Source organism: Crassostrea angulata, chromosome 7 (genome assembly GCF_025612915.1).
Source record: "Crassostrea angulata isolate pt1a10 chromosome 7, ASM2561291v2, whole genome shotgun sequence".
Lineage (NCBI taxonomy): Eukaryota > Metazoa > Mollusca > Bivalvia > Ostreida > Ostreidae > Magallana > Magallana angulata.
The window spans coordinates 27185585-27329763 of NC_069117.1; the positions used below are offsets into that span (position 1 = coordinate 27185585).

At 32.9% G+C, this 144179-nt stretch overlaps 10 protein-coding genes and 1 long non-coding RNA gene across 18 annotated transcripts; 8 read left to right on the forward strand and 3 right to left on the reverse strand.

Annotated features, from left to right (window-relative positions):
* Positions 1 to 11726: 11726 nt before the first annotated feature.
* Positions 11727 to 15816, forward strand: LOC128155403 (N-alpha-acetyltransferase 50-like). Its single transcript, XM_052817092.1, has 5 exons — positions 11727 to 11854; positions 12275 to 12411; positions 13076 to 13195; positions 14707 to 14773; positions 15347 to 15816. The coding sequence occupies exons 1-5, from the start codon at positions 11847 to 11849 to the stop codon at positions 15522 to 15524; spliced, it is 510 nt and encodes a 169-aa protein (XP_052673052.1). The 5' UTR covers positions 11727 to 11846; the 3' UTR covers positions 15525 to 15816.
* Positions 15817 to 20388: 4572 nt separating this feature from the next.
* Positions 20389 to 54987, reverse strand: LOC128191958 (ammonium transporter Rh type A-like). 2 transcript variants are annotated; one of them, XM_052864344.1, is made up of 10 exons: positions 54688 to 54987; positions 27480 to 27654; positions 27210 to 27360; positions 26849 to 26996; positions 26274 to 26437; positions 24460 to 24597; positions 24208 to 24341; positions 22898 to 23076; positions 22284 to 22443; positions 20389 to 21310 (listed from the first exon to the last, which is right to left on the reverse strand). In XM_052864344.1, the coding sequence occupies exons 1-10, from the start codon at positions 54875 to 54877 to the stop codon at positions 21298 to 21300; spliced, it is 1452 nt and encodes a 483-aa protein (XP_052720304.1). In that variant the 5' UTR covers positions 54878 to 54987; the 3' UTR covers positions 20389 to 21297. The 2 variants fall into 2 exon arrangements, with proteins under 2 accessions (XP_052720304.1, XP_052720305.1); XM_052864345.1 differs by lacking the exon at positions 54688 to 54987 and adding an exon at positions 34255 to 34519.
* On the forward strand, positions 39975 to 40737 carry LOC128191960 (transmembrane protein 79-like). Its single transcript, XM_052864347.1, has one exon. It carries the CDS (start codon positions 40040 to 40042, stop codon positions 40595 to 40597), a length of 558 nt encoding a protein of 185 aa, XP_052720307.1. The 5' UTR covers positions 39975 to 40039; the 3' UTR covers positions 40598 to 40737.
* On the forward strand, positions 41017 to 42709 carry LOC128191962 (uncharacterized). Its single transcript, XR_008244485.1, has 2 exons — positions 41017 to 41725; positions 41862 to 42709. It is a non-coding gene; the product is annotated as an uncharacterized LOC128191962 (long non-coding RNA).
* Positions 43547 to 45162, forward strand: LOC128191961 (transmembrane protein 79-like). The gene is made up of 2 exons (XM_052864348.1): positions 43547 to 43648; positions 43764 to 45162. Exon 2 carries the CDS (start codon positions 43788 to 43790, stop codon positions 44253 to 44255), a length of 468 nt encoding a protein of 155 aa, XP_052720308.1. The 5' UTR covers positions 43547 to 43648; positions 43764 to 43787; the 3' UTR covers positions 44256 to 45162.
* On the forward strand, positions 50870 to 51724 carry LOC128191959 (transmembrane protein 79-like). The gene has a single exon (XM_052864346.1). It carries the CDS (start codon positions 51044 to 51046, stop codon positions 51611 to 51613), a length of 570 nt encoding a protein of 189 aa, XP_052720306.1. The 5' UTR covers positions 50870 to 51043; the 3' UTR covers positions 51614 to 51724.
* A 1879-nt stretch (positions 54988 to 56866) lies between the features above and the next one.
* Positions 56867 to 71531, forward strand: LOC128156025 (transmembrane protein 145-like). Of its 2 annotated transcripts, none has more exons than XM_052817979.1 (13): positions 56867 to 57191; positions 57301 to 57375; positions 59291 to 59365; positions 62839 to 63039; positions 63421 to 63514; positions 63718 to 63789; positions 64454 to 64603; positions 65002 to 65174; positions 65694 to 65866; positions 66221 to 66341; positions 68623 to 68682; positions 69188 to 69433; positions 69825 to 71531. In XM_052817979.1, the coding sequence occupies exons 1-13, from the start codon at positions 57093 to 57095 to the stop codon at positions 69993 to 69995; spliced, it is 1710 nt and encodes a 569-aa protein (XP_052673939.1). In that variant the 5' UTR covers positions 56867 to 57092; the 3' UTR covers positions 69996 to 71531. The 2 variants fall into 2 exon arrangements, with proteins under 2 accessions (XP_052673939.1, XP_052673940.1); XM_052817980.1 differs by lacking the exon at positions 66221 to 66341 and adding an exon at positions 66947 to 67067 and having other exon boundaries at positions 56868 to 57191.
* Positions 71532 to 73653: 2122 nt separating this feature from the next.
* Positions 73654 to 90132, forward strand: LOC128155557 (transmembrane protein 145-like). The gene is made up of 13 exons (XM_052817325.1): positions 73654 to 74036; positions 77450 to 77524; positions 77620 to 77694; positions 81646 to 81852; positions 82052 to 82139; positions 82573 to 82644; positions 85396 to 85545; positions 86427 to 86599; positions 87051 to 87223; positions 87628 to 87748; positions 87915 to 87974; positions 88092 to 88400; positions 89028 to 90132. The coding sequence occupies exons 1-13, from the start codon at positions 73932 to 73934 to the stop codon at positions 89175 to 89177; spliced, it is 1758 nt and encodes a 585-aa protein (XP_052673285.1). The 5' UTR covers positions 73654 to 73931; the 3' UTR covers positions 89178 to 90132.
* Positions 90133 to 92611: 2479 nt separating this feature from the next.
* Positions 92612 to 98349, forward strand: LOC128155651 (carbohydrate sulfotransferase 15-like). Of its 2 annotated transcripts, XM_052817464.1 has the most exons (8): positions 92615 to 92696; positions 92803 to 93137; positions 94932 to 95208; positions 95587 to 95709; positions 96095 to 96251; positions 96513 to 96669; positions 97237 to 97384; positions 97736 to 98349. In XM_052817464.1, the coding sequence occupies exons 2-8, from the start codon at positions 92853 to 92855 to the stop codon at positions 97915 to 97917; spliced, it is 1329 nt and encodes a 442-aa protein (XP_052673424.1). In that variant the 5' UTR covers positions 92615 to 92696; positions 92803 to 92852; the 3' UTR covers positions 97918 to 98349. The 2 variants fall into 2 exon arrangements, with proteins under 2 accessions (XP_052673423.1, XP_052673424.1); XM_052817463.1 differs by having other exon boundaries at positions 92612 to 93137.
* Positions 98350 to 100580: 2231 nt separating this feature from the next.
* On the reverse strand, positions 100581 to 107564 carry LOC128155622 (ETS translocation variant 3-like). 4 transcript variants are annotated; one of them, XM_052817426.1, is made up of 4 exons: positions 107425 to 107564; positions 102159 to 102463; positions 101753 to 101824; positions 100581 to 101439 (listed from the first exon to the last, which is right to left on the reverse strand). In XM_052817426.1, exons 2-4 carry the CDS (start codon positions 102418 to 102420, stop codon positions 100937 to 100939), a joined length of 837 nt encoding a protein of 278 aa, XP_052673386.1. In that variant the 5' UTR covers positions 102421 to 102463; positions 107425 to 107564; the 3' UTR covers positions 100581 to 100936. The 4 variants fall into 4 exon arrangements, with proteins under 4 accessions (XP_052673386.1, XP_052673385.1, XP_052673384.1 ...); XM_052817425.1 differs by lacking the exon at positions 107425 to 107564 and adding an exon at positions 103898 to 103994; XM_052817424.1 differs by lacking the exon at positions 107425 to 107564 and adding an exon at positions 102821 to 103788.
* A 22350-nt stretch (positions 107565 to 129914) lies between these two features.
* On the reverse strand, positions 129915 to 132745 carry LOC128193230 (uncharacterized). Of its 2 annotated transcripts, none has more exons than XM_052866572.1 (4): positions 132609 to 132745; positions 131539 to 131975; positions 131304 to 131429; positions 129915 to 131189 (listed from the first exon to the last, which is right to left on the reverse strand). In XM_052866572.1, the coding sequence occupies exons 2-4, from the start codon at positions 131939 to 131941 to the stop codon at positions 130426 to 130428; spliced, it is 1293 nt and encodes a 430-aa protein (XP_052722532.1). In that variant the 5' UTR covers positions 131942 to 131975; positions 132609 to 132745; the 3' UTR covers positions 129915 to 130425. The 2 variants fall into 2 exon arrangements, with proteins under 2 accessions (XP_052722532.1, XP_052722531.1); XM_052866571.1 differs by lacking the exon at positions 132609 to 132745 and adding an exon at positions 132117 to 132240.
* Positions 132746 to 144179: the final 11434 nt, after the last annotated feature.

A 144179-nucleotide genomic window follows, 5' to 3' on the forward strand; every position in this document is an offset into this window, starting at 1 on the left:
TGATATTGTGGAAACATAAACTAAGGCATCCAGTGTGATTTAGCGTGAATGTAATGCGCATGCACAAGATTGTAAATCCCAAAAAAATCCAGATGATTTCCGGAATTTTTGGAGGATTTTTCGTTGTCTATTAATTAACGAAAGTTGATTGAGAAAAAATAAAAACAAAATGGTAATCTTCAAGTACCAATGATCTCTTAAATATGTAAAACAAAAGACAGTACTCTATTAAAGGCCAAAAAGTCGAATCTATATACCCTCTGATCAAGACCAAAAATTGACGTTAAGGACTGGTGTTATATATGGTAAATTAAGGTAGCTCTAGTAAACCTGAGTGTGTTAACTTATTTTCTAACAGATGGGCCTGGAGACTCCGTTAAGCTGTCTCCAAACTTAACAACGGTCGAAGTGGACGCTGGAGAGCCCATACCGCCCATTGCTTGCTCCGCCGTCTGTCACCCTGCCTGCAATTACGCGTGGTATCGATACTACAGGACGAATATACGCATCAGAATTACGTCCACTGCCGTTCTAAAACTCGGCAATGCGTCATCTACCGATGTTGGAATTTACATGTGTGAGGCAATAGCATATGTCATAGGAAAACATTTAGGAGCAAATGTGACCTTTGAGCTGCGTGTGAAATGTAAGCCAAAATTGAAATTTAATTTGGAAGACGTTCTTATGAACAAATACATGTAACTGGTAATGCAAACATTTTTGTTGTTTTACAATAATTAAAAATTTGGATATTTATATATTTCAGGTATTGACATTTTTTTAATGTGTCTTTACACTCACACACACACACACACACAAAATACATTGCAATGATATTATCCAATGAGTAATTTCTCAAACATACATTGAACTAATATATTTCTTTCTCACAGATGCTCCAGAAATAAAGTCAGTGGTTATAAATGAATATCGTAGAAACCCTTACAATGACAGTTTCCCCATCACAGTGACCAGTATTATAAGGACTTATCCAAATGCCACAATCACGTGGGGCATCTCACATGAAAAATCTTTGAGCTCATTTTTGCCCTTAGGTATGATTATACTTTTAACTGGAATGGCTAAATTCTATCCAGATCCGTGGTTCGTAAAATCTAATAGACAAGTTAAATTAGTTTCGTGTATTTGCAAATTTGATATGTGATATCAAAAGATATCAGTGTTATTAAGAACGTGTAAGGCATTTACATATTAATAAGACTTGATTTTTGTTCATTCTACCAAAGACTCCAGATACAGTGGTAACCAGACCATGACGTGTACTTATGACTGTGAAATCACGGCCATTCTGACCGTGTTCCCTCCATTATGCACTGATACAGGAAACAAGTATTCCCTGTATGCCACGAACAGGAAAGGGAACTCCACGATAAAAACAACCCACTACAGCGTCACCGTCACATGTGAGTCGTCATCTTAAGGACGTTGTTTACTCAGAGTTCTAAAATCCGGATTGTTAAAAAGTTTAATTTCATGAGTAAAATTTGTTTTAAATACAAAAAGTATTTATACTAGATACGATCTCGTTACGAGTAACGAGTAGGTCTTCCGTTCAATTTTTAAACGATATGATTAAAATATCAATGTAATTTCAGATAACCACTCCATTTCAGATATTGTATACGATCGTCAATATCCTTTAAAATGCTTAACAAAGAGTTTTGCTTTATCACATACAGCACATTTAAGATTTAAGTTTTGGTCCCCTTGAATCCAAGATTACGTCATCAATGGGTTTGGAAATGAGTTTTACAAACTTATATTGTTACGATCAACAACTTTGTTTCTATAATGCATAACAAAATTTTGACATATTTTAAGTTATTTGTAATAGAGTTTTCGAGTGTCTTGACCCCTAATTTAAGGGGCCAGCCCCTTTTTCTTGAGTTCATTCAAAAAGTTTAACTAATACTAACAATTTTTGTTCTTACACTTATGTAGAATTGTTGTTCATATTTTAGATACAAATGATTGAATATTTAAGGGGCCAGCCCTCTAGATCCTTAACGGAAACAGACTTTGGTGTTTTGATTAATGGAATTGGTTAGAATCATCAATGCAAACATTTTCTCTTCTACAATACTTAACAAAATATGTCTCCTTTTCTAGATATATTGCGTCAATGTTTAAGTACTTTGGCCACTAAAAATCCCTAATTACGTAATAAATGGGCGTGACAATGATTTTACCTGATAGATATTGTTACGATCAACAACGTTGCTTCTATAATGCATTACAGAATCTTTATTGTCTTTAAGTTATTTGTATTATAGTTTACAAGTGTCTTGGCCCCTAAAAAAAGGGGCCAGCCCCTTTTTGTTGAATTTGTTGGAAAGAACTTTTGATTATCTACCACTTTTGTTATATATATGTTAACAAAATATTTACTGATAAAAAGATACAGATCAAAGCGTATGAAAATTTTGATTCAAAATTCGTATCCAATTTTCGAGCCCTGGCGAGCTCCTAAAGTTTGCGCCACTGGCATAAAAAAACTGCATTGTGCACAACTTCAATCTATGGTCTACCTATCCTGAAAATTTTATATTCATATCTCTGATAGTCTCTGAGTTTATGTCTGCACAAAATTGGTCGTAAAAATTTACAAAATCGGCCGTAAATCGGAACCGGAAGTGACGATTTCAAAATTTCAAAAAACTTCTAGAATTATGACCACTGGCAATCATCTGTGAAAAAATGGTCGAAATCGGCCGAATAGTTTTCGAGATATCGCGTGCACAAAATTTGGGGAAAAAAATAATAATAACTAGATACGATCTCGTTACGAGTAACGAGTAGGTCTTCCGTTCAATTTTTAAACAATACGATTAAAATATCAATTGAATTTCAGAATCCCCCCCCCCCCTCGATCCAAACCCTGATAATATATACGATTGTCAATATCCTTTCAAATGCTTGACAAAGTGTTTTGCTTTTTCACATACAAAACATTGAAGATTTAAGATGTTAGTCCCCTAAAATCCCTAATTATGTCATCAATGGGTGTTGCAATGAGTTTCACAAACTGACATTGTTACGATCAACAACTGTGTTTCTATAATGCATTACAAAATCTTTGTCGTTTTTAAGAAATATGTAAAAGACTTTACGAGTGTCTTGGCCCCTAATGTAAGGGTCCAGCCCCTTTTTCTTGAGTTCATTCAAAAAGTCGTACAAATTTTAACATATTTTGATCTTACACGTATCCAAAATTGTTGTTCATTTTTAAGATACAATTGATTAAATATTTTAGGGGCCAGCCCTCTAGATCCTTAATGGGGACAGACCTTGGTGTTTTGATTGATGGAATCGATGAGAATCATCAACGCAAGCATTTTCTCTCCAACAAAGATTAACAAAATATGTCTTCTTCTCTAGATATATTACGTCAAAGTTTCAGTACTTTGGCCCCTAAAAATCCCTAATTACGTAATAAATGGGCGTGGTCATGATTTTTCCTGATATATATTGTTACGGTCAACAACTTTGCTTCTATAAAGCATTACAAAATCTGTATCGTTTGTAAGTTATTTGTATTAGAGTTTACAAGTGCCTTGGCCCCTAAATAAAGGGGCCAGCCCCTTTTTCTTGAATTTGTTGGAAAGAACTTTTGATTATCTACCACTTTTGTCATAAATGTTTTAACAAAATATCAACTGATAAAAAGATACAGATCAAAACGTATGAAAATTTTTGATAAAAATTCGTACCCAATTTTCGTGCCTATGCGAGCTCAAAAAAATGGCGCCACTGGCGTAAAACAAAATAATAGTGCACAACTTCAGACTATAGACTACCTATCCTGAAAATTTCATAGTCATATCTCTGATAGTTTCTGAGATCAGCTCTGCACAAAATAGGTCGTAAAAAACTACAAAATGGCCGATAAATCGGTACCGGAAGTGACGACAACAAAAATTTCAAAAACATATAAAATTCAGATCATGACTCATTATCTGTGAAAAATGGCTGAAATCGGCCGAATGGTTTTCGAGAAATCGCGTGCACAAAATTTGGAAAAAAAAATAATAATAACTAGATACGATCTCGTTACGAGTAACGAGTAGGTCTTCCGTTCAATTTTTAAACGATACGATTAAAATATCAATGAAATTCGAGATAACCAATCCATTTCAGATATTATATACCATCGCCAATATCCTTTAAAATGCTTAACAAAGAGTTTTGCTTTTTCACATACAGCACATTAAAGATTTAAGATTTCATTCCCCTAAAATCCCTAATTACGTCATTAATGGGTTTTAAAATGAGTTTTACAAACTAATAATGTTACGATCAACAACTTTGTTTCTATAATGCATTACAAAATTCTGATCGTTTTTAAGGTATGTGTAATAGAGTTTACAAGTGTCTTGGCCCCTAATTTAAGGGGCCAGCCCTTTTTTCTTGAGTTCATTCGACAGGTCTCACGAATACTAACATTTTTTGTTCTAACACTTATCTAGAATTGTTATTCATGTTTTAGATACAAACGATTTGATATTTTAGGGGCCAGCCTTCTAGATCCCTAATGGGGACAGATATTGGTGTTTTGATTAATGGAATCGATTAGAATCATCAATGCAAACATTTTCTCTTCTACAATGCTTAACAAAATGTGTCTCCTTTTCTAAATATATTGCGTCAAAGTTTAAGTACTTTGGCCCCTAAAAATCCCTAATTACGTAATAAATGGGCGTGGCAATGATTTTACCTGATAGATATTGTAACGATCAACAACTTTGCTTCTATAATGCATTACAAAATCTTTATCGTTTTTAAGTTATCTGTAATAGAGTTGACAAGTGTCTTGGCCCCTTATTAAAGGGGCCAGCCCCTATTTCTTGATTTCTTTGAAAATGTCTTAAGAATTCTAACATTTTTTGTTCTTACACCCATCTAAAATTGTTGATCATTTTTGAGATACAAATGATTGAATATTTTAGGGGCCAGCCCTCTAGATCCTTAATGGGGACATACATTGTTATTATGATTAATGGAATCGATTAGAATCATCAATGCAAACATTTTCTCTTCTACAATGCTTAACAAAATATGTCTACTTTTCTAGATATATTGCGTCAAAGTTTAAGTACTTTGGCCCTTAAAAATCCCTAATTACGTAATAAATGGGCGTGGCAAGGATTTTATCTGATAGATATTGTTCCGATTAACAACTTTGCTTCTATAATGCATTACAAAATCTTTATCATTTTAAAATTTATGTTATTTGTAATAGAGTTTACGAGTGTCTTGGCCCCTAATTTAAGGGGCCAGCCCCATTTTGTTTGATTTTGTTGGAAAGAACTTTTGATTATCTACTACTTTTATTATATATGTTTTCACAAAATATCAACTGATAAAAAGATACAGATCAAAACGTATGAAAATTTTGATTCGAAATTCGTACCCAATTTTCGAGCCTAGGCGAGCTCAAAGAAATGGCGCTACTGGCGTAAAACAATATAATAGTGCACAACTTCAAACTATAGACTACCTATCCTGAAAATTTTGTATTCATATCTCTAATAGTTTCTGAGATCAGCTCTGCACAAAATAGGTCGTAAAAAATAGAAAATCCGCCGTAACTCGGTACCGGAAGTGACGATTTCAAAATTTCAAAAAACGTCTAGAATTATGACCTCTGGCAATCATCTGTGAAAAAATGGTCAAAATCGGCCGAATAGTTTTTGAGAAATCGCGTGCACAAAAATTGTGGAAAAAAATAATAATAAGAAACAGTACGAAAACAATAAGGTCTTCCGTTGGAAACGGAAGACCTTAATAAGAAACAGTACGAAAACTATAAGGTCTTCCGTTGGAAACGGAAGACCTTAAAAATGAATTATTATTGGCATAACAATTGATATTTTTACTAAATTATGGAATTAGGCTCTGACAAAGTTTGACTTTTAGCGAAACAGAGGAAATTCGGATTAAATTTTTCAGATTTTGTTTTCCACTGAAATATTGTTGGTTTTATCTTGCTTTTTAGTTTAGATAATCGCATGGCACACACTACAAAAATATTGATAAATGCCTAAAAATGATAAAAGACACCATATCTCAACATTTTGATCATTGACCTCATATAAATTTTATGCCAGCAGAGAAAAGTCAATATACTTAGTTTAATACCATTTATGTTTTAGCATTATCATCATTCAGTTTTTTGTAATATTGAATCAAAAATGGGTAGTAATTTGAAAACTGATAGAGGAAATTCGGACTAGAATATCTATAAAAATTGTGAATAAAAACTTAATGCTTTGTATCAATTTAATGTCACTACCATTTATAAACTGTATTTCATTTGTCAACGAGTTAGGAAATTTGTATTATTTTCACAATTAAGAAAATCTCAATCATAGTCTAAAATTTTTATGGATTTTTCTCAAATTTTCAAATATTATTCAATGGCCATTAACTCAAAAAGTAGGTCATTGACCTACTTTTTTGAAAGTGAAGAATAACACTACCATGTAAGGTCTATAACACACAATAGTTGGTTTTTCATTATCATCAGTGGAATTTTTTTTCATTCTGAGTAAACGTCATCCTTAAGGTACATTTACCCCTGAAATATTATAACTCTCATAAACTGAGCGAAGGTTTTTTTATCATTTTTTTTAAAATTAATTTCTGTGTTTAAAAAGACAAATTGTCAAATTTCAGAAGGTTGGCTTAAAACATAAATACTATAAAGCTGGGGGGTGTTGTTGTTTGTTTGTTTTTGCTTTTTGTTTTTTTTTATCGGGGATATAATTTTGGCTTATTTTTGTTATTGAAATGTAGACTGTATTCATGAGCTTATTTTTTGTTCATTTTTAGAGTCTGAGAGCATGTTAAGAAAGGATAATTTTTACATGCACACAATACAGTAAGATACAGTGTAGGTTTACTTTTAATCAATAAAAAGCCAATGCAAAATTAATAAATAAAAATTAATCAGTAAGATTTGTTAAAATACTGTATCAATTTTTATTGTTCAGGTGTGAAATTAACCGTCACAGAGTTGTTAGCTTGTATTGTGTTGGGAGACATGGGATTTCACGCATATATTAAGGATTGTTTCATTATCTATAGAAATATTATATTATTATAGAAAACATTGAAGTGTGTGAAGCCTGGATCTGACTACAATTTTTATTACCTTGCAATTGTAAAGGTGACTTAAGATTTTTGTTTTGGTACATTAACTTCTCAGATATTAAATGTAAACTGACAGTAGATTTTTAACGAAGGGAAAATGATTCACTAAACACTAAACTTCTCAAAATGAATGCTATACCTTGTAGGGCCAAATACGCCAATTTTTTGTCCCGTCTAAATAATCGCTCTATAGTATCATAACCTGGAATTATGAAAACTGTTGCATTCTATTAATGAAAAAAGAAAATGCTAACCCAACAAACTGCATATTATTTCGTATTTCTTTGGAGTTCTTAAATACATTTTGAAAGTCCTTTGCTAGTTTGAAAAGTTCTTCAAAAGGCGTATGAAAATGACGAACACAACAGTAACTGCATTAAATTATAATCGAAGAGACAAGTTTCATAAAAACTGTAAATATTCATATCTATAAATTTAGTTACAAAGTTTGGACAAATTTTACCTTGGGCCTTGCGTACTTTCCGCGACCCTTTGATACTTTAGAATTTTAGTTTAATTTTATGGAAACATTCAAAACAACTTAAGTTTGATTTGTTTTAATGACAAACATTTCGATTTTCAATATGCATAATTCTGTATATACCCGATTGAAATGACAAAACCGCGATTGTCCATGAACTTTTTGGACAATCCTTGTACGTTGAACATTAAACAATGGAAGATCGAGATAGAAGTTTTATTCATCAGAACATGCTAAGTATCATATATGTCATAATCAGTTTATCTTTTTACCCTAAAAGTGCAACAGTTACCAGTACTTACTACATATGTAGCTTGTTATAATTTTTATGCTGGAATATTTTTTCTCGAAGGCAAGCCCAGTTTGGCTAACGATGCGCCGATCAATCAGACCTACAGAACCTGTGAGGGGGCTGAGTTGAATATGACAGCATCATTTGTGTCAATTCCTGGACCTTTCATTTCGTGGTTTTTATTACCAAATACCAATAAATATGTACATTACCATGAAGGACGTGGAGGCGGTTACACACAAATATTTTACACGACAAATTACTACATTCCCGTTATGAATAGACATATGTTTGGAACATATCTTGTTAAAGCAACCAACAATAGAGGAGTCACAAAGATTTACATTCAAGTATTAAATTCCTCTTGCGCAGGTAAAAGACTATATATATTTGATATAGTCAAATTTCTGTCAACTATTTTTACAAATTTTTAAAATCGTCATATATTTTTATTAATACATTAATTAGAAAATTGCTCCTGAATTATATATTATTTAATCTATATTTAAACAAACTTCAAAAGTTCTATACATAACGTTGATTTGTGAAATAACTTAACATGTTTATAAGGGTACATGTATAACTTTTTATTTTTGATGCTATGTTCTTTTATCAAAGCATGTTATACTTAAACAAAACGATTTTTTTATTTCTAAAAATGTTAATAGTCTCACACAAAAGTTTATTTTGCAGACAGTAGTCAATTCAACATTTCCACCCACAAAAAAATTATATGACCATGCCCTCAAAAAAGATAAAATCTATGATGAATACTATTAATTGAATGATAATAGAATCATAATGGGATATATTTTTATATATGCATCTATATTTTTAGTCGATTCTACTACCCCATATTTACATGCCAGTATGCCAACCCATTCGGTGGCTACCACCTTACCAACTTTGCCAACCCATTCCGTGGCTACCACCTTACCAACTTTGCCAACCCATTCCGTAGCCACCACCTTACCAACTTTGCCTTCCTATTCCGTAGCTACCACTTCACCCACTCTGCCTAGCTTTTCCGTAGCTAAAACCTCACCCCAAAACACAGCCTCTCCTCAGAAGTCTGGCCAGGCGGGAGTAAATGTGGCTTCTGTGCTACCGTCTCTCTTAAGCTTGTTGCTGGGATTCATTGTCTGAGGCACCATCAATTGTATGAGGAACAAAAGATAACAAAAAGGTTTGTCTCGGATAATTATCAAGCATTATATTTTCATTTTCTTTGCCTCGAATAATTATCAAGCTTTATATTTTCATTTTCAGAAGAAAAAATATCATTGCAATTTACTAGTATCAGTTACAACATATAAACTAAGCACAAAAAATGCATTATACTCTGTCCCGAGATATCCTCGATCTACATTTTGCTTAATTATTCGGTTTTAAAAATATTCTCCAGTTTTCTAACGATGTTCATTCAAAAGTATGAACATTTTCCAAGATTTCTCGGTTGAAACGCATCTTTTAGCTTATCAGGTTTCAATACACGGATAAAAAATGTGATTTACTATTGCAGCATATCCGGATGGTAACGTTGAAAAATTGCGCGAGATATTCCGAGTGACTTCCGAATGGAGAAAAGACGTAATCATTCCCGATTATAAATATCTGTAAGAAATTTTATAATTTTCCCTTTCTTTGATTTCATTTGCACTTTTTTCACAGGTGTGTGCATTTTTATTAACAATCGGTAAAATGTGCTGCATAAATGTCTTGGGACAGATTCTAAATGTTTAATTTTTTTAAATTAAGTTTCGCCCGCATTGAAATTGTATTGCTTGTTAATGATTTACGCCATGTACCGCCATTTTGTATGCGTGGATGAAAAATTAGACTATGTTTATATTAAGAGTACAGAAAATAGACCTATATCAGTGTTCAGTGCTTGTTGTGATCAATTTTAAATCATTTATATTTAAAAGATTTACCTCCTAAATTCTATATGACAACTATTTTTTTCAGATTTGGAATATCCATTTTGATGTTCAATGTATCCACTTTTACAGTTTGTATCTAACATGTTCATCATATACCATTTATACTATATAGCAGCTTTCATTGCGTATAATTCAAATGTACAAGTATACTATAATTCAGTCTAAGGAAATGATGAATTAAACATGAAACAGTTGATATTTGTTTACACTTTCTTACGTTTGTTACAGGAAATAAAAAAAATATTGGCAAGACTGTTTCCAAAGGCGCGCTGGCAACATATATGAAAGCATCACTAAGCGTGGAAAACACTACAACGAACTAGTTCCTGTGTATATATGGACACTGTATACTGTTTACTAAAATTACGAGCTTTGTGTTAATTGAAGAGGTCTCTCTTTCATCACTGTTAATTTAAGAAAATATCTATTGTATATTGATATACACAGAATTCAAACACAAATTTTATAAAATCTACCACAGTCTCTAATAAATGGCTAAATAAATGAAATATAATTATACATGTATTGGTCAAATTGAATCCTTTCCAACTGTTACCTGATTGATATATCATATTTTGAATATAATCCTAATGATAGGATTATGGGGTAATTGAAATCGAGTAATTGTAATCGATTTTAATGATTTTTTTTTTCAGGAATCGAAAGTAATCTGTAATCGAAGAGATTTACATGTAATTATAGTGTGACTATGACTACTCTGTCTATTACTTTCGGTTACTCTTCACATAAATATTTTGTAATACACAAATTGTATAAAAAATGTTCATTTCAACAATTGTTGCTTATACTATAATTCATTGAATAAAACTGTTCATATTGATTTATTATGATTTTCGACTGTCCAAATGAATAGCTGTTAACATGAGTACATTATACATGCATATATTACACGGCCGAGTTTGATGGCGATTTACCATTTGTCCCGATGTGACTGGAATGAAAGCTCCGAGAGCTATGCCCTTGAGTGTTATCCCTATCCTAAAGGCAAAAGATGGTGGAAGCAGAAACTTGAGACAGAGTATAAACATGCATGTGAATGTGTTGTTTGGGGGGTTTTTTGGGGGTTTTTTTCTTTTCTTAATTCGTCTTTTCCTGACTAGCCGCAGGTCTACCTGTAGCGCTACGGGAAATTCGGGTTGACGAACCGTAGCTGCATAACTGTAGAGCTCTCTATATGGTCCGTCAACCCTAATTTCCCGTAGAGCTAAGTTCTGCATGCAGCTATGACCTGACTAGACGTCAGTGTTATTTATTGTAACATAATATCTTTTAAATAACAGAGATTAAATTATTTTAGAATTTTATTTCTCGGTAAAAGAAATTTTACATGTAAGATAATACATTAAAATACCATTTTAACGTCGTGGATTTTGTTAAAATGGATATTTGAAATGCACAAGTACTATTTAATTATAAATTAAAGTAATTAATTACATATTTTTTAAAAACTCTTTATTGAAAGTATGTTAATTTTGATAAATTTTATGATGGATCTAGTCATACAATTATCATCTAACAAAGTATGTAGATTCATTTATTATACATGAAAAACAAACCCATAATTGTTAGCATTCATGTGTCCAGCCCTCAACCGCCCCTCGTTTTCTTCAAAGTGAAAAGGTGAGCTGTTAATTTGATGGGTTTTTTTTAAATATTATTATTATTCTAAATATTAGAAGTTTTATCAGGGACTATGTACAAATTGTAAAATCTTTTTATCAAACATTTTGAAAACGTTTGATTCCATCGTAACGTTAAAGTGAAGATAATTACGAATAAATTTAAGCACAACTTAATTATTTTTTCTTTATAATACAATGGGCCTCTGAACGTTTATTTCAGAGTAAATCACTGCCTCATTAATCTAATTTCAAGCGTTTAATTCACCTGGAGTGATTTGGTTTGGAACAACGTGAAAGCGGGAATTGTTTACAGAATGACTCGGTATTTGTCAAAAAGCGAAATATTTTAAGTAGTAGTTACATGATTATTCTTTTTATCAGGACGTGATATCATTTTCTGTTCACTTTCTTGAGTATTCGTTATGACAATTATTATTTTATAGAGGAAATTCGAACTACGTTTTCGACATCCAGTGAATTTGCAAATATATCACATTTTGGAAATAAACAGTTGAAAAGTCAATATAAGGTTATGTAATTAAGTTTACAAAAGATAATTAAGTACGCTAGTAGCAGACACACTGTCACAACATAAATAGAAGGTATATCACTGAAGTAGGAATATATATGCTGAAAGTTTATGAAAATGAGTCCGTATAACGTTGTACGATAAAGTATTGCATGTACATGTATTGATATCACATATCTTTTTCCTATAATGTGCTCTTTGAATGAATTTCAGAGGGAACACTGAGTTAGGAGACATTACCCCTCACAACATCAAGCAACTCAAACTCCTAAACCAAGTTGTCTTTCCTGTCACATACAACGACAAGTTCTACAAAGATGTGTTGGAAGTTGGAGAGTTGGCAAAGCTTGGTACGACATTCACAACTCTTTAGATTATATTTTACAATTTATTTACCACCCGACCCCTTGAAGCCGCTTTTCACTTGTCAAGAGTCCAGTGGGGGTATATTTTATCATCTCTTACACAGGGTTTTTTCACAATAATTTTATTCTAGTCGTAATTCAGCCTTTGATTGGATAGAAAAATTAAGTTGAATTTGTATAACCTTGTTTGCACATCATAAGACACGTCACAATGCACCAACATCAAAAAAATACTAATCCGCTTGACATTACGTTTGAATTTTGAACCAATTAAAATCATTTTTTAAAAGTAAAACACACTTAATTTGTACAGCAAATTACAAAAAATTAGATTATAAGAAATGAACTCAATGTCTACCCAAGTTATACGAAGCGGATTATAAACAAATAAAAGCTGCCCCAACCCAGGTTATACGAGTATAATTTGGGTAGACATTGAGTTCGTTCCTTATATTACATTTTTCAAGAACATTTAATCAGAAAAATCACTAGATAACAGTAACACAAAATCCACTCACTGGGAGATGAAAATAAACAAATTAGTGAAATTACACCCTTCATATCAGATAAACCTGCAAAAGTCCATTAGTCTTTTAAAAAGTCATCTTTGTTAATGAATAACCAATGAATAATGAAATTTTTTTAATAGCATACTTCAATGACATAGTGGTGGGAGCTGTATGTTGTCGTGTGGACACATCAGACCAGCAAAGACGTCTCTACATCATGACACTGGGCTGCCTAGCACCATACCGAAGATTAGGCATAGGTAATAATAGATGCACAATGGTTTAGAATTGGTATGGGATCTAACATGAACATGTCTATATGATGAAAATTCATGGTCATGAGCTTAATTCCTAAACATTTTAAGTAATGGCTTTTTTACACTTGTGTTTAAATGAAAACAATGTTTACAATGATCTCTGGGATATGCATATTTCCTCAAATTGAAGATCAATGAATCAAATTCTTAACTTTGACATAATTTTTTACTCCCTGAAGTTTGATATGGGTAGCTGTACAAAAATGTTTGTTTGCCTTATTCCAACCAGCTGGCTGAAAAGGACCAGTCAAAAGATATATTTTTAACAAATTATTTTAAAAAAAATTTTAAGACAATTTTTGCTGACCTTTTTCTATTGTATTTTATGGTAACTTTGGAAAAATAAAATATTTTTTTAACTATAAATTGGCCCAATATTTAAACACTGAGTTGGGAGAAGGCAAACAAAGAATATTTGAAGATGGCTCAAAACAACATTTTTTAAGGTAACATGACTTATGTTGCTTTCCTTGAAATTGTTTACAAAAATAGATTACAGATTGTGTAGAATCATTACAACCTGGTTTTCTTAAGCAAAAGCTTTAATATAAGATGATCTAAATTAAAGCTGATCTCATTGCTCAGAAAGCTACAAATATCTGAATTAAGGTAAGGTTTGCGGTTACAGGGAGATAACTCACACATTTTCATTGTGACGTAACACCAACTACCCTTTATTTCAGTTATGACGTCAAAATTTATATGACGTCATAATTGATTTAAGTTTTTTTATTTCGCGGGTTTATTTAGTTTCAATGGAAAAATAAGAGGACACAAGCATTTTATCAATTTCCACGAAAACGAAATCCGCATCATATGATTTTGAATAGTGTTAGAAACATCAAATTACACATATTCTAAGATACGTTTATCCTGAAATCGGTGGACTTGGAAAGGTTTCAAATAAGATGTTTTCGTTTACATAATAGTAGTCCAAAATTAAGACTTTTGTTGCATTTTATTCTATTTTTAGATTGTTCATCAGAAATTAATAAAAGTGAATCATGATATTAATAGTGATATTAATTTCGAACATTTTAAGCATAAATAACCCCCATTATAGTCACATATAAAATGTACATATTTTCACGAAATTGTTTACAGTTCATCAAAATGAAAATTGGAAATCATGAACTTTGACCTTTTGTAGTTATAAAACGGGACGGGCAAAATTCATTTGAATTTCATGAGAAAAAAGACTTTAGTATAGTGAACAAAATGGTATGTAACTTTGGTACAACCTCTAAAAAATGCAAGCCGCAAACCTTACCTTAAATTCCAACCATAAAATTGAAAATCCATGGCTTATTTATTATTGCAAAGATGCATGGAAATTGAATGTCAAAAAATAGAAAACAAAGCAAAGAAAAAAAACAAAGAATTGTTTTGTATTGATTTAAGAATATAAGAGTTGCTTTATCATCCATGTAATTTTCTTTTCTTTTTAACTGTAGGCACCTCTATGGTGGAACATGTACTAAAGATCTGTGAAGAGGACAACAATTTTGACAATGTTTTTCTGTAAGTACTGCTGTTATGATTTTTGAAAGCCATCTTATTTTTCATACACAAGTATGCTTTTTAAAAGAGACCTCCCAAATGTAAATGTTTAGTTTGTTGCAGATTACCCCCCCCCCCAAAAAAAATAATCCTACTAGGTATTAGAGATATTAATATCCCAGAAATTTTCAAGATTCATTTTTGAAGAAGAAAAATGTCTTGTACATATTTTTTTTTCATCATTGTATTATGAAAAAATTAACAACTTTTAAAAGATCATTACATAAAATAGAAGTCTTTGATATCTTGAAACAACTCTACATTAAAACTGTGTTGTTGTTTTTTTCAGTATGATAGATTGAAACAAAATATAAAACTACAAAAACAACCAAATGGTTGTTATATAGGTGACGGTAGCAATCTGGTTAAAATCAGTTTTGATATCTCAATAAATACACGTACAGAGTATATCATTATTAACATATTACTTAAAGAGAATCAGGGATCTGACTTTAACCAGATCGATTAAGGTAAATAATCACTAGGAGCATACATTTATCAGCTGTAGTTTAATCTATTTTCTTCTCTTCATAGACATGTTCAAATCAACAATGATGGTGCAATAAGATTTTATGAGAAGTTTGGATTTGAGATTGTGGAAGAGAAAAAGAATTATTACAAGCGAATAGAACCAGCTGATGCCTATGTGTTACAGAAATCATTCCGCAAAAAGGACAAATGTGAAACCAAAGATCAAAATGGAGAAAACTAAACAAAACCATTGTGCCCTTTCACTATAAATACTTTGAATATTCTTTCTGTGTGTAAATAGATGATCACTGTACGTTTCGGAATACAAGAGTTATCTGCACTGTTATAAGATGGATATAAAACAAGGTACATAATTTGTACTTGCCATTTGAAACAAGAGCAGATGTTTTTTCCTGCATTTTTTTTAAATTACTAGTAATACAAATTGAATGAATGCTTCTGTATATTTTACTGTATATTTTGTGTCTTTACACATTTAACTTGCTTCATGCTAATAAATTTTGTTCAAATAATTAGATATTGGACTTGTTGCAAACAAAAAAGTAATTTGATATATGTTTTAATGTAAATAAGTTTTGATTTCAAGTAGGCTGACCAATATATTCATGTAGCATTTTTTTTGGTGAGATTCACCAGTACAAAATAAAAAAAATTGAAATGTTAAGCAAGAATATCAAAGTATTTTGTTGTATGTAATACGCTATTTAATTATCTGCCCAAACAAAGTTCGGGGGAATATATAGGAAGATTGCTTATGACCTAAGGGTGTATCATGACCTTGACCCAAGGTCATTCGGACAAGGTCAAGGTCACTGGCAGAAAAAATGCAAAATTCGTGTCCGGTCCATATCTTTCTTATGGAGAAACATTGGAAGTTCTTACTTCACACAAAGATTGCTTATGACCTAAGGGTGTGTCATGACCTTGACCCAAGGTCATTTGGGCAAAGTCAAGGTCATTGTTTCAAAAATGCTAAATTCTGTCTGTGTCATGTCTTGTATTAATGGAAATATTAGAAGCTAAAATTTGACACAAAGCTTGCTTGTCTCAGGCTACATAAAATTATTTTTTAGATTCTCATCCCCGTCTCTCTGAAAATGGCCTGAACCGATGAGATTTTTTTTGGAAAAAAAAAGTGTGGTAAAAATTTCAGGAAAAAATTGGGCTCAGTATACTGATAAATCAAAATGTTTAAATATTCAATGGCTGCTTGACATCAATCGCAACTTCTTGAGCCTTTCCGGCAGGCTCGGAAAAACACCTCGAATGTATTAACTAGGCGTCCATGACAACCCCCCTTTTTAGCTCACCTGAGCCAAAGGCTCAAGTGAGCTTTTCTGATTGCAATTTGTCCGTTGTCGTCGGCGTCGTCGTTAACTTTTCACATTTTCATCTTCTCAAGAACCACTGGGCAGATTTTAAACAAATTTGGCACAAAGCACCACTAGGTAAAGGGGATTCAAGTTTGTTCAAATGAAGGGCCACGCCCTCTTTAAAGGGGAGATAATTGAGAATTATTGAAAATTTGATGGTATTTTTCAAAAATTTTCTTCTCAAAAACTATTCGGTCTGAAAAGCTTAAACTTGTGTGGAGGCATCCTCAGGTAGTGTAGATTCAAGTTTGTTCAAATCATGGTCACCCGGGGTAAGGCCACAATTGGGGGATCAAGTTTTAAATAGGAATATATAGAGAAAATCTTTAAAAATCTTCTTCTCAAAAACTATTGGGCCAGAAAAGCTCAATTTAAAATGGGAGCATCCACAGTTAGTGTAGATTCAAATTTCAAATCAGTCCCCGGGGGTAGGGTGGGGCCACAATAAGGGGATCAAGTTTTACATAGGAATATATAGAAAAAATCTTTAAAAATCTTCTTCTCAAAAACTATTAGGCCAGAAAAGCTCAATTTAAATCGGAAGCATCCTCAGGTAGTGTAGATTCAAGTTTGTTCAAATCATGGTCCCCGGGGGTAGGGTGGGGCCACAATTGGGGGATCAAGTTTTAAATAGGAATATATAGAGAAAATCTTTAAAAATCTTCTTCTCAAAAACTATTAGGCCAGAAAAGATCAAATTAAAATGGAAGCATCCTCAGGTAGTGTTGATTCAAGTTTGTTCAAATAATGGTCCCCGGGGGAGGGTGGGGCCACAATGGTGGGATCAAGTTTTAGATAGGAATATATAGAGAAAATCTTTAAAAATCTTCTTCTCAAAAACTATTAGGCCAGAAAAGCTCAATTTAAATCGGAAGCATCCTCAGGTAGCTCAGATTTAAGTTTGTTCAAATCATAGTCCCTGGAGGTAGAGTGGGTCCACAATTGGGGGATCAAGTTTTAAATAGGAATATATAGAAAAAATCTTTTAAAATCTTCTTCTCAAAAACTATTAGGCCAGAAAAGCTCAATTTAAATCGGAAGCATCCTCAGGAAGTGTAGATTTAAGTTTGTTCAAATCATAGTCCCTGGGGTAAGGTGGGGCCACAATGGGGGGATCAAGTTTTACATATGAATATATAGAGAAAATCTTTAAAAATCTTCTTCTCAAAAACTATTAGGCCAGGAAAGCTATAATTTGAGTGGAAGCATCCTCAGATAGTGTAAATTCAAGTTTGTTCAAATCATGGTCCCCGGAGGTAGGGTGGGGCCACAATTGGGGGATCAAGTTTTAAATAGGAATATATAGAGAAAATCTTTAAAAATCTTCTTCTCAAAAACTATTTGACCAAGAAAGCTCAAATTGGCGGGTAACCATCCTCAGATAATGTAGATTCAAGTTTGTTCAAATCATGGTCCCTGGGGGTAGGGCTGGGCCACAATGGGGGATACATTTTTATATAGAGAGCAAATCTCTAAAAAACCTTCTTCTCAAAACTATTAGACCAGGAAAGCCCAAATCTGAGTGGAAGCATTTCCAAATCGTATAGATTCAAGTTTGTTAAAATAATAGTCCAGTGGTATGGTGAGGCCACAGTGGGGGATGAATTTTTACATAGGAATATATAGAGAAAATCTTTAAAAAAATTCTTTTTAAAGACCATTTGGCCAGAAAAGCTTAAACTTGTGTAGAGGCATCCTCAGGTAGTGAAAATTCAAGTTTTCAAAATCACCGTCCCTAGTGGTAAGGCGGGGCGGTGATGGTGGTTTGAATTATTACATAGGAATATATAGAGAAAATCTTTAAAAATATTCTGGGAAAGTTTTCTGTCCAAAACTCAGTACTTAGTGTGAAAGCACAGATTATGCAGATATCAGTTTGATGAAACCATGATACCCTAGAGAAAAGTGGGGCCACAAAATGGGGGGGGGGGGGTATATAGGAATAAAGAAAAATCTTCTTACAGGTACAACAACAAAAGGGGCTTGGTATTTACCATAAAAAAAGAGGTGGATAAAAATTGGCAGATTTTCAATTTTTTGTAGCAAGATGTACTGTACTTAGTTGTCAAGATATTTTGATACTGTAATACTAATTTGATCAGAATTAAGCAATTGTTGCTCAGGTGAGGGATGTGGCCCCTGGGCCTCTTGTTATAAAACTTTATACAAATACAACACATTTTACGATCTGTTGAGATGTGAGCTACATGTATTCTTCATTAAAGTAAACGATATCCATTAAAATATAACACAGAAGCGACATACAAGGCTGTCTAGCCGATACTTATTTTAATGGGAAGCGACTCCATTTTGTATAAAATTCTAAAGGTGTTTTTCCGAGCCTGCCGGAAAGGCCCGAGAAGTTGCGATTGGCTTGACATGTGGATTTCGTTTGATCCGAGTCATGGTTGTTAACGGAAGGGTGCAAATGCCCTCATGCATTAACAGTTAACTTAAAATAAAATAGAATTAAAGGATAGAAATTGGTTTGTTTACTCCTATTTGCATTAACAGTTTTAAAAAATGGAGCAGTTGTTATTTTTAGATAATGGACAGTGAAATTGATTCATCCAATATTTTCTATAATAGCAAAAATACGCGCGTTATGATTTTTTTCTTAGCGTGGGGTATCAATTGTGAGCTTACTCGCAGTACCTCTAGTTAAAGTATCTCTCCAGGTGATCACCACGCAAGGTAGTTATCTTCTGGAGTGGATCAAGGATCGAGGACATCTAATTGTAATTAGATAAAGTGTAATTAATGGTTTCCAGTTCTTTAGCCTCACAACACAACATGTGAAAAATGAAACACTTCTCCAAATAATTAAGATTTAATCAATTACCCGAGAATGCTTTTACACATGTATAAGTTTTTGCTTTTCTAGACAAATGAATTTTTATTTTTTTTTCTTTAATTTCTCTTGATTATCTCCCCTTGAAAGAGTTGAATTGCCTAATCATGTGGATGCTTTATGCCAAGTGTGGTTTACAATCATGGTTCTCGAGAAGAGGTCAAAAATGTGAAATGTTCACAGACAGGTGATCAGAATAGTTTAATTATAGAGGCATGGTCACGGTTTAGGTAAAATTTTATATTTTTCTATTTTTATTGTTTACAATGCTTTAGAAATGCATTTTTAATGATCAACGAAATTTTGAGTGTCAGTGGTAGAGTTATAAGTAAGATATAGACCCCACAATTCCTTGTCATGTCAACAAGGCTCGTGCCCTGTTTTTGTTTACAATAATTCAGTAGAACGGTGAAAGTTCTTTTTCAAGCTGAATTTTCTCTCTTCTAATTCATTTTAAGCATTAATAAATAGTTCCTATCATTAATCACATTCATTTTAGGCTAAAACTGGAATTTTCACTTCAACACTCAAAACGTAAATAAACACATGACGCAAGCTTTGTTTGCATGACAAAGATTTGCGAGCCCTGTATCTCGCTTATATCACGACGACAGACACTCTTGGTTGGCTATCAAATATGCCTTACTGAAGCATTGTAAACATTGAAACCGGGAAAATGATTTTTTGACCAAAATCGTGACCATGCCCCTTTAAGCTTTCATCTCATGCGGGCTACAAACTACATGTATGTAATAGAAATTCTCGATTTATTAGTTCTGAATGTACAATGTACCTGTAACATAGCATATCCATTTTGAAACGTAACAAAACAGAACATTGAAAATACAACATAAAAAGAATTTTTTATATAAAATTTATTTATTGATAATCTAGCAAAAATATACAATGTAAAACACATTATTCATCATATGAAATAAAATAATGAATATTGATATAAATATGCCTTCTACACTTTTTCAGGCATTTTCCTGTAAATCACAAACTTTTTTGAGTAAAACAGGAAAATAGATTGAGGGTATGTATATATATATGCAGCGCATGCATGTTAGTAGTTCTACAAAAAATTAAAAGATACAGCTTTATAATACTGTAAATATGATTAAGATGTCTTTGCTAAAAACAGAGATGCTTTCTAATAATTATAGCATATCTGTGATTAACCAGAATTTACCGTGGCTTCATCAACATTCGTTCATTACTTTTTCGCGGATTTTAAAATTCGTTGTTGAATTTGTTGGTAAATTGTACTTAAACTTACGTGTAATCGCAAAACTAAGTGTTCAATGAAGTGCAGTATGTATAAGCACATTGAATTGATAGGACCATTTGGCACTGCTTGAGGTATCGTTGAAAAAATGAATGCCCAAATATCAATGAAACCCACAGTATGGAATAAGTCTACCGCTTTACTGGTATTAGTTATTACATTTCTTTGCTAGAATGTTTTTAATACTGAAACTTAATCATGAAACACCGTATTTTGATTCTACGGATATTACATGTATATAATATTGCATGCAGAGAAAAGGCATGGTTTTTATTTCCTGTATAAACTCGATAGTTTCAACTGAACACATTTACATTATAGACAGCAATTTTTAAAAGGTAGAACACATTTTGCGATTGAAATAGAATTTTTTCTCTCTCAAAATCTAGCCAAACAATCTAAAGGTGATATATGTAAATGTACTGTATCATGACTTGTCAAAATGGCTGTCGTTCTGTGAGAGGCAAGTTCCCAAAATTCTTCACAGCATACGACTGAAAGGAAAACACACATACATGTATACATAAGGACTTGGATTTCTAGCTACTGTAGTATGTAAAATTTCTCCACGAAAATAAGAACCATAAAGCTATATAATTGTTATTTTCTATAAGACATGTTAAGTTTGCAAGAAAGGATGAAAACAGTATAATAGATGTTATGATATTTCGGAGCTGGGGTAATATACTGTACATGTTCCACAGAAGCATATAAAATATACATTGTTGTATGCCATAAACAGATACACGTAGCAAGAGGAGAAAAGCCGATCTGCACCTTTTTGAAAACACAGAAAAAGTCAAAGAGCTGAATCTGTTTTAACAAAGGACCAACAATCTTTTCGATCAATGAAGGACTGTGATAAAATACGATGCAAAAAATGACATTTTTTTTGGCAAGTTATATTTTTCTGTAGCACCTCTCAAAAATTGGAAAAGAAGTATGGTACTTTGAAATGAATTCACTGTTCGTAATTATCTAATTACAGTACTTTAACCTTCGACATGTTTTCTTGCACAAATTTAACCTTCATTTTTAATTTTAGAACGCATTTAGCTGTCAAAAAATCCTACAGCTTTAAAAACTAAGATATGCTATAAGTAAAATTAAATGTACTCTCATTCACATTAAAATATCAGTGTCGAATACCATTTTAAATGTGGAATTATGTCAGGATATCTTAGAACACAACTTGTAGTATCGGGTAATGTTATACAAAGCGGGCTCCATGCTATTTTTAGTACTGTTTTCCGTAAAATACCAAATATATAAAAATCTGTATATACATGTAATATATTCAAATTTTTAGAAAAATTGTATTTATATGTGTTTTGATTTCGATAATACTAATAAAGGTAGTTCAACAGCATCCTGATTTATACAGTTTTATATTAATGTAAATTATGATAATTATGCCTTGGACAATTTTTTTGACCAATCTCTCATCTCTCTGACTGATTCCCTTACATCTTAGTGTCATCCTTAGACTCTCCGTCACCGGATTTTCCGTTCAGTGGTAGTTCCCCGGAATTCGGAAACCCTTCGTCGGCTACATTCCACTGATCTGTATCATCAAACAGGAGATCCCCGGTCGGATTATCAAGGAACGGAATTTTAAGGATAAAACCTACAAATTACAGAGAATTTTAAAATTGAGTAGCTAAAGAAAAAACACAATCAAATTTATACATATTGTAAAAATGTATAAACGAAAATTTGCAAAAAAGAAAAATTTGCGCAGATATATTGATTTAACTGTCGTCGAATTCGCAAGCGGAGATTGTAAGTTAGATATAATGATATGCATTTGATTCAATTTTCCCCTTAATGTACATTTCCGCAGTTCGTTAATTAATTAGCAAATACATGTATACATGTAGATATAATTACACAATTTGAAAAAGAATAAAATGTGATCATGTTCAAGTCATTACATAAATTGTCATTTTTGACAAAATTAAAGAACATTTAAATCATGGTTTCCACTTTTTCTTTTTTAGATCTCAGCTGTCTTCCTTTGTACATGTAGCAACATTTAAAAAAATAATCAATTACACGTCATAAACACATATAGAGGTTACCCGTAATGACCCCGCCCACAATGGCTATAGCCAGGGTCAGACAGAGAGCCGCCATCTGGTAGCCGCCCTGTTCCATCGCTGACCTCCCCATGACCTCTGTGACGTTAGCTGTCATTGCGTTTGTTGTCATGGTGGTGTTAATCATCGTTGGCTCCATTGCGGTAAAAATGGAGTATAAGCTACAAAAATTGTTTCAATTTACAAACACAATTAAAATTATGCGATTTGAATAATTGGTACATTGTAATATAGTAAAAATGTGCAGTTTACAAAAAAAATTGCAATAATAATAATTCGATAATTATTTGAAATGTTCTTGTTCAAAACAATCTTCCAGTAATCCCTATGAGCTATTTTAGAGTTTTCAATTTATCCCTCTTTTCATGTAGTGTCTGTTACCATGACATCGATTACCCTATCAAATTTATACTGCCTTGTTGCTTCTTATACCTAGTATGCGCATGCACATATCTATGTAATGAATAAATAAAAAATCGGTGAAAATGTCTACCTAGACCCCTATAAAAAAATTCTGGGTTTTTTTTCTGTTTTTTTTTTTTTTTTTTTTTTTTTTACATAGAATCGACATTAAAGTAATGAAAAGAAATCAAAGCACATATGTGACCCTTATTTGGTTATTGGCCTTTTTTCATTTTTGCTCGATGAAAAGGAAACAGTTGCTATGCGTATTTATCTTTTACTATATGTTGATAGACATTGTATTACACTCAAAAGGCGATGAAAACCGTAGAGACCCTTAAATTCTTAGAAATTAGTATAAAAAAAATGGAATTGCTAAATATGTTTTGCAGTTGGTTATTTATCATAGGTTGAAATTATTTGTCTCGTTATGATGTTATGTATCTGATGAGAGAAACATCCTGGGATCATACGTACAATTTCTGAACAAAATACTTTGGAACACATGCAAAGGGACGTTATACATGTAGCTCTTATTTCTAAAACCTTTTAGAACAATGTTAACAAAAGCTTGGACTTTAGGAGTTTTGTCAAACAGCAATGTGACAAAGGCCTGTCTATTTTATTGTTGGCCACTGGCTTTTTGAAATCAACAAGATTTTTCTGGCTTTTGAACTAAGACTACGCAATCTATGCATATTTCACTAAAAACCTGCGTCATGCTCAATTTGTTGTGATGCAAGAAATACATGTAGAAAGGACGTCCTACCGAAAGTCCAAGGTCTAGCTAAAATGGTTCTATACTTAATATATAATTATTTCAAATTCACAGAGGGTTTGGGGATTTTCTTGAAACTTTAGGTTAACATATCCTGCTCCCCTGCTCCTACCTATCTCCCCATGTTTCTTTGCTTGACATAGCTGCAGCAACAGCACCACCTATAGCTGCCAAAATTCCCGGCATTCCATGCAGATTGTTCACGCCACAAGTGTCGTGTATTCTGAGCTTGGTAGCCATCAAAGGCTAAAAAAGTAAGACATAGGAAATTAGATATACAAATGTAAGATGCCTATGCACAGAGAGAGAGAGAGAGAGAGAGAGAGAGAGAGAGAGAGAGAGAGAGAGAGAGAGAGAGACTCACGGTTAAGTACTTGTATCCGAGCACAGATATAATACCGGCAGTGGTCCCCAAAAGCATGGCACCCCAGGGCTGGATCGGCATATGGGCTGAGGTCCCAACCGCGACACCACCGGCCAAAGTAGCGTTTTGAATGTGAACCTAGAAATCAAAATCATTTTTAGTCGGACATTCATAATATGTGATTATTTTTATAATTTTATAATTCAAAGGTAACCGGATACTTATTAGATCAATTGCTTTGTAAAAAGAAAATAAGTTAACAATTCGTTGTGTTAGCACTTTGGCGCGTATGAAGTGTGATAGAGAGACCCGCTATGATCGTTCTATTTGGTTTTTGCGAGACGGTGGGTTAAGCTTAATAAGGCTAGCGTGACGGTTGTTGGTTTTAGCCATGTTAGCGCGCCGACATGTTGGATTTGTCCGCGCTACAATGAGAAGATGCGACGGCGTGTGTTGTAAAGTCGCGCTAAATAATTGCAAAGGCGTGTTGTATAAAGCCCTGTTGTCGGGACAGTGTGATAGTTTTGCCTAACGCTTTGTGATTATTTTTCAATTTATGTTAAATGGACACCAAAGACAAGTTTGTTGCTTGAGTTTATACAAATTAAATTACCTGCAAAGATTTAGATATAATATTTGTATTGTCATCTGCATTACATAATGAATCCAAAGTGCGTTAGAATGATTTTCAAAAATTAAAAATTTTAATGCCTTTTAAACCAAAACATGATATTTTTTAATGTCTTAGTTTCATTTGGGCGGAATAAATCTGGTCAATTCGACGCAACATACTGGTAATATATGCGTGTAATCTTCAAAATCTTTTTAGGCATTCAAGCTCGTTTTTGGCATATACAGATTAACCTAGTTTTTAAGGTAAATTTACGATCCTTTGATTGACAATAAGCTTGGTTTTTTGAAATTCAATGCTCGAAAAAAAGACACCTTCATTTGTGTATGGTATGATAAATAGCACACCAGGCTGCCACGCTGTGTATATAATTACATCTCTCTATCTAACCCCTTTACGGACTAATTTACAATTCTTCAAAACATTCCGGTAGGGGACCTGTATCGGGTGATGCCAGAGTGAACTTTTCACCGCATAATTTTTGGGATGTCCTTAGTACATAATATTCCAAGTCGTCCATCTTAATTTCACAGCAGATGTTATCATGGGGACGAGAGTGTCATCATCATTCATGAGGTACACACTGTTTGTTTTCTTAGGAACATATATAAGAGGATGTGGCAAAAATGGCGAACTTATGTTTTCGTTAATAGTGTTCGTATTTATCTTGAATGCATGCACAGTCTTTACTCGTATATTTAGTAAACGTTACCAAATTAAACCATTGTTTTTAATTCGTAGTTTTTCAAGACTGACCGATCCAAATTTCCAAGAATTAGAAATTTATTTTTTTTAAAAACTGGAACTTCATCATGAATATAAAATTGATGCAATATCAAGTGAATGAAATTAGCGAAACTATACATATTTGTATTTATTTAGACAATCAGCATAAAAATGGATTTTACGGGATTTAAACAAGTTTTAAGGGGAATAAAGACTTGTATTCTTGTTTTGAATTGGTACATGTATGTGGAACTATAAATAATTACTTCAATAATTTTGGGGAAAATGGGTCTTTTAATTTTTTTTCTCGACCTACTGCAATTTTTTTGGGTAAATTCTTGAAAAACAAGTAGTAAAAAGTGGCCTTATTGCTGAAAGGCGTCACTTCCAGAATAAATACAGATAACAGTTACCAGACTTTGGAATTTAAAGAGTTATTGCCCTTATATAAACTCACCATATCAAATTTCCCGCGCTTATCCACGAGGGAGGAGACTATAAAAGTTGTGACGGTACAGGCGAGGAGGGAGAGGTAGGTGTTGACGAAGGCTCGGTGTTGCTGGTCCCCTTCGACGGCACCGCCATTAAAACTAGGCCAGTACAACCAGAGGAATACTGTACCTATGAACGCAAAACATGTGTAAAACAGTTATTGAACACCCTAGCTGCAAACGGGATACATACAATGTATTATTATGTAATTCAGTAGTTTCAAATGTCGTTAGTATCAGAGTCATGCTAATAATGATTGACAATTGATGAATAAGCTTAGGCTAAACTTGTTAACATGTAGCGCAGCCTCTTTATAAAAACTACTGATATAAAAACAGAAATAGTACTTAATATTTATTAATAAGCAGAATGATATCTGATAAACTTCATCACGGAAACTAAGTACTAGAGACTTGAAAGAAAAAAATACAACTCTAAATATTGTGCTTAAATACATGAGGATTTTTCTAAAGTTCCGTTGATTATGACAGTGTCCAATTCTCTTTTGCAATGTTGACAACAAGTACCATGAAGACTCACCTATCATTGAAAACAAGTCAGAATGGTACACAGCACCCTCTTTGCCGCTTGCTCTTTCGATATCTTCACTGTATAATACTCTTGCCACAGCCAAGCCAAAGTAAGCACCAAAAGCGTGGATGAACATTGACTCTCCAACGTCAGCTGTCTATAAGAAACCAAAAAAAGAAGAAGTTTTTTGAAGAACACACTTTCTTTGCTACAAAGTTAAATTTCGGAAAAAAATGAGATGCATATTTACAAATATCTATACAAAGTATACATAGTTTCAACTAACCATTTTTTTAAAAAGTTAACAGTTTTTCAAAGTAGTTTTTGTGGTTAATTGTACTTGTATGTACTAGTATATAGCATTCCTTACATGCAGAATATGCACACCAATGTGCTCGTTAACTTGCGCCAGGACTATTTCTATACAGGCCATTATCAGAAGCTGAAGAGGACCAGTTTTCCCAAGAACAGCTCCAAATGAAATAAGAATTGTTGCTGCAGCGAAGTCTGCGGTAAGCATTCTGTAATAAAGGAAATATTTAGATTTCGTTTGGCTAAAATAAATCCTCAATTAACATTTCGTTTACAAATTTTTAAAACGTAAGATTTGTATCTGGTGTTACACATATAAATGACTTACTCCATGACGCCAACTGTCCAGTTTCCGGAAATGGCGGCTCTTACAATGATGGCCCATTGTGCACAGAAAGACGCTAGGAGAAGATTGATGCTGACTGCAGAATATCCGTATCGTTTCAAAAATGTCATCAAAAACCCAAAACCGATGTAGATCATAACATGCACATCTTGGAAACCTGCAGAAGACAAACCGTATTGGAAACAGAATATCAATGAAAATCTCTTCATAAAAGATCAGAACAGTTGTTACGTTGTGTCAGTTATATCTTTGAAATAAATCCTTGATACCCTTCACTAAAGGAATTTACTTCGTAGGTTTTGTTTGATAAATACAATTTTATAGTTCAAATGCATCGATATTTTAATGGGTTTGTTTTATGAGTTAATTACGTAATTGGATGTCGTCTTTATGTTGTCTCAAGCTAAACATAGAAGTAATGTTTTTATGAGTGATGAAACAAAATAAGACTAACAGAATAACTGTACAGTTCATTTACATGTCTCATAAGGTTCAGGATTAATTTACATGTACTCCAGTATCAGATAAGAAGCAACGGAGTTGGGGGGGGGGGGTCTAGGCTGTATTTTCAAAAGACCTTTTTATATCTCTATATTTTGAGAAAATCCGAAACCATGACACCTCAATCATTATGGAAATATGACATTAAAAGATGGTATATAAATTTCATAGCTGAAAAGTAAAGACAACCAAAGCAGCAAGCCACGGGGCAGGAATGAGAAGTAAGGATTCTAGTGATTGACATTGAATTAAATATACATGACGGCTGAACACAGTTTCCTCGTTTTTTTAATGGCTGAAACCACGAGCCCAAGCAGCATGGGTGATATATGTTGTTGTTGAAAACCACGTTGTCATCCATTTTAGTTAACATTATATTCAGGTGAAAATTGTATCGTTGTGAAATCTAATTGAATAGTGTTTAAAGTTAATCAAAGTACTGAAGAACTGAGCGTCGAGTTGAGCGAGCTCTGGCGTAGGAATACATACGACTACAAAAAGTATTTAAATTGTTCGTACCATTTAAAATCTGACTATTTTCAAGGTATTTATAAATAAGTCTCCTTGAAAAACAATGCTTTAGCCTACATTACATCGAATCTATCATTTATTTTCAAGAACTAAGTCATTTCAGCAGCAATGATTTGTGCGGAAGTCCAAACACTGTTTCACTTTCAGTTTGTCTGAGTAACTGCATAGGAGAGTTGATTAAAATGAACTCCTAAAAAGGAGAAAATTAATCACCAACAAATGGATCCATTTTGCAAAGTGATATCTTTTATGCAAAGAAATGGTTTTGACAAGAAAAGACAGAAATGCATAACAACCTGCAATATGATATAAAGAAAGGATGAAACCAAATTTTTTGTTGTTAAGATGGAGTTCTTATTTCAGATGATATAGCAGAATCTGATATTTCAATTGGTTTTTAAGAGTTTGGTCATTGACTAGCATTCCTTATTTCAAGTACACCAAATGCAACCTTAGAAATTCTAGCTATTGAATTAGAATTTTATTTTTGGTAGTATAAAATTGTACATTAGGGCTGTATTTAGGAGCTGGAGAGAATTGTATGTTACTCAAAGCTTGAGTTCACTTAATCCACGACCCTTTTTATCTTTATCATTAATTGACATGTATTCGCTTACATATTTTAAATATTAGCGTCACCCTTAGAGGGGCTTAGACACCATTTGAGCTCAAATTTTCCATTTTTTTTTTCATTTTTAATGCCTAGAATACAGGCACGTAGCATCGGGGGGGGGGGGGGGGGGCAGGGGGGGCCTTTTTTTCTTTTTTTGTCAAGATTTTTTGGATGAGTCTGCCCCCCCCCCCCCCCCCTTTCAAAAACGATGCTACGTGCCCTGAATAATCAATATGGATGTTTTTAAATTTGAAAGTAAAATATCGAGGTACAAGCAGGTTGCAGATGTTAGAATTTTTTGTTTTGTTTACAAAGCTGGAGCCCTGCTAGCGCTATTGTTTACATATGTATTATACTGGTATGGGTATCAATCTGATGTTGCTTTTTGCTTTTGATAAAATTGTTTATGAACACATCGAATCAGTTATTCTTAAGTTATCCAAACTTATTCTGTTAAAAGGAATTGCTAATTTTTTTTCATTAGATTATTTTTTATTTTTAAACAGTCAAATATATGTAAGACTCGAGCTTTGTGCACATAATAATGCATTCTTTCCTCTGTATCCCGCTTGTAGCATATCGTCTAGCATTCAAATTTTGGTGAATCATTCAAAATGCACAAGTTATCTTATACATAAAAATAAAAAATAAAATTTTTGTATGAAATCGTGTCTAGGTCCCTTTAAGAAATGCGTGCATATATTAAAGAGTAAAAATATCTAGCCTATGGTGCCCTGACTTTAAAATCACACCATTTTTGCAAAGCTCAAAATAAACTAGGAGACAGAACAGGTGAGAAGGAAACCTGTCTGTACTGTTTATAAATAATGTATAGTTTATTTACAAACACACATGACAGTGCAAAATTTTTACGTAAACGTACATTGTATCTCGCGCACGCGTGTAGTATGTTACTGCGCAGATTTTTAACGTTCTATCAGCATTGCATAGACCATATAAATCAACCAAAATGTTAAAAAGATAAAACTATGGACATATAGTGGTACTGAACCCTGTATTGAAATATTTTATAGATGAACTATTAAGGGTTACATAAATCATGATCCCTATTAAAGCGAGAACCCAAAGGAATGCCAACATACAAGCAAAACATCTTTGAAACCAGATCTGATATCCTTTTGTTATCGTAATCTTTCATCTTGCATACTAAATGACACAACGAATATCGTTTCCAGTTTAAATTAAATTCTTCAGTGGAGTTAATTAATTCTTATAACACACTTTTTCCTTAATGGGAAAAGCTGCGTCTGAATTATGTTGATATTTGTTCAAGGTCACACGATATTATGAAACGTATGGATGGTACCAATTTTTTAAACATATTTCATAGCAAAAGTGAAGGATAGTTTCTGTTCTTCTGTAGTTTTTTATTATATGAATAATAATGACATTAAGGAACATTTTCTAATATGGTCTTCAATTTAGCACAGGTTACCAAAATCGCAATTTAATAAAAGATACTAAGTCTTCGTACTCAGTGTTTTTAAAATCCCATATGACTTTTGCCTGCGTGATCATAGATATATTAGAGGACAGTGTTTAAATCCCATATGACTTTTGCCTGCGTGATTATAGATATATTAGAGGACAGTGTTTAAATCCCATATGACTTTTGCCTGCGTGATAATAGATATATTAGAGGACAGTGTTTAAATCCCATATGACTTTTGCCTGCGTGATAATAGATATATTAGAGGACAGTGTTTAAATCCCATATGACTTTTGCCAGCGGGATTATAGATATATTAGAGGATTCACACATAAAAACGTCTACGAGTAGTAGACAATAATTACATTCTTTAAATTTATATTTCAAAATATTGGTACTCAATCATATCAAGTCATTTCATTTCAATTGAAAGTAAAACTTTCTCTTTCGTTATTTTAAACAATTAAAACAAACTTAAATAGCTTTAAAGAAAATGAAGTAGATATGTACAAAAATTACAAATGGTATGATCATGAGGTTTGACTTTTATAATCCTGAATTTTTTAAACATGTTTTATCATGGCACATTATAAAAGGTCCGATGTATTCACGACTTAAGCTCATGTTCAGAAACGCATACATTATGGCTGTTTACAGAAAAAAATCTTGAATTCTAAGATTTGTTCGAAGACTTGGAGTAAATAGGCTGTGAAATCTTTTACATGAGCCAAAGAAAACAGTGACCTTGTGATTCCTTTCTGTTCTACTGTTTCGTAACAGTAGCGATGGCAAACATCCTTTGTTTATACAAATAACAGTAAATCTGTATATATAGAGCGATTTAGATATAGATATAGAGCGAATAACAGTCATACGGCTGAACGATTGTTTTAAAATTCTATAACATATGTTATTCAATTTTTCTTAAAGTTTACAAACAACAACATTTATAAAAGTAAACAAATACGAAACAGAAGAAGTCCCAGAGGTCCTTCCGTAGAAGATCAATCTGAATTAGTCATATTATCGATAAATTACCGACAAGGATGCATAAAAATGAAATAAATAACAGTTACACATGTTTATTTTCAATCCAATGAAACAATCCTGAAATGTTCACTACCTGAATTTATTTACCAGACTAAGTATGTTCTTTTCTTTGCGTTTAATGATTATTAAATTGTTTATCCGAAAAGCTTACATGTACATTGTACATGCAAATAACTATTGTTTTTCTGATGTCACATTTAGAATTGATTATTTTAATCAATGGTTTTACAATGTATATGTTCATGGAAGCGCTTAGATTAACAGTCTATTTGCGTCTCGGTTTTATACAATTTTGTTTAGAAAAATAAACACAAATCTTAAGTTAAGAGATTAATTTATCAATTTTCTGTAGAATGCTGTAGAACACAGTGATTCTATGATACGTGAATACATTGGTATCACTATATGCATGCACCATTGTAGTTAGAAAGTAAGATATACGACTAGTCTCTGTGAAATTGCAATTGCATAATTTAACATATAACAACAATTTCTTAAAATGTGCATTCTAGAATGAAATGCAATTTAAAATGGTTTTGCATGATTGGAATGAATTTTTCATGACGTAATCGTAATTTGAGGAAAGACAGCCATGAGGAATGAAGTTTAGTTTTTTTTTAAAATACGTTTGGAGAAAGAAATTGCACTTCTATAGTCTGATTTCGGAATGATTATGCGTGCATATATCCAGTAGATACAATCTTTTTTCTTTATCTCATAAACGTTGCGAGAATTAAATGCACTTCTTCGTCGTGTTGGCGAGAAGACTTAAAATATATATATATACATTCAGAAGTCTTTTATTTGTGTTTTGCATAATGATTAAATATATAAATTTGAAAATAAATCGAAAACATCAAGATAATTATTCAAGTAAATTCTGATGTATCATTCTAATATGAAAACTACACGAAATTGTAGGGCTTGTTTTGTACATGCACAAGTTGAATGAATCAATGCTACAGGCATGACATATTGCATCGAATGAGCTTAGCTCGGCAACAGATTAAGCCATATGTGCAAAAATTGGGGAAAAATCAATGGTTGTAGTCTACATCTGTTACCTGCAACACCTTTTACAATTAAAAAAATAGAAATAGCCTGAAAAAAAATCAACGGCTTTTCACCAAAAAAAAGAAAAAAATGTTTCCTTGAAATATATTGTTTAATATTGTTTGGTGCCCTGTGATCATTATAAATCATGGTATCAGCGTACTATAAATAAGCACCTGTTTGATTGTAAGAACTTTCCTTTCTCACATTTTCCCATTCATTACCTATACTAAAACCTCTCTACCCTTTTTGCGAAGGTAGAAAAGATTTATTTTTAAGCAGTGTTCAAACTGGTTAAAGATTTTGCTGCTGTTGTGTTACTTTGCAAAGAGCGATATCTAAAGTTGTTTTTTTTTTTATTCTGAACCTTCAAGACCCATCGATAAAAAAGCAATTTAACACTGCATTTTTCTGCTTTGCGGTAAAGAATTTACCAGATGATAGACTAGGCAAAAAAATAAAATCAATGAAAGCTCCAAACACCAACATAATTTATTTGAAAAGATATCAGAACAGGTCGTGATAACCTTAAAAAATAGATCTGGAAAATTTCTGAAAGTTATGTCGATATCGGACGATACAACAATTTGATGGGTAAATGGTATATATTTTTACAAGTACATTGTAAATTAGATATATAATTGGGAGCCTCTAACCTCGTTACAACATGGGAATAGAATGAAACACAGCGAGGTACTTTTGTCAGATTTTGGATATCTCCACGGGTTGTTTTTGTACTTATTCTAGCTGTATACAATCGGAGCTTTGGCTTCAGCCTCAACTGACGGAATTCCTATCCGGTAACAATGTTTACAGTCCCCAGGAGGGGTCAAAGTACTGTGAAGCAATTGTAGCGAAAATTTGGACTGTCAACACGGGAAATGAGGTCAAGATGGCAAAATTAGAGACATGAACGAAATCTGCTGGCCTTTATGATGTATCATTGTTATACTTCACTGACAAGCTATCTTCCCTTGTCACAGAGTAAATGTACATGTATATAAAATCTTACTCATTGAATTGAAATACAGTACATGTAATAAAAGCAAACGAAAGACACCGCTCTGAATAGTCTTGGTGTAGAATGCAATATGATGCACATCGGGTCGTATTACACACAATTACATGTATTTCTGTGCATAGTGGGAATTAATGTGGATTTAATTGCAGCAATTTAATGCCCAATGTTTGTGTGAATGCAACCAAAAAATGAAGAGAATATAAGGGTTTCGCTCGGGGTTTGTGAAAGTGAAACAGTACTTCTTTGGTAAACTCAAGCTATAGTTGATTGGTAAAGAAGATTATTGTAGATTTACAAAGAATAGATGCCAAACAACTGCATTTCAAATTAAATGAATATTCTGTATGATATGGCTGTATTTCATAATCTGAGTTTAGCCATGCAAAACGCATTAACTTTGTTGTGACAGTTCATATCATGCGAATGAGCGCACGTCCCTTCTCTCAGGCCCATTACGGTATTCATGAACATAATTTTCAAACCAGCTAAAAAAACTTAAATAAAATTTACAAAATTGAAATCTCTAATATAATCTTACTTGGATAAAGGCCACCCACAATAGAGGGTTTGACAGTATCCACCGGTTTGGCCGTTTCATGGTATTCGACCTTAATTCCAAAAATTATCAGAAACACTATTTGCACGATCGCCAGGGGAATAATAAGCCGCATGCTTTTTATGGTTGCCATTGTGATTTTTTTTCTAAGTTCTGCACAGGTAGCGTGAAGTAGAGAGAGAGTGCAATATCCTGATAATTTACCAGAGTTCTAGTAGACGTTTGTGATCACAACAGATGGTAATCATTGGGGACCTTGTTAAATGTTCCCTAGCCAATCAGATTCTGTCTTTCTCATTCACACCCATTTTGTTTACTAAATCAGTTCTCGAGACGCAACAATCAGTTTTAGTCATAAACGACTTAAAATTTATTTTCTTTAACTCATTTTTCTACTTAAAATTATGAAGAATTTAATTTGTAATGAAATATATTTTACAATTTAAAAAAAGGGATTAAAAAACACATATAGAGTTTTAAAGTATAAAAAGACACCATGCAAATGATTCTCAGGTAAGTATGTTTTGTTCATGATAATTCCAATCAAAAATACAAAAATATCAATGAATATTTTCATTCAGCAAGAATGATGGATGAAAAGATGAACTGGAATCTGGATAGATGCCACGTACACACAAATATGAAATAAAAACACAAACAATTATCGATTGCGCATTTTACGTATGTCTGTTTTTCGTATCATTGTAACAGTTTGTGTCACACAAATTATGAGATATAAGATTTACCTGTAAATGTTTTGTACAGATAATGTATTTCAAGAACCCACCCCCCCCCCCCCCAAATTGGATTTATCAATGTACTTTTTTATCCATAAAGCAGAAAATCAAATAATTTGGGGGGGGGGGGGTAAAAAAATCAGATTTCATTTCCTCTCTCAAACAACGTTAGAAGCGCGAACGAGTTACTGATATGGGCAAGGTATTGTAAACGATAAATATTTAAGAGAATTTATGCGACAATATAAGATCCTAATTTTGGACATTTGAGATCTAATGGAAAGAAAGAAAAAAAATCGAGTGAGGCGCCGGATTAGATAGTTGTCTGTTTGATTACTAAGAAAAGGGGTTCTACGATTTCTATATTAATTTAAAAAATAAACTTTCTAAAACACACTCTTCTATTCATTGAATATAATAGAGGCCTGATAGTTCAGTTCAGTTAAAAGGTTTCAATTTGCAGACGGAACAGGTTTTGAATATTTTTTTGTGTTTAGTCTTGGCAATTCGAAACTTGAGGACACCGACGCGTATGTGTGACTGACCATATAAAGTATTAATATCGTGACCGAATTTTGCGATGTTTAAATACAAGTGTCAGTTAATTGGACCACATGTACAGTTGACGTTTGAGGAGAAGTATGCCAGTCTTTAAAAAAAAACTTTGAATATCTCACGATAATAAAGAATACATATTGACAAAACCACTCATTCTCACTTTCGGAGATATAATTATGGTGAGATGGTCCAGATATTAAAAAAGAATTTATTTGAAAATGTCATTGCTTATTTCGAATTTGATTGTCTGCCTCGCAAATACATTGAATAAAATTAAAAATGGACTGATTGATGTCATTTGTTGTGTTTTTCGTAAATCACATTTTTTACTCGTACACAGTTGTCGTATAAAAAAAGTATACCATTCCTTTTATATGGGGCCATTCTACGATCAGTGTTCAGATTTTGCCTGTAGTCCGTTTACTGGGAAAATCTTCGTGTGAAGTCCTCGAAATTAGATATATCCCGAGTACAAAACAAAAAACAAACGGAATACGTATCAACGGTGTCATTTTAGTCGGTTAGGATGTATTGAAAGAATTGTTGAGTAAAGGTTTTATATACATGTGTATACCTATAGATTTTTATATATTGGTCACTTATTGAAAGCAATGCAAACAAATAATGCGTTTGACGGAGTGTTTGTAGCACTCATTGAAAACCAGGACACAGTGCTCGACCTCCATGAAAGGACTTACCGAAACTGTGAATACTGTGGTTTCATTAATATTCGTTGAATACCAATTTTCGTGGATTTCGTTGTTTAGTTGATCCACGAAATTAAATGTTCATTGAAGTGCAATTTTTATTAACATTTTGTATTGATAGGGTCATTGGCCACGAATTTAGGTATCCTTGAAACTGTGATTTTCACTTTATCCACGAAAATTGATGCCCTTGAATAGTAATGAAACCACAGTACAAGAACTGAGGCAAAATAGGGTGAGGAATGCAATTTTGTGTTGTCTTTGTTTGCAGAGATTCTACTGATGACAGTAATTGAATTTCAGCTAAGTTTTATGGCATTGTATCTTTGCATAAATATATTGCATTGAAAAATTGTGTTAAGAGCAAACTTTTCGTAACAGTTGTCATTAAATGAAAGAATGGAATGATGTATTCACCAGTGACCTACATATCCGGTTTCAGATTTAATTCCTATACAAAATACTTTTATTTGTCAACAGTAAGTACTCCCAGGTCAGAGAAATCCAACCGTGAAGGAATGTACTGAATAAGAATGTGGCATGGGTATTGTCTTGACACCCAGACTAGAATTAAATCGCATCAAAATTGTCTAAAATCCACAATGTACATCCACATGTATGACAATGGACCAGGGATTTGTTTTTAAGTTTACTTAAAATACTTTGCCGAATCAAGTATAATTTTTTACGCGACAAATGACAGCTTAATAGCATTTTTTTAATAATTGTAAAGCAAAATGTGCACGTCAAAATCCAATATAACTGAAAAGTTATAGTTGAAGATCAAACTAGTTCCAATTACGAAAGGGAGCCCAACTTCCCAAGCCAGATATTAGGAAACATATATTCCAGTAAATGAGATATATGAAACATGAGAGAGAGAGAGAGAGAGAGAGAGAGAGAGAGAGAGAGAGAGAGAGAGAGAGAGAGAGTTCCCAATTTGTTTTTTTTTTGTCGGGAATGCTTACTTAAGGTAATACTACATGTATAAGAATTATTGAAATCAGTATATTAGTCGATAATATCGTTGATTCAGTTTCAATATATACAACCCACCGAACAAAGTGAGCATTAACAGTCGCGTACAGGTTAAGGGAGCTTGTTGGTCAACCAATCACCCATCAGGTCTACCTTATAATTTAAGATTTTTTTTTCTTCAGCCATAAACTATTACAAAGTAAAGAAAAAATCCGAAACATTGCAGCTCTAACATTTCATTCCTTAACGCTCTCCTTACCCAAGAGATTACTTTAGTCCAAAATGGCCACAATCATCCAGCCCTTTTGCAAAGTTTTGGCTTTTAATTTAAACGACCGACAATTTTTCAGGTAATTTTAAATACACAAAATGTTATCAATGTTGGGACTATATGAAATGATGACATGTGCATGATTTGATCCTCTAAAACGTACCAATGACAGGCACGTAGCATCGTTTTTGAAAGTGGGGGGGGGGGGGGGGCAGACCCATCCAAAAAATCTTGACAAGCAAAAAAAAAAAAAAAAAAAAAATTCAAAGTTTCCAAAAATCTTCAAAATCCAAATCCGGGGGGGGGGGGGGGGGGGGGGGGGGGTAGACTCAACTATACTTCCAAAAAAAATTCTTCCCTACCAAAATTTTTTTACTCCAAATCATGAAATTCCTAATCCGTGGGGGGGGGGGGGGGGGAGGTAACTTCAATTTGACTACTCATTTCCTTATTTTCATATCAATTTTTTACTAACTTCCAAAAAAGTCCATTATAAATCTTTTTTTTATAAGTAAATTTTAAAAAATTTCTTGCTGCGAGCATATTTCTAATTTCAACAGTCATAACTTACCAAGATAGACAACTCTTATATTCAGCATTTCGGAAATGTTTCACGTTTTAATACGTGATACGTGGTCATGCTTTAAACAAATTTTTGTCGGGAATAGCGTAATTGTGTGCATAAAGGTGCAATAAAATCAACTACATGTATGCATGGCTATTCATGCTTAATCCGATTCCACAGTTGTCACTTTTTAGCCAACATATCATTCTGACTAAAAAGTAAACTATTCTTTTCAACTCGGATTTTTTTAATGCAATATCTAGTAGTTTAGCCCGGAATATGGAGAGAGACTTGAAAATTTTTATGGCCATATAAAATTCAGGTAAGTAGTTTACCTGACTAACCCTTTCACTTACACCTCCTACGATGTACCCTTTATCCACCCAAACATACATTATGCAGAAGCATTTCTAAGCAGGCAACGTCCCAAATCCATATACTAGTACTTAGTATATCTGTGTTACACATGTATCAGCGATAGCAGCTTATCTTATCTCAGGTCGATAGTGCAGTCTACCGAAGGGCAATTACAAGAATAGTAGGGTATGTTTATATATTTATCAATTTGTGCACATGCATATGTATTTATTAATGCAGCCTATGTTGCTATTAATAATAATTGCTTTACTAATTTCAAAAACGGCTTCAGTATTATAAATGAAGCATTCGTAGCTACCTGATTTTTTGCTACAATACTTCCGGGGACGAGACAACTCCTGGCGGGGTCTAAAGTCCACTGTATGTATATATTTTCGAGAGTCATACTTTTTGACTGGCCCCTTTTGTTTTTAGTGTAGAGTTTAAATATTAATCAGAGTATTATTATAACATCTATGAATATTGCAGAACCGAATAATGAATAAATAAATAAAATTAAAAGTACAGTGTAAGGGACATCGACCATTTAATTATCAATTTCTTAAGATGTAGAAAAGGCATACTGCAAAAGTGCAAGGGTTTTTACACATAACTGCATGATATCACTTTTATTTATTCAAAAGAGCATAATTTGGAGATCACCTTGTAAAGAAGCATAATTAATGTATCACCTGCAATAACAGAAAAATGTGGTTGGTAGATTGAGGGTGAGAGGGGTTTTAGGGGTTCAGAAGTTAAAGGGGATAGGGGATGAATTTGAAAATATGGGTCCACCACGTTACCGTTTTGGTATGATCGCTAATGAATGCGTAAACAGTTCATATTATACAAATATTGACTGGGGTTGAGGGCAACATTGATTATATTAGCCCCCAAGGGACGAAATATTGCCCGACGCGAAGCGGAGGGCAATATTTTCGTCCCAAGGGGGCTAGTATAATCAATGTTGCCCGAAAACACAGTCAACATTTGTTTTGTTATATGAAGAAACAAACCAAAATTAAAGAAATTAATTGAAAACAGATCACCGTAATTTTCTCAGCTCAACGAAAAATTCACGAATTCAAATTTGTGCAAAGTTCATTCCCAAAATATCCTCAGCATCAAACGGTCACTGGTGATATTTCGCCGACCGTAATCTTGAATTAAAATACAGATGCTCTACCTGATTTTACTTCATAGTAATTCGCAAATCCTTATATTAAACCGTCGCATTGCGCGTCCGTTGTTTACTTGCCTTGACTGACTGTCTATTATGACGTCACATTGTTTTGGAGTTGCGAAGAGTTATTTACGTCATCGTCTACGAATCAACAAATCAGAGGCGATTAATTGAAATAGAGGGAATGTTCTCTAGATATTATTCCTAGCCGGTCAATATCAAAAAAATATTGACGGTCAATATTTTTCGGACGTGCAAATATTACAATTATTGACTATTCGTCTACATAGAGTTATATAGTGAGAATATACTACTGAATATAACAATGTAATATAATACATTGCAGGAATCACTGGCTGTAGCTCTAATTGTGATACTGTCATCCAAACGGTATAAGACTGAAATTCAAAGATGGCAGAAATGAAAGCAAAAGAAAAGGAGGAACTCAACAAGGCAATAAAGTGGGTGTACAAAGAATTCGCGGCCGGTGCGGCCGTCCTTGCCGTGCTTTACTACACGGTCAGGAATATCCCACTGGACACGGAGACCCTCAAAACACCACAGGACCGCATAGTGTTTACGTTCAGGTGGATGCTTATTTCCATCCTTCCTCTTATATCGGCCATTTTCGACGTCTTAAATGTCCGAGGTACTACGAACGCTATTAATCCGATCGCCGGAAAATCGGAACACCTCGTGGAAGTTCCAAACAGAATTCTACGAAACGGGATGGAACAGTTCCTTTTGCATGCGATCGGACTTCTAGCGCTGACGACTTATTTGGATGAGACTTGTATGTCTGCTATCCCAGTTCTTGTTTCAATGTTTTTCGTTGGCCGTGTATTTTATTCTTTAGGCTTTAAATCTTCAGAGAGAAATCGAGGATTTGGATTTTTCATCACCTTCCTTCCAACACTCATAACTTACGGTTATTGTTTGTACAAGTTTGCTACAACCTATTTACTGTAATATCATAATTCAGTTCTGTATAAGTCATGTTCATGTTTAAACTAGACGAAATTTGAGTTTAAAAAAATAGCGGCGGTATGTAGATATCAGAATTGCGCTAAAATTATGTTAACATTACAATAAAGGATACATTACAACCATGGCTTTTTGTGATTTTACAAGACTTACTCAGTATCCATCCCAGGAAACAATAAATAATTACTGAAATAATCATTTCAATTGGTATCTGGAAAAGATAATAGCCATCAATAGTGTTTTGCTAGGAATGGCGAAGACACTTAATTATAATTAAGTCGCTTTCTATTTCTGTTACTAAAATTTCCTACATGTAGGGGGAGGGGGCGACTCATTCAAAGAATCTTGTCAAGCAAATGAAAATAAAACGTTAAAGAAGAGAAATTTTCAAATCGTTAAAAAAATCTAATCCGTGTGTGTGTGTGGGGGGGGGGGGGGGGGTGCGGTAGTATCTTTAATCATCATTTTCACATTTGATTTCCTGACTTACTCCCATTTAATACACGATCTCAAAAAAGTGGAAGGGGGAAAGGGTTCCAACTCTATTATAATTCAGTTTTTCATATGAAAATTTAGAAAAAAATATCTGCTGCGACAAAAAAGTGATGCTCTGATACTACGTGCCTGGTCATCAACATTTTTTCCTCTCCCTGTGTCTGTGTAGGGCTCTGTCGTCAATATAAGTAATTGTTTATCATACATAATGACTAACAGGAAAGCACTTACATGTGTACGTGTAAAGGAGAAAAAGTGTCATAATTATACGTCCTCCAGCATACACGGTGGTCAATTTATAAAATATATACATGTGATTTTCCTGTATCTAAACTGTTCAAAATGCAATTTTTAAACCTTGTTCGATTTTCAAGTATTTAATAAAATAGAAATTTGATATCTACGGTAGAGAATGGGACAAGAAAGCACCACAGGATGACTGTTATACAGTCTAAAAAAAATCCCCTTCAAGGACCCCAAAAAGTGCGTCGTTCTATTTGTTCACCTTTGTGTACATGATTGCCGAGAAAGAACGTTATACATTTTCAACCTTAATATTACCACATATAATGACTGTGGAGAAGGTTTGAATCACACTGATAATATTGCAAACATAAGGTAAGAACAGCTACTGTACATGTATATAACAGTTGAGAACATTTGGAGGATATGAAACAATTAACTCTGTTAGACAGTAAATGCATTAGGTACGTGTACCGCTCAGTAAAATGTTCCAATTTTGTTTTTAACACAGATTAAATAATTGGACAGACAACCATGGGCGGTGAAGAGAAGAAAAAACAACCAACACACTTGCTAAAAGCTAATATGCCATGGATTCGGTCACAGATATTTGCAGCCAACATAACTTCTTTGTTATTGTTCCTTGTCTTTTTCTGGATCCTGCCAATTAACACCGCCGGACTTAAGGCCCCAGCAGACAGACTTGTATTCACTTTTCGATGGCTGTTTGTCTCATCTCTGAGCATTCTCTTCGCCCTCTTCGGAGTGCTGAAAGTCCGAGGAACCTCGAATGCCGTTGACCCAATCAATGGAGGATCCGAAAACCTGACGGAGGTTCCGAACAGAATTTTACGCAATACCGTGGAACAGTACTTCTTACATATGACAGGCCTCTTAATGTTAGCCACGATTCTGGAACCAAGCTCTCTAAAGGCCATCCCTATCCTTGTAGGATTGTTCCTCCTGGGCCGATTTACATTCTGGTTTGGATACACTCGATCTCCTTTTAACCGAAGCTTTGGTTTTATGACTACACTAGTTCCAACTTTAGTTATGTACGGTTATTGCATGTACCGGCTTATAACGGATAAATTACTGATTCCTTAATGAGGAATGTAGAGATATTAACAATATTTATTGCAAGTCAACCATGAATTATAATTACAGAGAAAAAAGAGTTCCATGCAACATAGCAGCTTTGTGCACGTGTACACGAATGTATAAAAATGAAAGAAATTTGTGAGTTTGATGAAAGTCTTGATGGTCATTACAAGAGTTATAAGTTGAATGATGTGAATTTATTACAGTTACAGATTTTAAATGTCTCGTGCTTTGAACAAATAAAGAATGTTATCTAAATTGTGTTTTTGTCAAAATATCTTTGTGTAAACAAAGTTTATTTTAAGGATACCAAAATTACATGTACTCGTACGTCAGATCAAGACCTTTAGATATTAGTATTACATGTATATACTACATGTAGTTAACATGAGGTTGTCCTTTTAGCATAATCTCGCTGAATTTATCTTAGATGAGTTTAGATTAAACAATTACCATAAATATTCCATGCACACATGTACATGGTATGGGCGTACTTTCGGTCTCTTAGGAATTTAAGATAATACCCATATTTTCAAATTGCAGCTTAGAGTTGATCAAAACCTTTGGCTAGCAAAGTTTTTAAATACAGCGTCATTGAGAAAGCATTCTCTATGGGTTTTTTTTTTTACATGTTTAGATCCTCTTTCAGCTAAACTCTTCATGACATACTAAACTGAACCCAAAACAGTTTTCAAGAGGTAAGATAGAATAGTGACTGTAATACCATCCGCGTCACAAAAAAAAGACGGGACAGAAAGAATGATATTCAACTCAATCTATAGCAACAACTGATCCTCCCCCCTCTCTCTCCCATCTGACAGAACTTCCAGACAGATCTGCTGCCTCTTTGTGTCTTCGTTCTCTATCATCATGGGGGTAAATGCCGTCGGAAATGTTCGAGGAAGTTCGAACGCCATGTCATTCTTACTCTGACATAATTTCAGTAAAGTTTATTCAATCATTTCTAAATCAACAAAACGGTGCCATATATCGTTTTTATCAAATTATTAACATGAAGCTGACCAATGATATCACATGCCGATCATTCCTTTAAAAGGAATACTTGTTAACCCTTACTGTCCCTCTCTCCGCTAGAATCTGTTCTATATAATGCTTGACCTCGAAAGTAGTCTGTACGGCGCAACCATTCGACTATAATAGTTATCTGTGCCACAGTCGTCAGGGCAATCACGCAAGGTATTATCAATAATCTCTCTCTCTCTCTCTCTCTCTCTCTCTCTCTCTCTCTCTCTCTCTCTCTCTCTCTCTCATTGTTTAACACCATTTCCATTGCAAACTTTCTAAACCTTAGGCTATCTCCAACAGCGGGGTCAATATGTCGGACAAGGAAAAAGACAAGAGAACCTTCAAGGAGAAGAAGGCGTCAGTAATAAGACAAATCATCACTTCCGTCAGCATCAGTAGCACGGTATTTGCCCTCAGCTATCTATACCTTCCCATCAACACCTCCGGTTTGACAGAACTTCCGGACAGACTCGCTCTCACCATATGCTGCCTCTTTGTGTCTTCGTTCTCTATCATCATGGGGGTTCATGCCGTGGGAAATGTTCGAGGAAATACGAACGCCATTGATCCGGTATACGGCGGAGCGGAGAACCTCGTGGATGTTCCGAACAGAATCCTCCGGAATACAACGGAACAGTTCTTTCTGCACATGATGGCCATGCTAACTTTGACAGTGTTCTTGCAGGGTAGCTCTATGAGGGCTATTCCTATCCTCTGTGGGGTGTTTCTAGTCGCTAGAATTGTATATCAGGTTGGATACATGTCGTCTCCAATGTAGAGAGGATATGGGTTTGCCGGTACATTCTTACCAACATTAAGCGTTTACGCTTATTGCATTTTCTGCATTTTACAAAAAATTGTGTTTTGATCATTTTATGAGAACGTGTAGTTGATGTGACATATTGCATATATACTTTTATACTTTTATTTTACCCCATCGCACTGTTATGGTTGAAACAACAATACCCTTGTAAATATATACAGTATGTAGATGATAACTTTAGGTGTCGTTATCAAGGTGTTTTTTTTTTAAACATTAATATTTGCTGACGAATTACCTTATTCGTGTTAATTCAAATACACTTGCAACTGAATAAGATACAAAATTATTTGTACAACCCATTTTTCATCAATATTAAATTTTAAAAAAAATTAAACCGTAATTTATATGTACACTGTACTGTACTAGTATTTATGCAAGTGTGGTAACTTAAGATTTAGCTTGATCCGTGAAGTATTGGATTTAGCTGCCAGAGGATTCGAATTATAGCAAAAGCTAGTAAAGGCAGTATATTTTACATTAATTTTGGCGCCCAAGATGGGGACCTTGGTACTGTCTGGAGGGATAAAGAGCAGGTCGTCTGTTGAACTTCGATTCACAGATGACGACACTCCGAAAGAGTGGACGACTCATGTCTCTTTCCTAGGAGAGGAGCAACACACTTTGCTAATTTACCCCAGTTGCTGTCTTTTAATGTATCTTACTATCAGTTGTGATATAACCATGTTTTGGCAGCGCTTTACAAGAACTTTAAAAGATGGAATTGATAACATGGTCAATTTTTCCCCTATAAAATCCTCCCCTCGTTGGCCCCTGTTCTCATAGACGACGCATACATTGTTCAACCCCAATAACCGTTTGTAAAAGGCAAACATTCAACTCCTAGCTATTCGTACTACATCGGCTGGACAAAATCACCAGGTATGCTTCATATGGACGGGCAGACTTTGTAGTCTTTTGTAAAAATTGAGATCTTTTTTGTCATCTCTTTCCAGTTCTGTATGCATAAAAATTACCAATGACACTCTGTTTCTGTATTTTTAAAGTTTGAATTTACTATTCAAACACAGGGTCAATATGTCGGACAGAGGAAAAGACAAAAGGACGCACGATGAGAAAAAGGCCTCAGTTATAAAGCAAATGCTCATCTCTGTCAGCATCAGTAGCACGGCATTTGTTCTCAGCTATCTTTACCTTCCCATCTACACCTCCCATCTGACGGAACTTCCGGATAGACTCGCTCTCACCATCTGCTGCCTCTTTGTGTCTTCGTTCTCTATCATCATGGGTGTACATGCCGTCGGAAATGTTCGAGGAAGTTCGAACGCCATTGATCCGGTATACGGTGGAGCAGAGAACCTCGTGGACGTTCCGAACAGAATCCTTCGGAACACAACGGAACAGTTCTTTCTGCACATGATGGCCATGCTAACTTTGACAGTGTTCTTAGATGGAAGTTCAATGAAGGTTATTCCAATTCTGTGCGTGATTTTTCTAATCGCTAGAATTGTGTTCCAGATTGGATACATGTCCTCTCCATTGAAACGAGCGTATGGGTTTGCCAGCACATTTTTACCAACGATAGCCGTGTATTTATATTGCACATGTTGTATAATACACCAACTCTTTAATTAAAAGACGCTGTGGGGTAGTCGCCGCAGACCTTCTCAATATACAAAGACATTCAATTTATTTAAATTTCTTGATGACTGTTGATTAAACTATTAGAACAAGCTTTATTATTATAAGATGCATATTAAGTTGATACGACAATGCAATCTAAATGTTCACGAACAATTTGTATAAATGATCTTTACGAACAAATTGTAAATTGCGTAATCGGTATATTTTTAAAATCCAGACGTAATTTATTTGTGATCATTCATTCAGATTCAAGTTCTTTCTAGTGCTTAATTGGACGTTATATTTTCGTCCGAGGCATAGAATTTAGTTTATCCAGATTAGATACTTAACTATGAGAAAAATAAAAATTATCTGAACTATTTGTTGCATGGTTCCACTCTTCGAACCATAGATTTTCTGTTAATTGCTAATTTTTGCCTGAACGGGTTCTTTTCCATGGAAGAAGATTAATGCTATGTTACTAAAGCAATCAGTTCTTTACTGGGAAGGAAACAAGGTAGAGGTGTATATGATCATATAGCTCACTGATGACGATGTCTTAATTTTTTAAATATGTTCGATAATTAGTTTGCACACTGCACATATACACACCGTATGTACATGCACGTTAAGATTCTCCAATACTCAGCAAAATATTGTTGTCTTCCTAAAATTTGCTATATCTGTTTTAATGCATTAAAAAAAAATTAAAATTAATTGCATGTTTTTATCAGAGGAGTTGTGATAAAAAATAGATAAAACGTTTAGTACATGTACATTTTTTTCACAGGCGAATTGGGGAGTCGAACACGTATCCTTCAGATATGTAGAATTCTTGTTCCCTGTGATGCCACGAAACGATGTTACAGTTAACCAATGTGTAAAATGTATATAACACTTTTTCAGTAGTACCACACTCTCCAACATAAAAGCCAAATCTTCAAATATAAAAGAGTTATCGAACGTTGCTGAAAGGCATCGTTTTTCCGTATGTTTAGGTTTCATGCACAAGTGTGGTGGCTTTACAAGAAAATGCCAGAATGATCAAAAATATAAAAATACATGTATTAAACAATATCAATAAAATGCAAATGATCTAAATATAAATAGTGTTTCAGCCATAAAATTTTAATTTTAAATTTAGACCTTTACTTTTAGTTAATCTTTGAACAAATTAGACTATTGTCATGTTGTAAATTTTGAATTTACTGGGTGGGTGTAAATACAAAATTAACAACATGACAATGTAAATTTTGTATTAACACCCACCCAGTTAATTCAAAATGTACAACATGACACTATAACGAATAGAAGAATGGGTCCTCATGGTAAAATGAAATGAAGAGAATTTTTTTAGAACAACTACAAGGAATTTTATCGAAAAAAAGTCGATATACAAATGATCTATTTATTATTTACATCTTCCAAAAAAAATATTTTAAACTTTTAATCAAATCAATTGTAACATTCAGGTAAAATTGATTGAGCAGACTATCTGTAATTGTTGCATAGACCTATATCAAAACACAATTAACACTTATTATTTTTTTACCGTATATACACGTAGGCTATTCCCAAATATGCAAAAAGCAGAAGATCAGTGCTAAAGAAATACTAGCAATTGTTTTGAGGGCTTAAAAGAAATGAAATCAGAAAAGCTAATGCAAGAGTTGAGCAAACAGAGATTTGCATTAGAGTTTAGCAGAATTTCATCAAGATACTGAAAATACTAGATTTACATGCATGTTCTTACCCGTTTTTAAAATTCTCATAAAATCTTTATTGTGCGTTTATAACAATTTACACTCTGTATCATGTTCACTTCTATTTTGATACGCTTTTTCATGATATTATCAATATTTTTTGTATTTTTTTTAAAAATTTGTTAATTCAAGTACATGTAAAAGCTCCTCGTCACAAACCGATTCAATAGTGCATGTTCAAGCAAATTCCACTCTTGATAAAGTGGTTGACAAAGCAAAGAATAACATCATATGTTATGTAACTGACAAGGACTCAAATATCAATGCCAGAACGATTTACCAATCATTATAAATTGTTTATAGTTTAAGTATACAGAATATCATAAGCACTGAATATCTTTAAGATGCAACAAACCATACAGTAGGCATATACAACCATTGTTGGTAAAAATGTGCACATCAGAGCATACCCTCTTATAATTGGATAAAACTGATACACAGTTCTAGCTATCAGGAAAATCGCAGACAAAATGGGAATAATTATCATGGAACTTCCCTGTATGAATAAGGTCAGAGTTAGCATGGTTATCATGTGCAAAAGAAATTGCTCCGTTGTTTTCTGGAGAACTCTGCTTGGAACATTCACGAGATTTTCCGATGCGTCATACACTTGGTCGATAGGGTCCGAATTTCCTCGCATGTCGGCTGCCACGATGCACATAACTATTGAAAGCGCCGATACGAAGAGACAGCAGATAGTGAAGCATAGTCTGTCGTCCAATTCCGTGATATTTGAAGTGTCTATGGGAAGATAGATGACACTGAGGAGGAAGAATACACCGGTGACACTCAAAGAAATCAAACTTTGTTTGATAATGATGGCTGCATGTCCTTTATTCGAGAAAATTTCCATTTTTGTTTGTGTCAGAATTCGTCATTAAAGACTATAGCTGAAAATGAACGGTATTTGTATGATTTGTATATATCATATCTTAATATGTTTTGAAAGGAAGGATTATAAATTTTGAAGAAAAAATAACCAATGAGACGAGAATTTGTAAGAAAAAGTAAACCTACCAACTGCCTGGTCCTAATTTTGTTTGCTGCAAAATTACTGGAGCATTACCTCATTTAAAATCTTACCTTGAGCGGCTTGTTTTGCATGGTTACTTGTCACAGATGTAACAAAAGGTTACGCTCTGAATAATTGACATGCATCGTCAGAAACCCACGGTTGATTACGCGTCGTTCCTATCTACATCACGGTGATGTAGAGAGGAACGACGCGTCACCGGGTGATGTAGCGAAGAACGACGCGTCACAGGGTGATGAAGCGAAGAACGACGCGTCACAGGGTGATGTAGCGAAGAACGACGCGTAATCAACCGTGGGTTTCCGACGATGCTTGACATGAGAAGAGTGCTAAAAAAAGTTAATTGATAACTGGCATACAAGGGTTGAATTAATTTTGTTAAAAATTATGTAGACGACTTTACTTTGATAAGGGTAGGAAAATGAGGAATCATTCGTTTCTTATTAGGAGGTGATCAAATACGGTCGGGGTGATCAAACCAATAAAGTCTTAAGGGCTTTATGATAATTTTGATCACATCCGCCCGCCTTTGATCACCTTAATACTAGTATACTATTTAAATATTGATTCATCATTACCTATCTAATTTTTAGCAATTGTAGGGTTAAATATTTAAAACATTCATTGATAGAATGTATTTGATTATACAATACAGGATCGGTTCGTAGTGTAAAGACGTAAATATTTTTATGTCGATATATACAAAAAGTTTTAACTATAAAAGATTGAATTGATCTCTCAAAATTAGTGGTTAGGTTTGCACTTAATTGCTTCCACATCACCACATCACATGATTTGACATTATAATCCATGATGCATGCATTCAAATGATTAGAATTATTTACATGTTTGTTTGGAACTTATGGTTACAATATCTAATTTTTCTTCTTGTATCACATATCAATGCATACGATATCCGTCACTTGACAATCCTTTATGCGATATATTTTAGATACATGTAGCATACAATCATTGTAAAAAAAAACCTACCCTAGAATTTTTATTACGTTATCTGATGACAATAGTTTTTAGTACCCAACTTTCACGTTTGCATTATCGCTCCTCCATACGCCCCAAACACTTTAATCTGGGTAGTCCCTGATAACACGATGGCCCAAACTTGAGGGAAAACTAACAATGATTTATTGGACCATCTACAAGATGCACGCCGAAGCATTGAAGGAATTTAGAACACTGTCGAGGCAAGAAAAGAAAAATTAATATTACTGGCAGTCCCTCTACGAAGTTCAGTTTGGAAAATCAACTTCCTGGAAAATATTGCATTTTTGTCAGCACCATGTCACAGAAATCATCGAAATGGACAGAAGAAAAGAGAACATTTAAAGAGAAAAAAGGGCGAATGGAACGTGATTCCGTTGTATCAACTGTTATCACAGCGATTGCGTTCTTGCTAAGCTACCTCTTCCTTCCCATAGACACCTCGACACTGACAACACTACCAGACAGAATATCTCTCACTATTCCCTGCCTCTTTGTGTCCTCTCTCTCCATTGTAATGGGCATCGTGGCAGTCGGTAGCGTCAGAGGAAATTCGAACGCCATTGACCCGGTGTACGGGAGATCGGAACATCTCGTGGATGTTCCAAACCGCATCCTCCGAAACACAACGGAGCAGTTCATATTGCACATGATGGCAATGCTTGCATTGACTGTATTCTTAGAGGGAAGTTCTATGAAAGTTATTCCAATTCTCTCTGGGATCTTTCTGATCGCTAGAATTGTGTATCATATAGGTTATATGTCCTCTCCGACCAAAAGAGCGTATGGATTCGTCAGCACATTCTTTCCGACGATTTGTGTGTATGCTTACTGTATATTTTGTATTGCGACGAAGATATTGACTAATTAGAATGCTCAAGGGCAAAGGCAATTGTGCACATGAATTTAACTTTCTACCTCCGAGACCGAGTAATAAGTCTGAGAAAGTTTTGTCTGATAAAATGCTGAGTAACTTGACAGCATTGGTTTCTTTGTCTTCGATTTAGATAAAATAGTACAAATATTAGTAAACTCTATAGCAAATGTCAACATCGGAGAACTGACCCAGTTTGTGTGCGGGACGGTGCTGACTGAGGTAGTTCACTTTGTGGGACGATAACTGGGCTTCTTCGGGGATACGACACGTACGTACGTACAACTCTGTCAGGTAAAATGCTGTTAAATAAGTGGCAAATGCTACATGTATGTGCAAAGCAAATCTCTAGACGATTTGAAAAAAAATTTCAATTTTCAATGTCACTGAAATTCGTTAACTTATCTAATCATGTGGATACCCGAATATAGAAAAGATAATTTTTATTGATCATCTATATAAGATTGGAAGTGTGTTGACTTTAGGAAGAATTATGACGCAGAAATCACAACACAGGAAAGCACCGAAGGAGTCCCATATCTGGGTAAGGAACCAGATTATAGTCGGTATCATCCTCAGCATCGGGATGTGCCTGGGTGCCTACCACTTCCTTCCTATACAGATATCAGACATCAAGTCACCGGCCGACAGGCTTGTGTTGGCCGTCCGCTGTATTTTCATATCTACGATTCCAGTTTTTGCACTCTTTAAAAGCGTTGCAGATACTCGTTTCTTCACCAGAGCGATCGACCCCGTAAAAGGTGGCGGAGAGGACATGGTGGATGTTCCGAACAGGATCCTTCGGAACACAACTGAGCAGTTCCTGCTTCATGCCGTTGGTCTGTTGACACTCAGTACGTTTCTGGACGAGGCGTCTTTAAAGATCCTTCCGATCTTGTCGTGCGATTTCGTGATATTCAGGATGCTGTTTTGGTGGGGATATCTGAATGCTCCACTCAACAGAGCTGTTGGCATGAGTGGAACAGCGAGTACTACGATTTGTGTTTATGCTTATTGTATGTATTGTATTTTAAAACCTGTTTTTATTAGTTTTATTGGATAACGAAATTAATATAAAATGTATAAGCACTTTTTTCTGCAATTCAACTTTGCAAGTTGATTTTACCTGCTACACGTTTGCTGGAATTTCCTATTAAATGATGTGATTCGTATAGTGTTTGTGTTTACTGTTTATTATCGTATTACTAACAGCGTGCCAGTTTGCTTGGCGGGTCGTTCTAAATTTTTATATGCCGATTATTATATTACTCACCGATTGGTTGTTCGATTGCATTGATGTGAATGCTAATTTGCATATCAAACACAGAACCCAGAAACGCACTGACCAATGACATGGCATGATGTTTTGGTAGTAAATACCAACACGTGGACAGTCCAAAGCTTGTTTTTTGTTAAATTTATTTCTTAACGTTTTCAACTTCGTTAATATCCGATAGTTTCCGTAATATTTGGTTTACTCTAAGACTGGTTATTTCATGCAAGAGCGCTTTCGCTCCCAGTATAAATAGATTTATCGGGGAGTATTCGATTAATGCGACGTTCGTTTAACAAGTAAAAACGGTGGAGGATGTATTTCATTTAAATACATTGTCCATCTCCCCCTCTCTAGCGTTTTGTTAGATATGAAAATGGATGAAACAGTATGTAACTGTTAGTACCATAGTGCAGAAGATCCCGTCGAGGAGGTCCGAGTAAACTAGTGTAAGCATACTACTATTAAATCACTTATTTCTAGGCATATATAGTTAATACATTTTACAAACAGCAAGCGCTGGACTGTCCACGTGTTGATATTCACTACCAAAATAATCATGTAATGTCATTGGTTAGTGCATTTCTGGGTTCTTTGCTTGATATGCAAATTAGTATTAACTTCAATGAAATCGAACAGCCAATCGATGAGTTATATGATAATCAGCGTACACAATTTTAGAACGGCCCGACAAACAAACTGGCACGCAGCTGTTCGTAACACGATAATAGATAGAACTGTGGGGAACGTTAGGATTTCCCCAAGTAAGGCCCCACTCCGGTTTTAAACACATGAACATACCTGGTTTACTCAGGTAGAACACGTTATATATAGATTAAGATTTTCCCCTAAAAAATAAGTCGACGAGCTTCCTTTGGGTATAATATCTGCTCAACTCTAAAAGTTAGCAGTGTGAAAAATAGTATGGAGCGCAAGACATAGTCTTCTGCAGCTGCACAAGTACATGTACATGGAATTATGAAATATTCCAATATAATGGAGCTTGAGTAAAGTGACCGACTTAAACCACGTGTTTGTGGCGGAGATGCGTTCTTTTCCGGAAGACCGCGCGTTCGTGGTTCGTGGGAGCTTGGCTGGAGTTGTCTTCACCTTTGCATTCGGTGTCCTCGGATATTTTTTGTTCCCTGTGACGATTCCACAAACAGACTCAATCCTCACCCGGTTGGTGTATACCATAAGATGGCAAATGCTCCCTGCTTTTTCCTTATTGACAGGTGTTTTGTGTGTCATGTACAAACGGTTCCAAAGTTCCGCAATAAACCCAGTCTTGGGAAGGGGTGAACATATCATAGAAATTCACCAAAGGTATATTCGGAACACAACAGAACAACTAGTCCTGCACGTGATTGGACAACTTGTGCTCTGCACGTATCTGACGTCACAAACACTTGTCGTCATCCCCGTATGTTCAATGCTGTTCGTGATTGGACGGATGACGTTTTGGGTGGGGTACATCCGGGAACCTCTGAAAAGAATGTTCGGTTTTATGATAACTTTTTCAATGACTTCGGGATGTCTTCTTTATTCTTTCTTCTGCTTTTTAATGTCTGGTCCAACCTTTGCTTTACATGAGTGAATGTTTTCGGTTAACTTTTACATACTGTTAATATTTTTGAATACTCTGTGTGTATAAATATATAAAATTATGTTAACCCTAGCAATCTCTCATCAGCTATGCCAATGTTACAATCAAAGACATCTGCAAATTCTCTAGTTGCAGATCTGTATATGCAGCTCTACGGTAAACTGCAGGTTGACCGGTTTCCTACGATTTTTTTTCTACCGGAGATCTACATTTCTGCAGTGTACATTTATGTTGGGTTTATGTTGGAAAAATTAAAATGTTTGGTTGCATGCTCAACAGACACGTTATGGTTTGCGTTTACATTTCGGGGCGCATTGCATGGCTTGTTTTTATTTAAGGAATGAGGAATCATTCTTTGAGTATTATGATCACCCCATAATTCATATTCAAATAATGATACTTAAATTTATATAATTTTCAGCCATTGCAAGATTAATAAGTCGTTGATGAAATGTATTGGACAATGTCTCACAAACTCGATTTTTAGTGTTATCACAGTAAAAAAAAAAACCACTGGAAAATGTGTTATCACAGACAAAAACAATGGGAAAATGTAAATATATAAATGCATGTATTAAATTACGATAATTCCTTCATTCAGTTTGAGAATTTATTCAAAAATCTCTTAACGTCGTCCGCTCAAAAGGTATGTGTTCGATAACTCTTTAAAATGATATAAAGTAATAATTAAAACTTATTTAAGGATTGTGGATTTTATTGGACCCACTGATTCATCAAATATTTTACACCAATCTTCCAATTTTATATATTTTTTTGTTTCAAGCTGCTTGGAAAATATGAAAGGTGTTTAGATATGATAGTAATATTCATTCGGATTACATTTCATATCAACGTGAGAAGAGCAGTTCACTCTGTAGAATGATTCAATATTAGAGAGCATAAAGTATCTTATACCGATGTTGCACTGAGTTGCATGCTGCAGTAATTTAATCAGATGTGGTTTAGACGTACGTGTAACTTAAGACCAATTCATTTATAAATGTCGTTCTAAACTTGGTAATATTCTTTGAATAGGCTTTTTAAAATTTGCTTGAGTAATAGGATTCTTTAGTTAAGTAAACAACTTGATTTTTTTTTTACTATTAGAATTTGTATCACGTAACAGTTTACTCTACATGCCATTGGGTTTAACTTTAAATTATAATTTTAGACAAGGGTTGGGGGTGAAAGAGGAAAGGGTCTGTATTCACAAATGGGTATTGCATATATACGTATATGTACATGTATATTCACTTACTTGGATAGGTTTGCATTACTCTGTCATTCCCTGGAGTTTTCCCTTGAGCTGATTCAGAACCTTGCATATTTTTGTCAATGTTAGGTTTTGCATTGTTGTCATATTCCACACACAGAACAAAAGTCACAATAAATGCGCACTGCACCAACATCAGCACAAACATAAAAAGCCTCTTGCCTTTTACTTGCATTTTGTCACACCTGTATTGATCACCGATGAATTATGAAAAAAAGATACAAAATCAATCAAGGGGACCCAGGAAGCTTGCTATAAGGACCAAGTTATACGCCTATTACTATAGGAGTTTGGGGTAAGTCACGCGTTCAGTGTATGCTACATTGAAAAGGGGGGACTATATGTTGCAGTATGAATGAACGAGAGGAAATTTACATAGTTTTACGTTTTTGTTGCTGAAATATTAAGGTCACACTCTGATATTTAGAAGTTATTTCTTTTTATGTCTTAATTGACTTGGACTCGGAGTCATTGTACCGTATATTATTTGTCACTCTTTTATCACTGTCCTATTTAGTTTTGTTCACAGTACTTAGCAAATGGTGTTAAGTTACATCATGCATAACATTATTCAACGAACTACAACATAAAAAGTATAAAGCTTATTGACCTAGCTAGCTCACGTCATAAAACACAGCGTGCTCACGTGCATATCATGTACATGTACTGACAAAATGTGGACAACGCATACGGTCAAAGTACATTTGAAAACACATTCTGATGCATGATCTAAGTTCTCCTATTATTGTTTACTCGTGTACCTAATTCACTCAAAGCAATGCATCAGGTACATATACATGTAATACTTATATAGGTAAGATGGTTACATGTACATGTGCATGTATCTCAATCAGTTTTGTTTTTTTCAATATTACTTCAAAAAAATGAGGAGCTATGATCAGAATATAGTGTCACTTATTTAAACATTTATAATGTCAGACTGTGTTTCTTCTATCACAAAATACCCAAAAACGGGGTCTCTCTCTCTCTCTCTCTCTCTCTCTCTCTTTCTAAAATGACAAAATGAATGTGGTTTATAAACCTCTGTACGTCATAATTTCTGATGGAAAATCTATTCAGGGGCTCCATTTGAAGAAAGCTAGAATACATGCATTGTATCGTCTGTAAATTGAATGGATTGCTATAAATTTGATAGAACAAAAGCATCTCTTCTGGTAAAACTTTTCGTAACATTTCTATGATTCGTCTCTAAATATAATGAACAAAATTGAAATTAAGTTTTATATCCCATATACTAATATGGAAATAAAAATACCTACGGTATCTACATTGATAGTACATGTAGATTCATTTTAAAGTCAAGAAACCGGATTAAGGAGGCTGTATAGTCAACAAATAAACCATAAAATATCCCTAAAATTTTAAGATATGATTAATTTTAAATTAGCTATAAACAATTATTTAATCAAGAAAAATATATAATTACATATTTTACCTTTTTAAAATCGGTATTTTCCCATATTTTAATAATTATGAATCGGTATTTTCCCATATTTTTAAAAATCAAAACAGTCTAAAAATGGCCATGACCATTGAGTGGTCTTTAAGTCAAAGACCCAAAACTTTTTTAGAGTCCAATAAGAGTAGACTATAGCTGTTCAGATTATATGTCTATCAAAATCTACGAATTCATAGTACAGTTGTTGAGGCTCTGATTCTATTTTTTTTATTTTTTATTAAGGGGGGGGGGGGTGTTAAAGTTCCAAGAATAAGTACTACATAAGGGGGAAATCATTCTGATAATCATATCATAATTCAAATATCACACCATACTGAAAATGATTACTTTTTATAATGTATATGTACATGAACATGTTAATACACATGTAGTTGCGATACTACATGTATATGGTGTAAACACGGGAGAAAGGTGACACTGACAGGGATAGGGGCCTGTATGACCAATCAGTCACTTTCAAAAACATCATTTTTAAGCGAATTGGACCCTTCCAATTTTTCAATCGGTGTAAAATGTACTGACACTAGCTGACACACACCCAACGTTAATTATAAATACACATGCATGTGTATTGGTTAAAAATTAAGTTTATCTTCCTCTTCACAGATGAAGATGTTGACCTGCATTAGTTGAAGATTAATCCTTTTCTTTATATTTGACTAAATATGAAAGAAAAAAAAACACTGAGTAAAAGACGTACCAATGAAACAAAATTGGGTACGAAGGACCTACCATTCTTGCCAGATCGACTCGCGATTTACTAGTTGACGGAGTCTCTACGCAACATAGGCCTAGCGTGTAAATATCCGTTCCGCTTCACTCATTCTCGCAGAGAGAAAGTTCCACTGATGGCAGTGGCGGTTGTGTCAGGAGAAGGTGCTAATTAATCGGAGTGATCGCGAGTCTAATTATGGCTGTGGATCGTCAATTAATTATCTTCTCTTGTCTCCTGGTGCTAGTTTTTCCCGCCGAATGTCTGAGGATAGAAGGGACTTTATCATCCACAGAGGTTAGCAGAAAGAAAAGAAAACTATGTTTACATTTTATTTTCTTTTGCCGTATTATTGGTAATGGGTTACATGATAAAGTTTTGACTTTGCATTTCATGTTTTTGATAGAATTGGGAGTTTCTAGCGAGATTCTGTTTCCTGTCAAACAAAGGGTCCATGAGATTTGAATTTGAATATCCAGTGGTACGTATTTCATTTGTTTTGTTTTTAAAAGACAGAAATTGGTATATTGACATAAGAGTTTTGTACTTGAATTTAACAGCTGTTAAAAGCATGTTGAGAAATCGGACTCCAAGAGAAAAATATTTCAATGGTTAACAGTTTAATCAAAAGATCTGATGCAATATATTACCGTAATTATAGGGAAGTTAAAATTGGTGAAATCTGAAGTTAACTCCTTCTTTTATTACTTAGATAAATCTTTCTAAAAATGTATAATTCTGCCCTGAAATATTATCAAGCACTAAATGGACATTGTAAAAACAAAACACAATAATTATATTCAATTTCATAATACTTTCAGGTAATAAATATTTTATGTAACTCATTCTCAGTGATCTGAAGGTTTAACTTATAAATACATCAGTATTACTTAGATTGTATGATCAATTTATTAAAGGGTTAAATTGTTTAACACCAATGTGACCTGCTCAGTTTAAGGATTAGGGATTTATTCTTTTACTTACTTAAGAGGATTCAAAATGTATGGTTTACATGAGGTGATATTTCACTGTTTGTTCCTTGCTCTTAACTAAGTGTCAGTTATGGCTAATGACTCGTCATGAAACTGACCTAATTCTCGTACTTTGATCTTATTATTAATTCATAAGTATATATACATGTATTGGTACTATTTTAATCAATCTTCAAAAGCTTTATAAATATAGATCTTTTTATTTTAGTGCAGTGAAACTTTCTGCAGCACAGTTTAAGATCAATTTTGCCAAAATACATTGTACTTGCGTAAATTTCATCAGTAAAGTTTTTTATTTCTAAGACCAGTTATATGGCAGATCGGATTGATTTTGAATTTTTGTTTGTTAGCATAAATTTTTAAAATTACATTGAAGAGGAATTTTATCACACATTTTATGGACATTTTGTCTATATATAGCGGCTGTAAAGAGTATGGATCAAGGATGTATATATATATGCCATCTTAGGCCTATGAAAAAAAAATTGTGTGTTTAGGGTAACACTGATTAAAAAATTAGGTTAGGTAGGTAGGGATTTTTTTATTTCATGATATATCTTTATGCATGAATCCTAAGAATGTTTGTTTGTGTCATATTTAAAAATGGGTTTTTAATAGAAATAATATAAAAATCACAATTGGATAAAAACAGACATTTAAAAATGGTAGGATCGGGGCATTTTTGAAGGTTAGGTTGGGTTACCCTAAACACACAACTTTTTTTTTTAGGCCTTAGCTTTTCCACTGTACAGTTACATTGTAATTGTTAATGTGGTGATACATGTAAACATGTGGTATTCCATGTGCTAAATATTGATTTAAAAAGGGTATACTGTCATGATCATAAATCAATTGCAACTGTAGGCACTTTATTTTACATTTTTCTCATTATGAAAAAATGCTCATTTTTAGTAAATACCGGTAATACAATGTACAATTCTACTGAGTTTTGCTTTATAATGCGTAAACAAAAAAACTAATTTTTTTAAGGATTGGAAAAATTATGTCTCAAACTTTTGACCTTGGCGCCCAAAATGTTAAGTAAGAATTTAAAAAAAAAAAAGAGGCATTATCTGAGGTTGGCTGGTATGATAATTAATGAATAGTACTAATAAGAATCTCTGCAACTTAACCTGGCTTTACTATTTTGTTAACTGGCTTCAGACTGATAACAAATTATGATCTTGCATAATAAAAGCATAGTGAACTGAAGCCTTCAGTTCACTATGCTTTTATTATGCAAGATCATTATAATTATTATCTATATACATTAGGCCTAATATACATTATTTTATGTTAATATATTATTTACATTTAATGTTTATAATTTATATTTTCTATATATAAACTATCTTTTAATATTTAAGTGCTTATTCTTTACATTTTTTTTTTGCTCTTTTGCAGGAGTATAAGACACAGGATGTTTTGTTGTACTTTGATGAAGCGAGTCAATGGGATTCTGTGTACAAACAACCCCTGGTAAATCAGATCATATAATGTTAATTTTTAACAAAATTAAAGCACAATATATTGGGTACAATTTTTCTATGGTATTTTAATCACTATTATGCAGGGCTGCTCAAGGATTACTCTTATCAAGTACATCCTTAAATTAAATGGTCTTTAATCATAATGTCATTCTTGTACTATGCAAGATCAGTTTCCATGAAAGCATGTTAAAATGTTCAGCAGGATATGAACTTGGTTGATTATGCTATCAAATCTTGTGAAGCCCACAGGGCTTCCCACTGGAGTCAGAAGGCATGATCACATACCGTCCCAGAAACGTTCTACTCTCCCACTTGAACGGTGAGTGAATGGTGAGCACACTGAGCAAACGGTGAGCACACACTGAACAGAATTTGGTGAATGGTGAGCGAATGCAGAGCACAAGCTGAGTGCAAAGCAAACGCATGATGAACACACTGTACGTGAACGCTATGTGAACGCAAGAATGCGGCAAGATAAACGATTTATACTGAGTGCCTCGGGAGTTATCCTTACATTACGTTAGTCGGTAATCAGGAAAAAATAACAAATAAACTACATGTATGTATTAATTGTTATGAGCTTAAATATGATATTATCTGACTGACCGATAACTGAACACAGAACGAACATTGAGCGCATAAAGTGAACGCTTTGTGAATGCACAGTGAGTGCTTTTCAGTGGTAAGCGCAAACGGAGTGGAGCGGAGAGTGCAAGTGAACACACTGTGAGCGCATGGAGAACGCACGAAAAAATGGGAAAGTAGAATGTTTTAGGAACTGTACCAGCCAAGTTCATATCCCCCCAGTAAATTTCTTAACATCGCTGTTAATTACTTACATTTACATTGGAGATAGGCAAATCTGAATTATTTACATCACCATGGTTTTATGTTTGTTCAATATAATGCAACTTTATCAAACGGAAAGCCATCTCTGCTAGCCAAGGTTTTCTGCACAGCTGTGGGGATCGGAAAACCTTGCCTAGCGAAGATGACAAAAAGCGCGTGTGCACTGTAATCATTGAGATGTCAGTTAAAAAAGTTCACACAGAATTGAACATTTTTTGCTATTCTATTATTCTATAGGTTTTTAAGTAAGGAAACATATATACAATTGTAAATATTAAGCTATATATGTATACTAAAATACATGCAAGGTAATACATGTATAATGCAGATTTAATTAGCAGCTGCAAAAAACAAGGATAAAAATTAGTAGCAGAAATTGAAAGTTTCTATTAAAGCTGTAAATGTTTCTTATAAATTGTATATAAATTATATATTTCATGTAAATTATGGACCAAATGTACTAAATTTTGAAAACCACTTTATTAAACATTTTACTTTACATGTAGACTTTAATGATTGATACTGGATCCAATAAGGAGTTACAATTACATTAAGGTGAAATAAAACGTGACTTCAATGCCGACTTGTTTCACTAAATAGGATCAGCTATAGCTCATATAATGTGCTGTTGGAAAATTTAAATGAGAAGTTTAAATTTACATTTCGTGTATACTGGCTTTAATTCCAAATCCTGTTTCACCTGGCCTAGGTAATTCCATGTTTTGGAAAAATAACAAAGCATGAGGCAATCGTAGAATTAAGCCCTAGTAAACACATTTCACGCTACTGTGTATGTACTCCATTTATGTACCGCACTGTTCCTATCATCCGAATTAAAAAACAGAATTTTCTTTTAGGCCCAGATAATTTTAAGTGTTTTTATTTATTGAACTTTTTTCCTTTATGCAATAATGCAATATTAGTTTAATACAGATATTGTAGATTGGAGTTCCACTTTTAGCGATTAACTGTCTCTGCCAGTCCCTTTATGCACAATTGTGAAAGATCCAGTTTTGGGGGGAAAATTCTAATGGAAGTAGTATTCTTCACCAAAAAAAATATCTGACAATTTGTTTAACCACATATATTTGGAGAATATGATGATTTCATCTGCATATACATGTACATATGCTGGATTTTATGTTAATTTGATTATTTTATGACTTTAAAAAAATGAATTCCTTATAATTTAAGACATGTCTAAATAATATTAAAGTCTGAAACTTTATGAGGAAATGAATACTACTTAGTCATATATACATGTACAGTACATGTACAATTTAATTTATCTAGATTTTATAAACTACCTTATTAGCATTAGCAAGATGGAAAAATAACAGTTTTCAATTTGTGTCATTTATATTTTCAGTTCAGCTGCCTGATATTTTATATGAATGACAATGAAATTTGCTTTTAACTCATTTAAAAGCCGAACATTTTTACCGGGTGGTAAATCTCAGGTGAGGGCGGGGCTTAATTATTAGAGGTGTGAAAGCCTCCGGGGCTTGCAGTCTACCGTGGTCGTGAACGCTGCTAATTGCTATACACAGGAGGCAAATTAATACACATGAAATAAAGAATTAGTCAAAATTGGTCTTAGTTTAAAAAACTTATTGTTCTAATGACCATGCGAAGCGATTTTATACGGAAATGGTATGTGTCGTCCGAATTTTCTCTAAGCACACGTGTGTAAAGCACAACTGAAAAAATGCAGTAAATTGATTCTGCTATAAAAGCATAACTCAGTACATTGTGTTTAGCACTTGACATTGTTTTAAAACTTAATTTTAACAATTATAATAGTATAAGAAAACCATACGACCAGTAAGAATGTGGAATATAAAGACAGCCATTATACGTCGACAATTAATGGAGTTCATTTTCCATGGAGTGACGTTTACATGCACCAACTTCCAACTGAGTGAATTACCAGTAAATATAGCTTTAGTAGCACTAGCACAGTGTACGTTTGTTGTAAAAAGAAATTTTCATATGTTTTGGAGCTGTCCATGCATTTTTGTGGTATTTATTAGGCCACACACATTCAACATAATTCAAATATAAATTGTGCGTATTTTCAATCACTGAATAATTATTTTTCATAATCAATTTTAATACTGGCAATGTTTAAAAATCAATTTTAAATTTCCCCCTTTTAATACATGACGGAGGATATCAAAGATAACGTTGTTAATTGTTAGTAAACAGAAATCCGCGGACCTGGCCAGATCACGCTCGGACGATCACGTCAATCAAACTGGGTGCTATTGTTTCAAACTTGATTGACAAGCGGCATCATTTTGAAGTTTGTCCAGGTAAAAAAGGGGGCGTTTGTAAAATGTTCGGCCTTTAATATATGAATGCATGTCATAGGAATCTGAAGATTTATTTGATATTTCTATTCAAGAATCATGCACTCATACAGACAGTCTCACTAGTGATGCACAAAAAATATATAAAGTCCTATTGTGATTACTGGTAGAATTACATAGTACATAGCTATTATCATTCTTAAAAAAGTATACTTGATATCAAACTACATTTTTGAAAAAATCTGCCCCTCAAAGAGATGAAAAATCTGTATTTTTTCAATCATCTTTTTTTTTCATGCAGTCATGTGCCCAGAAGGTTGCAGTTCTGAATCCAGCCAATAACCAAATTATTTCCCTGTCAACTCTTTACACATGGTCAGGGTGCAAAGAGGTCACAGAAAATGGGGTCACCAAGGTCAAATGCGTTGGAGGTCGTACTTTCCGGTCGTCAAGGGAGCGGTGGTGGTTCATTGCCATTAGTCGTTGTGATACTGGAACCACTGTAAGTACTTGTACAAACACTCACGTTGATCGACCCAGGGAACCTTGATCCAACTCATGAAGTTGAAATATACGATGCTTTAGCAATGTAATGTTTGGCACAAAGGTTGCTCATAACCCAAAAGTGTATTGCAACTTTAGGCCATTTGACCAAGTTCAAGGCCATGTGATTATCAACATAATATTGAACAATAAAAACTTCATTAGAAGTACCAGTATAAGAAGGTATATGTTAATCCCTCTTGGCTCTCTAAAGTTTATTTCATTAGTTTATTATATGATTCAGAAGTTTATCAGTCTGTTCATGACATGCCGATAATCAAATTTAAATGCATCTTCCTTTATTACATGTAAGAAAAACAATAGATGCTGTATCTTTTAGGGAACAGTTGGCCTTAACCTCAAATACAGCCTTCATATGACTAATGCCAAAGATGATGACATATTGAGACATGAGTTTTCAGCGGATGAGTTTTGTAAGTACTGGAACATGCATTTTATAATTTTGATGTCAATAACTTTCTTATCTCTCAGCCAATTTGGCTGAGCAAATCAAACACTAAGTTTGACTTTTACCGTTTTGGAATAAATTTGAATATGACCACATGTAAATCCCCATATGCTTGTAATAAATGACTGTGTTTGTGCTACCATAAAGTGATTGATGTTTGTGTTGTAGATATCCTGCCAATCGATATATCTTTCACCATTATGTATATCCTGGTCCTAGGCGTTTCCGTTTTGTTTGCATGTAAGTGTTTGCAAATACAGTGTTTGCTGGAGATTTAAACTGCTTCTCATGAGGTAGTTGATTCCAAATCGATGGCTTCACTTTTTGTTGATATTACAATGATTGATTGTGAAAAATTCAATATTGACTCCCATATGAGCATAACATTGGAAATGAATTGCAAATGGGAGGTAACTCCATTGAAAGTGAATGAATATTTTATTGCACTGCCTGTACAATAACTCATAAAGCTTAGGTATCACAAATTAGTAACAATAAAGACCATATTGAGATTTAGCATATTAAGCAGAAGATCTCTAATTTATATTCAAAATTAGTCAATATCAATTATTTTTTTCACATTAATTAGCCTAATTGTCTGTTTAACTGGTATTTCAGGACTGCAATGTTACCATTTGATCTGACAAAAAATATTTAATCAAAGAACACATGGCATTCTTATTCTTACAGCTTCATTGTTAGAAGAGCAATCCTTCCTTAAAAGCAAAAGAAATTAGATTTTTATTAAATGTAGATATATATTTTTGTTAGCTGTCGTTAAATTCTCTCTCTGGGGAAGTGTAATCCCCACTGATAATTTTGCGGAGAAATATGAATTTCAAAGTTTTTGCATATTAATTTATAAGTTAATTGATGATGTATATACATTCTTTACTTTGATCAGATTTACTGAGACAGAGACAGCTCTTCCACACGACCTACAAGATGTACATGGTGTCTATAGGACTGTGGACATTTAGCCTTCTTCTATACAGTATAGCTTACGGAAAGTACGCCAACACAGGCTACAAAGAACATGGCACGGAATATGCAGGTATCCATCAGTCTGGTCTAGCTGCACCATCTTTATTGTCATTTTATCATTTCTTGAAGGAAAACTTGAACAAAAGTTATCATTATTCACAGTTATAAGTCTGTGAACAAAAGTCATCATAATTCATAGTTATACATGTAAGTCTGTGAACAAAAGTCATCATAATTCACAGTTATACATGTAAGTCTGTGAACAAAAGTCATCATAATTCATAGTTATACATGTAAGTCTGTGAACAAAAGTCATCATAATTCATAGTTATACATGTAAGTCTGTGAACAAAAGTCATCATAATTCATAGTTATACATGTAAGTCTGTGAACAAAAGTCATCATAATTCACAGCCTATCAAAATTGCGTCAAGGGGAATAACTCTGACATTCTTCTGTTTTTGACAGCTCGTGCTTTTGGAACCCTGAGTTATCTGACCTTTATTCTGATGTTAATTCTGATGGCTAAAGGTTACACCATCACCAGGGGGAAGCTGACATCAGCCAGTACAATCAAGATCTCTGTCTTCTTCACTCTCTACTTTGTCACCTTTGCTGTGCTGTTCATCTATGAGTCACTGGTAAGAAACTGTTGGAGATCAGTGATGGCTATGATATTTTGAGCGAGTAAGATATTTTATATTAGGAGCTATGCATGTACAGAACAAATTTAAACATTAAGAGCAAAAGAGACAGAGGAGAATACAGGTACACAGAAACAAAGAGATTAATATTACGGGTATATAGATGTTCTTGTAAGATGGAGAGAGAAATTGTCAATATCTTATATACAATGTAATAATTATTATCAATATGTACATGAACATGTATTGTGGAGGCTAAAAAGATCAAACACACCTGAAATATATCAGAGAGAGAGAGAGAGAGAGAGAGAGAGAGAGAGAGAGGATCATAGGAGAGAGAGAAAGTGAGGAGAGAACTGTTAGAAAGAAAGAGAAGAGTTGCCAGATCGAGAGTCAGAAAGAGATAGAGTTAGGAGAGAAAGAGAGAGATCTGTTAGAGACAGATGAGAGAGAGAGAGAAATATATAATTAGAGTCCAACTTTTCAGTTATCTGTATATTTGCTTCCTCTCTGTAGGTGTTTGACCCCGGTGAGGTACTGTACCTGTACGAGAGCCCCCCGGGGTATGGACTGATCACCATGCGTCTCCTAGGATGGGCCTGGTTCTGTTACTCTGTGTTTTTCACCCTCAAACATTACAAGTCAAAATCCATGTTCTATTACCCATTCTTCATCTTCTACACCGTATGGTAAGTTTATTCAAATTGTTTGATGTGTTACAACGGACAATAACTTTGTTTATATTTTAATTATATGTTTAAAGTTTTATGATACATTTGATGTTTAAAGAAAATTTTATAAAAAGTTTCACCATTGGCAAGATGTTTTGATTTTAATCCCTTTCTGTTAAAGTAATGATATCCAGAGTTTGTTAAAAAATATATATTTATTGACTTTTTAATGTATGACAGCTAGGCTAAAGTTGCATTTTTACATGTCTTTTCATGTATCCAATTTGCAATTATGCATGACAATATCGTATAAGATGTAAATTAAGCCAAGAAGTAGTACGGTAACTACCAATGAATCGAATTATTTTGAAGGTTTTGGTCAGGTCCCATAGTCACTATCATAGCTATGACAATAATGGATCTCTGGGTCAGAGAAAAGACAGTGGTAGGGGTAGAAAATCTTGTCGCTTTTTGTGGACATATATTCTTTTTGGTAAGATCAATGGGCCTCCATGTAGAGCTTAGCAGCATGCCTCTTTTAGTGTTTGTAGCTGTAGAATATGACATAGTTCATTAATCCATGTATATGTAGTGTTTTATAATCTTGCATCAATCTGTATATTTAATAGCTTGCATGTTTGATTTATTGGAGTAGTTCTGCATGAGCATGCCTTTATATATTTAGACTAGTTTATTAGTTGGTTTAGTCAAGGCTAAATCATTGGAACTGAAATTTCCGTGGAAGTACAAAGTACATGTACACATTTAGTGGTCGCTGAACCAAGGAGGGAGGGAGGGAATTTTTTTTTATTTTTCAAATTTGAAGTATCTAATTAAAAATTAGTAAAAAAAAAATAATAAAAAGCTCCATACAACAAAACCTTCTTGTGTGGTGTTTTAATTAACGGGAAGACAATTTTAAATAAACAATAATTTTGTTTTGGCCTTATCAAACAGTATTTTGCGAATTAGAATTGGGTCCCATAATGCTTTGTTTAGCTTTTCAGTGTTGCTTTTTCTAATAGTATAGTGTATTAGCACACATAGCTGCTTTATAATAACCCGCTATATATGTTGGTGCCTGCTTTCCTCACCAAGGTTCTGGCTCGGCCCCATCGTGAGCCTGTGTGCTGCTTTTGCCATCGACAAATGGATCCGGGCCAAGACTGTTCATAGTGTAGAGCTCTTTATTGAACTTCTCAGTCATTCATTCTTCTTAGTAAGTATCTAACCAGTGTCAAGCACTGAAGACTGTCAGACTGTCAATCTAATCAGAAGTAATTACTAATACCTGTGATCTATACCTACCTCTGTTTAAGGTAGAAGGAATAACCGTGGATTCAGCAATACATATTTATTTTCTAGACAGCAATTTTTTCATGGATTTTGGGTATGAATTGACCTTCCATGATATCAAACATTCATTGGAGTAAGATATGTGACAATGTATGAAATATAATTTTTCAAAATGAAGCAATACTTACATTTAAGGTGAAATATAACACACCTAGAAAAATTCACTCAAATTAACAGTAAATTATTTTATTATAAAAGATAAAATGATAATAAACTGTATGTATATCAAATAAGCAAAAATCTTGCAGTTGGGGGGGGGGAAATGAATATCTAAAAAATTCAATTCCGTAAGTAACAACAAAAGCCCCTACAGGATTCAAACTAGGAATGTACGGATCAGAAGCCCGGCACTTTATCCACTCGGCTTAATGGAGAAAAATACATGTTGCCCTTGATAAGATCCTTTTAATAAAACAAAATGTTGTTTAAGTCAGAGGTCAGCCATTTTCTGATGATGTGTTATTCCACGTACTTTAATCAAAACCCTATTTTTAAACTTGAGATTTGTGGGTCCATATTACTCTGATTCTCAATAGGCTGAGCCTGCATGGCTCTAAGTATGTGAACAACAAAGAATAGTTTTATTTAAATGCAATTTCACAATTCAGGCTTTAAAACTTCTGCTAAACTGTTAAAAATACAGAAAAAAGTATATTCAATTTCAAAGTTTTCAAAAGAACCTTTATGTACTTAACACAAATTCATTTAAATAGAGCCAAATAATTTCATCCCCTGTGACGTGCAAAGGAGTTTAAAGATACAAGATCAGTTCAGACCTTGAATTAGTTTGCCATGAATATGAACATATAATATTAATTATGCCATTAATTATATATAATTTTAAAAAAATTGCATCTGTATTAAGCTTCGTTTAGAGCTATAGACATGCTTTCCTAGATGTGACATTTCTTATGTCAATATTCTCTTTTTTCTGTGTTAGTTGCAATACTGTAATTTGCTTTGTTTTCTCTTTTACCTTTTTTTATTTTAAAAAACACAACCAATACCTCTCAATGGCTCTCTTTCATTCATGTACAACTTGTGAATCAGCTAAAAATCAATCTGTAAATTATTATTCATGAAGAGATTTTAAATTGAAAATGAAAAATTGTGTAACATGTAATGTACATTTTTATATAGCCATACTCTTAACTGACTTGATGAGAATTTAAATTATTATTCATCTTCAGTATTTGTATATAAGTAATTAATAGACAAATCATTCATCTTATTTTATACTGGTATACTAGTTTCAATATTGGTTATTAATTACTGTTTGTGATCTACATGTATGAAGATGTTAATTAAATAAAAAAGGGATTTATTTTATGTTTCTTAAAATGATAATGATTAATATGTGTTTCCACACATAAAATGAAATACCCTACTTTGACTTGAGTTTGGTGATATTTTATCAGATATTGACGAGGCCTCAAGCAGCCAATAAGAACTTCCCTTACCATGTCCGGACCTCTCAGGTGAGCCTCTCATTGACAGCAAGCCTCAGTCTGTCCTCTCTCATCTGTATTCATCTTCAACCTTAGTTCTTTATATTCAGTATAAACAGATCTTGAATTGCATGGGTATTGTGCAAAAATTTTTGAACTAATTATTTCTTCATGTAATCAATAAAATGATGGTAATTAGATAGAAGATCAGATGTTTTGGTCACGAACATTTGAACAGCTGTTCTACTAAAGATGGAGAACATGGCAAATCATAATAGATGTGTTTTGTTCATTGCTAATGCTTCAATCAAATGAATTTCAAAAAATAAAAATGATTGGATGTATTTTGAATCAAATTTAAACTGAATTGAACAAACTATGAATGCTGGAAACATATATTTTCTTAGCCCTTTCACTAATATAGTCTATTAATGATATTAGTGTTTGAAACTATTTACATTCATTAAAATTTCATTATAATCAGGAATATTGTCTTTACCTAATCCTAATGCTAATTTATTGTCTCTGGATACAGATTGGGTCACTTATGGGGACAGGAGACAGTGAGCTGGACAGCTTTAGTTCACACCCCTATGCTGAGGATTCATTGAGCAGAAGGGATTCCACCTACTCCAAAGGTCCAGACTTTTCCGGTCTGTTTATCACGTCCAACTCCCGCAGTACCGACAAACTTGTACCCAATGACAGCTTCAACGAGTTCCCGGATTCTGCCATAAGGGTAGAAACGACAGCCCCGCCTCCATCTTACTCCAGTGTAACGGTATGTACTGATTGTCTAGACAAGTACGTAGTAAAATCCATTCTCCTTTTCCAGTAGTATGTATAAAACCAATTCTTCTTCGGATTCAGTCGATTAAATAGAAAAAAATATTCCTCATTGATTGGAGTTAAATCTCTGCATTATCACGATTTCTTGAATTATGTAATAGTACATGTAAACTTGTAAGGTTTGTGCTTGTCGAGAATGTAGCATATGACATATAGAACTGTCAGTTGATTAAATGAGATGAACATTTTGTTATTGAACTTCTGTTTTGCTGGCTTTTTTCCGTAATAATATGAAAATTTTAAAAAGCCAATTATATTTGCAGTATTACACTGACACAGAAATTGTAGCTAATTATTTTTATGATCATCTTTTTTTTCCCCAGAGTCCTAGACGACAGAGTGATATGGGCCCTCTACGACATTCCAATTCAAGAGCAGCCCTGCCCCCTATAAGACGAAATACCATGACCTCAACTTCTCTGGGGTCAGAGAATTCAGAACCCTCCTCCCCCTCAGCTTATCCTAATCATGCTTTGTTCTCCATTGGAAGTTAGAATATGTCTCTCTGCTAATATAAATGGGACTATAGTGCTTTTATCCAAAAAAGGAAAATTACAGTGCTTTCATATACATGTAGATCTAGAAATGTACAAGCATATTAGGTATGAAATGTGTACAATGATAAAGGTACAAGAAATACGCTTTTTTGGAATCATAATGTTAATAAAAAGAATTTGAGGAATAGATTTTCCGTCTTGGAGCAGTACCGGTAGTTAATTTGAATAATTGAGTGATGGATTAAAGACAAATAGAATGGCTATCAGATTTGGATGTGAATTGATTATTAAACAGAAGCTGTGTACATTTTGTGCAGCTCATTACTCAAAAGTTGGAAAATTAAACCAAACTAAACATTGAAGAGACATTGTTACAGCTGCATCGCGGGAGTATTAGTACTTTTCATTGTATGACAAATAAGGCACTCTGCGAGCCCTAGAGTATCATATGACAGTCTCTATATTTTTTCCAGAGAAGAAAAATTCTCAATTTGATTGATATTTTGGTCCTGTATCTGGTAATTATTGGAATATTTCTTTGTTAACATTATGTCGGACACATGCACTCCAATTGGTAAAATATAGAATAACAATTTATGTAGGCATATATGCTGCTTTGCATTAAGAGAGCTGGATGGTCATGGCTATTTTTAGGCTTTATTTACCTTCTTTAGACCAAGACCTCTGTATAAAGATATAAGGAAATGTTCAGATTTAAAGCTAAAAATAGCTAATGGCCAAAAATGTCCTATTTAATTAAAGGCAGATCTGATGATTAACTTGTTGATCACTCATCCCCCTTAAGAAAGTGTATAAGTAATTTTTTATGTATAATACATTAATTAGGCCTAAGGGTACATATGTGCGTATTTGTATACATTTACATGTATGTTGGCTCTCCCTTGTTGATTATGATTATGAATGATTGTTACAGAGTTTTTTTCTTTTCTAATTATTTAATGTTACATAACAGGGTAATATGTACAACTATGATTTTTATGGTATTTGTTACATTAATGAAAAAAACTTAATATTTTTTATAACATTGTCACCTGGCAGAACTTATATGTTTGTAAATTATACCAGTACTTTTAAATTTTTATGTAGTCAGTTGTTTCATGTACCAGAACATGTATGTATTTTTTTTTTTTATTTTACCTTTTTTGTTTTATTTTCCTGGCATTTTTTTCAATTTTTATTCGATATATATATCAAACTTTTTTTTCTCTAAAACAATATTCCCTGATAAGATATATACTTAACCCATTTACACATTTCTACTGTGATCTTTAATTTCATTTACGTTTACTTGTCTATTTATTTGAATTATTATGACTTGATTGTTGTCTTATTTTAACATACATGCACTGTACTGGGTGGGCATAATTTACATTTTTTGTGTTTTGATTTAGACCCCCTCTGTGTCAGTCTGTGATACAAAATGGTTGCCAAATGGAGACTAGACTTTGGTATGCATGATGAATTTCAAACGTGATTGCTTTGCTTCCCAATAAACTGTTTATTTGTTGTTTATTTAGTGGGTTTTTTTTCTTTCATATGAATGAGTGTCGAGACTACGAAAACTAGGTACTCTTTTTAAAATAGCTTGTTTTTAGCTCAAGTGAGCTTTTCTGATCACGTTTTGTCTGTCGACCGTCTGTCTGTCCATAAACTTTTCACATTTTCAACATCTTCTTCAGAACCATTGAACTTGGCACAAAGCACTCTTAGGCAAAGGGATTCATAGTTGTGAAAATTATGGACCACCACCCTTATTTAAGGAGAGTTACATGTAGGAATTATCGAATATTTTGTAGAATTTTCAAAAACCTTTTTGTTAAAAACCGTTTGGCCAGGAAAGCTGAAACTTATGGGGAAGCATCCTTTAGTAGTGTAGATACAAAGCTGCGAAAATTATGACCCCCGGGGGAAGGGTGGGGCCGCAATGGTGGGGCGAATTTTTACATAGGAGTATATAGAGTAAATCTTTCAAAATCTTCTTCTTAAGAACCATTTGACCAGGAGAGCTAAAACTTATGTGGAAGCATTTTCAGGTATTGTAGATTCATCTGTTCAAGTTATCATCCTAATGTGTAGAATGGAGTTTCAACAGGGGGATGGACAAATGTTAAAATAGGAATATATAAATAGAAATCTTTTTTTTAAAAAACCCATTTTTCTAGAAAAGCTGTTACTTACGTGAATGCAACCTCAGAGAATGAAGATTCAAATTCAATAAAATCAATTTTACAAAGGAATGCATTTTTATTATTCACAAAAACTGAAATGTTATAATATATGAGTTTACCTATTTGTACGTATTTTGACAAATTGTTTAAAATTGTTTAGACTTTGGTCACTGGACAGTTCTTGGCCTCACAAGGGGTTCAGAGTTTGATGATACATGTTTATGGTGAGATATGTATATTATCCTATATACATGTAATTATAAAAATTTATGTAACTTGAACTATTATACAAGGAGAGGATATACATACACGTATAGGCTATGCCTGTTGTCCAATCCTATTGGATTTATTCAATAAAATATGTTTAAATTAGAGTTTGATGTAGGTTTATATCCCATATACAATTGTTGTGGATCTTTTTGAGAATTGCAGTGCTCAACATCTGATATGACTATAAAATCATCCTGTTAGAAAAGGGACCTAATTATAAACATAAGAATATCCAGGAGGAAAATTGGTTTTTATTTATACAGGAACTACATGTATTTTACAACATTGTCCAGATATTTTATACTATATGATTCCATTAAGCTGATTTTATCGAGCCTGTTGTTGCTATTGAGAGCGATGTGGCCCATCGGCCTCTTGTAAAAAAAATTAATTGGAGTTCGTGGATGTCATTTAGAAAAAAGAGGAAAAAGCTCTGAACTCTCAACCCTGACCAAAATCAGCTGATTTGCAAAGCGACCCACATATTGACAGATGAGTGTTTGCATTTTGTGAACCGTGGTATTGCGCAAAAACAAAGTCGATCAAATATGCGAAATTTAGATCAACTTCTGCTTGTGATGACCATAACGTGTGGGTACTGATTGAATTGAATGATATGGCAATCTTTTTTGCAGAAATAAAATTATAACCCGATGCCATATGATTATGATTACCTACACAAGCACGTAGTTATGAATTTTTTTAATTGGTGCATGTTTTCTCCTAAAATAGATTTTCGTGATTTTTAAATTCTATTAAGTACATCGATTCGTTGCAATACAATGTTTTTTTTGTGTGTATTTAAAAGGGTACCACAAGGGGTGGGGAAGGGTATATAAATTTTAGCCTCCGCTATAAATACATTGTGCCTCTTAAAATATGACTACCTCTTGTAATATTTCTTCCTGCTGGGTACTATAATCAAAGAGTTCCGTTAATTAATTTCATTTCATTAGAGATAAATCATGATGAGGTTCTTTAGTAAAAAATTATGCCTGTAAGTTTGTTTCTGGGTCCCTTTTTTCGGGTGATTAATATATATTGTGTAACCCGGTTTACCAATTACCACCCCATGAACGCGTCAGAAACAGTTTTATGTCATTGGAAAGGCAGAGAATGGTTGATACCAATGAACGCGGACTGGGATAATTCATTTATTGGCTTATTCTACCTGGGCAATCGATTTCTACCTGTGGGAACCCCAAATATAATCTCGAAAGCACAAATCAATACGGTCTATACCTTTAACTGTTTAGCGCCTGAACTTGTGGAATTCCGTCTGAACCCTCAGTGAAATACAAAACTAGCCCAATAATCCGAGGGAATATAAAAGTGATAAAGGACCGTTACCTATTCCGTGGAAATTGCCGTTTTAGAAAGGTGATGGGGAATAAATGGGAATAGTTCATTACAACCGTCCGAGGACTGCCAATTAGAGCGATGTTTTGACACTAGCGAGTGCATAGATACAAAAATGGCTGCCTTTAAATGGACCCTCATAGCGTTGGTCTCGGCGCTTCTTTCCTGGAAAAATGTCCTCTCCCTGAGGGTTGATGGAAGTATTTACTCTGACAATGAGGTGAGTGAATGATTCATGATTCTTCAGGATATACCACCCTCTACCCCTCCACCCATCTTCCGAAGTCAAGGGTTTCTGATCCGCACCGCTTCTCTCCACCAGTACTCTACAGTCTCATATCGCACTCTTTCCACTATAAACATGATGAACTAGTATACTACTTAGCCCCTCAAACCATTATACAAAGCCTTTACACTCTGCGCCATAGCCGTGTCATTACAGATACTACATAATTATGTACCTTTTACCCTATTTTCAGCATCCTTATACATCACCCATTCCGCTATGTATCCCATATCTTCATTATCCTCCCCATTTATAACCACATTTTCTGATAAAAATAAGATGTATATCAAGCATGACCTCCACCCCCCCCTCCCCCTCCCCTCTTCCTCACAATTTCCGTATCTCTTTATTCAAGTACATGTAGGGTGAGGACTTTATTTGATACCAATATGTTAGTGAAAATATCTTTTTCTCTTTTTTTCCTTTTTATAAATCTTCATATTCACAGGCGCCTGACGCGTTAAGATATTTCTTTTATAATACGATATCGATTATCCACTGTACCTTACGATGAAAATATTACTTTTCATTACATTATTATTTCATGAACTATAATATTCCTTTTATAATATTAAAGATAATCCCCTGTTCTATTACTATAACTTTTCATATTCACAGGTACCTGACAATCAAATATTTCCTTTTATAATAAGATTACCCCGTGTACTTTGATAATAACCTTACGAGGAAAATAATTCTTTTTTATTAAAATATCAGTCCTTTATACTATGTTCTTTTTATATTATTAAAGATTTTTTTCCTTGTACAGTACTATCACTGTAGTGCAGGGAATAATCTTATTGTAAAAAGAAATACAAGTATTCGCTATAAAAAAAAGTGTTTTAAAATCAAAGACATTTAATATCTGTTACAGTTGAACCTTCCCCCATCCCTGGAGTGTGAATGTATTAAAAAGAGCCAAACCAATAGCAAACTCTCTTTGGGTTATGAGATGTTAAGATATATTTGAAGTAAACACAAGTAGATTATTAAAAGGGAATTGGACCAAGACATTTTCCTAAAAAGAGGATGCGATTCTAAATAAAATAAACTAGAGGTTTTTTAAATGCGTAAAAATTAATGATAAAAGTAGATATGGAATAGAGAAAAATGCTAATGTTGTTTTGAATGACAAGGCACCAACCAACGGTATATATACATATAGAAGAACTTTGGGGAGTTCATATTGTGCAATCTTCCATACGACGGGTGTACTTAGGAACTTTTGCTAACTGTATATACAAGGCGTGACCAATTGCTCAATGCCATTAAGGCGAAGAGATCGAACGAAAACTGACGTATGTGGATTTAAATTCTCTCTAAATAAAGAAGTTTTATGTTTGCTATCACTGAATCTTGGATACATGAACATATATACATTTATTATCATTACTATTCAAAAAGCCAAAAAATGAAACGAATAAAAACAGTTGCAAAGTTGATAGATACTATAAGATGGGCAAGAGTTTTCTCACTAACGATTTTAGACCACGCAAAATATTATATAGTGTACGTATTATTTTACAATAGTTAATGTCGAGATTAAAGAAAATACCGCGGCCATCATTCTCAAATCTTTCTTTTTTCATTATCGTAAAAGTTGGATTTATGCGTTTAATGGGCTAGTCTACAGACCCTTAAAGTTAACGAGACAAGTATCACTGTTGTTTGCTTAACCCGATCTCGCTCTAAAATTCATTATTCTGCATAGGTGTGTCTTTGTTTTTGATATCTTGAAACATAAATTCACGGTGTTTGCTTCTAATCTGCTTAGTACCCTGTTTTCAGGGATTCAAATGGGCAAATCAAGGCCGTTCGTATCGCAAGAAATACATATACGTATTTGGATGTGTTCTAAAATATATTTACAGGCAAACGATTTCCATGGGATAATCCCCCCGGCTTTAAGTATCCCTTTCAGGTTTTATGTGTTGATGCAACTAAAGAAGAGAAAAATTTTGTAATAAACCTCTTTTTAAAAACGTGGTTGAACAAAAGAGTTATGTATTCTTGACTGTGATAAAAATCTTAAAGGTCTAAGACTAAGCAGCTCTAAATAACAACAGAAATATGTGATGGCGGTAATTGAATTCGCTCGATCACTGCTCTCTAGCTTTTCAGTTTACCTTGAATATCAGATGTCAACAAACTTAAAAAATATATAGAAAAAATACCGTTACTTTTAGAACTAAAGCACGTTTAAAACCCATCTTTAAATGCAAGTTATAGATTGCATTTTAAAAATTGGTTGATTTTCTATTACCCTGTTGCCAACGGTTACCGTGTATGCAAGTTTGTGCTGAATTGTGCACCGAATAGTAGTAACACTTTTAAATTTCAAGTTATGTAATGTGCGTGCACATGTTAGCGTCGGCCATATATAGTCTCTTTGTAGCAACAAATTTTGACGAATAGAAAGGAAAAATTCATTCCATCTATAAATAAAACAACACTTCAAACAGACAAGATGTACGTTTTGTGGGGAATTTACATGTACATCTGTTTACATGTACAGTGTACTATAAATGAAGAGTAAATTTAAAAAAAAAATCATTCAGCCATGTGTATCAGATGCACAGATAATCATGCTACAAAATATATTTCACTATGAGTTTTCTGCCAGAGGGCGTACCAAGCCGGATATATTAACAAGTGCGTTGTATATATGAAAGTCCACACAGAACGTGACATTGTTCGTGTTGCGTACATGTAGTATTGGATACAGACCTATTTGGCCTATCACTCCGCTTACAAAGCTATCATTAACTTTCCTTTCTAATATCATGCTCTACAATAGAACGTCAACAGAAGGTACGTATATATAAGTATTGTCAATGCCGTGAATAATTTATTGAACGTGGCACCGACCCCCGCGCTTTCAATAATTTCTCCTTTTGTTATGGGTGGTTCGATATCAGAATTGATAGCATCATCACAACGGTTGCAATCGTCATCAATACCTTTATCACTGACGACATCATTTTCATTACGATAATTGCTTTCATCATCATTGTCGTCGTTGCTGTCATCATCATCATAATAATTACAATCATCGTAATCATCATCGTAATCATCATCGTAATCTTCATAATCATTATCATAATCATCATAATCTTTATCGTAATCATCATAATCATCGTCGTCGTCATCGTAATAATCATATTTATTATCGTAATCATCATCATCATCGAAATCAAAAACATTATCAACACAATCATATTTTTCAGGTAATGCCAGACATTAATCACTATAACGTCATTTTTACGTAAAAGTTTCAGTTTCCTGTTGTGCACGCAAGATACGTTTACGTAAAAATAAAATAATTCTATCGATTTTTTCTGTTTCAGGACTGGATATTTTTAAGCAGATTTTGCTACATGAGCAAAAGTGGTGAACTAGAATATTTCATACAATTCCCGAAGGTAAAAGAAAATATAACAAGCAATTAAATTATTTTAAAAGATTCGTTTGATTCCATATGAAGACAATCTGAAAATTCAATTCTTTTTGTTCATAGTCCTATGAGAGGCAACATATTTTGTTCTACTATGATCGACCAACTATATGGGACAATGTGTACCAGAGCTCCAAGGTAATTGAAACACACTATTCCGGATTAATTTGTCAGTTCCATTTAAGAAATATTGAATCATTCTTTGAGTATAATGAGGTGATAATTTCGGTCTTGGCGTGATCAAATCCAATAAATCCCAAAGGGCTTTATGATAGATTTGATCATGCCCAGGCCGAAATAATCACCTCATATTATTCATAAAATTTCTTTTTACTTATATTTATACCGAGCGCAGCGAGAGGCGGGAGAAGCCCGCCTCGCGAAGCGAGGATTAATGGTAACACGTATATATAAGAAAATCAGTGAAAAATGAATGTTGAATCAGGGGTACTAAGGCCAAAAAAAATTTCTTCCAGCCCTGGGCGCCGCCATATTGGCAGCCATTTTGTTTTTAAAAAGTTAGTTCGATCATTGATTGACTGGTACTTATCGATGTTTATTGCCCCTGAACTCGATTAAATAAGTTCCAGTGTTTTAATAGAAATTAATTTGAATTAAAATAAATTAAAAAGGAAACCAGATAAGTTTCAGTAGTGCTTCAATCAAGAAACACGACTTGCTCTATGTATGTCTTATCAAATTATCAGATGGAAAATAAAAACATTAACGTCAAGGAACTGATCTTTTAGATACTGAACAAAGTATGCAATTTTATTACATCGGCATTCATATGAATTAAATAGATGAACAATGAAAGAAGAAATAAAAAACAATCGGAATCACGTAACTCTCTTCGGCTATTTCCGAAGACAAAACTTGAACGTTTTACGTCTGAAATATGACGTCATAATGAAGACTGAGCACGCGACGTTTAGTTTAACTTTGACGAATGGTATGAGTAGGCAACCATGCAGGCGGATCCTACGGTGTGCGTTTTAAATAGATTTTATCATACAAAAATCCAACCTCACTGTGTTAAATCTGCGCTCGATTCAACGGTCACACCGTTTACATATTATACTTTATGTACAGCATTTGTACAATTAATTATTTAAATATAAATAAGCAAACCCCACTTACGTCCCAATTATACGTCATTCGAATTTATTGGGCTGTAATAAATACAAAATCGATACGTAGTGTTATCGCAGACAGACACTGAAATATGTAAATATACATTAATAGCGAGCGCAGCTCGCCGGCGCGCAGCGCCGGCGAGCGAAGCGAGCTCTAAGAACCAGTGTGCGCGGGAAAAAGAACGAGCTAAACCTACAGTTCATCAAACAAATTTTTTTGTCTACGTCCCATAATGCTCTCTAATGTTTTCACCCGTGGTGCTATGCCAAAAATGGCCGATTTTTAACTCGTAATTTACGGTGTCTTAAAGTTTGAAGACACGTTTTGAGTACCGCATATGCTTTGGCGAGACTCAAAAGATTTGTTATATGCTTCCATACCTTCGTATTGAGTCGAGAAACGTAAACAAAGACGAACAAAGTCATGGATGACGTCACAGTGCTCTCGCGCTATATTTCCCGCGATAAATTTAGAGGTGGATCAAACATCTGTAATGAGTGTACTAGCTATTTCAGTATGGACCGCAATACCTGCCTCATTGACATATGATTTGTTTTTATTTTTTTTATATAGAGATTATATAAATATATACTAGCAAGAGCCATACTTTACTGCCATATCGATCAATTTTCAAGCTAATTGTGCGTGCATGTAGAGTAGGCAGATAAGTATATGAGTAGGAAGAAAATAAACAATAGGGCATTTTGAACTAAATAAAAAGGAATAAAATGAAAAAATAAACAGTTTAAAAAATTATGTAGATATCGCTTATAGTCAAACCATTAAATTTAAAAGTGGGAAATTACACAACCTACAAACAGGGACCGGGCACTCTCACTCTCTCTCTCTCTCTCTCTCTCTCTCTCTCTCTCTCTCTCTCGGGGTAGGGGGTTGCGCTGTATGTATCATAACCATTAAATTTAGTACCTTTGGCATACTTATTGTACAGCAATACTCTCTCAAACATTCTTTGACATTTGTTGATACCTAAATAACACTAGGTTGACAATGATGCAAGGTATGCGTAATTCTTGCTGCGCTCGCCAGAACGGTAGCACCGTAAAACATATTATTTGCATATGCATTGTTCTTTCCCACTGTAAGTCCATACGGAGGAACTGCAATTATGTTTCTATAGGGTAGAACGGGGTAATTTCGACCACTTTTACTGATACGTAACTTTTAGTGTCAAATTTTGTACGATATTCCCATGAGCTTGTTTGAAATCATTTAGGATAGTTCGGATTACTTTCCTGTCTCGTATTTTTCTACTTCCGAGTAAAAACTGTCACTGTACACAGTAATATGAAGAAAAGTAAATTAACATGTCATGCGGGTTAATTTCGACCGGTCTCGGTGTAATTTCGACCACATGAATGATCAAATTCGACCACTGACCTAATCGCAATTGCTCCATGTGTATACTATGACGTCATATAGGTGTGACGTCGTATACTTTTCAATGACGTTTTAGATTTAAACCACTATACGATACATGATGTGTTTTTCTCCAACTCCATAAAATTGATGTTTTTTTGAAATATCAAAACCTGTCTTATAATAATATTTTAAAAGAATTACTGTTATAACATATCATTGATTCTGTTAACAAATCTATGTGAATTAAAAAGATACATTACAGTCTGAATGATGAATTTTGATGCAATAGCTAAAAGTCAAGGTCTAGGCTAATACAGGGTATTTGCGAGTGGTAAAATGCAAATATAAGTAATAAACAACGATTATTTAGTGTACATGGCGTTATGAATAGCAACTGCTCTGCTGGCATATTTTCCATGATGCGCTAGCGCGCATCATGGAATATGCCAGCAGAGCAATTGCTATTCATAACGCCATGTTCACTAAATAACGTTGTTTATTTCTTAAATAATCACACCAGTAAAACAGATTGAAATAATGTATTGTATTGAACCTTCTGCCGATGTGTACATACTGATGAATTTATTATGATATTTCTGAAATCGATGCGAGATACACGTTTGACTATATCTACATTAGCATGGCTCTGAAGAATTTAAATAACATACGGTATGCAAAAATGAAATCAATCCAAACTTCAAATTTTGAGCACTGAATAAATTGTACAATTTACTTCGCGTTGCATTAAGTAATTCAATTATTTGGTAATGTCTTGGTTGACAGAAAAGCTGAAAACAAACCAGAGTAAAACAACAATACATGTATTAAGAGCCAAGCAATTGTTAGATCACGGAAATTTGCCATTTTTATGCATGCACATGTATATGGAATGCCACGGATATAATAGAGGTTGTTTTGGGGAGTATATTTAAAGGTCCAGTAAACTTTTTGTTTAAATAATGCTGCCATTTCAACGAAGATATATTTTACGAAGAGGACACGACACGTCAATTGGAAAATCTAGTTTTCATAGAATAATAAAGAAGGGGCGCTGGTTGATTATGTAATCCATTTCAACATGGTTTAAAGTTAAACTTAACAGATTACTCATTTCACGTTAAATCAATCATCAAGTTTATATGCTAAGTATGTATTGAATATATGATCATAATACGTGGATTTGAATAAAGACGTTTTCGTATTATTCTATCTGCAATGTCATGTACATGTATGTAGTTCATCACAGATGCAACAGGATGTGAATCCTCCAACAAATCATTCAATGTTTTAGTACATGTGAACTTTACTCCCTTACTTCATATATGAAAGTTAAAATAGTTTAATCAATATTTTATATAACTTTATATCATATCGTATATTACAAAAAAAAAGTCATGAACAAAATTCAAAAAATTGATTCAAAACTTTCAATGATTTTGCCTAAGTATGCAATTAGCTTCCATAATCTACTAATTTAGTACGATTTTGCACGTGTGTTTGATCGTAAAACTGACAAAAATAAACTTTCCAGTAAATTGAATAACCTCGTATTATAACTGCTTTTTTCTCAAGACATGTGAACAGAAAAAGGCAGTTTTGGACATCACCCGTGGACAGATTCTGCCCCTTAGTCCTCTGAACTCTTACTCTGGGTGTAAGTACATCCAGATCAGTGGGGTGGACTATGTGGAGTGCAAGGATACGCAGAAGTTTAGCTCGTCACGTGACATGTGGTGGTACCTCGTGCTTAGTCGGTGTCCTAGTGATAGAATTGAAACGGTAAAATAAACTAACTCTCTCTCTCTCTCTCTCTCTCTCTCTCTCTCTCTCTCTCTTTCTCTCTCTCTCGCTCTCTCAAAAGAGCTTCTCTATATATTAACAATAATATAAAGTATGAGTATTATGAAAGAGATAAACGAGGAATAAGCTTTTAAAAGTGTTTTTTTTGGTTTTTTACTTCCTTTTTTACTCCACTCAGACCCGCACCGGTTTGAATATTACTTTCCGATTCCACATGACGAATGGTGACGACATGTGGCACAGAGAATTTTCAGCAGACGAACTATGTAAGAACTACATCGTCATTTCTGATTCCATTTCAAATCATTCAATATTTATATAAGTTTAAAAATGTTTTTTTTTCTTTAAAACATAAATACATTCTATGTATTTATAATTATATGTATATACATGTACATATGGTTTTAATGCACAATGCAATATGAATATCTGCCATTCTGGTGATGAACGTGCCAACCGAAATGTTACTAAAAATTAACATGAAGTTGACCGAATGATATAGCTGTGCCATTTAGGCACATTTCCAGACCCAGATGGCACTAATTCATCTTGCGATGATTCTTACTGTTAGGAACGGTAAAAAATGTCCTATAGAAGAAAGATTCGATAAATTATTGGATGCTATTTGCGATGAAATAAATAGATTAATATGTTTCAACAAATAATGTGTTAACTCAAATGAAATACTCTTTTTTTCAGACATCCTACAGACAGATATCGCCTTTTTGGTTTTATATTTCTTCGTTACAATGGTCTCTATGATCTTTGCAAGTAAGTAGTTATGGCATGATGAACAAAATCACATTATGTGAAAATTTTGTTGGAAAATTACTCGTCGGGAAAAAACAAATCTTGTTGATAATGATTTTATGCTATATAGGTGATACATTCTATTTTTAGAAATCCTACAGGATTAGTATTTCCTGTGTATTCTAGTTTATACATTGTATGTATAAAGAGTTGATTTCTATTTTCCTCATTTTGGTTCATTTGATGTAAATATCTCATCCATCTAAACGTACTCTCTTTGCAATGTCTGTCACACATATACGCAGTTGTTCAAGAAACTTGGCCTTACAGTGGTGCAAATATGCCACCTAAGCATTTTCATGACTGTTGGATACTGTCTTCCTTAAATCTATATCTTTCAATAAATTTCCATATTTTTTGTTCATTTAGTTATTAAATCATATATGATACATTACTATACTATATGTATATACATATATTTCTCACAAGTAGAATTTTTGCTAGATTCGTTTTTGTTATGTGTGAGTTACTTGATATCATGAAGATATTGTTTGCACATTTCAGAGCGCGCTTTTCGAAGTTATGATTTTGCAATGAGCTAGGTTTTATTTAGGCATCACTTTTAGCTAGATTGCCAGCATCAGCGCTAGGATCAAATAAGGCCAAAAAAAAATTAATCCTGTTTCCTGTCGCCCGACCGACCCTATTTTCTACCCTCCGACCCTAAAAGTTTTTTTGTGATCATGGTGGTGATCGGTAACTTCGCCAGAATTTCCTCAGAAAGAGAAGTGAAGATGACCAAGTCTTCTGAGTTCATAATCGTGTAAATTAACCTCACCGGCGAAAGAATGATAGCAAATTAATCTACAGACATTTTTACTGCATAAATATACCTTGTGGTGAATAACTTGCGACTATCTTACCTTCAGGGGTTATAAATACGGGTGATGCAACAACATACTGTATATTGGAAATTACAAAAACAATGTTTATTACTTTAAATCCTGATATTACAGTTAGTCAAAAACCTGTTATTAGTTAATAACTGCAATAAATGTTAAAATTATCATAAAACTGCTTTCTATATTATCTTGAGAATTTAACAAATCCTCTACACAAGTTTAGCTTTTAAAAAAAGCTTACCGTCTTTAGAGCAAACTCTTAACAGCAACAAGTTATCAAAGACAATTTAATTATTGTTTATATACATGTGGCATTCTTCTCCATGCAATAGCGTGCCAAACTTTTTTAAAAATATATGTGCCTATTAAGCGTGCGTGCTTAAAATTAAAAATCATTTACAGCGTGTTATTTATTTGAAATAGACTGTAGTAGAAAAAAGAGATCTTAGGAAGGGTTGAATCACTGTAGTAAAAATACAACTCCATTCAGTATCATTTAGTTTTACTGATATTAGTTTCACCGTATCTAATATACAAACTTGTTTTCTGATATTAGTCATACCGTATGAAATTTCATTGGTATTTGTATAATCAGAACAAAAAGAAAAGTACAAATTATTTCAATAGATGTTACAGAATATTGCTTTTAACTAGTTAACAGAAAAATGAAAGCCTGAATTTCACTAAGAGCCATTTTTATTGTTATTTCGTTTTCTTACTTTTTAAGATTTGAAATCTACAAAAATTGTTAAGTTGTACGTAAAAACGATCATCAGAAAATTATCTCCCTTGTGCCGAACAGTATATCAACCAATGAAATAAATGTAAATTTTCACATCATGTATTTTCTACCAATCACAAAGGAGAAGAAGTGCACAGTCCGGAGACTGTAAATTATTTCAACTCTTTATACCGTCTTCCAAGGAAGACGGTAATAACGTATGGTAGTAAGTGGGTCAAAGGGATGGACTAATACCCCAAATACACGGAAGTACAGAGAGTGATTTAATTAATCATGTTGATATTGACATTAAGCTAATACAATACAAAAATATTTATCCAGAAAAGGATAAATACATTCATACACGTAGATTAAATTTTACAAAATAATATTAGTTTTTATTTTTAATTAAAAAATTAATCTATTTTTTTTCTTTGCCTGTTGTTTTCTATACATTACATGCATCAACAATACAAAGACCTTTGGAAATTTTAAATCATCTACCCGGTATTTACATACTGAACACTGGGAATACACATCTCTCTCATTATTACACACATGCTCCAAGTTTTTAAAAATAAAATATTTTTTAAAAATAAAATTTTTTTCCTACCTACCTACCCGAATTTTTTTGGTCAAGTGACAGGAAACAGGAATATTTTTTTTTGGGCCTAATTTAACGTAATGATTTTGTTAAAAATATGTCATATCTCTTCTTGGGATAAAGATCTAAACATCACCTGAGAAACTCTGTGACGACTGTGACGTACTGTGTGTGGGTTTTTTTTTTTTCTTCCATGAGTTTGCATTATGTCGAGTTAATAATGTCATCACAGCAGAGTTATCTGTCTCGATCAAATATTGAAGTGCCGTGTTCCACATTGTAAATCCATTTCTATCCTGTTGATTCAACACAGTAATATTTAATGCATACATCGCTTACGGGGAAAATCACCGAGATATCCCATCTAAATATAAAATCCCCAAGAATTAATTCTCTACGTTCAGACTTGTTGCTCAAAATTTTCATTAACTTATTTCAAATTTTTATACGTTTGCAAAACCTTGATACATTTTAAAAGATATATTCTTATAAAGGTAGTAGTTAAATTAATGAAGCATCTTTTTTTCTTCTTTCCAAAAACCTAGTTATACTGTATTCAAGACAGATGTTCCACGTGACCTACAAGATCTATCTTGCATCACTGTTGATATGGTGGTTTCACCTGTTGCTATGGTGCATTGCCTACGGTAGATATTCATCGTATGGCTACAAGGAGACTGGCACAGAGCGAGCAGGTACTTGTAACGATGTCAATCTTTAAATGACGTTCTATTTTTAGCTTCAATCAAAATTCAAATTGGTTTTTAAAAATCTTGAATTTTTCAAACGCATGTACACACAGAAATACAAATATTTACTATATTCTGTCCCGAGTTTTTGCTTCCACCACTTTTTGCTTGATATTTCAATAATAGTAAATATCTTTGTGCTCAAACTAAGTTCATCCACTGATATAAAAAATGTCCAGATTATCTGTTTTGAAACGCCCCCCTCTACCACTTCAGATTTCAATACACATCCCGAAATTGAAAGTTTACGGAGATTTTGCATTGCAACAGCCATTAATAAGCCCGGATGAGAACGTTAAAAAGTTGCGCGATGTATTCCGAGTGTATTCCGAATGGAGAAAAGATGTAAACATTCTCCATTATAAATCTCCGTAAGGAATCTGTTTTCGTTCCTGTGAATTTTCCTGAGTGGAAAGGGATAATTGTTCAATGAAGATATCTTTGATATATTTCCTTTTAACGATTTCAACTGTATTTCTTTCACAGGTATGTGTAATTTTATTAAAAATCACCAAAAAGCGATGGAAGCAATAACTTGGGACAGACTATACAAACTGTTTACTTGATATATTTTTGCAAAAAAAAAAAAAGAAACCAAAAAGTTTTAAGAAATGAATGGTTGTTGAAATTTAATGTTGTTTGCAAACAACATAAAGACACTGCCACCTCATGCAACAAATAACACACTTGAAACAGTAAAACACAAACTGCTTCATTATTTTATTTATATTAAAAAAAAAATAGAAAAAGAAAGAAGAAAGGAGTAAGCCATTTTGAATGTCAAAACTAAATCAGCAACGGTACCATTATATTTTTTTTTCAAACAGCCCGGGTGTTTGGGGCCTTAAGCTCACTGCTGTTTATGCTGATGTTGCTCCTGATGGCGGATGGATTCACAATAATCAAGGGCAGGATGAAGTCACGGACCAGCATCATCTTCTCCGTCTTCTTCACCGTCTACGTCATTTCCTACGCCACTTTGTACATCGTGGAAGCTAACGTAAGAATGCGCTAGTATGTTATGCCACTGCAAAATCAAAGTGCACGTCCTATAGCATTGGCAATTGAGTTGCTTATTTTATAAGTGGACGCTTGATCTATATGAGTACCTGTTAAGTCTACATGAAACCTTGCATTGTAACAATGTTATACCAAAAGTCATGGGAAAAATATCGTACATCTATCAAAAAAGTCATATTTATTGCAAATCTAAGGGACAAAACAACTTCTGAATCAATATTTCTAGCCTCCATATGAAATTTACTGACCATGTATAAACCATATTAGGTCAAGTACAAACCCTGTAACTTAAATATTACATTAATTTGAATATATTAAATATGATATGCAAATAGAATTGTTTTTATAACATGTATGACGTAAATTTCGATTCCTATCATTGAATACCACTGTTTGAGATTTATATTGAGGTATACACTGAATTGTTTTAGACCTTCGACCCGGGCAAGGTGTTGTACATCTACGAGTATTGGCCCGGCTATGCTCTTATTGCCCTCCGTCTGCTGGCCTGGGTCATCTTTGTTGTCTATCTTTTCCTGACGCTGAAAAAACACAGGAAAAATGGAAAATTCTATTATCCATTATTCGTCCTCTACACAATTTGGTAAGAATTTAACCATACGAGATATTTGTTCTCATTTCTTTATGCTAATAGTGGAATTTTAACAGTTTTAAGTTTTGCATATAGAGTTTTGTAAGACATTGCATTCTATGGATTCATCATTGTTCGTGGAGGACCAATGTTCGTGACTTTCGTGGGTAATCCCCAAGAACGTAACTATATACAAGAATTTGTCCAATATTTATTAAAATTAGCCCGATTTTTCTACCAACGAAATTACGTCCCCACGCACCAAGTAAATTTTGGCGAACCACGAACATTGATTCCCCACAAATTAATTCAAAATGATTCCACAGTATTACATGCATTGAAAGAATTATATGCATTGTCAAATCCATTTCTCAATAAGAATGCTGGGTTTGATTCAAAGAAAGGGTTATTTTTAGGTTTTGGGCTGGCCCCATCGCCATCATAATAGGAGTGTATGCCATCAAACAGTGGGCTAGAGAGAAAATAGTCAACGGAGTTGATCAGTTAATCATGATGCTAGGTCACGTGATATTCTTGGTAAGTTATTTCATTCTTGCTATAAGTAACTTTTATCGGAGAATAAATAACGTTCTGAAAAAAATGTTTTACATGTAAACAAACCTCCTTTTACTTAGAATACATACATGTACATGTATCCAAAGGAAAAATGAATTCTAGTAAAACATGTTTATGACTTTTTCAGGTACTCACGCGACCGTCAGCTGCCAATGAAAATTTCCCGTACTATATCAAAACCACACAGGTAACCTATTACTTTACCTAATATTTACTTACAGTTTCTATATTTTAAAATCGAACGTTTTCAAAAACTGAAAGCGAGTCTTCATGATTGATTTATTTTCCTTTTTTTTAATTCTAGATTGGATTTATTTCTGAAGAAAGTGCTGAGAGACCAGGGAATTATGAAATATCTGAAGAGGAATTGCAGGCAAAATCCGGGCCTAATTTAAATGATATTTTCACCGTTTCAAATACCCGGGCAGAGCCTTCGGCGCCCAAGGAGGAACGGCCGCTATCACGCACGCGCCTGTCCAGGCCTTACTCAGGTGACAGACCTTCATCTCGAACGCAGCTCACAAAACCGAACGTGCAGGAAAGCGAGGCTTCTACGTCTGCGGGGGAAAGTGACAACGATACTCCGCCGCCATCTTATACCAGTCTCACAAATGTATGTAATTTATATGATATACAAAATGAACGCACAGTACAGACCAAATGTAACACTTCAGTAAATGATACAAATAAAGTTATAGAAATTATTAGTCCCTCTGTCTGCATGTTTACTTTCTACTCAGACCTATGTGAATTTAAACGTACAAGTTGCTTTTAAATTAATGTTCCATTTCAAATGGCATTTGTCTATTGCTGACATACAATGTACATGTATTTCTAGTTCAATGTACCAACTACACACGTACTTGCGAGTAAATCGATGGCTTTAATGAAGTTAATCAAGTTCCAGTTAATTTTCATTATGTATACCAATTTAGGTAGTTTATTATACGCGTCAAAGTGTTCAGTTCAGTTTCTTTCACTCAACACCATATAATGGTACAAGAGGTACTGTAACACAAAGATGGCCAAACATATTTACATATATAAACAATATAGTTGTAAAGGTCAAGAAAGTAAGTGGGGTAAATTAAAGTAAGAAATGTAAATTATACTTGTGATGAATTTCATGCATTTTACCAAACATTCTTCTATTTCGCACATAAACTCAAATATTTTGAATATGATACTAACATTCATAACTTTGTCCACTTTTTCAATGACCTCTTTCTTTTTGTTTCAGGAGAAATCATCCCTTCCAAGTTCGGATTATACCTCTGAGAACATGTTTGCCTCTCGCCCCAAAAATTCACTCCCTCCCCTAAGTACTGAAAAAAGATCCAAACCCAAGAGAAACGGCGCTCTTCCTCCGATAAATAAACATGAGACATGATCATGGTTGCTTCTCGAAAACAAAGACTTGCACTTGCATCGAACTCGATGTGAAACAGAATCTTTCAGACACAACCAAACCGGAAGCGCTGTACATGCTAATGAGCATGCGCGCGAGAATAGATCTGGTGCTGCTGATGAACATGTAACAATCTGTGATATGTCCATTATACTAATTCATTTAGAATTATGTACATGGCGATCATATATTGATATGATCATTGATGTTATGACGACATGAAATACATTTTCGATATCGATTGGATCAGTCAAGTTATCTCCCTTACGTGAACCTGATAATGCATTTTGTACATTGTTCTTTTTTATTTTATTTCAACACGAAAGTTGTGAAACTCATTGGTTAAACTCAATATTCACGGGAAGGTGTCTTGCTTCCAATTTTTAATTCAATTTGCAGTATCAAACTTGCAGAATAAACACTATGGGAAATATGTTGTTTAAAACTACCTTAATTTTTTATGTAAAACCTATGTTGTGTTTTTAATCCATATTTTCCTCTTTAATTTACACTTGAGTTTGTATTTTCTTGTTTCTACTGTTTTATTAAAACTTTGTTAATTTTCAAAGTTTAGGTGATTGTCTAATGTTGATATTTTAGTTCTTTATTTTTTTAAAAAATCAGCTATGACCAAATTACTTATTAATAAGGTTTTTTAGCATCCTCTGTTTTATGAATTTATTCTACTGATGAAATTCTGATTTGTTGCGATACCAATTATCACCAACTTTGCAATATATTTATAAATTGACCTTAGTTTTACATTGCATATCCTATTCTATAAGTTTTATCTTGCATGTCCTACACTTATTTGTACCTATATGCCGTCCATAATTAAATGAAATTCCTGTGAATGTAACCTTTTGTATGGATTTGTTTTATATTCATTTTGTTACCAGGTTGATTTTCTATAAATAAAAAATTAATATGAATTTAAGTCATGTTTTCTGTTTGTTTTTCCAATTCAAATTTGTTTATAAATGTATCAGTTTTAAAATAATTATATTTTAACTGTTTTGAACTATTTTCATAAGCATGCTTTTTTCATGCGGCCTGCCCAATACCACGGTACAAGGAATTGAATACACGTGTATTTGTTGTTTTAATCTTGTCTTCCAGGTTTGGGCCGATACTAAACGCTAGGGCAGAATCTTTTTAAAAAATCCGTTTGTTATTCTATACTAAAAAAAATTACTTATCAAATAAATTTTAAAACAGCAGATTGAACAACTTCCACCTATATCATTGGATACCTGTGACCTATTTAAAGAGCAGAGTCGTATGGCTTTGCTTGATTAATCATGTTAATGAAAAACGTGTTCTACACGATTTCTTCTAAATCGGAGGTCTATTGTTATTGATATTTCGGATTTTGAGAAAAATGTTAACACTCCTATCAAACCCATATTAAAGATCTTAATTGCATGTTTAATGCTGTAATGCCACGCTAAAACAAAGATTAATGCAACCAGGCTGTAACGATGCTACTTGCCGGAGCTACGCAACAGGAAGTTACAACTGCATTTGGAGTACATCAATCGACTGTGCAGCGATTAAACGTACGTCTCCACCAGCAGCACGAATGACAGACCAAGTACTGGCCGTCTGCGGGTTGGCACTCAGAGAGGACCGTCATATCCGCCTTCAGCACCTGCGCAGTCGATTCAGAAATGCAGTAGAAACTGCCGCTTCAATTGCTGGACGAGAAAATTAGCGTATAAGCGCTCAAAATGTTCGTAACAGACTGCGAGGAGCTGGAATTCGTGCACGACGTCCGTACACTGGAAACCCACTAACGCCTAGACGTCGCCAGGGACGATTTGGTTGGTTAAGACGACATGACCCTAGAATTCGGCGACGACAATGACACCATGTTTTCTTCACCGATGATTCGAAATTCTGCTTGTATAGAGCTGATGGTCGTCCACGTGTCTATCACAGGGAGAATGAGCGTTTTGCAGACTGTTGTGTTGCTCAAAGATATTGTTTTGCTGGTGGAAACGTTATGGTGTGGGAAAGAATTGCTTACGGAAGGCAAACACCACTCAACGTAATTCATGGCAATACACTGCACTAAAATATTACAATGAAATCATTGCTCCTTTGGTTGCTGCATTTGTCCATCAGCACAATCTGACTTTGCAACAGGACAACGCAAGACCGCACGTGGCAAGAGTGGGCTCGAATTATTATAAATATATTATAAATATAATACATGTATATGTAGCATAAACAGATCAATTTTACATATAGCCGATAGCGTATGTATATAGGGGTACTAGATTTCAACAGCAGCGTTGTCTCTGTCTATTTCAAATTATTATTATTATGCGATGGAAGATAAAACTTCGTCACTCTCAGTGCTTTGATGATATTTTTTCTGAACGGCGCTATTTTTGACGGGAAAAAGAGCTACAGTATAATAATATTTCTCTAGAATGTAAGTATAACATAATATTATCTGAAGAAATTTATAAATAATAATACATATTTTTGTATTATCACATTATATCAACCATATTTTCTCTACGAATAATTATCTGCATATTGAATATTCATATTGACCTATCAAACTGTACAAGATATTTTTAATTGTTGCCGTTATTTTCATCACATGCATTCATTTTATATCACTGTATGTGTAACGTGCATATCTAATTGACGTACTCGTGTTCTGTGAATGCAATGCATTTTCGTTGGAAATTGACTAGTTTTCTTAAGGTGGTATGGTACATATATTGTTACATGTATGTACTTCCTTTCAAAATAAACAATAAAATCAAGTATAATTTTATAATTTCTTTCCTTCTACAATTTTAATAATTGTTATCTAACAGCGTAACGCAATTGGTAAGAGCGTTAACTACGAATCTTTAAGTAATGAGTTCGAATTTCGCCAGGGCTTATATAATTTTACCTTTCCCAAAATTGTTTGGTCAAATTCTGTAAAATTAAAAAAAAATTAACGATGAAATTATTTTGATTTTAATGTACTTTTAGCTACATTAATATCGGCAGATGTCCAATACGAACTTAATATTTATAAAACATCAAATAGACATGTATCCGCTTGGGTTTTTTGTTTTTGCTTGTTTGGTTTTTTTTTTTTTTTTTTGTAAATACAATGTAGCAAATCGAACAAAATAGCCTTTGTCAATGAATGATTGTTTAGGAATTTTAAATCATTTTAGGTAAGATTTGGATTATTACTAATATTAGGTTGCAAGCATTGGTTAAACGTTTAGTATGAAGTTTTCTGTTTGATTTTTTGGTTGTATCTTTGGATGGTAAATAATCGAATTCCTATGTTTCGGAACAGTTTTATATTGATTTGTTTTGACGCCGCCTGGTGGTGAAAAGCAATATAACTGACCACTGACGTCGTATGATAGCCAGTTAATTACAGGTATGACAGCTCGTACCTGTTCAGGGACCTTACCTCTAGATCTTGTAAACGAATGTCGCCATTTGTTTCTAAAACTTTTGACAAGGCTTACATTGGTTTGTTTTTTTGTTGAAGTATGACCTCGGGGCGAATATTGTCCGTGATATTATTTCTCTCTCCCTCTTTCTTCCCCTTCTCTCCATATTGTTATTTTCCTTGTAGACAAAGTTAAAATGGGATGAGATGGCTCACCGTGTAATTCGTTCGGAAAAATGAAAATCGTCGTTTTATATAACTTCAGGTTTGAGGGACAAAAATACACCAGGATAAGGCTCCCAGAGTTTAGGAAGGTCCGACGGGGCCGATTCCAGAAAATAGTTCTGTTGTTTGTGTTTTGTCTTTTCTTATCTTCTGGAATTATTATCAAATCGATGACTGACAACGTAATGGAACCCACTAGCAGGAAAGAGTCCAACAAAATGGAAAATTTCTATAAGACAACTGAGAAATGGAGAGATGTGTTTCAGTGCCGCGTGAATGTTCAGAAATCCTCAACGGTAACGTAGAAATTTTTTGACTATAGAAATTAGAATTAAACATTAAACGATGACACTGTCTGCACGCAAATTAGTTCGTTCATTCATATCTCTCTCTCTCTCTCTTTCTCTCTCTCTCTCTCTCACCTTCATTTTTTTCTCTCAAAATGATTCAAAAGAAATAACTCTAATAAGTAACAATAATGGATATGTACACTTTGCTGTAGTGAGTAATAAAGTTCGGCCATATTAACAATCAAACATCAGCGCCCTCGCATTATTTATGACCATAGGGGGACGTAACTAGCCCTCACATTCATTGCTGAATTCCTCCAAAAATAGAACATTTATTTTATATACGTAATTATGTCCATATAAAAAATAAAGCACCTGTGCATTAGATACATGACTTTAATCTATTTATTTCATTAATCTCATAAACAGTAGTGAAAGTTGCTTAAAAAGAGAAAATCTATTCGATACATTTAAAACTAAACTGATATTATAAATACAAGAGATTATTTTATATTTAGTGATACATCTTTAAACATGTTTTGGTGTGTCTCGTTCGGGTCACTATTGTTGTTGTTTCGTTACCACTGCATGAAGTATGACTAACTCCTGCTATATTTAATCGACAATTATTTGTGATGTCAAGCTTATGTCCAAAAAAGGTAGTTAGTGTATACAAATAATGAAATTATCGGGCAGTAAATACGAACCACACTAACCAATAAGTCCTCTGATGGCGAAACAAATGGACGTCAGTTCTGCTTTAGGTGTCAAACAGTGGTCATCCTGTTACTCGGGGGTCCGACGGGCGACGACTTCCTCATAGTATACAGTAGCAACAATAGCCATCATTTGCATTCTTATAAGTGTGCATACACTGTACATGAATGGGAAATATATCTTCTGTGATCATTGCAATGACAGATTTACCATCTGATAGGAATGTTATAGAGAACTGTTAAGTTATGAATCATGGACACTTGCTAGTTCGATTCTGATCGATTGAATAAACGCATGTTCAAGGGTTCTATGACTTTTGAATAGCCATCGATAAAACTGATCGCACGTTAAATACATGAAGTCCAATATGCTACTACTTGCAAAACAAGTAATTATTTACTTAATAAAAAAAGATAAAATATGTGAATAGATCATTGTGGTCAAGACTTAAATAAAGGACTAAATTATGAAATTCTACCAGAATGCCGAGGACCCATAAATCATGTCGCTAGCCCGCGGCGACTATACTTACCTCACGGTTTATATAAAATATCTTCAGAGATTATTACCATAATGCATTAAAATTTTTAGATCTGGAGTGAAATAAGTAGATATTTCAAAGCACAAGTTTTTTGTCACTTTACGCTGATTTTTCACGATTTTATCACATCTGTGACATTACTTTCGGATCAACCCTTGCATATGCATATAGCATTAAAACATGACCAAACGCACATATTTGAAATTATTCTGGGATAAAGTTTTTATAATATTGTTTTACATTTGAATTATCAAATTATAAATCGTTTTTACAGACTGAGTCATACATAAATATTTTATTTTTTGATATACTGAATGGGTGTAAAAAAAAAAGGGGGGGGGGGGCGGATGGGGTGGGGGATATTGTAATATTGAAAATTTTGTATTCTTCTCCATCCATTAAATTTAAAATTGAAAATAAGTGCGTAATTTTTTCAAAGTGCGTTGCCACATATCACACTTAAATTGAATTACAGCGTTTACTTATATACATAATTACGAAATATAACTTTAACCATGGAGATCTCAAATTCATATTTACAGAACGTGCGCTCTTTTTGGACCGAGGGCTACAAGAATCCTTGTTTCCGAAACCAAAGGAAACATTTCAAGGACCATTCCCCGGAACTTCTTCAGTGCGTCCCGTACTTTTTTGTGATCGGATTTCCAAAATGTGGAACCACGGATTTATTTGACCGGTTGTCTCACCATCCCGAGTTTTTAAAACCCGCATTCAAAGAAATTCATTGGATATCCAGATACCGTTTTATTCCCCCGAGGACCGATAGGTTAAAGTTTATAGCGATGAACAAAACTTATCGTAAGTGAAAGAGGCTTGTATATCAATGACCCGGGGGGGGGGGGGTAATCATTATATTAGCTATATCGTATGAAACCATAAAGGAAAAATCTTGCTTTTTTAATGAAATATTTCATAAATTACTCCGGACTGCAATTTGTAATTATCATATTATTCGCCAATGACACTTTTTTAATTTTTAAGTACTAAATGTTTGAGATGTAATAGATTCGAGTTCAAATATTTTTCCCCATTTACTCAGACAAATCTAGTACATGTATTTTCCTGTGTTTGAATTCTAGCAGTTCTTGCAGTTTTTATATGTTTTATATTGGTATGAATTCTCTTGAATTGTGTGCCATGTTTTACATTTCTTAGTTTTAATTTGGTGTATTTCAGGAACGAAGGATTTTGATAACGGCTTCTTTCAATACACGAGGGTATTTTATCCTATGGTACTCGACGTGGAAGTGGAGAAACTGTTGAAACATCGGAAGAAAATAGAATACAGAAAAATCACAGGTCTGTAAAAAAAATAATACACTTAATCTACATTGATTTAAAGACGCGATCGGTCCCTCTGATGGAGAACTCTGTATTGAATTTTTGAGCGGAAGGCTGTGAAGAAAATGATACCGCATTAAAGTGTTGATACATGAAGAAATATCTGGATTTAATTTTCAAAATTCTAGGTAATATGCACGTGTCTTTTTTTTAGATTAAGGGATAATTTTTTTCAGAATTATAACTCTTTCAAAGTAAAAAAAAACTATTATTATATACGGTATAATTTCTTATTTATTCGGAGAAAATATACATTTTAATCACCACAGAAAGTAAGACATATTCATATGACAAAGCACATTGTTACTGTTTATTTCACAGCAAGGTATTTGATTATTTACAGGCGATTTTAGTCCATCTACAATTTGGGATAATGACATTTACTCAGCTTTGCCCAATAATTTTAATTTGAGTGTTCCAAGATACATGACTGCAGACTTCGTGAGAGAAATGAACGCATGCGCAAAGCTCATAGTAATGATGAGGGACCCTGTTCAAAGGTATGTATGAAACGTTTTTATCAGAAAATATCTAACACTTTAGCTTTTTCCAGCCTTTAAAATACATGTATTGTGTCTATTTAATGGAATAGATGCTTACTTAAGTAATTTGTTTGATCTTGAGGTACAAAGAAATGTGATCGGTAATACCATTAGAAAAAATGTCTTTATCACAGCTTAAAAATCTCAAGATAGCATCCGTTTTTCTTTCCTATTATGTGTTCAAATATTTGTTTAATGTAAAATATGATTTTATCGCAGGTTATATTCAGACTATCTATTTTTCCATGCCGTGAACAAAGGGCCCGATGATTTTCACAACAAAGTTACAGCTGCTATCAAGCTGTATAACAACTGCATTGACCAGAAAGGCGTGGAAGCGTGTGTCTTCAATGCCCCACTTGCTAAAACAGTTCAGGTAAAAATGAGTTACGAGGCAAACACATGCACCAGACTTTAATATACATTTAAAAATATATGTTTCTTCAAATTAAAAAGAAAATTCTTCTCTAATTATTAAGATAGAGGGTCATTTTTTTAAATTTATGTTAAAATACATAATGTCGGGTGCATATGGGTTCAAATTATAAAAAGTCTCTCTAGTCTCATCAAATATTTGTTAAATACATATAGAGTATTTTCAATTTTTGTTTTCAATCGCTGAGTTTTTATTGTGTACTTATGAGAATTCTATGGCGTAATGCAGTTTTGGACAAAGATAGAATTATCGATAAGAAATTAAGGGAAAAAACCCCAAAGAATACTGGTACCTAATGATTCGTAAGTTGATTTGGTACAGAATGATCTGTAAGTGTTGAGAAAAGACCGCGAGAAACCCATTTGTTAATTAATATATCATACCAGAAAATAATACTTATACAACCTGTTTTCTAAACTTCTAAACACAAAGCTACATCTAAATGGTTACATTGTATACCAACACGTTATTTTTTTGACATGGCATTTAAAATGAAACGTTTTGTAGGTTCGTTTGCGCATTGGTATGTATGTCATCTACATCAAACAATGGCTGAAGAGATTTCCTCGGGACCAGTTCCATTTTGTACGACTAGAAGATTATGCTGCACAAACAAGCCATGTTCTTAACGGCATATTTGATTTTCTACAAATTGGTGAGAAATCTTTTAAGGTTTGCTTCAAATAGAACTCTTCAGAATAGAGAACAAAAATAACATCTAATTGAATAATGTTGTGCAAATATCTATATTGAATCACATTGAATTGTTTCTAAAACCAAAGGAATAAAATATACATGTAGTTAATAGAAAACATATTTTCTATAATTACTTTTCGTGACCTCAATGTCAACAGTGTTGCTTAAATGTAAATATACATTTAATGACAGACTAAATGCAATAATTTCTAAAAGTGATAAAATCAAATTTAAAGTTAAGTTTTTGTAGATAGTAAAATTCATTTCCTTATTACCTTTTGTAAAAATCAATGTCTTTTGCGTTCTACAGGACCTGTTGATCGTAAAACCATGACAGCAATGGTCTTCCAGAACCCCGTGAATACTCGGAAAGTTAACGTGGGCGAAATGTTGCCGGAAACGATGAATATTTTGACTGATTTCTACGAACCATTCAACGAACAACTTGCTGAACTGTTGGGTGATCGCCACTACCTGTACCATTTATTTTGATTTCAAAACAAATTTCAGAAGATCTTCAGTGCGATATGAAGGACCAACTTTGTCTCAAACAATTGCTATAAGCTTTTCGTCGTCTGCTACCAAGACCTCTTTACTTACAACCATTCATTATTTTTGACGTCTATTTTTGTTAAAAGCATTTAACTGTTTATAACCTTATAGTTCCTTTATGTAATTTATTAGATTTATCATTAGACAAGAACAAATAGATTTCATTTGTATAAAAATAAATTTATCGCTTCTTCACATAGAAACGAATCAAATTTTAAACCAATATTGTATGTTCAATACTGTTTACTTTTTAGTTTGAGAACAACACCAGTAATCATTGTTTAATATGAATAGAACCTGATGAGAGTATTTTGACATAGAGCAACATTCTAACTCTCGTTGAGTTACATGTAATAAAACACCAGAAGGCTATGATTGTTTTGTTATTAAAAAAACCGTAAAAAAAAAAAAAAAAAAAAAAAAAAAAACCCACAAAGTTATAATAGTAAATGAAAGGCCAGGCATTTCGATTCAGAATTAATAACAAAGTATTACTTTAATAAAACCTTAAGTTTAAGTACCTAATCGAAAGGAGTTTTTCGTTTTTTGTTTTTACTTTAGATAGAATATTTTCGTTTATTTTGTAAAAGTATTCAGTTTTTCTTAACTACATGTATTAATACGGGTCTGTTGAACCGCTGGTCTATTAGATAGACTGTGATTTATTGGACCGCCAGTCATAAGACTGCGTATGCATTATCACTATAACACACCTACTGATAATTTAAATGTATTTTAATGTAATTTTAATGTAAATGTATTGAAATTCCAGGTTACCAACGTGTAAACATGTTTGTTAAATTTTTCTGTTAGACATTACTCATTTTAATTGATCACTGTATTATGTTTGTTTTGCTATCGTTCTTAAAAATCAATCAATTAGGTCATCTATTAATACTCTATCCCAAGATATCCTCGATTCACATTTTGCTTCATTACTAGATATTTACATGTATAAATACATGTACCACACGGTCCAAACGATGTTAATTCAAAAGTATAAAATAATTTCCAAGAATTTCCTTCGAGCATAAATATCTGAGATAAACTATTTACATCTTTGACTTTCAAAGAGATGATATATAATTCTAAACAATTTGCATTATTATAAATGTTAAACATTTAGGTCATTAACATTGCTTAATTTGGTGATTTATTTAATATATTGATACATAACCGAATATTTTTATTCATATGTACTTGTATATATGTTTACAAGGTCGTGTTAAACAACTGTAAACCCTGTGTTTTTTCTTGTAATGAAGTCCCCAGGTATGCATTCATTTATTTCTGGGACGAAAAAATGTTATTTCAGTAACCTTTCTATAAACAGAACCTTTGACGAGTCTTTCATGTGACACGTATGCGCTCTCATCAATCATATTTTTTTCTTTCCTTATTTTGTTGCAATTTGTTATTGTTGTGAAATTCCTATTATCTTTAAAAAAGAATTTGAAAATATTTTGGAATTATTCAAATTTAAATCATTCGCACTTTTTAAAAATTATCATTCTTCCATGAAAGTACATTTGTATTTATCAAAACATTTCCCTATATTTCATGAACTTTTCATAATTTCCCACAAATAGACATCAATTTTTTTAATCAAATCTGTATCATTGTGTAATAATTGCTTATATTTTACTTTATTTTGTGTGTTTGTGTAAAATATCACGACGATGCATAACAATTAACCCGTATATTTATTTCCAAAATTTATTTTCGAAGAAGTTTACATTAATTTTGACATTTTAAATTACGTGTACTTTTTCCAATGCACATTGATAACAGATAAAGGCAAAGCGACTTAGTCAAAAAGTCACATAACATGAATATCAGAAAAACCATTGGACTGCTTGACATATCAAGGGTCAATGCGTGGGAGAACACTGCTGAGGGCTCTCCTGGGCACAAACCAGGCCACCTTCCTCGCGTGCAGTACGCACTGTGGCACTTGGCATACAATGTATAAAATTGCCGCTCTACAAAAATGTTGTGTCGAAATGTCTAAAACGCTATCAATAAATATACAAATCGGGAGGAAATTCTATACTTATTATTATTTTGACTTGGTCCTGTAAATTTTATTTCAACTATTAAAAACAAACTTTGGCCCATTCTTCTTTATTATTATTACTATTCTGAATTCATAGTTAAAGCATCTATCGAATCGACAAATGTCATCAAAAATATTTGGTATCTAACGAAAATATAACAATTTTTTTTTAAAACAATAATTCAATAATTTAATTTAATAATTTTTATTTTCTTGTGGTGACAAACGAAATCTTTTTAGGCCTCGAAGTTTTCCCTTAAGATATTGTCATAAGCAATCAGTTCGTGAATATTGTTCGGTCACATACACACAACCTAGATGATACATTTTTATTGGATAATTTGTGGCAACAACATCATGTACAGCAGGTGGAGCGAGATATAAACAATTATCGGAATTACGCCATGGTGGTAGATACATGTATCAACTTGCTACATGTACATATTACGACTACGAATTGAATAGGGTATACTAAACACTTGTTAACTAGAATCTATATCTTTTCAAAAAGTGTTCACAAAGATGAACAAAAGAAGAGGAAAAAACAGCAGTTATCTTTCTTTTGATATATGGATGTAATGTGTTTTCAACACAGAATTCTGAAAAATATACTGTGAATATAATTATAAGTTTATCATATGTTTATTTCTCTTTTCAGTAATGGATCATGAATACTAAAATCTATAAAATGGACATATATGTGTTAAAAACCCCTTTTTTTCTCAAAATATTTTGATATACGCGATTTGCTTACATGCACATATTCAAGCAATGAGAATTATAATAAGTGACAATAACTACATACAAGAATAAACTTTAAGACATACATAGCTTTGTAGAATAAGCTATAAAACAGGTGTACATAAAAACAAATTCTATAAAAAAAAGATGAAAACATTATCTCTATTTATATGACGAGGAGTGAAGAGAGCAAGGAAAAGAGATCGGATCTTGAGATCGAGTTTCGCTAGATTCGACTTCACCACAATACCTACTGGAAGCAGAATCACTGTACATACATTGTCCATCGACCTGTGGGCCGCTAAAGAAAGAAGCAGACGACCAGGAGCAGTTTGTGGAACAATATGGTAGGACATCCTCCTCTGAAGACCTGGAAGAAACGTTTCTCAGGTTCTGCACCATGATTTTGAAATTGAATTTATAAGTGTATCTTTTTCCTTGAACCTTGTGCAGTATCATTTTGTCGTAGTAATATCTCAAGGCTCGACTGAGTTTGTCATAGTTCATGTTTGGTTTGTTTTTACGACGTCCCCATTTTCTGGCAACTTCTTCCGGATTGACTATTCGGAACTCCCCATTTAAGTCCTCCCAACGTATACAGTTTGTATTAGAACTGTCAATTAGCAATTCTAGCAAAAACTGCCACAACTGAACATGTCCACCTCCTGTAGTAATGAAAAAATATGGAATTTTTGTTTTGCAATGTCAAAAAAATATTGTTACAGAGTAGATAAATACATCTAAACAAATAACAGGCATATGCATTAATTTTATAAAGAGAAAACAACAATAAATGTCAGGTTTTACGTCGATTCTTTGGTTTTAAAAGGGTAATAAAGATACTCAAGAATAAATATGGGTAAACAAAGGATAATTTTATTTTAAAATACTCAAAAACCACAACACCTGGACGTGGCTTTTGTTGCAGACATACATCTTCCAATTTTTATATTAGGGCTTGCCCAATCTATCACTTACCGGATAGTATTGTTGCAATGTAGCGAAGGTCATCCTCGGTCCGTATCTGATTGTTATCTATGATAGCAGAATCTGAAATTAAACACGAAGCTTATAACTAGATTTAGATAACACAAATATTTAATAATGTGAAATTTAAAACTAAATTAAGGTACTGAGAACAAAAATATATTAACCTATATCTTATTCATAGTTTTTCATTTTGCAAGAAAGAATTCTGTGTAAATTTAATTGTGTTCTTTTGAAACTTTGGGGTCTTTTTTGCATGCATTAATTAGAACTTTCTTGCTTTTATAGACATTTGAAATAGAAATGAGTTATAAACTTAAATCAGATATCTCAAGCAAAACTGTAAGGTATTTGACTTTTAAGGGCCTCCCAATATAATTTTGGTTGCACTTATTACCTTTTGTTTCCTTGTGCTTATTGTCTTTGTTTATGCAGTCCATTATGTCAGTTAGAGTTGTAGAGGAATCGATGCCGTCAAAAGGAAAGACAGGTTCTTCTTTTTCATTGTTTCCTGGTTGAACTCTTTCTGTATGAGTTTTTTCTATCTCTGGTTGATTTTGCAACCATGACCAGAAGTCTAAGTCAGAGCAGGTTTGCACTGGATCATTTTCTCGGTTTTTGCCGTTGAAAAGTCTCCAATACTGCATATGTGTTTCCATCTTGATATTCAGGACAACACAGGTATACGAAATTTATCCCATTCTAAAAAATAAAATTATTCATATCCTTTAAAATACGCAATAATGATATTTGCGTAAATTGCATTTATCCTTTTTCAAAGCACTTCAATACAATGTCTTACATAATATCGATGTCAGAAAGGATAAATGCAGTTTATTACATTAACGTTTGTAAAAATTTTACGTCATAGAAATCAGACACTTGGCATTTCTCAAGTAAATGGTATTTAATGGTGTATCTAATTATGTCCCTAAATTTCAGATGCGCTTAAAAATTAAACATGCAATCAGAAAATTAAAAAAAAAATTGTGCATAACAGACTTAAGAAAATAAAAAAAAAAATTGTGCATAACAGACTTTGTTGTATTACTCCCTCACCATCAATTTACCTTTGCAGAAACCGAAGTCGATGCTTGCAAACTTCAGTCACATCTGAACACAAAATCGCAGGTACTTACGGTTAAGTTCTATCTATTTTAAGTTGGATGGTAAATCCACATACACTCTGAGTCACCCCACGAAGAGGTGTACAGATAGGAGAACTCGGTATCACATTGACACAGAAACCCCCTGTTTCTTACATGGATTACATCAACATGCACCCGTTAGCATTCACGATTCGTTTATCCGGATATTTGTTCTATTCTTTTACGTTTGTTTGAAATCGATTGATCTACTTTTTTTCCCCTTGTCAGGGCTAGAACCCCGACCCTCTATTCTCGGGTACCTCGCCGATCGTCCATGATGACCCTCTGAGGGGTCATTGTGTTTGACACAGAGCTTTGTGCTCACGCCGACAAGAGATATCAAAAAGGTGAAAGAAACAACTGAAGTATAAATAATAACGTTGAATATAGGATTCTGCATTAAGAGACCGCACTTTTATTTTTTTAATTCTCTCTCTATTTACAAAGAAATACAGAGCGATTGCACTTTGCAATAATGTCATCCCCTTCTTGAATTGCGTATTATTCAAATGCAGTTGAAAAGGGTTCTGACTTTTGTATTTCAACACCTGCATTATGAAGCTTAGGTTTCCTTTTATTTCCTCGACGACTGAGTTCTAAGTGTACTTTAGTATTTTAGGTAGCAGAGTTTTTTTAAGTTTATTTGTTCCAAAAAATAACATATAATATTCTTCACGGAATAGTTACTTATGCAATTGTATGACACCTTTCAATCAACTTGTTTTGAAATAAACTTCGTTGTAAAAAATTAGATATGCACGTTCAAAAGTACTAGTAACCATATAAATATTATTTCTACTTGCTAAGTCAATCGGATAATTTTTTTCAGCAGACCACTCCTGTTGAAAGGTATTAAAAGGATATTTATATCATATCATGTATTTGTGTATCACAAAATGGACATATGAACCACATAAATGCGACAGCTTGCATGACCCTTAAATATTCTAGATATACCCGGAACATCCCCTGACGTTTATTCACTTACATTTACATATTTTTAGCTCTTGTGGTCTCTAAAACATGCGTTTACATGTCTCCTTGGTTTCACACACGTGTTTTCCCTCAGTGTTTGACTACGAAGGCAATCTACCAAAAAGATAAAATGCATGTCAGTGTTAGAATACACATTCTAACTTTTTGTTCATAAAAATTTAAAAACAAAAATAAGTATTTTTCATTTAGTAAACTATTATTTTTCTTTAAATCGACTTGATAAAATTTATAGCAATATGTTTGTTACAAAAAATTCATATAAGAAATAACAATGTATCAGATAAAAAGCACGCATAGTTTAAAGATTTAAAAATAAATCTATTTTTTAAATGTAATCTAAATATTTCGACAGATACCAAAACCTCTGATTAAAATATATTGTTTTTAAATTTCAAAGTTCATGTATTTAGATTAATATTCTGCATACTAACAGAGACTATATCATCCGGAAACATCCAGAGTAAGTTAGAAAATTTTGAAGACTGCGATAACTGAACAAAACTACTTAAAGTTATTATGATTACATTAAAGATAATGTTTGTAACTCCTTTTTTAAATTATAAATCACACTAACTAATGTATGTAATATGAAAGCGATCGATCGACACAAAAGAAATAATTTTTTTTAATAAATTTATAAATTCATTTCAAACACCACATTTTTTGTACCTCTGTTTTTTTACTACGCAGTTATTATTTTGAAATAAATTGTTTGCTAATAATGATAATAATAATTTATCTGCTTTCCTCAAAAAATTAATTTGGTTAATCAAATTCCATAATATTTATTTGTTTATTATTTTAGTTTTTAGTTTTACGATTTCACTGTATTTATGAATCAGAATCCCTTTTAAAAAAGAGTCGCTAAAATGATATCTAAGATTTGGTGTGGTGTATAAATTCACAATAGAAGAAAATAATTCAAATCCACAAAAAGATGGAAATGATAAGGGTTAACGAAAACCCTCTTTCTGCACGTGCTAACAATACAAACGGGATTGACAATGCCACCCTGTTGACATTTGTGGATTGTTCATACATTGAACTTTTCATCTTGCCTCATGGGTCAATGATTTTTTTTTAAAATCATGTGATAACACTGGTACTGAATATATATTTAGTATTGATATGCATTCAAATATGTTGACAACTGTTACCATTTTCAATAAATGATTTTGTCTATACGTTATTAAATTAAAACAGCAAGTTTTCTTTAGTTGTTGTTTTCTTGTTATCATGGAATCGAAGTTTCAAGCGATATGTAAAAAATAACTACAAAGAATTAAAATTTCTATTTTTGTGGAAGACAAATTGTATTATGATAACTATATATAGTGAATATAAAAATAGAATTTTTTTAAAAAATTAATTTTGTTACAAAAACGTGTTATTTTGTTAATTCTGTATGTAAATTAAACTTTTTGATAATAAAATCGGAGAATAAATTCCATCGGAATTTCTGCTTTATGGAATATAAACATATCATTAATGTTTAAGTAAGGTGATGAAGGTTTTAATTTTGCTTTAATCAGATCCATAGATACCCTTTTCTTTAAAAAAAAATATGAATAAGTTAGTAACCCTAAAGTGTAGTAAAATAAAAAAAATGCATATAATACAAAATGAAAATTATCCCCTTAGAATTAGCCTTTATGTGTAAGTGAAAACATAAGAATGAGATTTGAAATTATCATTTATATATATATATATATATATTTTAAAACATCAATATTTATATATATCAATGATATACTTTCATTGTTCTAGGTGGTCGGTAATGGTTGAACTAAAATATTAATGAATGAATTCCTTATTCATTTCGCTGATTGTAATGTTATTTTAATTTGGTATTCTTGGTTTTTGTTCGCTTTGTTTTGTGTGTAAATCAGTTACATGCTTTTGACGATAGAACTACAACTTTATAGAATAAATCCGTAATTTAAAGCAGTTAGATTTGTAAAAAGCACACAATTAATCAATAAGTAACTATCGTTTTCTGGTAATTTAAATGTTTTTTGTTGGTGGTGGGTTTTTTTTTGTGTTCTAAATTCAATCTGCAAAGCGAATTGCTTTGTACTTCAATTATACATCAACAGTGATATAATAAATTGTTTTCTGTAATGCATATGAGAATTTATAATCTTTTGTCAAATCATACTTTATTTTTTATTGCTTGCATGAAATCAAAAAATAGATTGAAATAAATAAGTGCGTTTAGATGATATAAGACGAATTAAAAGTAAAAATTTTCATGATAACAACAATCATTAAATTTTTTCTTAATAACTCGTAAAATAGTCACTCCGATATGAATTAAAATGACTAAATTGTATAACAGGTAGATAAATTTTGATAAAAAATATACATGTACGTATTTTTCATCATTTGAACTTAAAAAAAAAATAATGAATATCTCATTTAAAATTCCATTTCTGGAAAGATTTTTGAAAATATCCCAATTAAGATATATTTTACTGAAGATTTTCTTTTTACTTTATCGCTGTGACATCAATGGAATTTATCGTTCTACAGATAAACATTCTTAGCATAATTTTCTTATTAAACATAAAAAAAATGCGATGTTTATATAATGATACTTCGTTTCGTGACAATGTCCCTCAAGCATGTTTGTGAATATTTATAGACGAAATTTATTTATCTAAATTTTGGGTGCCAGTTGGCACGTACATTTGTAAAATGCAGGTAAAATTGTTTGAACATATTCACATGATGTTATTAAAAAGATAATTTTAAAGGAAAAAAATACAATTAAAAGAAATAAAATATTTTCGACATTTCACATCTTGACATTGATTGACCATTTTCATGTCATTTCGTGTTACGTTGCTCATCATTGGAAACAACTTTGTTATATGTAAATACTATTTTGAAATTAAATATATTAATATAATATCTAAATTTATAGCCATCATGTATGTGAATTAAGAATTACATATTATATTTAGCGATCTTGCATTACAGAAATGGGTATTTTTCTGTAATAAGGCTTAAATGTGATTTCAAGTTCACCGGTATTCTACGTGCATAACTACAGATGCAAAGTGCGAACATGTAGCATACTTATAATAATTTTTAAATGTCTTAAAATGAAAAGTTATATATTAATATTTACATTATTGTACTTGCTCATTAATGATTTGGTTAATAACAACCATTAATGAACATTTTGCATGATCAACTGTCTTGACGTTTTTTATCGTTGTTAGGTTTATGCAGCGGTGTATTTAAATTTTCATTCAATCATAACATTCTACTACTGATTTATAATGCTTTTACCCGGAACGTATGCTTTTCCGACTGTTTTAGTATACAGGTGTAGGATTGATGTACTAAATCTCAATATGAAATCAATCTTTTATACAGTTATCAGAATGATTAGAACTTTCGCACTTTTACCACAAATTTTCACACCTAATTTGAATTGTTTTGGTTTTGATAAAAACATTGTTTTTTGTAATTGATTAGAAAGCGTTAATAGATATACATTGAATGGCTTACCTTTATCAATCCTTTATTCATTTTTTCCAAATTAACAACAAAGAAAAAAAGTGGTCGCCTCCCCTTATTTGCACCTATTTACCTGTCACCTACTAAAAATCACGTGACCATAGGTGCGGCGACAACATACTGCCCGCGATGCAAGCTTTTAAAAACCACAGACAATTACATCTTTAGCAGTTGTAAAGTACGAGTAAAGTTGAACCCCTTTTATCTGTAAAAGAGAAAACTAAGATCTTGCAGTGCCCCGTTAATTAGATTTCTTTGTTGGTAGATAAGATATCAAATTCGAATTGCCGTGTGTATTCACCTAATCAAGAAAGATCTGAACTCTTCTCTTATTTTTCACGTTATCATATCCAGCAAAGATAAACTTGTTTTTAACAATATATAATTTTGATCAACTGTTTGATACCACATGAACAACACCCCCTCCCCCACTCCCCTCTAATTATGCGACAACTCTTTTTTTTTAAATTATGTTACTTGTAGAATACATAATACTTTACAAAACAAAAACAAAAACCAACGTATACACACAAAATACTTTCTTTCTTTACTTTAAACTTATTTTCTAAAAGTTTTATTTTGTTTGCATGAAGCATTTATGAGGGGAAATCATTCAGGAAAATTCGACTGAACGTCAAATTTAATACAACGCAAGGAAAATGACTTTTGACATTCAATATAAATATGTCTTCATGTGCAGCAATAAAATCACAATGTGTGACAATACAATTGAGATGCTCACGCCACTAAGCAAACTTTTCCCCGCTAATAGTCTGAGCAGTGAGTAATAGATCAGACTATACTTTAAGTTCTGATAAGTTAAGCGTCGAGAAAAGATAATTGAAGACAAGGACATTTTTTCAATGTGTGTCAATGAGATATCTTTTTGCGGTTTGGTGATTCATACGGGTATAAGGCCTGACCTGTAATTATATTTAAACAGGGGGAAATTTTGCGACGGGATGCCCTCTTTATGGTCCTTGTTACCATGATGAATTTATTTATACCAGTTTATAGCTATATCTATTTTCCCATTAAACATGAATCATAGCGAAAGGAGTTATTAGAAAGGCTCTTTTATGTTTTACGAAAGAAAGTCTCTCGTGTCATTTATTGAACATTGCTTGTGTAGAAGAAAAAAAGATAAAATCTGTCTTTTTATTAGCCATTCACGCAAATGTTATATTTATTTACTGATTCCTTTGTCAAGAATATCAATTGCGTTTATTTCAATATAATTTTTTTAAATTGAAAAATCAACTTTTTGTAATAATAATCCAAATGTATTTCTGCCAAATTGATCACAGCAATGTAGCTACATCTAGAAATGTTTGTATTCAGCTGTAATTAGGATATGCTCAAGGCATGATGTTTATAAAAAATAATTAAGCTAGTTAAAAGTATGCAATGAACTGTCTAGTAATAAATAATTTGAGTAATATAGCCTTTTACAATATAGCTTCTCACCAAACTGTTCCTATGTTTTTAAGTAGGTTACCATTGTGCATCAAATGTGATAAGTAAAACATTTTTTTTTATAAATTTAATAAATTAAAGCGCTTAAAAATCAAAGCATTTCTTTATGTCCTGAATCTTGAAATCATCTTGGCAAATATGGTCATGGAAAGAAAAGGTAACGTTTTGAATGGAAACATAATTGATTTTTTGTTTTGTTTTTGTTTTAATATGTGTACACTTTATACTGTATATATTTATTCGATTTCTACTAAAAATTTTAAAACGCTTTCCTTTTCCTTCTTTGTTTTCTTTTTTTTACAACTCAAATATATGCAAGATTCCTATTAATGTTTCTGAAAAATAATGTTTACTATGTTCAATTTATAGATGCATTTTTTAAAATAAAAGTTATGCCCTGTTAATATTGCTTGCAGTAAAAAAGGCCCACTGATATTCAAATGCGTGGGTGTTTTAATGGAACTTAAGAGACAAGTCATAAGAGTTTCCTCTCTTGCCTTGAAAAATTTTAAGACATTTTATAATTTTTATATTTGGTTATGTATAAAAAGTTGGTTTTAATTAATGATAGCTTGACAGCATAACAATGTAGACGAAAATGTAATCTTTTTGTTTTAAAGCTTTTTTGTGATTTTTGAAAAAAAAATTGACAGAGTTAAACGTCTTAAAGCTTATATTTTTTATTGAAAATCCGTACAGTATTTTTATTTTTCCTTCAGGACTTTATTCTTCCTTCTGTAAACGTCAATGTATACAGGTCATTGGTTCATGGTTGTAACAAAATCATAGTCCTATCATATTATCCCATTAGAAATATATCCTTTACTAGATTTTTAGTCATATCTTTGAAAGTAAAATCATTTACGTTCTTCCATTTAGTTATCTTTAGGTTTGCCAATAATGCATATGCTATGCAGTTTAGAGGATTCCAACACCTGGTTCAGTAAACAGAAACTTATGCTTTATATCATTAAATATAAAGCAAAAGTAGTCTCTAAGAATTGTGTGTGTAACTATTGATACATGTACCACTACCCAATGATTATGAGGGTTACCACTTGACTATCATCTCCAGAACCTAAAACAGCACAAACAAACTGATCAATAGGTAAGTTAATCTCGATTAGCCATGCTTCTCTTGTTAGCAGGTATATGTACACCATCAATTGGGTATCACAAGTGATTTTCACTCAAAAGGTCGATTCAGGTAGATTTCAATTTAGTGTGATATTTTTCTCGAGTAATTTTGCTAGAGATAGATATTGTAAAAAGTATCATTTCACTTCAGAGAAGTTTTTTTTGTGTGCATTTTAAGTGAAAAATTGTATATGATATATTTTGTTACATGCATATGGGGATATAGATTTTTCTTAATTTATTCAAAAATGTTCATAATCATCGATATCTCTCATTAACAACTATATTTAAAAATTGATATCTTAGAAGTTGTGTGTTATGTTTTATAATCCATCTAAATAGTCTTTCATGAGGCAATTTTTCATGCAGTTATAAAATATGCTGCTAACGGTAAAAAAACAACCAGATTTATTAAAAAAAGAAAGATATCACAGAGAAAACGGGTCACAATTATTTGTACATTAAATATTAGTGACACTGCCTTTAATTTTTGTTAACAGTTCTGCATTCATTTTATCTGCTTTAGAATTTAAGTAAAGGTCTAATTGGTCGATGGCTTTAGTATCAACAGTCGTTGACCAACATCTTAAAAGGTCAATAACACTTTCGTTTTTACGTTTTGCACTGCTCCAAGATTTAAGGTGTCTGTTAAGTGGCTTGTTAAGTATTGGGAGGAAAGTGCAATCACCTCCGGAAACAGAGGAAAATAAACAACTTGCATTTAAAATGTTTCAATTAAAAAGGAAAAAATACCCTTCTCTACCACCTTTCCAACTGGGGTAATAACTTAAATACCTCAGTTTTGTTGGTTTTTCTTTATTATAGTTAACAATTTTACAATATTGCAAAATTTCAACATTATTTACAGTGTACATAAACTAGTAAATAGAAGTTAAAATAGAAAACAGTCTTAAATTGCATTGAGTTTCATATTTTCTGTATTTTTTTTTCCAGGTTTATTCAAACATAATACAAAAACCTTGCACTTAAACAAAGCTTTGCTTTTGATGAGAAGGTAAAAAAAAAATAAAGGGAAATAATTAAAGCATTAACAAAAAAATATTTTTAAAAAGATTAAGAAAAGAGAAGCGTTTTATTGCTATCTCTATGATGAATAAAATATTGCATAGGATTTAACAGCTTCAACATTCAACAAGGCCAGATATTTTTCACAGAAATATATTAAATATATTTTTGGTGTAAGTTATTTTTTGTACAAGGTAATCCGAATCATACATAGGGATGGTAGTAATTGTTTCCAGGTGTGGAAAAAAAAACTTTACCGTGATTAAAAATAATGAATTTTTCCAGGTGTATATTCATATTTCTGAAATTAATTACATATGTTATATCCTGCAATTTCTCAATTCCGAAGTTGGGTGGTAGCCGTTCCTAAAACAAAAGTCAAGATTTATTCATCACACTCATTTAACTCTGCACTTTAAAGATTTTATCACGCAAATGCATATCTCTCATACACAAGGAGTATTCCTTTAAGACAAACTTAACCGATTTAATTTTTTATTGTAAACAACGACCAAAAAAAAAATCCAATTACGAAATATGACACATAATGCCCTGTTTTTAACCTTAATGATGTAAGGTATTTTGAATAAGGTACGATAAAAATATTTCGGCCATTACAATACTTATAAAATTACATATATCTATATTTTATAATTTACTTTTGTCTGCGTGAAATCAATTATTACTTATAATTAATATGATTCCACATACGATATGGCTGCAGAAACTATAACTGAATATTACCTAAACTTATGGAGATCAATTGACTTGAATGTTGAGAACTACAAAGTTGTTTTTCTATTTTTTTCTAAAATCACTGAACTAATCTCTCAATTCGAAACTGCCAAAAAAATGAATAAAACTTCAAAATCTTATATGTATTATCATTGTTAGTATATTACATTATATCTCAGTAAAATGTTATTGTTCTTTGTCGTCATTCATAGATATCAATAGCAGTGTTTGCGTAATTTATTAAAAATCCCTCGTAATTGTTCAAGGTTTTACTTGTACATTTGCAGCTGACGCGGATATGGCCCAAGGAAAAAGATAAGGTTTTTGTGTCTCGGAAGACAAAGGTGTAATGTCGTTCACATATTCTCATACAATTGTCCCGGGTTCATAAGATAGTTCGTAATTTGTAATGCTTTGCATGCACGTAACATCGTTTATTTTTAAAAATTGGGGGACTATACAAAATGTAGAGTAGCCAACTGGCTTGCACCTCTGTTTAATTTCTATACTAGTAACATATATAAGAACAAGATATTTTTTCAAAAGGGCAGAGGCCACCCCACCCCATGTCTCCAATTTTATCGTGCCAATTCTGTATAGTGTTTTTTGTTAACTTTCTTTTAAAACTCAACATGATTATGACAGAAAGTTAAAACTGTATTTATGTTGTACATGTTAATAAAGTGTAATCTATTTACGTATTTTCTTTAATCAGAAATGTCGATAACTTAAAAATTAGAATATACTAAAACAATTTTACACCTATAAGGGTCATATTTCTAGTCAGAATTATTTGCAGCATACATCAAAACCAGCCCAGTTGTCTGATGCATATCCTGTTGTTTATATTTATAATACCTGTCTGCCACAAATCATAATATTTGATACCATCTTCAGATTGCAATATCTAAGAGAATGTCATCCGAATCTACGATTACTGCAACAATAAGACATAAACTCCCTTCATGCTTTCTCGTTTGATCTGACGATGTCCTCAAGTTGATCAAGATCCGTAGAGAAACCACAGGCTCGGGTCACCACGTTCGGCGTTTAGTTGGCACCTACCGTGTTAGTGGCAAGTGTCAGTTTTCAAAGACATGGGAATCCAATTGCAATCTTTTTGACGTCGTACAAAGACAATGGGTAATGCAAAATATTGTCTTGAGTTTTTAAAACGAATTTCATTTTATTTCAAATCTTATCATTTAGTCATCATTTTGGGTGATTGATACGTGATTTTATGCAGTAACTGGCGACAGGAATACCTTGTCAATACGTTAGGTCCGCTTCGTAATGTTTTGAAGGTTATTTTTGTGGTTAGATGCATTTTTATTCTAGGTGTATCGATTTCGCCACCCGCATACCATTCATGAGGTGATACATGTTGCAGCCAGAAAATGTTTGACTTCTAAAAATATTCTGAGCAGGAACGTTTAAGTCAAAACCTCTCAACCAAAACATGCACTCCCTCATTTTTGTACAAAAATATGGTACTATTGATGCAAGGAAGGATACGAACTATCCTCAATGTCTCTAATTTCCTTGGCAAAGCTCAAAATTGTACAATACTTTAATTTTTGTACATATATTTATGTCAGAAAATAACCCTCGTTCAATATTGTAGTATTTTTACTCTACTTTAATTCCCTAGTAAAAGTATATCATGTAGACCCTGAGTCACCCACACCCTGGTACCGTGAAAATTAACACCCAGAACCCACAAATGATACCAAAACATAGCGTGTAGACGCCCCCATTCCATTCATAAATACTATATTTATCCATACACCAGATGAACACATCTAGACATGTAACAGTATCATTTGCTACATTGTACTCAAAACTATGCGCATAATTAGAGGTGTGTTAACTATCTATTGAAAGAGCTGCTGGGGTGGTATGTCTTTGATTCATGAAAATAGAGCAGCTTTGTGGTGGGGTAACCGTTACTCCTGGCTGTGTACTGGGGACGGGGTGGCTACCTGAGACCGCCTTATACCGCAATAGTGACCGTACTCGAGACAAGATGTCTTCTAGTACTGAGCCAGACGATGATTAAACATATAATGAATATATCAAATGGTTTTATATCTGTATTAGTTTAAAATGGTTCATATTTAACATTAGCATTACGTGTACCTGAGTATCTAGCTCGAGAAAACTACTATAGCAGTAAACCAGTATACCAGAAAAATGTTATTATACCGCAAAATATCAAGATGTTATTGTGTAAGTAATATGTACACGTGCAAACGTTAGTGTCAAAATTTAGGGATACGAATTATACAGCAATACTATTCTATTTTGTTTTGAATGAGATTTTTCAGAAGTCATGAAATTTTATTCCCAACTCTTTCTGTATATTGGTAAGAAAACTTCAATGGTAAGAATCCTTCTACTGAACTGTCAAACACATACACAGTGATTGCTAACAACGAAGTGGAAATGAAGCTAAAGCCTGCTACGTTTAAACTCAAATTGTGGTGAAGTAATCTTTGAAATGTAAAATTCGACAAGTTTATGATCTATGATGCATCTTTTAGCAACGCATTCTGAAGTCTGACAAGCGGTGCTTGGTATATAACCCTATCGATGAATTTCACACATACTTAAGCATGGGTTATAATTGATGATTTTATGAATGTCAGGTATGAATCACATAATTTAAAATACATTTTTCTTAGGTTTAAATGAAATTCTCTCAAACAGTAAAACTCGTTTACTTCAAAACTCTTGTGGTTAAAGCTGTGACGTCATTGCAAGCAGATATCGTGCTGCACTCTTTGACAGAATATGGGCCGAAAATCTTTCAGAAATTTTCGTTGTTTTAGATGTACTTGATTATGTCACTACAAAGGTCAGAGTATCGTATTTCAAGCGACAAATGAAGTGTGTATAATCCACAGAAGAATACCAGATACCTAATGAACACATTTATCACAACCCTAATATGTTTTACAAGAATAAACATCAAAGATAGCTGTATAATTGACCGGAGAGTAAAATATGGGACATTAAAGTTGTAGAGCTGACAGGTTGTTGTCAATGACAAACAACAGATAAACAAATTAGAATAAATTAACGACTTATATCAAATTTAAATGTCTTTTTCTTTAGACTATAATAGGCCTAGTATCTTTAAATATAAAGTATTAAGACACTATTACGTTGATGATTAATGGTTCAAAACGATCCGTAATTCGTTCTTTTAATGCCATAATCTTTCCATTTTAAATTCAATTTTAAAGGACGCAACTAATGCATGTTTGATGGCTCTAAATCTAGAAATAGACGGTCATTTGGTAATGCTCATTTTAATGATTATTTTTAAATTGTGTGATGATTGGTTGTGGAACATTTTTATAAATTAAACAATTGTTTTTTTAAATATATTTTTGTTCGCTTAGTATATAATACATCTATAAGGAATAATAGAAGTCTTTTTACACTGTTAGTAGAAATGTACAGGAATCCGTTTTTTTTTAAAGCTTTATCAGCTATAATATAAAAAATATTGAGCAAACATATTTTCATGTTTCCCTTTCTATAGAAGATTTTTTTTAGATTCCACAAAGCAAGAGAATAAACAACAATAAAAGGGGAAACAATTAAAACCTAGGTGACTTGTTAATGATATACATTAGATATATTCGCTCTTAATTAAGTTATATAGTTTATTTTCATCCTTTTATGTAATAATGTTTGCAAAGGAATATTAATTAACCTTAAACAATGTTTATTTCGTATTAATGTCAAAAATGAAAAATGACTTAAATAATGTTAACAAATCTAATAACAAATATAGAGATCTTCTTTGATTAAAATTTGACCAAACAAAATTGAAATTATATCCTGAAGTGTTTAAAGCACAAAAATAAAAGCATTTCCCATTCATACAACGTCTCGTTTTTAGAAATCCACTGTTAATTTTGTCATGTAAATTATCTTTAAATTAAAAAAAAATACATTATTAATACATAAAGAGATCAATTACGTTTTCATGAATTTCTGCATGTCCTCAAAGATTAAAAACATATTTTCATATAACACGGTGCAATATGTCAGTTTTCATTACAGTCATGAATGAAATTACCTATTTGACAGAAAACCTTCATTTGAAAAACAGAGCCATCAATTATTTATATATATGATAAAATGTTCTACTTCTACAAAAAAGTGTCATGTCAAATATCAAATCTGTAATAGATCGGGACGTGCACCGATCGCGTCAAAAATTAAAGTGCATATTCAACACATTGCAAATCATTGCAAATGAAAAAGTATACTTTGATAAAATCTACAAACGACAGAGCTGTCTTTTCTCTTATCTGATAAAACGACCAAAAATTATGCAATGAATTTTTCACACTTTAATTAAAAATCCGTAGAGTCATCCACCCGTAAGATGCGTAAGAGAAGAGAGAGCATTTTTGTCGTATTAAAAAAAATACACTACGTTCATCATTTTTTTTTCAAACTGTTAATTTCAGGTCAATTAAGTTTTGAAAAAAAAAATGTGAAAAAAATCGGTTTGATGGGTTGATAGAATATTTATTAACTCTATATTCATTGGAATGTCCCACAATATTAAGATATTTACACTGTACTCTCGAAATAAAACAATATTCAACCCTCGAAGAATCAAATAATTTACAGAACACAAATAAAAATACATCAAAATTATTACGGAGTAGACTGCATTTTGCAGTTCAACACATATAATAATTGTTTATCTTAACAACAACATCATCATTTCAAACATATCTAATAAAGTGACATTGAACTTGATATATACATGTTTAAACATTAAGTTAAATGACTTGCAATTTGTTTTTGAATGTTCATTGTCAAGTAGTATTGGACAAAACTGAGATAAGGCAAACTTTTTTTCTGCAATAACTATGCCGATATTCTTTTGTGAGAAACATACAGTGTATATGCATATGTAGCTTAATTGTTTGATACACTAATTATATAATTTGACCCTTTTCCTGTTAGTTTAACATAAATAATGACAATAAAATGAACAACAGTGTTTTTATGGATCTTTACAGTTGTGTCCTTTTTTCCTTGCATCAACTTCATTCCATTGTAAGGAATAAGATGGCAGAAGATAGTTTCATATGATATGGGCCTAAAATGGCCCCCTAAAATGAACATCACCATTTTACTGTAATTCTTTGTTTTCTTTGTATAGATAGATATATATGTGGAGTTTTTACATCATGTTTATTTTGATTCAAGTGCCCACAATATAGAAATATGATACCGTAAAGACAACCTTTTCCCGCCATTTTTGCATTTTTAGCATAAAACAGCTTGTCTTTAAGCAGTTTTTCTTTCTGAAAACATAGAGCGCATGCTTGAACAAACAAAATATTTTAATCAGAGATGTAACTAGTCTAGACTAATAAAGCATGCGCTCTATATTTCCCATTCGTAAAAAGATAAGAAAATTTTCAATTTTTGACTGATTTTGATTGAATTATAGAAATAGCGTCACTTCTCACGTCATTTACTGCAATGAGTGCAAATAAATCAAAAAATAGATGAAAAATATATTTCATATCAACTCTTTTAAAATATAACATACCATTTTATTGTACCAGAAACACTTTAAAAAATGGCGAATAATGGGGGCCAAATTCAACTCATATCATATATAGTTCTTTGCAAATCTATACCCCTTTGGAAAAATCTGGTTCGGTATGACAACTTGGATGTACCCGTAGAGCTACAGATCTCAAGTTTCTTTCAATAAGAAGAATATATATTATACATTGTAAATATTGGGAGAAGAGCATTTGAAAATGCTACTTCTTCAGGAAAAGACTCTAAGATCATGAAGAGCAAATTTGACAGGCTCTTGTGAAGGTGCCGAAGCATAGCTTAAAGTGTACTCGTTTGATGAAGCCCCTGTTTCTGACACTTGTTAATACTTGTAAATGCCTGATATAGGCGTACCCAGGAACTAGTTGATAAGCCATCGACTTGCACACGCAAGGTAACAAAGATTGTTTTGTGCAACGGGTGCTTGGCAAATTCATCAGCACTTTAATGATGAAAGAAAAATGGATCCCTGTCAAAAGGCGTCAGATGGATATCAAGGATTAGGTCACGTGATAGCGTCTTATTTACCTGTAATGAGAAATATTAAAGAACATAAATTTGTTAAAATTGATAGATGATTCATTTTAAGTTTAGAGCTTCTTTTAGACTATTTTTGCGGTTTCTTTAATACCCTTGAAAAGAACTAAATAATGAGTCCCATATTTTAAAATTAGAGTTCGATTTCAAAAAAAGAAGAGCTATTTTAAAAGTTTGATTCTTGACATATCAAAGATCACACATCTGTTGTTCAGCCTTACAATTTCAGTGAATGAAAGGTCTAATAGGTTTCCTGTCTACAAATATATTTTTAGCTTATACGGGTATATATTACGAAGCGTTTTTTGCCGTCTTAAGAGTTGCTGTGCTTTAAAAACACATATTTATATTTTTATCAAGGTTTTGCGTCATTGTAGGCCTCTAAACAATAAGTTATTTGCACTTGAATTAAAATGTACCATTAAAGTGGACCAAACTATGTTCTCATATGTCTTAGTTTCTTATACTCCGATTTATTTGGTGTGAATTACGTCTTAGGTTTTTATTTTTATTTATTAGACTTAATCATGGTGGAAATTTTAAAATTTGATACACTAGTGCATTGTGTTGATTGAGCAAAAATAAATATTTGATTAGAAGTTTGACATTTAGCCGGAGACGGTAAAAAATACATCCTTTTAGCTCTTAACTTTTAAAAGTTTCATAAGCTCAGAAAAAATGTCTGCTCATAAAACAGATATTTAAAAACATGCTCAAAATCAGATTTTATTTAAAAAGAAGAATTAATTATCGATACTTCACGCCTTCAAAAACGTTTTCTGTAAAGAACGCACTCAAGCAATCGTGGAGTACCAGTTACGAGACAGTTCAGTAATTGAGGTTCCAATGTACAGGGAACCGCCAATACATGTCATCTATTATATGTATTTATCCTTCAATATTGCAATACAGAGATGGAATTGTTTGATAAAAGTGTAAAACTTCATCATTGTTATCGAATTGATAATTACTACGACAGAAATAAGGAACCGTAATATTTTTGAGAGACGTTCGAAAATATTTGTGGTTGCATGTTGCTAAAATAGACCTTTGAAGCCTTGCTAAAACAGAATGCGATATATTCTTGGTGCCATGTTAGCTGCCTCTGGTGCTAAAGTTTATTGGCATTAGAATATAACAACACTGAAAAGTATACTGTGACCGAAGAGAGCACCTGCAAGGTCAAGATTTTACATTTTGATGGGAAAGGACTAATTTTATGTCGATTTAATTGTTCTTTTCACTCCAAGTAATTGAATAGATATAATTATCCTTGGCAATTTACATACAATGTGGAGAATATATAGAATTCAAAATCGAGAGTTCTATAAACATTAAAGAATTATCATTGTAAGGTTTTCAAATTCAAGAGATCGTTAAACATAAAAAAAATCATTATGATCATTAAGTGTTATAGGTTTCTTGAAAAAACAAAAATAATGCACCTATTATAAATTCATACATGAAATAAGATTTTAAAGGCATTCGTTTTATCATTATTCATAGATCTACTTAAATATTTCAACACGTGTAACAAGTTAATAACTAATAAAACATGGTTAAAAGGAGATAATAATTAGTATTTGAAATATCTGCAAATGGTACTATTCTTTCTAAACGGCCTACTATCGCATTGTCTTCGTAGTTTTCGTACTTGGCAAATAAAAGCACCATATGTTTCAGAGGAATTTTGATAGATACGTCAACCTAAAGAAGGAAATTGATTGTTAATTATAAACCAAAAAAAAAAAAAAAATGAAAAAAAAGTAAATGGCAGCTTGCGGAGGAAGATTTCGGGAAATAGACCAAAAACTGTTACGGACATCGCAGGATTATATTGTGTTTCAATCAAAACGGCTTTCAAGTAAACAAAACAACATTTTTTTGACCATGAATAAATTGAAACATTTACTGATTCTTACTTGTTTGTTCCTTAGTTAAAAACTGTTTTTAAAAATACATCATTTGTTGATGTATGTTAGTGACTGTCCCTTAGTATTTACCATTATACTATGCCATGCAATATCATAACATACTATTATACCAAGTTTCACGCAATCGCAAAAGTAACAAAATAACTTAATAGAACTACAGACTTAAAACAAATTATGCTATATTAAATATACTATATCTCAGGATTGAAAAAAATGAATTAGGAAAGAATTATATTTTTTCAAAATCAGTTATTAATAAATAAAGATGACTTGTCAAGTACGACATTAACGTTTTCAATTTATCTTTTCAGATTTTAACATCATATTTTCCGGACGTTAACACTGAAAAAAATGAAAAATAATAAACACATAAATCATGAGACTTGTACTCTGTCTTTCTCACCGACTAACATAGATTATCTTTACACAGGTTTTGCTTTAGGTTTATCTACACACATTTACATTTGAAGCGATTTTTTATTAAAAAGTACACCGATGGAAAACCACTCACCAAAATAGTTTAATGTTTGAGAAATTTCAATTAAACTGATTTAAACAGAGCTTTGAATACAGAGCAGTAAACGATAGAAAGTATTAAAGTACGGCTTCTATGAACAACAAATAATTGTTGAGAACTTATATTCAAAGGAGATAAATTAAGTATATTGCGTTTTTATTTGAAATAAATCCGGGTGTTGGCTGTCGGTAATTAATCGCTCCGGTTGTATGGTTGTTTTATGGAGGCCATAGAAGAGTGGTTTTGACACGGGCAAAAAAATAAGTCAAGACATTTACCGACATTTTAGACAACAATTTTTTAAAAGAACTTGGTGTTATATCACTTAATGAGAAATTTAAACACTATAATTCATCGCGTCTAGAATTCTGGCGATTATGCAGTAATAATTTCATCGTTTTATAACAGTGTGACTTTAATGGCATTGTTAGATATATAGCAGATGTGTCAGTTTTCTATTTTGAAGACGCAACCAATGCCAAATCTTAAGCCATTTGTAATACTGATTGAAGCAAACTTTGACTCATGTCGAATTCAGGTTACAGTATTCATACACAAAAAGTAATTAGATATTCTTGTGGCACTGTTTATAAAGTAATATGACATAGGTATAGATGAATATGTGTTAAGGGACTCTCAAATTTACATTTTACGAGGGTGTAAATTTCAGTATCAGTAGAATGCATCTTTAAGATAGGGTACGGTAAACTTTGTTATCCTCTCAATTTAAAACAATTGTTGATTTGAAAAAAAGAAAATATAAACTATTTTAGTAACTCACGGCCAGTTCAATAACTTTAATTGTAGTTGATTGACCTGTATGCATATAAAAAAAATCACTGAATAAAATTGCAATGAGGCAAGTTTTGTATCTACTTTGAGACAGTATCCATAAAATTGTCATTTTGTGATATTGTCTTTTTATAAATCATGATTGTTCTTCACTTAACCTGTATATTGAAGGAATTTTTTAATATTTTGAATAAAAATGGTAAGTTTTCAACATTATACTTGAATATACTGCAAAGGAATGGTTACAATGGATGTGTGTCCATAGCAGGAATGGTTGACTTATAGCCCAGTACGTGAAGTTTTATTCAAAACACAGATTACGTCGAGCCTGAACAAAGACTTCAATGCAATGCATCGTTTCAAAACAATTTATCTTTCTCGGTAAGAAAACCTGTGAACATGTACAATGTATATATGGCAAAATAAGTAGGTCATCAAAATGGGAAAACCACAAATGTCTTGTTCTGTCAGTGCAAATACAAAATTTGCTTTTTGTAATAAAATTTTTATCATAAAAACAATGTGTTGGTCTTACCAAACTTGATAAACAATGAATATTAACATATATTAGTTTCTTCTTAATTTCATTTCTACCATTGTGTACAAGTCTGAACATTGCTTTCGTTTTAAGTCACTTGTCTATGTGAAATCGGTGAAGTTATCAGGGACAATAAACAGGGACACAGAAATGTGCACGGTTCTTTGGTGCATTTATTGATCTTTTTTTTTTTTTGTTAAGAAATTGTGGTTTTTTGGTCAATATAATTATTGTTGGTAAACAGTTTCAATCGAAATCGTCCCTTTTTCTACTGAATGACTTGATCAGGCTCTATTCTATGACTATGAGTGGTGCTGCATTAACATTTGGGATTGTAGTCCTCTATAAACGTTTTTTTATATATTTTTTCATTGATAAATTTACACTTTGTTACCCCTGATTTCATAAACAATAATGATAGTGGGAAGAAAATAAATAGGTGCATATAAATTGCAATTGAGACTAACACTGAGCAATAACAATGTCATATCGGTAATGCACGCCATGTCTCTATTAAGTCCCACGAGATTTGGACAGGTATAAAGATAGGCGCCCACGTCAGAATACAAAATGTAAATATCACGTGACAGTTTTTCCCATATATAGAAAAATACTACTACGGTCGCTTTTCATGAATGGAAATTTAAACCTTCAGGTAGATAATGCAGGGGTCGGCCATATATGACTGGTCTATGGTGTTTTATAAACAAACAACAATCCATGATGACACCTGAGCCACGGTGTTGTAGGCGAAATTCACAATACCTGACGCTGGGTTCGGCCAAGGACAGTAAATCCTAGCTAGTTCTGTCCAATTTTGTTTTCAAACTTAACCTAGATATAATGATCAAATATTCGGATGAAAAGCCTACCATTAAACAATAAATATGACATGAAATGAAATGTGGAGGATGGAATTTTTTGTTTAAATTATGAGTAGTCCAATATTTGTAGATTTTATTTTGACTGTATGATGAGTTTGTATAACAACAAGAAAAGGTTATTTGCCACACTTATTTTTCAACTACTAACTGCAAATTGTACATCCTTTTTAACCTTGATTCATCCCACGGAATACATTAAGGAGTGAGAATGAAAAACTTATCAGAAATTCAGTATTATTTGTCAAATAAGATTTATTTCAAAAGAAATTCATAATTTCCCATGTTTCCATAAATCTTCTATTTTTCTGTAGCACGGATTGAAGAAAAAAAAATAGATTTCATTTACAGAAAATGTTTTGTTTATTTTTCACAAAGAGATTAGACTAGTATTCATGGTCCTTGAAAATATAATAACAGGTGCTGAGGCATCACAGTGCGCGCTGATTACGTAATCGTGTGGAAGCGTAACCCTTCTCATTCTGGTGAATATTTGATAGAAATGACGTAGGCCAGCAGAAAGATGAATTCAAAAACAAAACAAAAATCAAAAACAAAAACAAAACCAAAATCAGAAAGAAAAAAAATATGATAACGATGAACAAATCAAAAATGTACTTATAAAATATAGGAAAACAATTTACTGTAAAATTGATATATACTTTTTAAAATTTGTTATATATTTTTCTTGCAATTGAATATGGTTTATTCTGTCTTTCAGACTACGTACTTCACGGGGTCTTAATTGGGTAAGATGCAATTGAATATGGCAATTCTGTCTTTCATACTATAAACTTCACGGGGTCTTAATTGGTGAAGATACAAATTTAACATCATTTCATCTTATTTTTCCTGACGTGTGCGGTCATTATTATCTTTTTGTTATACTTTCATGTTAAATACTGAAATCTGATTGGTTAAGACGCAGTTAATAATATTTACTATTACCCTCAGCGTTAGCAACGCACTTGGCAACGGGTAACATTAAAAAATGTTACATGCGCGAAAATTATGCGCGTACGGTTCGCTGTAGAATTCACGTTATTCCTATATAAAAGCAGTAAAATTTTCTTAAAAATTTTAAAAAAGACATTCAGTATAACAAAATAAATAGTGCCTGTTTGGGAGGATAACAGTTGAAATTGACACCCCTCGAAAACCATTGTCAACCTCCGCTTCGCGTCGGTTGACAATCATGGTTTTCTCGGGGTGTCAATTTCAACTGTTACCCTCCCAAACAGGCACTATTTATATAATGTAATACTATTAGTTTTAAACAAGTTGTGCTTATAGACCATGACATATAGCATTATAGAGTTAAGTTTACATAGTAAAGCAGAAAAATATGGAAAGAATACAGTGTAGCAGCGAATAACAATAAACGAAGTATTATAATACATCTTCACTTGTCTTTATTTTTTTCTTGGTATCATGTTAATCATCATTTTGAAATTATAAAAAGTTATATACATAAACATGAAGATAAATATTTCACAACAAACTTTGAACATTACAATCTATACTACTATATTTGATAAAAATAAACTCGAATTTTTGGTCTTTAATGCTGATAAATGTTTCATATATATACTAAACGTCATTGGTACTTGAAGATAACCAATTTGTTTTTGTTTTTTCTCAGTTAAGCTTTGCTAATTAATAACCAACGAAAATTCCTAAAAAATCCCGGAAATCATCTGGATGTTTTGGATTTTACAATATTGCGCCTGCACAATACATTCACGCTAACGGGATCTTTAGTTTATGTTTCCACAATATTATATTTGCATGAATAAACTCAGAAAAGATAATACAAATACGGGTAAATTTTCATTGGAAATTTGCGTTATATTATGTTCATATATATTAATAATTTCTTATGAGAGAAAGTATAAAATAACAAATATACATGTACTTACTTTTGTCTTCGTGATGACCAAAAATATTTGATTACATGCAAAAAAAAATCACATTATATTTCTTAGGAGAGTGAAGATGATAGAATATGTTTTATCGTAAAAATGAAAAATGTCCTACAGACCCAGTTTTACGATAGAATGCGTTCCGTGTATTGTCTCTGTACAAAAGAAAATACGTGTACGTTGGTGAAAAAGTGTTGAATTCTTCCATTATATGGATTAATTTTTTTAAATAAAAGGTATTTACAGTCTCAAAAAGGTTTATTATGATGAATTTGACTGTTTTCAAGGCAACATCATTAATATTCTCCAAAATCGTTCCGGAGCGATTCTGCAATTTTCTGCTTCATTACGGGTATATGGAAGGCATTCTAACTGTGGTGAGGGCCTTTCTGTTTCCCGAGACACGGTTAGATTTTTCAGTCTAAGAAAAGTGTACAGTGAAATTAATAAAATTATTATAGGCTTATGGCTTTGTTATGTAAATGTCAATAATAAGGTGTGTCGATGTACCTATTTCGTAAATGTCCGATATGCAATGTCAACCCGTACACGCACGGGTCAAAGTCTAGTGAACATCTAAATAAACTTTTCGTTAACAGAGATTTCAAAAGATAAGCGTTTGAAAATTATGTCTTGTATTTAATTCTTGTTTCTCTTTTATAGATTTATGGGTTGGTAACAGTATAAAATTGTTTCGTATAATTAAAAAACGTACAAACAGCTGCATTTCATTTTTAAACCTTGAGAAGTTGGTTATGAAATTATGATTTTGATATTGATACTTCATAGATAAGTATTTATCAATTCTTCAATTTAACATTCAAGTGCTTCAGCGCAATTTTTTTTTTAAATAAAATCATTGTGACACCACATTATCGCTAAAAATGCGTTTAAAATCTTGGTTAAATTATTTATTTATTAATTAGCTTAAAAAAAATAACAAGGTTGCCTTTGCTAAATATATTTCGTTATATAAAGTATTACAAAATGTACAGCTTGATTGACAAGTCACTTAAATTCTGGTCATTACATTTTCACATCAATTACAAAAAAAACTTTTTTGGATTTCGTCACAGGCAATAAACAGACGTTTTTTTCTAGACTGTGCATATTTTAATCTGGATTCGAAAATTGGTGCCTGCTGTATCATGCCTTAATTGACAGTTGTAATTGACTTCGATGGAACATGGCGTCACTTGAACAAGACTAAAAGCTTCATCTGTCAATTTCTTTTGTTTTTAAATGATTGATGATGTTTACGACGTGTCGTTTAAAGAAGTTCAAAATGTAATGTCATTAAGATTTAACTATCTTTTTAGGAGACTATTTTGTAATAAAAAAAATACAGTTCCTAGAACACTTCGCAATTTAATGAGAAAATAAACAAAATAAATAGAGATGATTTATTCATATATTCAAAGAGTTGAGAGATCATTTGGAATCAAAAATTGGTAATTAAAAAAAAATCTTCAAAGATGACAACAAAAAAAGAAATTTCCCCTCTGTCAGTTGGATGTACATATATATAAGGAAGCTGAATGTATTTTAATGAATTCTGACATCACAAATATTTATCAAAGAAACACTTCATTACCATCACATATTTCACACTGTTTGAATCAAACATCTTCATTAAAACCCCCATCACGTAAGAAGTTGGCGGCAGACGACATCAAACATTGCGCGGAATGAAGTTGCCTATATTTGAAGTCCCGACTTATAAATAGTAACATTTAGTGACAAGTTCAGTAATACGTAGATATGTATACGATGCTACCTGACCGATATATTCTAGATAAGTATAACCGAATCGCCTATCCCCCCCAGATGTCACCTCAATTTGCATATCCTTGATTGGATAGAAACAATTGAGTGACTAATAACCGATGTACCACGGTGGTGTACTTTTCTCCGGCTACATGTGTACTTGATTTACCACAACATTACACATGATAATTTTATTACAAATGAGAGTACATTTTTTTTAAGATTTTGACTTATTTTGGTGGTTTGTTATGGTAACACCGACCTCCAAAATATTAATGTAAAATAATAAATCACTCTGCTTTAACTAAATATTGGCAACAACATATTATGTTAGTTACATGGTAAACAAAAAATCACTAAGTTTCTACATTGATTGTATATAAAGATTTTAATTTTTTTTATACATTTCTTTTCATACTCATGAACATGTACATCGCTCAAAAAAAACCTGTTACTGTTTGTGATGTGGTATCATTTTTTTTTTTTTTGCAATTCTGCGTTGCCCTACATATATTATCTTTTTACTAATGAGATATTTAACCCTTGTTAATAGACTAGCATAAATTAACTTTACAGGTGAAACAAATGATACAGCCATGCACAACTCAGTTAATGCATGCACGGATCACTTCCGAGATTTATTTTTAAAAAATGCGTTATTTTTTTTTCTTTAAACATTTTTTACTGTTCAACAGGTACCTTCTGTATAACGTCATAAAATATTGCAGCTAACAACAAACGTCTCAAGAAATAAAGAGAAAATTGTTATATTAAACTGCAGGCACTTGCATAAATACCATGTGTTACAGGACCCAAAAATCCCATAAAATTTTCATGTATAAGATTATTTGATGATCTTTTGAAAAGTAAAAAAAAAAGGCCATTTGCCAATCTATGATGAAATATAACATTAATATAAAATTATCGGTTCATAGCAATAAAAGAAAGTTCAATCCTTTCAAACATTTATAAAAATGATTTTTTATAACGTGGAAAAAAAAAAGAAATTGACAATTGTTAGAAAGGCATTTCAAATATGTCAAAAATCATTGGGTCTGAAATAACGTCGATTGAAATTAATTACAAGTTACGAAAAAGTTAATTATTGAGCATATAGCAGGTGTACCTTTCTCACCTTGTGATTCACCTATTTACCATAAAAATGTAAATATCCTCCTCTACTCAGCGGCAAAGCGTGTAATTGTGACCAATGCGTAACAAAAGCATGCCCGCTATAAATTGTTTACATCACCCATGTACACAATAGGTAAATCTAAACATCTACTCAACATCATTTATCGATAACTTTACCTTAACTATCTTTTTTAATATCAAAATTGATTTTTTCAAACTTTAAAATGACTTTTTAATGGATGGACAGTTTTTACAACATTACCTGACAATTGACATATTGATAGTATTAAATAACTCAGATTGCTATCTCTTTTCTTTTTTTTTGTACAACCCTTATCAATTTTTAAATGGACGTTTTAACAGACGCTATAAATTAATAAATGAATCACTATACTGTACTGACTAAACTCTTTTGAAAAAAATTGGCAAGTCAAAAATATTTACCCCGAGTACCTGAAGAGAGAGAGAGAGAGATGTAAAGACACGTCTCGGTAGCAATACCGCAGATGCCATTTTAGGAAAGGTGGCACATTCTACATTGGTTGATATCATTATCAGATCTCTTCACTTCGATGTAAATGACTCAGATTCCTCGCATTTTTATCAGTGCAAGTATTTCAAAAACAAATATTCAATGACACGTTTAAGCGAGCTGAAATGATTTCGTCCGTCTCAGCATTTCAGTGAAGGGCGCTGCTGGTGAGGCGATATTGTTGAGTAAAAGTACATGTAGGGTATACATTAACGATGTTTCGGTGCGTAGCATCGCATGCTTTTACTGGAAACACCCTTTGGGGGTACATTCTTGCTCTAAGTCAAAGCGGACAGGGTCGGGGATTTTTCAATTGATACTGTTTCTAATTTTATCAACAATACCAGACAACGAAGCATTTTCTATAAACCTTGATAAAAAATAACCACATTGTTGAATGTCATAACAATCTTATAATAACACCAAAAAAAAACAACAATATACATTCATCGACCACAGTAATTTGTACCTAGATGGGCACTTTGTGTTTATAATATGCTTAAAACGTATTTTGATAACAATCGCATCACACTGAATGCGAAAGAATTCACATATGATTTCACATCATATATATATAAATACATGTACTACATGTAACATCTTTATCTTATATATCAGAGAAAAGGCGTTAAATATGGACCCATATTTAATTATAAAACAATTGTTTTAAAGAAATGGAACTTAAGTCACTATGATATGAATCAGGTACATTGTTTTGTAATGTTTACAAGTGGAACCTCTAAAAAAGTCCCACACAAATAATTTCTATTCTTACGTACTAACATTTACGTAATATTACCTTGCCTTTACCTTATACTAACTTTTACGTAATTTTACCTTGCCTTTACCTTACCTTTATGATGTAAAACGTAATAGAGAAAAAAAGTGACTTTGATTTTTATATATTTGTTTTTTTATATTTTGTTGAAAACTACGGTCTTAAAGTATAAAAATTCATAAAGACTTAAATATACTCTCTCTCTCTCTCTCTCTCTCTCTCTCTCTCTCTCTCTCTCTCTCTCTCTCTCTCTCAATTAATCATACTGGAGAATTTTAGAATTGATTAAAAACGATAAACATGTATATCACATTTCTAAGACTGTAAGTCTAGCTTCCACAATGGACCTTAAGTTTGTATCTCTGGGAGATAAAATCTATTTGTTTTCTAAACATACAAATGTATGACCACAACTACACTAAAAATGTGTTTTTGCAATATTCCAAAGAATAGGCTCGAGATTTGCAGTGCGGCGATGATAAAGCATATTCGGTATTGGGCCTTTTTGAGTCACCCTTCTTTAGGGCAGTTTCCATCATATAAAAAAATCACGAAGATGAGATGTTCTTGGTAATGAATCATGGTATATGTACTCACAGACCATAATGGAGAGTGATGAATAAGTTGTCTGCTTTCAATCAACTAACGTATAGCCTTCTTCTTTATCGACAGAGTGAATGTGTATGCCCCTGTGCCACAGTGATAGATACAATTAACGACACAGACAGAACTTCAAATTTAATAGTCGACTGTTTTCAATTTTCTATCTTGCCCCAAAAGTTGTTTAACAATTAGTGCTTTGTTGGTTTGTGGGTGTTTGAGTGATCTGACCTTAATTGTTTCGTTATCTGTCAATATGTCTTCTTTTCCCTTTGAGCCTTTGATGAAAACCTGTGAACTTTGGCAGCAGTTTTTAAAGACATGTAAATCAGGACTTTTCCCCTTTATTTTCCTAATACTAGACACCGATCCTAATGTTCAATACTCTAACCCACAAAGATAGCTAAGTAAACGAAACGAAAATGGTCCGGATTATTGGTATCCACTTATTAACAAATAACTGGGACCGGCGTGAAATGTAAGCATTGCCGTACTCCTGTGTCAATAATAAACATTGAGAAATATAATCTTTTCCCTCTCAAACAATGAAAGAACAAAGAAAATGTTCAATGGTTAAGCTTTCATTTATTTTAGTCATCATTTACAAAACATTGTAATAAACAACAAACATGGTAATATTCAAAAATGAAAAATACAACTCCAAAGCAGTGTTTCAAATCAAAGGGCATTTACATAAAATGGGTAAGCTTTCTCGTCTTTCGGGACAAGACAAAGAAAACGCAACACAGAAAGCAGAATGGAATTGCTCCTATAGGATTTCATTGTGGAAAAATAAATTAATGCACAGCACCATAGTAAGACTCGATCATGTATCCCAGCGCCAGCACCGAGACTTGAACAATCATAAATAAATACAAAAAACGAAATGCATCAAAGACAATGTACATATGTATTCTTGAGTAAAAATACAGGGATAGAAAGATTAAATGTGGATTAATTTTTATTTATGAAATCACATCGGTAGTTTGAGCAAACACGTAAGTCTCTAATGCTAAAGTCTATGAACAAATATTTACAGAAGTCTAATAGGACTAATAGGTCTAATAATAAGTACTCTAGTACCCTACCATAGGCACACACGTGGAATTTTGGGGCGATCGTTGGTAAGGGGAATATCTATAGTAATCTCGTCTCGATTTCATACAATTGTCTTCAAATGACCTTGAGTATCCATTGCTTTGGACACTACATGAGGTCTGAAAGGGCACCTGCTGTTTTGGGTGATCTTGAGAGTAAGTATTATCATTATAAAGTCTCTGGTCAAACTGGCAGCTGGAATACATATTCTCGTTTATCTGACTAGAAGATGGATACTGTTTGTTTGAAGCAAAGCGACAACTGGATGGGAACTCTTCCTTGGTGCAGGGCACTGTGTAGTTTGGCGGTGGGGGAGTGGTGAACTGGCGGGTCTGTCTGTATCTGGAGGGATGGCGGGAAGGGAAAGAACCGGGATACTGGTAGGGACATGTCACATTTGGCGTGAGGTTATTGATAAGTCCCATTAGAGAGGAATTGAAGTGGCTGGACGATGTAGAAGATTGCATAGAGTTGATGATGGCGTTGAAGTTAAACTTATACGTATGCCTCTTTCCAGACACTTTGTTGAGGATAAATTTGTCATAATAGAATCGAAGAGCACGACTCATGTTGTCATAATTCATGGAGGGCTTGTTTTTCCTCTGGCCCCATTTCCGAGCAACTGCATCAGGGTCCACCATTCGGAATTCTCCACTGGTTCCTTCCCAGCGAATGCAATCTTTATTTTCTTCCTCTGAGAGAAGTTCCAGAAGGAATTGCCACAATTTGATTTGACCACCGCCTAAAAAACAAAAAGATATGCTATTATATACTCGTATAAAAACATAATCGAGAAATGGAATTGTCTACAAATGTATAAACAAAGATCGTCAATGATAACATTAAGTGTACTTACAGGAAAGAAGTGATGCAATCCTTTTCAGGGTTTCTTCAAACTGTTTCGATTCCTGCGATTTTTCTTGTTTGTAGTTGGTTTCCTTTACTGGTACAGAAGGTGGTGGGGTTATGGGAGATAGGCGATCTGAAAAGAACGAGATCGTTATTAGTTTTTAAGTCTTTGATGAGAAAAAAAAACCAGGAAAAATGTAGAATTGAAACTTATTGAATGAGAAAAATTGTCAGGTCCTTACCTTCGGTAATGATACGATAATCCTTGTCTTCGTTAATACACTCAAGAATTTCACTCAGTCGTCTGCATGGTACAGCAGCAGCAGCGGCGGGTTTAATGGGTTCAGCGAGCAGGCTTTCCAAACTGTTATTGTTCTCGATCGTCTGAATGTGCTCTTCATACGAAGGAGGTAAAAACTGAGTCTGGAGTTGTTGCTGCTGTTGTGGTGGAGAAAGTTGAGGTTGTTTTTCTTTTGTATCCCAGTCCTGATAGAAATTTGGAACACAGTTCACGTCCAAAGTGGGAACGATGTTTTCTAAATCAGGAACAGACTGATCGTGTCCAAAAACTTGAGTTATAATGTCTTCTTGGCCGAAGTCGGGAAAATCGGCGAAAAAACTGTCGCAGGTTTCACTGGTCAACATTTTTATTGTTTTGCGTAATGGTGTGCAGAGAATTCTGAAATGAATAAAAAGCCTACATTAACACAGGTAGGACAGAGGTACATAATAAACAAATCGCTTAGTAAGAGGTTTACATATAACCGTTCGCCCACCGACGTTTAAACGCTTTGTTGTCGCAAATAGGTGAATGAATTACCTATATGACGAATAAATGTACACTAGTCATGTATCGCGTTCAGGTGGAGTGAAGGTAAGCAGGTGTGTGTGCTAGCCGAAGATATATACAATCTAAATACAACATGCTTTTCCGCGCTCCATTTTAAGAATTCGCTATCTCTTTAGGAATGTCATTCACGAAAACGAGGATCAATAAATGTCAGTATGCCGTTATCGAGCTATGACGTCCGAACTTAGAACGGGTATTCCCTCAATTTACTGCCATGTTTTGAAAAGAGGTCCAAATTTCAAAGCACGCGGTTTCGTCACAACATGTAGCATCCAAAGAAAACTCCACTTCGGCATTTTGCTTTCCGCCAATTTTTTAAACGAAAACGACCTACCTTTAATATTAAAATTGATTTTTTTTTTAAATATCTAAACTGAAATTAATGTGATCCGTAGAGTAGAAAATGTTTTAAATCCCTTGTAGCTGGCTAGTGTTATGTAACAACATTGGCAAAAAGCCTACCTTTGTTTCTTTTTTTTCTGAGGCAAGTGTTACATCTAGAACATATTATGTGAATAAACCGTTAAAGCATTGCCACTCATATATATAGGCCCTGAGTCACACGTTATGCTTACACTACCTAATAGTATACAACGAATACACACACATTTTTTGTTGTTTTTCTTTCACACCTGACTGCATAAGCCAGTCATTTGGCGTTCCAGTGGTTGGCGCTCGCTTGGCGGGTTGGACTTAGTATTCATGTACCTCGTCACCTTATTTTGCCTATGCTCCATTTACTCCTCTCTTCCAGAGGCTAGTCCCTATAGTCTTCAGCGATCAAAGATAGCGCACCTGCTATTTTTACGCATTTTTGTCTATCTGAACGTGTTAGTTGACGCACTCAAAGTGATTTCATATTGTTTTTTCTAACATTGATTTTGGCGATTGCTACCACAACCCATTTTCACTGTCACGATTAAGTACCTAGATGTGCATTATTTCTGAACCCATGGGCCAAACGTGGCGGGGGTGGGACCAATAAAAGCCATTATTCCCGCGGTTTGAGAGTGCGACAACTACCCCTCCCGCACTGGGTCGCCAGCGCTTCTTGCTCTGGGTTACTGGTACAGTATGATGAAAATCGTGATAATCTTTTAACCGAAGATGTACTATGTAGTCCGTATTGACAATATATGATAGCAAAAGTAAAACCTCTTAGCCTTGACTCACAATAATTGCATCATTCAGCCTTTACCATGTAATTTGGTACAAAAGTATAAAGGTTGCAAATAAAAAGAAGCTATATTTGAGTGGAAATGTGTTTTATTCTTTTATTACAGAAATAAATAGAGAAGTATGTAAGGTTACGAATAAGACTTTTAGAAGCATCAAAACTCATGTACGTTGAATTTCAGGCTAGGGATCAAAATTGTTTTTAGAGCGCGTGCCAAAACTTTTGATACATATCTACCTGTATATATTCACATTCAGCTTAATTGACCGTTTTTGTAGAAAAATATAATTAGTCAAAATGATAAAGAATTATTAAAATTGCACTATAATTATAAAGGTGAATGTAAATATTAGTGCTGTAGGGGCATGGACTGGAATGTGCAACGGTGTCGCATCGGGAATAATATTATCAAGATTACTGAGATTAGCGTATTACAGATGTTTGTTAAGGGATACTCTATCAACATTTATAACTCTACTTCAGTGATAATAAATTGTGTGTCATTTTTTTGTTTATATTTCGTGAGCCACAATAAGGGTGGTGTTGTTTTGGCCATTTCTTCTACAAATAAAGGCAGCCAAAGAATTCGGAATAGAAGGCCCGGATGAAAAAAAAAATCACCGAATTCTTCCCATGTTTACTGCATACTAACGGAAAATGTGATCTTTCACTTCATTGTTTGTATACATTCCATTATGCAATAAAATACACGTGTGCAGCTTGACCTGAAAATGATAAGGACCCGGCATTTTTCAGGTACTCGAAGTTCCCTTTGGAGACAAGAACCCAATGACGTCAGAAACTCCCAATCTACCTGAATCTCGATTGACCTTTAGTCCAGCAGAAATATGCCTAGTTGCTCAAAATTTACATACGATGTACTTGCAAGAATGAAAGAACATCTAGCTGGGTCTTCAGAACTTTTACATGTTTTTCAATTAAAATATCAAAGCTAGATCTTAATACATTTATACCTAATAAAGCATATATTTCCAATTTATCAATATTGAATGGTGTACCTGTTGTTTATTTTAAAGATCAAAATCTTTCGATTGAACGCCGATCGACATCGGTGCCAAGCAAAACAAGTTGAATCAAAGTAAATGGAATAATTCGTTAAAGTCCACAACGAAACTGTCAAGAGTAATTGTTCAAAGATTTCTTGTCTATGATACAACTGGCGATATGTCGGCCATGGCTTGGGTGGGGCTGGTCAGCTATTTACTATTGATCACGGCCCAGTTGGCAAATATTATGAAGTCGAAAACTGAGACGAATGTATTTAAAGGTACCTCAAGTACAGTTCTGCACCGAGTTCTCGGGTGTGGTTCTTTTTGTTAAGTTTAACCCAGTATTTGAATCCTGTAAAAAAATAGATTTTACTATAAAAAAATTCAAAAACTTGAAACATTATCACATTGTTTTTCTTACTCCGTGCAGATTATCTTTTTCTTCTAGGCTCGAAATGTAAATATTGAAACGGAAAATAAAGCTGATCTTTTCTTCTGGAGACCGTCATTTTTTTGTATTGATCGACTTTTTTTTTCTCGATAGAGATTCGGTAATCAATAAATGTAAATTCCCTTATCACTCCAATGCTTCTTGAGAGGCTTCTGCTCTCGGCGTAACAAAGATGTAGGAAGTGTTATGACAGGTTATCATCTCTCTAACAATTGTCTTTTTATTATTTATTTCTGCAAAATAAATAAAATTCCAACGCGCTAGTTAAAACGAGACGCCACAAACAAGGACATATAGAGCTCGAATTTCACTGCTCATTTGAATTCAAGATTTTGATTGATATTGGAATCAAATGACGTGTAGTGTTAATTTAGAAAACTTAATTGTCTTTCAACCGTATATTACCTGTATCGCAATCCAGCAATACGAACTTGTCAAAGTGAATTAAGATGATTCAATTGCAACGCTTTTTGACAGTTTAATGCATTTTATTTCGTTTTTTTAGTAAATCACAAATTGCCTTTTAACTCATTTGAATACCAATGTCTATAGATATCCTTAATAGTTTAAAAATCATTGGCTGATCCTCAAAATTTTAAGAGAAGTTTCTTTCCTTTGTAATGCTATTTAATAAAATAAGGAAAACTGATTTTAAGAAAATAGTCTCCAACTTGGCCTACATTTCCCCTATAACTACTGCTTGATAAACAGGTATATTTTTTTCGCTTGTCAAGATTCCTTGGATGAGTCTATCCCCCTCCCTTCCAGTTTCAAAAACGATGATATGTGTCTGATAAAACAGAGAAAAAGAGAGAAAGAAAGAGAGAGAGAGAAAGAGAGAGTGTTAATTGATTTGGAATCATATATGAATCAGGTTTCCTATTAACTCTTTACAGAAATGGAGAGAGAGAGAAAAGAGAGAGGGATAAAGGAAGGAAAGAAAAGTACACCTGATACTTTATAGAATCTTTATAATGAAAGCCTAACAAATTCAAACAAACATCACATTATTGTTGTGTGTTGAAAAGACGTCTGCTTTGGAAAAATCCTCGTTTAATCTCCACCATATCATTCATAAAAGATAACGCCTTGAAGTTTTGTTTATACTTGAAGGTTATTGAGTGGCGCGAATAGCTTAAAGTTTAAGCATGAGATTTAAAATTAAAATTCTCGTTTTGATAGTTGCCTAAACATTGCCTAATTTCTAGTTGGTTAACCATAATGGGCCTTTAAGTGCAGATTAACTCATTTTTTTTTAACACGTGTATACAGATATATAGGGCGAACTAACTTCTTACCAACATCCGGGTGTCGGTATCTTTCTATAATAAGCAATATTCAAGTCATTTAACTAAACACTTAGTGTCTAAGTTTAGAAGCAAGAACTTGGCCTCTCAAATAAGATTAGCTGTAGTTGAAAAAAATAGAAACATTGGAATCAACATGAAAACTAGTCAACAGGTAGCAACATTTGTGTTTTGAAAGTTAGTCCAAATAACGAAAAAAGCCAAATAACTATGACTAGGCGTAAGGCGTCCCTTTGAAAGTACACTCTCAAAAGAACTTATCTTTGGAATAATCTTCATTGAAAGTTAATTGTGACAGAAATAATGAACTGCGGTGACCCTTCAAACTTTTACATGGTCAAAGCAATTAAAACATCGTTTTTATCCATTCTTTAAGTGTGATCAAGATCGCAGGTACTATATTATACATGAAATCTGCATTGAAGACTTTTAGGAAATAGATAATTTAAAAGATTTCTATGCCTATTGCGTGCACGTATAATTTTTTGTATGTCATTTTACCATTCTAAACAGGTGTGAAATATAAAAAAAAGAACAATTTTATTTCTTCTTGCGCCCGAATCTTGAACTAGCAACCACATGAATACGTAATAAACATTTTGCGAAATTGAAATGAATTTCTTCCTAAAATCTTTGAAAGAACATCGGCTTCAAGATGATGTAAACAATAAAATAACTTCACATCGATGCTACAAAAAGTTTCAAACGATTTTTAGAATTCAGCAAAGAGAAGTACATGTATGGGACTAAAGATGTGCTCACGCCTTTGCAGGTAATGATTAACTCGTACTTTTAAAATTTCATATTTTCAGAAAATAGACTCCTTCTGATCACATTGATTATGTGTTGGCATAAAATGCATTGTCCTGGCTAAAATTTTGAAATTGTCGCTTTAAAGCTGCTTGGTCCGATTTTTTTGTAATTACAGTATCAATTTTTTTTCCATACAAATCATTTATCTTAAAAAGTTGTGGACTTTCTCCTATTTACACCAGCAGAATCAGACTCCTTTCAAAGTTAGAAATATTCAAAGTAAATAAAAATAATTTCTCTTTGGGCAAACGAAAAAACAAACGAAAATGCATCACGGGAATGTTTAGAAAAGGAAACCGCTTGGTTTCGCCCCCCGAATGATTGGGGTTATTCAACCCACATCCTATGCATCGATTGTAAAGAAAGCAGACTTTGGAAATATTAGCGAACAAAACGTACACATGTTTATTTGTAATTTGTCTGATCATTTTGACCTTTATTTAATGCGATGTCAAAGTCGTAATACAACCATACCCGTCTTGTCGTCAGGGGTGAAATTTAACATGAGGCGAAATAACGCAGTACCTTATAATGTCGTTTGTTTTGTTAGCAAATTTTGTACGTATTTTTCTTCATTGAAATTTGGCATAATTGACGGGTAAAACTACTGCAATGTCTATTATTATACATATACTAAGCATAGCCATCGTTTAAAAGCGTGCATAAAATTTGATATAAAATCGGACCAAGCAGCTTTAAAACGTTTACAGTAAAGAGATTGTGCTTACACAAATATTGAATTTATCCAAAGTTTCAATAAATCTGAAGGCGAACATGTCCGAATGTTATATCCAGAAAATTGAATTTTTCAAAAGAGAGGAAATGGTTTCGATATTGCTGAAAATAGTTACAATTAATTTTATGTAAATCGAAAAAAAAAACACGAGTGTTTATCAATAAAAGTGAATAGAAAATGGTAAGAAATGGAACAATTTTGAAGTGTTTTATTTTTCATTGCACACATAATTTTATTTTCAATTACAAAAACTGTTTATTTTGAATTAAAAAAAATATTTGAGATTTTACAAAAAAAAAACACACAAAGCGTTTTTATTTATTATCGTTAATGTGCGGTGTCAGTTTTGCAAATATATTTTTAAAAATGTTGATCCTGATCGTGAAGTTAATTCTACGTGAGGTGAAAAAAGTTTAAACGTTGATCTTATATAAAAAAAATATTTCGATCAATTATATAAAGAGGAGAACGATAAAAAGTGATGATTAACTTAACACAATTTATCGCCAATGTATATGTCTTCGTATAATCAACAACTGCTGATAATTTTTTGGTCGTTGGCATTCTCATTCATTAGCCAATTTATGATTTGAAGTAATTATCACTCTAGAAATTCCTATTATAATTACAATGTACTTCCGCAGCGACCAAATTTCAAAATGTAGCACAGTTTAAAGACATTCTGCTTGCATTTACATTAATAATCTTGAATTAAGTAGCAATGTGTAATGGTGAAATATAAGGATGTTAGATGCGCGCCCAACAACTACATGCACCTATCAGAACGTCCAACGATATTTCCAGCCATAAACTAAAAATCAGATTTTTTTTTACCATACTGTTCTCATAATTCAGTTAAAATGTTATTTTTATTCTTGTTTATGGGTATGCTGATACATGATGCACATATATATAACACGTAACAATATTAAACTCGCTTATTTACCTGAATTTTTTACTAACACTGATGAGTTGCACGAATTTTACACTTTGTCGTAAAAAGTACTAATTAATTTTGATAATTCTGCTTGCAACTTTACCTTTCATGATGAAAATGACTTCCACAAAGCGTTAAAATTTGCCAAAAGAAATATTTCTGTTCTATGGAATATATAGCAAACCAATTTTTGTACAGTATAATGTAACTTTGCTTCAATCAGTAGGTTATAATATAAATCAGTGCACTAAGTAAGCACCGATTCTTTTCTGTCTTAATGATACATGTTATAGTTTACAACTTAAAACAAAACATTGCCGACAGAAATTGCAGTTTATGTTGCTTAAATTCTAGCACACACTTTATTTCTTGTAGTTAAACAGTGTGTTGTCATAAACGTCATGAGTACTTCGTTGTGAAATACAAAGATATGAATATTTTTCGCTAGCTTTATTAGTTCTGACTATATATCTTTTATTATATGGTATTTTTATTGTATTTCACAAAGAATATTCCAGACATTTCCCTGAACGTGACCTTGCTCAACGACAGGGACAGGACCCACATAACCAATATTTATATAGTGATTGTTTATAATATAGTATTTATATTTATATTGATTAGTCCTTCGTGAAAGGTCGCTAGTGTTCTGAATAAAAAGAAACAACAAAGTGAGGGGAACGAAATTTATACATTACTGTGTACATGTATGTACAATAAATTATACAATCATTTGGATTTCATTATAAAAAGACCATTATATCTCAACCATATTTAGCAAATGTATTATCGGTTATTAAAATATGTCATTAAGAATAACAGTACCAGTATTCAGCGCACCAGTATCTAATTTTCTTTTTTATCTATCGTTATTCACACACCCTTAGTCCTTATTCTGTTAATGATAGATATATCTGCTGCTCCTGAATCTTTTCTATAGACCAAATAAAATATGATGTTGGTAGCAGGCAAATTAAAGGGAGTTGTGTTTTAGCTCATTTGTGATTAAGAAATATACATATATTCTTCAGAAGGCTCTGGGGGTAGTTGCGATGTTTCGACTTTATTGATATTCTTTAAAAAAAAAAGGGGGGGGGGGTCTGTATAAAAATATAAGAAAATACCTTAATTTGAAAAGTAAAATGTATAAAATGTATTTCCTTAAATAGAAAATACACCCAACAGAACAATTATGCTTCTCAGTGAATATACCGGTATGACGGAAAAAATTGATCATGGTGCTACATATAGGCCTACATGTATGTAATTGATTTGCCATTAGGAAAATTAAGGTATAATTGCCTGTATGTATCGAAGTAAAGATTTTAAATTGAATGATGTTGTTGTAAAAATACGTATATTCAAAAGCACACACTGGCACCGTGCTTGTGATTTCTATGGTTCAAACAAAATTTAAAAATAGAACATTACGTAAAGTGTCAGAATGCATTTCATCTTAAAAGAGAGATGGAAATTAAATAGAAAACAGTACATAATTAAAAGAATTAATTTATCAATTTATGCCAAAAGGTAGAGAAAACAAAAGTCGATTTATTTATAAAAAGAGAAATCCATCATCATCCTTCAAGAATACATATCTACTCTGCTTGTGCTTTCAAGGTAATTCCCCTATTACTTGGTTCAGTAAATGTGAAAATTCTTTAGTTTACATAAATCTTTGAATTTGATTTATCTGTCTCACTATGTTTACTTTACATGTACATGGGTTTAAAGTATCCCTAATATAATAATATACCCTTTGTTTTCTTTGGATTTTGGTGGGATTAAGATTAAGAAGAAACTATAATAGAAACTTTGATAAGCAAGAGGAATGTGATTAAAATACATCACACTAATGGCTTGTTATCTTCGTTTGTGACGTCACAACCAACACCTTGACCTCCACCTAAAAGCGCTGACCCGAATGTTAATTTCCTAACGTTTTTTATTTAAGTTTTAAATAGAACAGGGCATATCCTACTTTACACCATAAAAAACTGCTTGATAAATTGATTCAGGGTCACGGCAGAAGCGCTTTCTTATTGTATAGGTTAAAATTTGATAAATATACAATTAGACAAAAAAGAATTGTTGCAATTCTTGATATTTGATTGGGGGGAAGGTTACTATAAATAGAGAATAATATAGTTCTTTAGAATTAAAATTGTCAGCAGCATCTTTTTTCCCGAGGCATTCGACGGATTACTGGTAAAAAAAATTCTGATAAATAATTAATCAAAACTTCTTAGTTTGTGCTTTTAAAATGAGTTAATGAAAACTTAGAAAAACTAAACACGCGCGAAAGTAGATCGGCGCCTTGCAGGTAAAAATTGTTTTTAACGGTTAATTACGTAAAAACTAATTCAATATTCTCATTCAATGAATTCGAAGGTCACCCCAGCATCTCTACATAGACATTTCTTCCTAGTTTACAATGCACTCAAACGTATATTTCAAGTAAAGGTAATGGTTATAACGTACATTCTAATTGAACTAATTAATTTCGATCAGTTTTTTCCTGTAATTTCTGCGTGAACGGTACTAGTAAGAGAGTGACACTAAGTAATAAAAGTAATGATCTTTCTCACTTCATTCGTTTTTTAAGTAGTTTTTGGCACCAGCCTTTCTGGAGCAGGAATTCTAAAGGACCATTATGTTAATTAGGAATTCAAAAACGACAATTTGTTAAAACGAAATATGTATGATGTTTTTTTCTGAAGTTATATGCTGCGCGCTTTAATCAAGATTCTTTTAGAAAGTTAATCATTTCTACTGTTATACTCAAATGCGACAAAAATACAATAGACGTTCAGAACACCACCTATATCATTAAAAGATGTATATATGTCATTGTATTTTCTCGTTATATAACAAATTGGCTCTTTAGCTCACACTCTAAAAAGCATTTCAATTGCCAGTTACATTTCTTTTCTTCATGAAAGCTTGGAGAGTCTGAAAAAAAGTGCCTCAGTAGAATTTGTGAATTCAGATTGTTCGCCGAAAGTTACAATTTTTACAAAAAAAATTATATTCATGGTCACCTACTAGTAGTCAGCTGCTATTGAAGATTTATTTTTTTTCAGCTTATATAGTTAGTAGTTAATCTAAAATTTTTGTAAAGCAATTAAAAAATGAATCTTATCAAACATTTCAGTATTAATATTAATAATATTTGAAGGACATAACAATGAAAACAGCCAAGGAATGGAATATCTAATAATAAAAAAATCACTGAAATAGGGTTATAAAAGTGATATAAAACTAGTCTTACATTTCCGAATGAATAAAAAAACTATAAAACGAACTTGTCATTTTTTCATTTTCAGAAAAGTGAAAGTCAGTAGTTTTAATTTCATACTGTGACCATTTGCCCTTCATCAATGGACTAACTTTTATGGCAATGCGTAGGAGTACATATTGTATGTTAATACAATTCAAGCATTCACACAATCACATTTTAGGAAAGCATGTCCTTGGAATATCAAGTTTTAACCACTCAAACAACCCAAAATCAGTAGGTAAAATATAATTGACGAATAAAACTACTACTCTTATATTCAAATAGGTTCCTACAACAAGGTTTCAGCAACTCACAACTATACTCATCTTTACGAAATCAGATAGGTTAGAATAGGATTATTCCTCGTTTTTACTGAAACAGGAATAATTACGCCGCTCAAGAAATTATATTTTTAAAATTCATTTTACTTTTTAGTATCAAAATTATCACAAGAGAAAAAGGATAAACATAAAGGGGATGCGTTCTGGGGGGTTTTTAAGGTTGGAGTGGGATGAAACATGTCTTTATTACTATCAACTAATAAAACTAACATATAAAATTGATTTTTTTGTTAATAACCAATATATAAGAAAAAAGAGGAATAAGAGGAAGGGAAAAAGAATTCTGTTTTTGTGTAAGTAGGAGAGAGAGAAAGAGAGAGAGAGAGAGAGAGAGAGAGAGAGGGGGGGGGGAAAGAAAAAAACAGAAATTTAATTAAATTTTGTTAGTTTGCACAATATAATGTATATTTAGATCGATTGTGTCGTCACAGACCGATTTATTGAAAGTTTTCTAAATTTAGAGTCATGCATTGTTATATAAATTTTTTTTAATTAGCATATCTAAATCCTTGTCTGAAATTGTTCTATGATGGCTCCACACACCTGCCTTTTGTGTCACCAATTCTATCTAGATGTAAATTCATCCTCATGATGGACATTCTTTTTCATCTTTCTGCACTTTTGTTGTTATTTAAAGATTTTTTAAAAACTAATTACAGCAAATAGCTAAGCTGTTAAAGAACATATCAGAGGTTTATTAATTATTGTTTTTTATGCTCTTGTCTCGAAATTGACATATTTTTTTATAACCTATTTTTTTTAACACAATTATTTTGTTCTGCATTTGGTAGGTCATTGTATGTTTTCTTTAAATGCGCAAAAAGGGCTCACTTGATAATGTACTCTTAGTTTAATTACAAAACTATTGTTTTGTAACATGGTCTATAGAATTACGTGTTTACCGCTTTTTGGGGGTACCAGATTTAATTGGTAAAATACTACGTTCCAAAGATGCAAAATTGTAAGACAAAATAAACACATATTAGCATAAAATCAATTAGATTTATGATTGTGATAAATGATTTTTTAGTCGTACATGTAATCACCATAAACCATGCCAAACTCATTCGTCGATCACATGCTTACTGTTCCGCGTAAGGTAATATATATGGAATACTTCCGCTATAGAATCATGGCGAAAATGGCTGAATCAGATAATTTTAAAATTCTCTTATCCAGATGTTTGACATGGGGTAGCAGTCCATCATAGGGATACAGAGCTTCAAAACAGTTTTCTGTTTTAGTGAGTTTTGTAAAAAAAAAAAAAAAAAAAAAAAAAAAAAAAAAAAATATATATACGCTGTGGATATGTTCAGACAGTAGCTATTCTTGGAATTTTGTGACGTCATGGTCACGGGGATGGTGCTGTCTTAAACTTCTGAAATCCGATACCATTATTTAATTGTATATAATTGATTGATTATTAGCCAATAATACAATTGTAATTTGGTTATCAGAGACCGTGTCAAGTTAACGAATTTTTAAAAACACCTACATTTTTTTACGTTTTGGCACATATAAAATTGTTGTTTTGATGTACCAGGAAGAGATAGTCTTTGATTTTAGAAAACAATGATCGTTACTTTCCGTATGAAGTTAAAAAAGCATAACTCATCACTGATTGCTTTTTAAGACTTATTTGTGCAGCGCCAGATTGTCCTTCTCATTTCTTCTTTTGTCAACCTAAAGTTGCTGTATAGTTGCCATCTTAATTTTTACCATTGATTCTCATTCGTTTTAAAATAACAAATAATTATATGATGTTCTTCATATAATTTGTATTTTACTTAGTTGTTTTATCGTTTAAAAATGTCGAAGAGTTAGATTTATCAAAGTTTTTAAAATGTGAATTTAAGGCTTTCTACAGTTGCTCCTGGTTTAGATTCTCATTATGAAAAAATGAGCAAATAGTTATGTTAGCATAAATTTAAAAAAAAATGTATTTTAAACAACTTAAATAATGAAATGGCTTAAGAATGAC

Bases quoted from the DNA above. Each gene is read 5' to 3' on its own strand.
- LOC128155403 (XM_052817092.1), top strand. The intron at 12,412-13,075 runs GTACGACATTCA...TTTTTTTAATAG, and splicing joins TGGAGAGTTGGCAAAGCTTG to CATACTTCAATGACATAGTG. The intron at 13,196-14,706 runs GTAATAATAGAT...TTTTAACTGTAG, and splicing joins ATACCGAAGATTAGGCATAG to GCACCTCTATGGTGGAACAT.
- LOC128191960 (XM_052864347.1), top strand. From the start codon at position 40,040: ATGGCAGAAATGAAAGCAAAAGAAAAGGAGGAACTCAACAAGGCAATA.
- LOC128191961 (XM_052864348.1), top strand. From the start codon at position 43,788: ATGTCGGACAAGGAAAAAGACAAGAGAACCTTCAAGGAGAAGAAGGCG.
- LOC128191959 (XM_052864346.1), top strand. From the start codon at position 51,044: ATGACGCAGAAATCACAACACAGGAAAGCACCGAAGGAGTCCCATATC.
- LOC128191958 (XM_052864344.1), bottom strand. From the start codon at position 54,877: ATGCAAGTAAAAGGCAAGAGGCTTTTTATGTTTGTGCTGATGTTGGTG. The intron at 26,438-26,848 runs GTGAGTCTTCAT...TTGCGTTCATAG, and splicing joins TGACTTGTTTTCAATGATAG to GTACAGTATTCCTCTGGTTG. The intron at 23,077-24,207 runs GTAGGAGCAGGG...CAATTTTTGTAG, and splicing joins AAAGAAACATGGGGAGATAG to CTTATACTCCATTTTTACCG.
- LOC128156025 (XM_052817979.1), top strand. From the start codon at position 57,093: ATGGCTGTGGATCGTCAATTAATTATCTTCTCTTGTCTCCTGGTGCTA. The intron at 66,342-68,622 runs GTAAGATCAATG...ATATTTTATCAG, and splicing joins GTGGACATATATTCTTTTTG to ATATTGACGAGGCCTCAAGC. The intron at 68,683-69,187 runs GTGAGCCTCTCA...CTCTGGATACAG, and splicing joins ACCATGTCCGGACCTCTCAG to ATTGGGTCACTTATGGGGAC.
- LOC128155557 (XM_052817325.1), top strand. From the start codon at position 73,932: ATGGCTGCCTTTAAATGGACCCTCATAGCGTTGGTCTCGGCGCTTCTT. The intron at 74,037-77,449 runs GTGAGTGAATGA...TTTCTGTTTCAG, and splicing joins GTATTTACTCTGACAATGAG to GACTGGATATTTTTAAGCAG. The intron at 87,975-88,091 runs GTAACCTATTAC...TTTTAATTCTAG, and splicing joins ACTATATCAAAACCACACAG to ATTGGATTTATTTCTGAAGA.
- LOC128155651 (XM_052817463.1), top strand. From the start codon at position 92,853: ATGAAAATCGTCGTTTTATATAACTTCAGGTTTGAGGGACAAAAATAC. The intron at 95,209-95,586 runs GTAAGTGAAAGA...GGTGTATTTCAG, and splicing joins AGCGATGAACAAAACTTATC to GAACGAAGGATTTTGATAAC. The intron at 95,710-96,094 runs GTCTGTAAAAAA...GATTATTTACAG, and splicing joins AGAATACAGAAAAATCACAG to GCGATTTTAGTCCATCTACA.
- LOC128155622 (XM_052817426.1), bottom strand. From the start codon at position 102,420: ATGGAAACACATATGCAGTATTGGAGACTTTTCAACGGCAAAAACCGA. The intron at 101,825-102,158 runs GTAATAAGTGCA...GTTTAATTTCAG, and splicing joins TAAGCACAAGGAAACAAAAG to ATTCTGCTATCATAGATAAC. The intron at 101,440-101,752 runs GTAAGTGATAGA...TCATTACTACAG, and splicing joins CATTGCAACAATACTATCCG to GAGGTGGACATGTTCAGTTG.
- LOC128193230 (XM_052866572.1), bottom strand. From the start codon at position 131,941: ATGTTGACCAGTGAAACCTGCGACAGTTTTTTCGCCGATTTTCCCGAC. The intron at 131,430-131,538 runs GTAAGGACCTGA...CGTTCTTTTCAG, and splicing joins TTATCGTATCATTACCGAAG to ATCGCCTATCTCCCATAACC. The intron at 131,190-131,303 runs GTAAGTACACTT...TTTGTTTTTTAG, and splicing joins GATTGCATCACTTCTTTCCT to GCGGTGGTCAAATCAAATTG.